Here is a 144179-nt window from a genome sequence, read left to right as displayed (position 1 = left end):
TACATGGCACCAGCCCTACGCATGGTGACCCCGGTTCCCCAGCATAGCCCAGTGCGGTCTATTCCACCTCGCCGCACTGGCCTGGCTACGGGGAGTATCCAGCCAGGTAGGGTTGTGCAGGCTCGGTGATCGAGACCTCCAGTGCGCCTCCACGGTCCGGTCTATCCGGTGCCTCCTCCACGCACCAGGCCTTCGTTGGCAACCCCCGCACCAGGCTGTCTCTCCGTCTCCTCCCTACAGGTGCTCCCGCCTGCTCAGTGCTGCCAGAGTCTCCCGTCTGTCCTGAGCTGCCAGAGTCTCCCGTCTGTCCTGAGCTGCTAGTCTCCCGTCTGTCCTGAGCTGCCAGAGTCTCCCGTCTGTCCTGAGCTGCTAGTCTCCCGTCTGTCCTGAGCTGCCAGAGTCTCCCGTCTGTCCTGAGCTGCTAGTCTCCCGTCTGTCCTGAGCTGCTAGTCTCCCGTCTGTCCTGAGCTGCTAGTCTCCCATCTGTCCTGAGCTGCTATCCTCCCATCTGTCCTGAGCTGCCAGAGTCTCCCGACTGTCCTGAGCTGCCAGAGTCTCCCATCTGTCCTGAGCTGCCAGAGTCTCCCGTCTGTCCTGAGCTGCTAGTCTCCCGTCTGTCCTGAGCTGCCAGAGTCTCCCGTCTGTCCTGAGCTGCCAGAGTCTCCCGTCTGTCCTGAGCTGCCAGAGTCTCCCGTCTGTCCTGAGCTGCCAGTCTCCCGTCTGTCCTGAGCTGCCAGGGTCTCCCGTCTGTCCTGAGCTACCAGGGTCTCCCGTCTGTCCTGAGCTGCCAGAGTCGCCCGTCTGTCCTGAGCTGCCAGAGCCGCCCGTTGCTCCGGTGATGCCGGAATCGCTCTTCACTCCGGAGCTGCCGGGGTCACCCGCCTGTCCCGCCTGTCCTGAGCTGCCAGAGTCGCCCGTCTGTCCTGAGCTGTCAGAGCCGCCCGTTGCTAGGGTCCCCAGTCCGAGGTTGGCGGCGAGGGTCGGCGCTCTAAAGAGGCAGGCAAAGACTATGGTGGAGTGGGGTCCACCTCCCGCGCCGCCAACGCCACCACGGACAGACACCCACCCAGACCCTCCCCTATAGGTTCAGGTTTTGGGTGGGTGGGGTACTGTCACGTTCTGACCTTAGTTATTTTGTTATGACTTTGTTTTAGTATGGTCAGGGCGTGATTTGGGTGGGTTGTCTATGTTCCTTTTGTGGTGTTTTTGTGTTTGGCCTGGTATGGTTCTCAATCAGAGGCAGGTGTCGTTAGTTGTCTCTGATTGAGAATCATACTTAGGTAGCCTTTTCCCACCTGTGTGGTGTGGGTGATTATGTTCTGTTGAGTGTTTGTATTCTGCACCAGACAGAACTGTTTTGTTCATTCACTTTGTTGTTTTTGTTCAGTGTTCAATTTCTTTATAAAAAATATGGACACTTACCACTCTGCGCATTGGTCCTCACCTTCTTCCACCGACGACCGTTACAGATAGGCTAATTGACATTATTTGAGTCAATTGAAGGTGTACCTGTGGGTGTACTGTATTTCAAGGCCAACCTTTAAACTCAGTGCCTCTTTGCTTGACATCATGGGAAAATCTAAAGAAATCAGCCAAGACCTCAGAAACAAAATTGTAGACCTCCACAAGTCTGGTTCATCCTTGGGAGCAATTTCAAAACGCCTGAAGGTACCACGTTCATCTGTACAAACAATAGTACGCAAGTATAAACACCATACCAGCCATCATACCGCTCAGGAAGGAGATGCGTTCTGTCTCCTAGAGATGAACGTACTTTGGTGCGAAAAGTGAAAATCAATCCCAGAACTACAGCAAAGGACCCCGTGAAGATGCTGGAGGAAACAGGTACAAAGTATCTATATCCACAGTAAAAATTAGTCCTATATCGACATAACCTGAAAGGCCGCTCAGCAAGGAAGAAGCAACTGCTCCAAAACCGCCATAAAAAAGCCAGACTATGGTTTGCAACTGCACATGGGGACAAAGATCGTACTTTTTGGAGAAATGTCCTCTGGTCTGTTGAAACAAAAATAGAAATGTTTGGCCATAATGAAAGGGGGAAAAAAAGGGGGTGGTTTGCAAACCGAAGAACACCATCCCAACTGTGAAACACGGGGATGGCAGCATCATGGTCTTGGGGTGCTTTGCTGCAGGAGGGACTGGTGCACTTTACAAAATAGATGGCATCATGGGGGTAGGAAAACTATGTGGATATAGCAACATCTCAATACATCAGTCAAGTTAAAGCTTGATCGCAAATGGGTCTTCCAAATGGACAATGACCGCAAGCATACTTCCAAAGTTGTTGCAAAATGGCTTAAGGACAACACAGTCAAGGTATTGGAGTAGCAATCACAAAGCCCCGACCTCAAGCCTATAGAAAATGTGTGGGCAGAACTGAAAAAGCATGTGCGATCAAGGAGGCCTCCAAACCTGACTCAGTTACACCAGCCTTGTCAGGAGGAATGGACCAAAATTCACCCAACTTATTGTAGGAAGCTTGTGGAAGGCTACCCGAAGCGTTTGACCCAAGTTAAAAAATTTAAAGGCAATTCTACCAAGTACTAATTGAGTGTATGTAAACTTCTGACCCACTGGAAATGTGATGAAATAAATTAAAGCTGAAATAAATCATCCTCTCTACTATTATTCTGACATTTCACATTCTTAAAATAAAGTGGTGATCCTAACTGACCTAAAACAGGGATTTTTTACTAGGATTAAATGTCAGGAATTGTGAAAAACTGAATTTAAATGTATTTGGCAAAGGTGTATGTAAACGTCTAGCTTCAACTGTGGATTGTGAGTGTGTGTATGTGTGTGTGAATGTGAGACACCAAAAAGGACAACAAAAACCCTTCCAGGGTTTGATGAGGTGAATAATTGAAAAGGAAGGCCCTGTCTCTATATTTGTATGCTGTCAAGGATTCTCCTCACGTAGCTTGACATTGTTCCTTGGGCATTGTGTGGCCAAGTTGAAAGTAAGAGTTATCTTCGTTAAACTAAATGACACTCTGCTGGGAATGATGTGGGAGACAGAGACAAGCATCGATCTGTCACTCTCCCTCTTATTCTCCTGCTATCCATCCATCCAGGCTGTACATGCCTAGTGTGATTTCTCCTCAGAGCATACAATGGCAGCTAATTGGATAATCCACTTAGTACATTGGTGAGGAGGCTGTGAGTGAATGACCCCTCAGCTCTGAATAGGGAATCGCACACGCTCATTCCTACTGCCATTGAGGGAAGAGAGAGAGTTTTTGTGTGGCTGTGTGCGAGTGAGTGATATCAATGAAAATGTCAACAGTATGTTTGAAGTGAGTATGGGTATTTTGTAGGCTACCCTGAGTGCCCTTCAATCAATCATTTTGAGTGGTGGAGGAAAGGGCCTTGTGTGGATGGGGGGAAAGTTAAATGACTGGTTGTGGTGAAGTGAGCATGTGCTAGTCATTAATGAAACATCATTGCTTTTCATTAAGGTAAGAAACAGCCAGGTCCGTTTTAATGGAGGCCTATCTCTGAAATTAGAATGCTTGCCTGAAGCGATTCAACCCTTTCGAATTAGACATTAGGCCGACAAACAATCAACCGTTACTCTACAAAGGTGATGCTCATTCTATGAATTTGCATTTCTGGGGTGCCCGGTGATAACATTCTGAAAGGCATTTACATAAGCCTAGCAGCTGGGCTCCGTACAAGGAGAAACGTGTTTTAAAATGCATCCAAATGGTACCCTTAATTAATGACCAGGCCAAAGAAAGTATGTTTGTAAGTGACAAGGCTTTATGCCTAATGTATTATTACATATCCTTACTGAGCCACACTATCCACATTCTACATCGATTATTGCTATCTGATGTCTGTACACTTAACGTTCCTGAGTACTGAAGTGGCTGGAATCTATCCAAAAACTGTTTTAGAGAGTTGTGTGCATCGTACATTAGATGCTACAGATCAGTAGCCTCTCCGTAATCATAAAATATTTACTTCTTAGGCTTTTATCTCTGAGTCAGACTAAAAATGAAAGGCCACAGTGAAAAGCAAGGCAGCAAATAGCAGTATTTGTCTACCTTTATCGAAAAGTGAAACTGTAGAGACCCATAATACTTGCATCCACTTACAGATAAGTAGTAACTTTCAAAGTAAGTTCAGTAGGTAAAAGTATATCTGGGCCTAACCTTCTTCAATAATGTAGGACCACAGATAGAAAGCTTGTGAACCCCACAAAAAATTAGAAGCCCCCAAAAAGTGACAAGAGTGTCTTCTGAGCTACATTAGATGGGAAGTGAATTTAGCTCCAAACTTTCCAGCCTGGCATCAAAGATACAGTATATGAAACATACTTACTATATGCATTTCTGTCTCAAAGTCTAGTTACTTGAAACAGAAACGAAAGTATGATGGTTGGTTGGGGCGGATGGGTGGATGTATACGGTGACCGTCTAGCAATCCAAAGGTTGCGTGTTTGAGTCGCGTCGGGGACAACTGTAGCATTTTAGTTCATCCTTCCCCTAACCCTTATTCTAACCTTAACCCAATTCACATAACCTGCTACAAAAGCTCTCCTAACCTTTGTTGTTTTGTTCTCCTAACCAGAGTCTCCCTCACTCTAACGTTAATTCTCCCTGTAATTCTTCTTTGTTGTTATGATGCAACATGCAAAAAAGTCTACCAAGACGTATGATAAGTTACATCATCCAATTTGTATGATATTATACAACCGCTATTTAATTCATAATGTAACGTAACGTAATATATCATACAAAATGGAGGGAACAGATTTTACATACCAAATCCTATGAATTTCCATGAGACCAGGTTGAACATGCAAATCACAATTGTCTAATTAACAGTTTGAATAAAAGTTTAGGTATTGGAGAAATAAAAGACATGAACCACAAGTAGGGCCTGGAGTTTTTCTTGGTCATATGTTGTGGTCAGAAAAACAAACACGTGACACTAGACATAAGGTATGAGGAATAAATTTGAGAGTGGTTACATTTCTTCAATTCTACCCCATAAGTTTATGTGGTGAGGCTGCTGTCGGGCTAAAATACAAATTCCAGATTGTGGCTTTAAGACTCATTCCGGAGCTTAGAACTAGTGTGCAAGGTTGACATTAGCCATTGATTGTGCAGCCGACATTTCAGGAATTCATGTACAGTTGAAGTCGGATGTTTACATACACCTTAGCCAAATACATTTAAACTCAGTTTTTCCCAATTCCTAACATTTAATCAGAGTAAAAAATCCCTGTCTTAGGTCAGTTAGGATCACCACTTTATTTTAAGAATGTGAATGTCAGAATAATAGTAGAGATAATTATTTATTTCAGCTTTTAGTTCTTTCATCACATTCTCAGTGGGTCAGAAGTTTACATATACTCAATTAGTATTTGGTAGCATTGCCTTTAAATTGATTAACTTGGGTCAAATGTTTTGGGTAGCCTTCCACAAGCTTCCCACAGTAAGTTGGGTGAATTTTGGTCCATTCCTCCTGACAGAGCTGGTGTAACTGAGTCAGGTTTTGTAGGCCTCCTTGCTCGCACATGCTTTTTCAGTTCTGCCCACAAATTCCTATAGATTTGAGGTCAGGACTTTGTGATGGCCACTCCAATACCTTGACTGTGTTGTCCTTAAGCCATTTTGCCACAACTTTGTCCATTTGCGACCAAGCTATTATCTTCCTGACTGATGTAGATTGAGATTTTGATTCAATACATCCAAATCATTTTCCTTCCCACATGATGCCATCTATTTTGTGAAGTGCACCAGCCCCTTCTGCAGCAAAGCAACCCCACAACATGATGCTGACACCCCCGTGCATCACTGTTGGGATGGTGCTCTTCGGCTTGCAAGCCTCCCCCTTTTTCCTCCAAACATAAAAATGTCATTATGGCCAAACAGTTCTATTTTTGTTCCATCAGACCAGAGGTCATTTCTCCAAAAAGTACAATCTTTGTCCCCATGTGCAGTTGCAATCCGTAGTCTGGCTTTTTTATGGCGGTTTTGGAGTAGTGGCTTCTTCCTTGCTGAGCGGCCTTTCAGGTTATGTCGATATAGGACTCATTTTACTGTGGATATAGATACTTTTGTACCTGTTTCCTCCAGCATCTTCACAAGGTCCTTTGCTGTTGTTCTGGGATTGATTTGCACTCTTCGCACCAAAGTACGTTCATCTCTAGGAGACAGAGATGAACATACTATTGTTTGTACAGATGAATGTGGTACCTTCAGGCATTTGGAAATTGCTCCCAAGGATGAACCAGACTTGTGGAGGTCTACAATTCTGTCTTGGCTGATTTCTTTTGATTTTCCCATGATGTCAAGCCAAGAGGCACTGAGTTTGAAGGTAGGCCTTGAAATACATACACAGATAAACCTCCAATTGACTCAAATTATGTCAATTAGTGTATCAGAAGCTTCTAAAGCCATGACATCATTTTCTGGAATTTTCCAAGCTGTTTAAAAGGCACAGTGAACTTAGTGTTTGTAAACTTCTGACCCACTGGAATTGTGATACAGTGAATTATATATATATATTTTTGAAATAATCTGTTTGTAAACAATTGTTTGAAAAATTACTTGTCATGCACAAAGTAGATGTCCTAACTGACTTACCAAAATTATAATTTGTTAACAAGACATTTGTGGAGTGGTTGAAAAACAAGTTTCAATGACTCCAACCTAAGTGTATGTAAACTTCTGACTTCAACTGTATTACCTCAATTACCCTGACTAACCCCCTGTACAACGCCTCACTATTGTTATTTTACTGCTGCTCTTTAATTATTATTATTTTATTTTTTTGCTTATCTATTTTTTACTTAAAACTAAGTTTTCTTAAAACTGCATTGCAGTAAAATAACATTTTATTTTATTTGTGGAGTTTCTCCCATTCTTCTCAGCAGATCCTCAAGCTCTTTCAGGTTGGATGGGGAGCATCACTGCACAGCAATTTTCAGTTCTCTACAGAGATTTTAGATCAGGTTCAAGTCCGGGTTCTGGCTGGGCCACACAAGGACATTCAGAGGCTTGTCCTGAAGCCATTCCTGCGTTGTCTTGGCTGTGTGCATAGGGTCATTGTCCTGTTGGAAGGTGAACCTACTCCCCAGTCTGAGGTCCTGATTACTCTGGAGCAGGTTGTCATCAAGGATCTCTCTTTGGATGCCTTTGGATGCCTTTTAAGCAGGCTGTCATTTTCCTTTTACTGAAGAGTGGCTTCCGTCTGACCACTCTACCATAAAGTCCTGATTGGTGGAGTGCTGCTGAAATGATTGTCCTTCTAGTTCTCCCATCTCCACAGAGGAACTCTGGAGCACTGTCAGAGGGACCATTGGGTTCTTGGTCACCTCCCTGACCAAGGCCCTTCTCCACCGATTACTCAGTTTGGCCGGGCCGCCAGCTTAAGGAAGAGTCTTGGTGGTACCAAACTTCTTCCATTTAAGAATGATGGAGGTCACTGTGTTCTTGGGGACCTTCAATCTGGTAACCTTTCCCCAGATCTGTGCCTCGACACAATCCTGTCTCGGAGCTCTACGGACAATTCATTCGACCTCATGGCTTGGTTTTTGCTTTGACATGCACTGTCAACTGTGGGACTTTTTATATAGTCAGGTGTGTGCCTTTCCAAATCATGTCTAATCAAGTTGTAGACACATCTCAAAGATGATCAATGGAAACAGGATGCATCTGAGCTCAGTTTTGAGTCTCATAGCAAAGGGTCTGAATTACTTACGTAACATTTACAAAAACCTGTTTTTGCTTTGTAGATTGATTTTTATTTTATTCGAACCATTTTAGAATAAGGCTGTAACGTGACAAAATGTGGGAAAAGTCAAGTGGTCTGAATACTTTCCCGAATGTACCGTACATTAGATTTGGGGGTGGGGAAGCAAATATGTGTACTCATTCGCTGCAATAGCATCCCTACATTAGCATCGCTGAACCAAGCCTCATATACAGAGGCTGTATTTGGGTATCTGGGCCAGTTATTTTGAGAGCCTCTTTAGTAGGCCATGACAATTTTAATGGTTAGTCTGAAGAGATTGCAGATTGGATATAAAAGAAATACACTTCCGTTCTGCTCTCCAAAGCCTGTCTTCTCCAGTTTTTATACACCCACACGTTTCTGTACTCCTTTAGATTTCTACAATGCATGTCTATGCAGGTACACAGTTTATCCAATCTCTCATCTTGTCACCAGATCTGTCTGCAGGTTTCAACACATAATGTACACAATGGTCACAATGTTTTTGTGGTTATAGCAGTGCACACCAATTTCCTTGTTTGATGTACACTGGGGAGGTCTGTTGTCTATTAGAGACTAATTACAAGCTGTTGAAAAGCTGTAGTCTGAAACAGTATATTGCTACATATTATATTGCACTTGATACTGTTTAGAGACAGCAGTGGAATGCTAACACCTCAGTTAGGACCGACGCGCATGTGCTCCAGAGAGTTGTTCTTTAGAAACAAGCTAAACACATCCACAAAAAGACAAACTTTTCTACTCTTTATTTGTTAAAATGAAGGTTCTTCTTCAATCATAGACGACAAAACATTTGCTCTAACTACAGTAAAACCTTGCCGAGTCAGAACACATTCACATGCTCAACTTCTTTCTGCTGCCTTTCCGTTACTTCCTAGCATGTTTACCCTGGGCTAGTCATCGATATGAACCACTTGTACCAAGTCACATCCAGTTTAGCAGCCATAACATTTGAGCCTTAGGTGACCTACCTCCATTACTGAGTGCTGAGCTACTTTCCCAGGTCTGCCTCTTCCATGTGGAGGATGGCTTGCACTGCTGAGTGGGACACAAAGGGGCAATGTCTTGTTTTATGTTTGTGTTTATTTGTCTTTGTCCTCTAAGCCCGTTTTTGTCTCTCCATACTGTGTGTTCACTTCATCCCATCTCCCAGGAATGGAGCGCTGTCACCCTCCCACAGAAATACATAGCTACTCTTTCGCTATCTTCCTCTTTCTACCTCTCCTTTCTCCTTGTTCCTTCCCTCTTTAACTCCCTCCCACTGTCCCTTTCTCTACCACTCACTCACCCTTTTTCTTGCTCGCTCCTATCTCCTCCTCTCACTCTCCCGTCATCCTATCTATTGAGCGGTGTTTCTCCACTCTGCTTTCTGCACCCCTCCCTCTTCCTCTTTCAGCTCTCCCTCTATCTGCTCTCTCTCTCTCTCTTTCTCTCTCTCTCTCTCGCTCACTCTCTCTCCCCCTCCTTGGCACTCAGCCACAATATTCTGTTATCCATCATAACTCCACTGCCTGTGTATACCCACATACCATCAGCCCACTGTTCTTATTGGATGGCTCCACACTCTTCTAAAGCTTTTCCGAGGCACGGTGTGCATGTGTGTCTGTTTCAGTGTGCACAATGCTGGTTTTGTAATTCAACCCACTGTGCCATAAACATTTCGAATCTATGTTGATTTACTCCACGTTATTAATACAGAGGAGCAGGCAAATCAATTGTAAAACAGTAACAACTTAGTATGTAACAGCTTACACAATGTCTCTACTGTATTTATTTGACAGTTTGTGAATACTCAAAATAATTGTGTGCTGAAAACAGGTTGGTTTTAGATGAAAGTTCAACTCTGACAGTGCTCTGGGGCTGATGATATGACTCATCCTCTGTTTCTCCCTGGTCTAAGCGCTCAGTGTTTAGCTCCTGAGGATTAAACCTGCTTCACTGGTTCGTCCAGCCCTGCTCAATAATTCACACAGGGATATATTTTGGTTCATAACAGTTATGTAACAGATGCATTAATGATCAGCTGGATGCAGGTTAGAACTCCGGCTGTGGTGTTGGAGGAAGACGCATTCCAAACCTGTCATAGTAGCTCTACTTAGATGCATTAAAAGTGACCTTTCTGTTAAAATGGATGTCCCTCCTTTACTATTTTCCCCTAACCCTACCACCCTTCCCCTAATTGGAGTAAACTAATGGACAATAATTCTTAGGATTACACTTCAAGCTTATACTGTACATTCTACATACATTTCACGGACAGTATATTTTACACAAGTTATATTTTGTCTGAAGACCATCCAGTTTTGATTTCTAGCTGCCATATATATTTTTCCACTGTGCTGTGATGTTTCACAAAAGTTCTGAACCTTTCTATGCCCGTAGTTTCTGCAGATTGTAAATGAAAGATAAACACCTTTGCTAAGAGTATTAATCTATTATTGATTGATTGACTATGATTATCAAATCCCCCATAAGTGTTATTTGCAGAGTTAGCTCTAAGTAAATGTTGCATTTTTTCAGCCATTCCTGAATCTGTGACCACAAACAAGCTACACATATGTGCGGTACCAAAACAAGTGATCTAATGATTGTCTCTTGGCAGCAAAATTTGCAGCACTGGGATGGTTGTACCCCCCAAATATATATAATATTCTATTGGTTGCAAGAATTTTGTATAATAATATCAATTGAAAAACTTTAAGTTTTGAATCTGGTGTCGTTTAGTGTGTCAGTTCATGGAATCGGTACATCGAAAATATCCTCCCAACTATTTTGTAACCTGTATGGTGCAGCTGTGATTTTTTTGGTCCTTAAATGAGACTGGTATACGTTTTTATTATCACAATTGTCTTTAGCCAGTTTTGGTCTTTAATGCTGGGCCAACAGATAGAAAAGGTCCATATATTTTTGTTAAACTGCATGTGTGATGTATTTATGATATAACTTACAAAGATTTTACCGTTTTACTTTTTTTTCAACAAAATAAATAATGTTTTTCTTTAATCAATTTAGTGCATTTGTGTTTAGCCATAATATTTGTTCTAAAATGTGTTCTGTCTTTTATGGTGGAATAAACTGAAATTGCAACCAGCTTTCTATTGCTTGTTTAAAAAATAGCAATATTTTGGAGATGATTTCAAAAAGTGAGAGGTTGTCATCTGAATTAATTGGAAAAGGCCATTCTGGGACATTGGATGAGACATTCATACTAATCTGCTAGAGAACCAGTTCGGATTTAAGTATAACTTTTGTATGACTGAAGCCTTTAGTGCGTGGTCTAATGCTTTAATATTTAATCATTTCTGCCCTCCAAATTCATTTTCGTTATATATTCATCCCTTCAATGGTAGCAAAACCTTATTTAATTTGGCTCATTTTCTGTTAAAATGTATTGTATTGGGATCATTTATTTATTCAGGTATGTGAATATTGAGAATGTCCACTTCGCCGTCGGACAATTTTATTGGTAAACTACACGGTAATGTAAAAGTTACATTTTTTAGAGGTCCAATATGTAATATGGTGCATTTATCATTCTTCAGTTTTAATCCAGATTGTTTTCTAAAGAGAACATGAATTGTCAGTGTATAACAACATGGCCTGGTTTTGTAGCCCCTTGACATTGTTGTTGGATCTGATTTTATTAGCTAACATTTTTCGATGGCCATAATATATAGACATGCCAATAACGGACAGCCTTGTTTTACTCCTCTTAACAATGTAATACTTTATGAGAACAAGCCATTATTTAATATTTTACACCTAGGGTTACTAGACATAACTTTAACCCATTGTATAATCGATTCTCCAAAATTAAAATAGTCCAGGCATTTATATATAAATTCCGGTCATACTTTATCAGAATACTTTTCAAAGGTAGCTATGAATACCAGGCCTGGTTTCACAGATTTGTATAGTGTTCTATCAGGAATCAAGGTAAGATCCAAATGCAAACACATCAAATTGAGAATGGTTTAATATTCCAACAGGGGCAATAGACAGGTCAAGACAGACCGGGGTCGGTATAAACCAGTGGTGGGGCAACAGTACCGGATGGCAGGCAGGTTTAGGGTCAGGGTATTCAGAGGTGAGGCAATCACAAGGACACGTGAAACAGATCGAGGTGTGACAGTGTTCTATTTTTTCCAGTATTTGTCTTATATTAACTTCAATGTATCATCCATGTAAAAAACTTTCTGATAAGGATGAATAATATTTGTATTTGTATTTATTAGGTATCCCAATTAGCTGCTGCTAAGGCAGCAGCTACTCTTCCTGGGATCCAAACACATTAAGGCACTTACATTACACATAAAACAAAAGATAAAACACTACATCATATAACATTATTACTACACCACAACATATCTACAATACAAAATGTATAATACCACCATACAAAAACATTACAATGTACAGTACCGGTCAAACGTTTGGACACACCTATTAATACAAGGATTTTCTTTATTTTTACTATTTTCTACATCAAATCAAATTGTACTTGTCACATACACATGGTTAGCAGATGTTAATGCGAGTGTAGCAAAATGCTTGTGCTTCTAGTTCTGACCATGCAGTAATGTCTAACAAGTAATCTAACCTAACAATTTCACAACAATTACCTTATACACACAAGTGTAAAGGAATTAATAAGAATATGTACGTAAAAATATATGAATGAGTGATGGCCGAAAGGCATAGGCAAGATGCAGTAGATGGTATGGAGTACTGTATATAGATATGAGATGAGTAATGTAGGGTATGAAAACATTATATAAAGTGGCATTGTTTAAAGTGGCTAGTGATACATTTAATTACATCAAGATGGCAAGATGCAGTAGATGGTATAGAGTACAGTATATAGATATGAGATGAGTAATGTAGGGTATGTAAGCATTATATAAAATGGCATTGTTTAAATTTTTCCATTATTAAAGTGGCTAGAGTTGAGTCAGTATGTTGGCAGCAGCCACTCAATGTTAGTGATAGCTGTTTAACAGTCTGATGGCCTTGAGATAGAAGCTGTTTTTCGGTCTCTCGGTCCCCACTGTGATGCACCTGTACTGGCCTCGCCTTCTGGATGATAGCGGGGTGAACAGGCAGTGGCTCGGGTGGTTGTTGTCCTTGATGATCTTTTTGGCCTTCCTGTGACATCGGGTGGTGTAGGTGTCCTGGAGGGCTGGTAGTTTGCCCCTGGTGATGCATTGTGCAGACCTCACTACCCTCTGGAGAGCCTTACGGTTATGGGCAGAGCAGTTGCCGTACCAGGCGGTGATACAGCCCGACAGGATGCTCTCGATTGTGCATCTGTAAAGGTTTGTGAGTGTTTTTGGTGACAAGCCAAATTTCTTCAGCCTCCTGAGGTTGAAGTGGCGCTGCTGCGCCTTCTTCACCACGCCGTCTGTGTGGGTAGACCATTTCAGTTTGTCCGTGATGTGTTTGCCAAGGAACTTAAAAAATGTTCCACCCTCTCCACTACTGTCCCGTCAATGTGGATAGGGGGCTGCTCCCTCTGCTGTTTCCTGAAGTCCACGATCATCTCCTTTGTTTTGTTGACATTGAGTGTGAGGTTATTTTCCTGACACCACACTCCGAGGGCCCTCACCTCCTCCCTGTAGGCCGTCTCGTCGTTGTTGGTAGTCAAGCCTACCACTTGATTATTGGATTGGAGGCGTGCATGGGCACGCAGTCGTGGGTGAACAGGGAGTACAGGAGAGGGCTGAGAAAGCACACTTGGCCTCCCGGGTGGCGCAGTGGTTAAGGGCTCTGTACTGCAGCACCAGCTGTGCCATCAGAGACTCTAGGTCCGCGCCCAGGCTCTGTCGTAACCGGCCGCGACCGGGAGGTCCATGGGGCGACGCACAATTGGCCTAGCGTCACCCGGGTTAGGGAGGTGTTGGCCGGTAGGGATGTCCTTGTCTCATCGCGCACCAGCCACTCCTGTGGCGGGCCGGGCGCAGTGCGCGCTAACCAAGGTTGCCAGGTGCACAGTGTTTCCTCCGACACATTGGTGTGGCTGGCTTTCGGGTTTGGATGCACGCTGTGTTAATTGGGTTGTGTATCGGAGGACGCATGACTTTCAACCTTCATCTCTCCCGAGCCCGTATGGGAGTTGTAGCGATGAGACAAGATAGTAGCTACTAAAAACAATTGGATACCACGAAAATTGGGGAGAAAAGGGGGTAAAAATTCAACAACAAAAAAAAAGAGAGAAAGCACCCTTGTGGGGCCTCAGTGTTAAGGATCAGCGGGGTGGAGATGTTGTTACCTAGCCTCATCACCTCATCACGGAAGTTAGAATAACAATGATCCAGGGTTTTGCCAGCCCAGGTTGTGCAATCGATATTCTGATAGAATTTGGGGAGCCTTGTTTTCAGATTAGCCTTGTTAAAATCCCCAGCTACAATAAATGCAGCCTCAGGATATGTGGATTCCAGTTTACATAGAGTCAAATTATTTTTTGGGGGGGCCGTCGATATGTCTGCTTGGGGGGAATATACACGACTGTGATTAGGATCGAAGATAATTCTCTTGGTGGATAATGTGGTCGGCATTTGATTGTGAGGAATTCTAAGTCAGGTGAACAAAAGGACTTGAGTTCCTGTATGTTGTTATGATCCCACCACAACTCGTTAATCATAAGGCATACAGTCCCGCCCTTCTTCTTACCAAAGAGATGCTTGTTTCTGTCGGCGCGATGAGCGAAGAAACCAGGCGGCTGTACCGACTCCGATAGCGTGTCTCGAGTGAGCCATGTTTCCGTGAAACAAAGAACGTTACAGTCTCTGATGTCTCTCTGGAAGGCAACCCTTGCTCGGATTTCGTCTACCTTGTTGTCAAGAGACTGGACATTGGCGAGTAGTATGCTCGGGAGCGGTGCACAATGTGCCCGTCTACGGATCCTGACCAGAAGACCGCTCCGTCTGCCCCTTCTACGGCGCCGTTGTTTTGTGTCCCCGGCTGGGATCCGATCCATTGTCCTGGGTGGTGGGACAAACAGAGGATCTGATCCATTGTCCTGGGTGGTGGAACAAACAGAGGATCTGATCCATTGTCCTGGGTGGTGGGACAAACAGAGGATCCGCTTCGGGAAAGTCATATTCCTGGTCGTTATATTGGTGAGTTGACGTTACTCTTTTATCCAATAGTTCCTCCCGACTGTATGTAATAAAACCTAAGATTTCCTGCGGTAATATTTTAAGAAATAACACATAAAAAAACAAAATACTGCATAGTTTCCTAGGAATGCGAAGCGAGGTGGCCATCTCTGTCGGCGCCGGAAGTACATAGTACACAGTAGAATAGTAGTGAAGACATCACATCTATTAAATAACACATGGAATCATGTCATAACCAAAAAAGTGTTAAACAAATCAAGTTATTTGAGATTCTCCAAAGTAGCCACCCTTTGCCTTGATGACAGCTTTGCACACTCTTGGCATTTTCTCAGCCAGCTTCACCTGGAATGCTTTTCCAACAGTCTTGAAGAAGTTCCCACATATGCGGAGCGCTAGTTGGCTGCTTTTCCTTCACCCTGCGGTCCGACTCATCCCTAGCCATCTTAATTGGGTTGAGGTTCGGTGATTGTAGAGGCCAGGTAATCTGATGCAGCACTCCATCACTCTCCTTCTTGGTCAAATAGCCCTTACACAGCCTGGAGGTGTGTTGAGTCTTTGTCCTGTTGAAAACAAATGATAGTCCCACTAAGCGCAAACCAGATGGGATGGCGTATCGCTGCAGAATGCTGTGGTAGCCATGCTGGTTAAAAGTGTGCCTTGAATTCTAAATTAATCACAGACAGTATCACCAAAGCACCCCCACACCATCACACCTCCTCCTCCATGCTTCACGGTGGGAACTACACATGCAGAGACCATCCGTTCACCTACAGTACTCTGCGTCTCACAAAGACACTGCGGTTGGAACCAAAATTGCACATTTAGATCCATCAGACCAAAATACAGATTTCCACTGGTCTAATGTCCACTGCTTGTGTTTCTTGGCCCAAGCAAGTCTCTTCTTATTATTGGTGTCCTTTAGTAGTGGTTTCTTTGCAGCAATTCGACCACAAAGGCTTGATTCACCCAGCCTCCTCTGAACAGTTGATGTTGAGATGTGTCTATTACTTGAACTCTGTGAAAAAATTATTTTGGCTGGTAACTCTAATGAACTTGTCCTCTGCAACAGAGGTAACTGGGTCTTCCTTTCCTGTGACGGTCCTCATGAGAGCCAGTTTCAACATAGCGCTTGATGGTTTTTGCAACCCCACTTGAAGAAACTTTCAAAGTTCTTGAAATGTTCCAGATTGACTGACCTTCATGTCTTAAAGTAATGATGGACTGTCTTTTCTCTTTGCTTATTTGAGCAGTTTTTTCCCATAATATGGACTTGGTCTTTTACCAAATGGGGTTGTCTTCTGTATGCCACCCCTACCTTGTCGAAGCACAATTGATTGGCTCAAACATATTAAGAAGGAAAGATATTCCGCTATTAAACTTTTAACAAGGCACACCTGTTCATTGAAATGCATTCCAGGTGACTACCTCATGAAGCTGGTTGAAAGAATGCCAAGAGTGTGCAAAGCTGTCATCAAGGCAAAGGGTGGCTACTTTGAAGAATCTCAAATATAAAACATTTTTTGGTTACTACATGATTCCATGTGTTATTTCATAGTTTTGATGTCTTCACTATTATTCTACAATGTAGAAAATTGTACAAATAAAGAAAAACCTTGAATGAGTAGGTGCTCTAAAACTTTTGACCGGTATTGTATATAAAAACAATATTTTTTGGGGGGGCGGGGTGAGGAAATATTACTATTTGTCCATACAAACGCGTTACTAACAGATCGTAAAACATTTATCAAAACAAAGTTTGTTTTAAAGTGTCTGTCCTATATCTGAGAGATAAGAAAGATCAGGAAAATCATTTATATACATTTTTACACAAATAAAAAAAAGAAAATTGGCACTAAACTACATCCATATACTTCCATAATTGATTTAAACTGGACCCGGGGTACCTTCAGATGAGGCTTATGTGTGTCCCCGAGCCAAACATGTATATTAGCATGTAGCCAAAACTGTTCGGACGCTACAGACATAAAGTGGCAGATCGGCGGTACCGACTTCAGAAGTGTTCCGTGACACGGGGGTCCCAGAGAGAAACGGAGAATACCATCTTGTTCGTGGGAGTCTCATCTTTCCACAGAGCGGTCATATTAGCTAGTACGCCTTTCGGACGCTACAGACGTTTTCGGGATAAGAGCGACTTTCGGGATGTCTCATGGTCTGACAAACACCTCTATCTCAGCCACCTTCCACTGCAGATGCGGAAGGCCGCCATTGGTGGAGGAGGTGGATTGAGACGCAGTGAATGCAATGGGAAAAAAAACTGATATCTACCGTTTAAACAGATGGTTTTGATGGGGAATTGTTGTATTATCCTACCTAGAATCCCACGGGGTGCAGACATCAACTGTAGAATCTTTTTAGCAAACAAAAAATAAAGAACATTTTGACTGTCTGAGCAAGTTCGGAAATGACTGTTCCAGAGTCCAACACACCTAGTGTGCTAATCTGTCTTCAAATTATATTCTGTTTTCTGCCCGAGATGGCATAGCAGTTCAGACGTCTTTTGTCCTCGTCTTGTCGTGTCGTGTATATATATATATTTACAACTTTTTTCACATACATTTTATTTTTATTTTCCATCAACTCATCTTCAATACACTCTCCTGCAACCTGCCTCACCAATTGATATGTATAAATACGTATTATTTACCTCAAATCTGCAATCCTCCAAGAAGCTAGCCAGAAGCTAGCCAGAAACTCCAAGAAGCTAGCCAGGAGCTAGCCAGAAGCTAATCAGAAGCTAGTTAGCTTCTTTACTGGCAACTCGTTAGTATTCAGCTAACCACGGTTTGTGGTCATCAGCTATCCTTTAACTCGAAAATCTATCGCCAGTTTTGTACGGGCAGCAGCGGCTCGGAACGGAACATACCGGACCGATTTTTCTCTCCATGTCCCTGGATTTCAACTGCTCTCTGGACATTCACTCCCGGATCTCACAGCTAGCTGGCTGCTATCCGTGTGTCTATCTGCTTTCGTCGATTCGGAGCAAACATCAATTACTCCGGAGCTAGCCAGCTCCGTCAATCACTCCTGAGCTCCGTCAATCACTCCTGGGCTGCAGTCACCTATCCGGACCCGTTTTACTGCCTACGCGGAGCCCCACCGGCCTTCACAACTGGACTGCCGACGTTATCTACCCGAAGGAGATCCGGCTGGCTCCTCCGTCGCGACGTTACCTGAACGCCCATCTGCGGCCTGCTAACCGTTAGCTGTCTTACCGGCTGCTCTCAGAATAGACAATCGGACAATTTATTTATTTTTATTATTATTATGTTTCTTCTTGGGCCTCTATAACTATATCTATTGTTTTTATTTTTTTGTTGTTGTGTGATTTGGACTAATCCCTCTACAACACGGAACTCCACTAATCTACTGACGGAACGCAAGAGGTGGCTAACAACAGACCTCCATCCTATGCTAGCTTGCTACCGATGTCCTGGCTAGCTGTCTAAATCGCCGTGACCCCCAAACCAACCTCTCCACTCCCTGGACCCTTTTGATCACTCGACTAAGGATGCATCTCCTTAATGTCAATATGTCTTGTCCATTGCTGTTCTGGTTAGTGTTTATTGGCTTATTTCACTGTAGAGCCTCTAGTCCTGCTCACTATACCTTATCCAACTTATTAGTTCCACCACCCACACATGCAACGACATCTCCTGGTTTCAATGATGTTTCTAGAGACAATATCTCCCTCTTCATCACTCAATACCTAGGTTTACCTCCACTGTATTCACATCCTACCATACCTTTGTCTGTACATTATACCTTGATGCTATTTTATCGCCCCCAGAAACCTCCTTTTACTCTCTGTTCCAGACGTTCTAGACGACCAATTCTTATTGCTTTTAGCCGTACCCTTATTCTTCTCCTCCTATGTTCCTCTGGCGATGTAGAGGTGAATCCAGGCCCTGCAGTGCCTAGCTCCACTCCTATTCCCCAGGCGCTCTCTTTTGATGACTTCTGTAACCGTAATAGCCTTGGTTTCATGCATGTTAACATTAGAAGCCTCCTCCCTAAGTTTGTTCTTTTCACTGCTTTAGCACACTCTGCCAACCCGGATGTTCTAGCTGTGTCTGAATCCTGGCTTAGGAAGACCACCAAAAATTCAGAAATTTTAATTCCAAACTACAACATTTTCAGACAAGATAGAACTGCCAAAGGGGGCGGTGTTGCAATCTACTGCAGAGATAGCCTGCAGAGTTCTGTCCTACTATCCAGGTCTGTACCCAAACAATTTGAACTTCTACTTTTAAAAATCCACCTCTCTAAAAACAAGTCTCTCACCGTTGCCGCCTGCTATAGACCACCCTCTGCCCCCAGCTGTGCTCTGGACACCATATGTGAACTGATTGCCCCCATCTATCTTCAGAGCTCGTGCTGCTAGGCGACCTAAACTGGAACATGCTTAACACCCCAGCCATCCTACAATCTAAACTTGATGCCCTCAATCTCACACAAATTATCAATGAACCTACCAGGTACCCCCAAAGTCTTAAACACGGGCACCCTCATAGATATCATCCTAACCAACTTCCCCTCTAAATACACCTCTGCTGTCTTCAACCAAGATCTCAGCGATCACTGCCTCATTGCCTGCATCCGTAATGGGTCAGCGGTCAAACGACCTCCACTCATCACTGTAAACGCTCCCTGAAACACTTCAGCGAGCAGGCCTTTCTAATCGACCTGGCCGGGGTGTCCTGGAAGGATATTGATCTCATCCCGTCAGTAGAGGATGCCTGGATATTTTTTTAAATGCCTTCCTAACAATCTTAAATAAACATGCCCCATTCAAGAAAATTAGAACCAGGAACAGATATAGCCCTTGGTTCTCCCCAGACCTGACTGCCCTTAACCAACACAAAAACATCCTATGGCGTTCTGCATTAGCATCGAACAGCCCCGTGATATGCAGCTGTTCAGGGAAGCTAGAAACCGTTATACACAGGCAGTTAGAAAAGCCAAGGCTAGCTTTTTCAAGCAGAAATTTGCTTCCTGCAACACTAACTCTAAAAAGTTCTGGGACACTGTAAAGTCCATGGAGAATAAGAACACCTCCTCCCAGCTGCCCACTGCACTGAAGATAGGAAACACTGTCACCACTGATAAATCCACCATAATTGAGAATTTCAATAAGCATTTTTCTACGGCTGGCCATGCTTTCCACCTGGCAACTCCTACCCGGTCAACAGCACTGCACCCCCAACAGCAACTCGCCCAAGCCTTCCCCATTTCTCCTTCTCCCAAATCCATTCAGCTGGAGTTCTGAAAGAGCTGAAAAATCTGGACCCCTACAAATCAGCCGGGCTAGACAATCTGGACCCTTTCTTTCTAAAATTATCTGCCGAAATTGTTGCCACCCCTATTACTAGCCTGTTCAACCTCTCTTTCGTGTCATCTGAGATTCCCAAAGATTGGAAAGCAGCTGCGGTCATCCCCCTCTTCAAAGGGGGACACTCTTGACCCAAACTGCTACAGACCTATATCTATCCTACCATGCCTTTCTAAGGTCTTCGAAAGCCAAGTCAACAAACAGATTACCGACCATTTCGAATCTCACCATACCTTCTCTGCTATGCAATCTGGTTTCAGAGCTGGTCATGGGTGCACCTCAGCCACGCTCAAGGTCCTAAACGATATCTTAACCGCCATCGATAAGAAACATTACTGTGCAGCCGTATTCATTGATCTGGCCAAGGCTTTCGACCCTGTCAACCACCACATCCTCATCGGCAGACTCGACAGCCTTGGTTTCTCAAATGATTGCCTCGCCTGGTTCACCAACTACTTCTCTGATAGAGTTCAGTGTGTCAAATCGGAGGGTCTGCTGTCCGGACCTCTAGCAGTCTCTATGGGGGTGCCACAGGGTTCAATTCTTGGACCGACTCTCTTCTCTGTATACATCAATGAGGTCGCTCTTGCTGCTGGTGAGTCTCTGATCCACCTCTACGCAGACGACACCATTCTGTATACTTCCGGCCCTTCTTTGGACACTGTGTTAACAACCCTCCAGGCAAGCTTCAATGCCATACAACTCTCCTTCCGTGGCCTCCAATTGCTCTTAAATACAAGTAAAACTAAATGCATGCTCTTCAACCGATCGCTACCTGCACCTACCCGCCTGTCCAACATCACTACTCTGGACGGCTCTGACTTAGAATACGTGGACAACTACAAATACTTGGTTGTCTGGTTAGACTGTAAACTCTCCTTCCAGACCCATATCAAACATCTCCAATCCAAAGTTAAATCTAGAATTGGCTTCCTATTTCGCAACAAAGCATCCTTCACTCATGCTGCCAAACATACCCTTGTAAAATTGACCATCCTACCAATCCTCGACTTTGGCGATGTCATTTACAAAATAGCCTCCAATACCCTACTCAACAAATTGGATGCAGTCTATCACAGTGCAATCCGTTTTGTCACCAAAGCCCCATATACTACCCACCATTGCGACCTGTACGCTCTCGTTGGCTGGCCCTCGCTTCATACTCGTCGCCAAACCCACTGGCTCCATGTCATCTACAAGACCCTGCTAGGTAAAGTCCCCCTTATCTCAGCTCGCTGGTCACCATAGCATCTCCCACCTGTAGCACACGCTCCAGCAGGTATATCTCTCTAGTCACCCCCAAAACCAATTCTTTCTTTGGCCGCCTCTCCTTCCAGTTCTCTGCTGCCAATGACTGGAACGAACTACAAAAATCTCTTAAATTGGAAACACTTATCTCCCTCACTAGCTTTAAGCACCAACTGTCAGAGCATCTTACAGATTACTGCACCTGTACATAGCCCACCTATAATTTATCCCAAACAACTACCTCTTTCCCAACTGTATTTAATTTATTTATTTATTTTGCTCCTTTGCACCCCATTATTTTTATTTCTACTTTGCACATTCTTCCATTGCAAAACTACCATTCCAGTGTTTTACTTGCTATATTGTATTTACTTTGCCACCATGGCCTTTTTTGCCTTTACCTCCCTTCTCACCTAATTTGCTCACATTGTATATAGACTTGTTTTTTTTACTGTATTATTGACTGTATGTTTGTTTTACTCCATGTGTAACTCTGTGTCGTTGTATGTGTCGAACTGCTTTGCTTTATCTTGGCCAGGTCGCAATTGTAAATGAGAACTTGTTCTCAACTTGCTTACCTGGTTAAATAAAGGTGAAATAAATACATTTCTTCTAGATGATTATCTGTAATCAAAATCCAGGAAAAAAGCCAATAACAGCATCCTGTGCTCAGTGGTGTAAAAGTAAATATTGTCTCATGTCTGTGCCAGATGTAGGGCAGCTCTCAATTCTCTCTGGTGAGACCAACATGAAGTGGTGATCTCATTATATGATACGCTGTGGAGGGATTGTGATAGGGATGGGGGAATCGCTTTTTGTTTCCTCAATGTCACTGTAGTTAGTAGTGGCATGTGTTCTGTGTTGTCTGTGATCACACCGTGCCACCTGGCTCTGAGGTCTCAGGAAGCATTAAATCAGAGCATATGCTCGGTGTAAGGTGACACGGGTGTGTGTGTCTGTGCGCGATTGTTCTCTCAGACAAAGTCAGGCTTTGATATTCCCCCACCAGTTGTATTATTCTGCTCTCTGTGGTTATAAAAGTGTGTTAAGAAGACGTCCTTTAAGGGTCCCTGGGTGTTAAAGAAATCGAAGACTTTGTTATTCCTGACATGTTCCAGTTTGCTCCTGTAGGGGGGGGTCTAAAGGTGGTATACTAGCATTGAATGGGTAAAAGTCACTGACATATTAGCAAAGCAGTTGTAGCCTGGTGTCTGTTGTAGCCCCATTGTTCAATATTACTTTTCCTGATGTTTATGACCACATTAAACACACACACCCCCCAGCACGTACACACACGCCCACCCGCACGTACACACACGCCCACCCGCACGTACACACACACACACACACACACACACACACACACAGAGAGATCAATACTCTTTGTGATATGCAGAGAAAGCCCCGGCATATTGTGCTTAACCCTGCTGGCAGACACCCTGACCCCAGGGAGGAGCCTTATGGTGGGGTTTTTGTGAGGGTTGTAGTCCAGGCCTGGCCAGTCACAGCTGACCAGTCAACCAGAGAGGCTGGAGCTCAAATCTTACATCTGGACGCCTGTAGAGTCCCGCAATCCAATTTCATATATAGGACTGCTATCTGTCTGCACATATGCCCTTTGGCAGACTGCAGGAAAGCAGCTTTAGATGCTTCTATCTGCAAATCCAAGACAAAGAAATTCCCTCCATCAGTATAGTATTAAGTGTTTGCTCATAATAATTCCCTTAAGTAGTGATTGAATAAGTGTTTACATAATATTAACACGTTATGGGATAACTTCATATTGATATAATCTTGACTTCAAATATTATTGAAATGAATGCAGTACTCTGTGCTCCACAAGAAATGGCTCTGTTGGACGGTAAACAGGTATGATGACATTGAAACCCCAGTTTAAAGTGAACTGCTCCCTGGTGTTCCCTCTTATCTTTACCATAGTCATTTACATGGAGACTAAAGGGGTTTGTGTGTAGTGCCCAAAGACTCCATATCATGTAAACAGTCTCTTTGGAAAACAGCCTCTCCTAGTGCTAGGCTAGAATATCCAGACATCTGATGTACGTAGATGCTGTGTCTCCTGACCCCTCCTGTCTCAGCCTCCAGTATTTATGCTGCAGTAGTTTTATGTGTCGGGGGTCTAGGGTCAGTTTGTTATATCTGGAGTACTTCTCCTGTCTTATCCGGTGTCCTGTGTGAATTTAAGTATGCTCTCTCTAATTCTCTCTTCTTCTTTTTCTTTCTCTCTCTCAGAGGACCTGAGCCCTAGGACCATGCCTCAGGACTACCTGGCATGATGACTCCTTGCTGTCCCCAGTCCAGCTGGCCGTGCTGCTGCTCCAGTTTCAACTGTTCTGCCTGTGATTATTATTATTTGACCATGCTGGTCATTTATGAACATTTGAACATCTTGGCCATGTTCTGTTATAATCTCCACCCGGCACAGCCAGAAGAGGACTGGCCACCCCACATAGCCTGGTTCCTCTCTATGTTTCTTCCTAGGTTTGGCCTTTCTAGGGAGTTTTTCCTAGCCACCGTGCTTCTACACCTGCATTGCTTGCTGTTTGGGGTTTTATGCTGGGTTTCTGTACAGCACTTTGAGATATCAGCTGATGTACGAAGTGCTATATAAATAACTTTGATTTGATTTGATGATGTGTGACAGCAAATGGGCCTTCAATAGCCAGCCGACCTGGGTATTAATGATCTATTCTCTTCTCTGCAACCAAGGCTGAATCCTCCTCTGTGTAACAGCTTGTACACCTGGGGCAGCAGGAAGGGTTAGAGGAGATAATATTGACAGAAGTTGTCTTTAGACAAAGACACAGCCTGAGGAAGAGAGCGATAGAAGAAAAAGTGGGGACAAGAAAATCTCAGAGGTTAGTAAATGTGTGTAGAAGTAGGACTTGGGCCCGGGCTTTATTGATTCACACGACTTTGTCTCTCTAAGCCCGGAGTACACAGCTGTAGGATGATGTATGGCCACTCCCTTTTCAACCGCTACAGGAAGGGACAATAGTCAGGTTTAGAGACTACAGGGACCTTGTGATTCACCCCACTACTACACCGTGACCCAAGAGAAGAGAAACAGGGACATGCCATGATTTGTTTTCAAGTTCTAAAATTAGCTCTGAAACACGGCAAAGAAAGACACCTACACTCTGGTTTTTCATTTGTCTTGGCTGTTGACCTACATGTGAACAGCTCTCAGTGGTGACAAATTGACAAATCCCCTAACACTTACTTACAGACAAGGACGACATAAAAAAAAATAGAGAGTGTGTCACCTGGATTGAGTCAAGTTGTGCTAGATGCCAAGACTGAGTGCATGCAGTATACTGACACACCAAAGCAGTGTGACTGACGCCCCTCTCTATGCAAAGGGAAATTGCTCTCCTTTCTCTGGCAGCAGAGAAATAAGGCTAGCATCAGCAATCCCAGGCAGAGAGAAACTGCCTGGGTTGGCTGAGGACAATTGAATCGTTTCCCTTCTTCTATACAACTGAGATGGAGTGATGGGGAGACAGTCACAGTCAACCCTATAAACTGCACCATGGGAGGTTAGCACCATTTACTCTGTTAATCTCAATGCCTGATCTCATGCAGAGGGCCAGGAGTTTTTCCTGGTCAGGTCACATGGCGGTCAGGAAAAAGCTCTATGCACTATAAATCACTCATGCCAATGTAAGTCTTACCTCCGTATCAAAAAAAATGTCTGAGAGAGGTTGATATTTGACAGGATATAATAACTGGCCTGGGCTCAGAGGCCTCATCTTCTCCGTCTATGTTGCACATCCCATCGACCAATATGCTTTATTCTGATGATGATTCACTCCTAGAGTGAACCATAGAATCCTAGTTGACCTACCCCAATCAACCCCAATAAGATATCTTTATTAGTTTTGGCACACCTCTACTGGAGGAACACCTCTCAAGTATGGATGTTCTCTTTGTATGTGTCTATGTCAGAGGAGGGCTCTATGACACTTGAACACAAACATCAGCATTTATGTAGTTACAGAGACTATGGGGTGGTTTCCTGGACACAGAATCAGCCTAGTCCTGGACTAAAAAGCATGCTCAAAGGAAATATCCAGGACTAGGGTTATCCTGTGTCCGGGAAACCGACCCATAGAGGCTCTATAACTGCAAAGGCTCATGCTTGTGCTGGATTGTAGTATAGCCCTCCTCAGATAATGCACGGCATGGCTCTGGGTATTTGTACGACACCGCCCCCCGCTGGTGATGACTGGTTCTGTATATTTGTTTTGAACCCTGCTGTGCCATACCGACATGGGTGCTCTGAGAAATACAGCTCTTGAAAGAGCCACTTTGGCTCCTCTGACTATCAAAACTAAAGCCATTTTTCATTTCTCGTTGTTAATACTTAAATAGTTAATGACAGTTAATTACGTGGAGGAGACTTAAGCAGCTGTTAATGGCTATGGATATAAATATAGAGTGAAATGGAGCTATGAATGCATGGTCTGCATGTTAATTTAGCGTGAAAGAAATACAACCATGGCATTCATTACAACTGGCTTCAGTATTTAGCTGTAAACTAGCTAACGATGGGTCGTTTGCGAATGAACAGCTTTTTTTGAATGTCTCTTTTGGGTGAACGTCGTGAACGGAATCAAATCTTTGAAAAAGACGTTCATTTGGCCTCCTGATTTGCTGACTGTTACTACTGCTTTTAAATTCCAGAAAATGATTATCTGCAGATAAATATTCTCTGAAGATTGTAATTCCTCACAACAGGAACAATAGAGAGTGAGGAGAGGGCCTTTTGTGGTCCACACACATTTTTGCTGTGGGTAAGAAACATTTGCAGGCCATCTAATAATTTGGTCCAACCTGTTCTCAGAGCATTTAATATTTTTCTGTTTGTAAATCTGTGACACTCCATTTAGTATATGTGATGTTTCGTATGGTACAGTATGCATTAATTTGTGTTCCGAATTACAATTTGTATTATATGTTGTGATTTTGCAAAATGTACAGTACGTTACACTTTTGCAAAAGTTCTATATGTTACAACTTTGCTAAATGTATGGTATGTTATGAATTCTAGCTAGGTGGCTAACATTAGCTAGCTGGTTAATACTAGCTAGACTAGGGGTTAGGGTTAAGGTTTGGGTTCAGTTTAGGAGTTAGGTTAAAGGGTTCAGGTTAGGGGAAGGGTTATAGCTAACATGCTAAGTACTTGTGAAGTAGCAAGTAGTTGAAAAGTTGCTAATTAGCTCAAATGCTAAAGTTGTCCGTGATGACATTCAAACTTGCAACCTTTGGGTTGCTAGATGTTCGTGTTATACGCCACCCATCCACCCCGGCCAACCACCCCCCGATTTGCAATTTTTATGGTTTTAGGTACATTTTTAAGCGCTACTTGAATGAAGAGCAGTTTGGGAGCCAAATGAACGTCTTTTTGAGCAGAACGGAGCCAAAAGAGCCAGCTCACTGAAAAGATGAATCACTCTGTTAACTGGTTGAGGAGACGCTTTAGTCCACACGGGGGCACTGTTGTCCTTTGCTCCTCAAGCTGACATCTTTTGCTACATTTTCATTATTCTCTTCTCCAGATAATAATGGACACCAAATGACAATATGTTATTTATGTAGGGAGAACATTTGCTAAAGCAATTCTTTGTCTTCCTTGGTTGAATTTAGCACCATGGTATGGGTGGTAGTTTCTCTGCTGTCTTTGTGTGTGTTTTAGCACATAAGGGTCTATGCTAATTTCATAGCTTGGTGGTAAGGCATTCATTATCTGAGAATGTGCATCGACAATGGATAATTATCCAGGGAAGGATTTCAAATAGAGGAGAAAATACCCCTGTTGGCAGGGGCAAAATGCACAAAAACACAAAACAGCAGTTGGTCGTTGCTATTACATGTTCTGTCCTCTTTCCAAAACAGAAGTGGTGATTTTGTTTTAACTCACAAACAGTTCAAAATCATCTTGATCGTTTTTTGGGGTTTGCCATCCTGGTTTAAAACATTGCTGAGAATAAAATAGAAAATCCTTTATGATGTAATGAGAATGTCTGACTGCAGTCAGAGTGAGATGGCTGGTACTCACAATGAATTATTGTCAGTAATTACTACTTTGGTTTCAAAGCAGCATATGGCAAAGTAGCCTGTATTGTCTCATTATAGTGTGAAGATAGTCATCTGCAACATCAAAGGAAGACAGTAAGGGAATTGATCAGTGCAGGAAATGTGACATTCTAGTGATGAGGAATATTAGGTTACTGAACCCCATGGTGATTAAGATCGTCATCCACTGCCAATCATTGACTCATAGAAGCACAGAGAAACTGTGACTGAAATACTGTATGTCGACGTCTCTCTGTGATGTTCAGAAGGCTCATATCCCATCTGCCCTTCACTCAAAACCATCCCTCTACTCCAGTATGACCCAGGTCTAAGGCAGCGACCTGACGGCATGGTGCTGTAGAGAGCTAGACCATTGGAGGATGAACTGGTGGCAATGTGGCGTTGCTGTAGCCATATAATTGGCTATACTGTCTGGAAATACAGATGATTTAAAGATAAGTAGATCTGCCTGGTGCCTGGTCCACGCTAATGCTTATGAAGTCACGTCAGCAATTGGCCTCCCCTTTGCATGAACTCATTAGACCTGAGTGGAGAAGGTGCAGCAGTACCACACATCAGTCTCTCAAAGCTGCTCCTCAGGAACTGCTGATTATGCTAAACCCCCCCCCTCTAGCTGTGCATTTATGTAGTAACTAATTCACCATATCAACCTCTTTAATATAATTTTGTCATTTAGATTAGTAAAAAATGGAGTTGTGGTTCAGAATGTAAATGGTACTTAGACATTCATCTGTCTATCAGAGTAGAAAATAAACACTGAGTGTACAAAACATTACAGGCATTTACAAAACAAAACAAGCTCTTTCCATGTCATAGACTGACCAGGTGAATCCAGGTGAAAGCTCTTATCCCTTATTGATGCCACGTGTTAAATCCACTTCAATCAGTGTAGATGAAGGGAAGGAGACAGGTTAAAGAAATATTTTAAGCCTTGAGACAATTGAGACATGGCTTGTGAATGTGTGCCATTCGAAGGGTGAATGGGCAAGACAAAATATTTAAGTGTCTTTGAACAAGGTATGGTAGTAGGTATCCAGGTGCATCGGTTTGAGTGTGTCAAGAACTGCAAAGCTGCTGGGTTTTTCATGCTCAACAATTTCTCGTTTGTGTCAAGAATGGTCCACCACACAAAGGACATCCAGTCATCCACCCACACAACTGTGGGAAGCATTGGAGTCAACCAGTGGCGTGTATTCATGAATGCCAAGAGAAGCCAAGCTTCCCCCCAAAATGAAAATAAATAAATAATAATAATTGATCTTTAGTCTCTCTGTGTTTCATTATTTTTCTTCAATTCGCTAGAGGCTGAACGTATCTCACAGGAGAAAGCATTAGAGCGAGCGAAACAGCGCCCCTCTGTGTCTCTACGTGTAGGCTATTTATTTGATGCTGTCTTGTCCAAACGAGTATGACATTGCTGCCGCCCGTAGCATTGAAGGCAAGAGAAGCCAGCGAACATTTGAAAAAATATGCCAGTAATCAAAACTGAGTGAGCTCAACAGTGAATTGTCCTGCGCACCTAAAAAAAAACTGTAAAGGGAAGCCAGCTTGAGTCTTGGCGTCACTCCTATCAAATCAAGAGTTGAGAGTATACATCATTACATCATTGACAGACAAACTTGAATTGTTGCATATCGTTGTGTTGTTGTCCTCCATTGGCTAGCTAGCTAGCCCAAATTGTCCCTTTCCTAAATTAGCGATGGATGGAGATAGGGATTTGGACGTGTGGCATTACTTAATTCTCCGTACTGGCCAGTGATTGTAACAACGATTCTGATCCAACCATTAATTAATACATTGTTGTGACCCTGGCCTGAGAGGATGGAAGTTCAATATGTAGCTAAATGTAGAAGGCTAATGTTAACTAGCTAACGTTGAATGGAAGTATTTGTATTTATTATGGATCCCCAAGACAGCAGCTACTCTACCTGGGGTGCAGCAAAATTAAGGCAGTTATACCTTTAAAGAAATTACATTACATTCCATTGTATGAAGGTAGATTTGTTCCATAAGGTGTATTTGTATCTGTTTTTTAAATCGAGTTACTTGATGTGGAATAGAGTTCCATGTCATTGAAGTTAGGCTAGCAAGCAAGTATTTAAGCCAGGTAGCCTAGGACGACAACAAATAAAAACGTGTACTGTATGAAAGAGCCATAGACTATTTCAACAACATGAAAGAGAGGAGGATGTCATTGGCGTTTCTCTACAAGTAGGGTCAGTCAACATGTTTTTCTACTTGCACGCACACACACACACACACACACACAGAAATAAGAACCATGGACAGCAACATACTATTTAGCTAATGTGTTGACTATTTTGTTTTTGGTATATTTTTTTGTCACTGTATTAGACTAAGCAGAGGTGATTTGATGATGTTGAAATGGTGTTGGAATAGTGGAGGCAGCACCTGTTTTCTTTGCGACTTACAGTAACTCTCTGTGGTTCTAAATCAATAGTTGTTTAGCGGGCCGAAAATGCTTTAGAAACCTAGTAGAGTCCATGCCCTGATGAACTGAGGGCAAAGGGGGGTGCAACTCAATATTAGGAAGGTGTTCCTAATGTTTTGTATAGTCAGTATATTTTCAAACAGGAAAAACTGCCAGGAAACAGTTGGAGGAGGCAATTCAATAAATACAAATGCCTTCTACAAGCTTTTTGTTTGACCATTATTGCCTCTGACATTTACTATCTTCCTCCATTAAGGGCAAACATCAAAAGGCATAATTTCTCTCAGTGATGCACACTTGACTGTGTCAATCCATTTTCTCTCCTTCGCTCTCCTGGTACAGTAGTACATTATCCACCTACATCTCTCTCCTCATTGTTTCTAGCATCATCTCGAAAGTATGGCGCTATCATAAGTATGTGGGAAAAAGCTTTTGACTGACATTAGTATTCATTATGATAACTCATGCAAATGGGTGGGGTACACGGTGAATCAATCCATCTTGTTATGAATAGCTTCCCTGCAGCCTCATCTTGGGTTACCAATGTGAAGTCATACAGTTAAATAATGTCATGACATTTGCAATTTGATTTACAGAATGTAGAGTACTGTACGTGAACAGCGCTTTTCATAAAATGGGACATTGATTGGTTTAACTTGATCTCAATCCAATCAGCAATGATCTACAGCAAAAGAGAGGCAGGAGAAAATGAATTATTGAGACATATCCCCTATTTTGCTAATAGTGTCCATTCACAGTCATAATGTAGGCTATAGGTATGGGTATCAGTATTCAATGAGATGCCACGGAACAGAAAGAGGAGAAAACGCAGTTGGTAAAAAACATCTTCAGGGTCTATTCCCAACTCATTTTAACAAACCCTTGGCTGAGTTAGAAAAGGGGGGAGTTGGTTTGACCTGACATTTCGTTTGTCGGGCACGTCCACATCTGTGCTGGAGACCTCCTCTGGGGTTGGAGTAGTTGTTAGTGGAGCTGTGCTCTCCTGACAATACTCTGCCTTTGAATACAAACCTGAAGTTCACCTTTAAAAGGGCCTGCCCCCAGTCTGCCGCTCCGCTCTCCCTCTGTATGCCCGAGTGCATATATGGGCTAAGGGGACAGCGAGTGCCCAGGGTAAGACCTAAAAATACAAGCTACTCGCTCACAGCAACATCACACAGAGACTCTCTGAGATGCCGCTTCCTAGTACTGTCCAACACTCATCACATGAGACTGGTCTTCTTCTGCACTTTAGATTAAAAAAAATGGTGTGTACTCCAATATTGGCATAAAGCAATTGTTTTAAAATCAAGGCAGTTCTATATATGGCTTGTCACTTTGAGTGATTAGCACAGTATATCACCTGCTGTATCAATAAAAATCATTTTCATAATGATAATAAAGTGTTATCGATATCATGTCTTAGAACAGCCTCCCTCACCTGCTCATATGAGTCAGTCAGTGGTCACGTCAGTTCTGGATGACATATACATTTTTTTTCCCCGGTTTTGGGTTTTGCTGACCACTTCAATTTTATATTTTCACATAATTAATAAATATTATTTGCAGCCATGGTTATGATCTGACTGTTTACAACGGGACATAAATAACAACTCCTGCCAGCGCAGGTTTGCTGGAGCAGCAAAATACTTCATTTTACAGTAATTGATGAAGCACACCAGTGAACAGTATTTCATATCCTGGGTAATTTTCTAATTGGTCGAGAGGTATTCAAGTTATGGCCCCGCAGCATGTTCAGAAGGAAAAACGTACTTGTCACTGCATTTGTCTTAATTTAATTTAAAAACAGAACAAATATTTAATATACTGTTTAAATCTCTTTTATTCAAAGGTTACTTTATCTTTGAATTTATTATGAAAAGGTTTTTGATCGCTTTAAAAAATACATTTGCCAGACTCCTTGCTTGCATGAATGAGTGATGCAGTTTATTGAGGTTGGCCTTCAAAGTCTTATCAGTCATTACTCCAATGCTGGAGTCCTCCTGGGATATGTACAGGCATGCAAATATGATTTGATATTTCTGAAGCGTCTCTGATGCAGGAGGTTATGTACATTATGTACACATCCACAGAGAGAATATCGGATTACTCTTTTACTGTATAAACCCCCCAGTAAAACCCATAGGCCTATTCATCCAAAACAAATGCTTGCAGCATTGCTGAAGGGTATAGATTTAAGAAACATCTAAAAATAGTTTTTTATCGGGACCTTTATTTTTTATTCCAAAGCATAACCATACGGCAGCATACTGCACTGCGATTGTTTAGAATTTGTTTTTTGTTGATCTGTTTCATTATATGTAGAAGGCCTAGGTTTATACATTCATACATTATTTTTTTTCACGTATACTTATAACCCAAATCCCACTGTCGATACCACACTGACAATTGACATAATGAATGTTTAACTATGGTTGCATCATGAGCAGCACTAGATCTGGGAAAGAGCTTCGAAATGAGTGTCCACACATTCTGTCACCGTCTAAACGATAAGAGTGGATCTTTGTCTGGTCTCTCAAAGTATATTGGGAGCATTATAGCATGTGGTCCTTAAATTATCAATAAAGAGCAAATGTGTCATTTTTGAAAACACATGGCAAGCATTTGCATTCAAGATAACTAGGCCTGTCATTTAGATTATCTCCACTGTCTCCTTGTGTTCGCCTAACTGCTCTCTCTTTCTCTCTCCAATAACCGAGATGAAAGCTATTTTCATGGCTATGGCACATTGAATTCCAATCGGTATTGTTCATACATATTGACTTCCAATTTCTTGAACTGAATTTTTCACCTAGAGTATTTACTATTTTACGCACGTTATTAAAAAACAGTTTAGGACCCATAACGGCCTCCGACGGCCTTTCTTTAAATTACTGTAGCGGCTTCAAACGGTCTTGTTTTTCTAACAATAATATCTGTGTCAATATCGCAAAATTGACCTGCTAACAACGTGTTGTCGTATTCGTGTGGCTGTTGTCATCAAACAGAAACAGGGTATGCTGTCATAAGATACAGTACCAGTCAAACGTTTGGACACACCTAATAATTCAAGGGTTTTTCTTTATTTTATGCTATTTTATACAATGTAGAATAATAGTGAAGACATGGAATCATGTAGTAACCCAAAAAATTGTTAAACAAATCTAAATATATTTTAGATTTTAGATTCTTCAAAGTAGCCACCCCTTGCCTTGATGACAGCTTTGCACACTCCTTCTCTCAACCAGCTGCATCTGGAATGCTTTTCCAACAGAAATCATCCGTTCACCTATCTCACAAAGACACGGCGGTTGGAAACAAAAATCTCAAATTTGGACTCATCAGACCAAAGGACAGATTTCCACCGGTCTGATGTCCATTGCTCATGTTTCTTGGCCCAAGCAAGTCTCTTCTTCTTATTGTCCTTTAGTAGTGGGTTCTTTGCAGCAATTCGACCATGAAGGCCTGACTCACGCAGTCTCCTCTGAACAGTTGATGTTGAGATGTGGCTGTTACTTGAACTCTGTGAAGCATTTATTTGGACTGCAATTTCTGAGGCTAGTAACTCTAATGAACTTATCCTCTGGGTCTTCCTTTCCTATGGCAGTCCAGTTTCATTCTTAGTGCTTGATGGTTTGCAACTGCACTTGAAGAAACTTTCAAAGTTCTTGAAATGTTCTGGATTGACTGACCTTCATCTCTTAAAGTAATGATGGACTGTCATTTCTCTTTGCTTATTTGAGTTGTTCTTGCCATAATATGGACTTGGTCTTTTACCAAATAGGGCTATATTCTGTATACCACCCCTATCTTCTCACAACACAACTGATTGGCTCAAACGTATTAAAAAGGAAAGAAATTCTAAAATTAACCTTTAACCAGGCATACCTGTTAATTGAAATGCATTCCAGGTGACTTCCTCATGAAGCTGGTTGAGAGCATTTGCCAAGCATGTGCAAAGCTGTCATCAAGGCAAAGGGTGGCTACTTTGAAGAATCTCAAATATAAAATATTTTTTGATTTAACCATTTCTTGGTTACTACATGATTCCGTATGTATTATTTCATAGTTCTATTTCATAGTTTTCCAAAAATAGTAAAAAAAATAAATAAATAAAAACCCTGGAATGAGTAGGTGTGTCCAAACTTTTGACTGGTACTGTATATACTGTACTTCATTACTCAAAATGATGGTGTCGAATCGGACACGACTTTTCACTGTGAAATGGGCTGTATCTACAGTATGTTGGTTAGTGATACGGATTCGGAGACGTCCTTGTACTTTGAAAAGCGATGATGTTGTGAGTGAAATAAGTAAACATCAGATGTTTGGTGTAGTCAATGTTTGATGCTCTGAAACTTGGGGAATTAGCTCTCAGATTAGCAAATCATGTTATGATAACTTGGTTAGTACAAGCGAGAACACCAGCGGTGGAACTTGATTGATTGCTATTTTTCTCATGGAAACAGTTGCACTGTTTGGCTGTATAGTCAGTTAACTAGTTTATCTTGTTTCTACGAAAGTAATTAGTATGGAAAGCTAGCTAACTAGTTAGTCTGTCAGGCAAGAATAGTTGTGTGCAGTGGTAAATTAGGGCTGCGCTCACGAAGCGACAACCTGAGTTGTCACTTTCACGAGCTATTCATACAGACAACCAGCTAACTAGCCACCAAAATGAGAGTAATTTAGAGTAATTTACTGTTGTCATCTTTTGGGTTTAGTTTATGGTTTGTCATGTTTGATAGGTGCAGAAATTCATAGGCTATACATTGCCTCATTTTCCTATTATTTGACAGCTTAGCTGTTATTTTAGGGTAGTAGATTCCCGCACATTGGAACTCATATGTGATTTGTCACTACTTCACAGGAGAGGCATTTGAGAGTAAAAAAAAATGTTGTTGCCATAAATGCCTTCTGGAACATGTGAACTTTCATGTGTGTTAATAACAAACTGGTATGCCGTCCGTAAATACGAATACAATTGTTAAATTACAAGCCTTGTTGGTTTAGCCACGGGAATAAGACAGGAACTTTCCCGTTAGCCATGATTGGCTGAGATAATGGATGGGTTGAACATAACATTCTGTCTATAACATGAGCTGCTCAGTATGTGTAGGTAATCCTTTCTAACACTGCTTTTTAAAAATAGATTTTAATGGCGTGTAAGTAAGTAAGTAAGTAAGTAAGTAAGTAAGCAAGCATTAAAAACAGAAATTCAAATGTTGCTACATAAGCCCGAATCCAGGTGGTGAGTCACATTTTGTGTCATGCCTGATCTGTACTAAATCTTATTGAGTGAGGTTACCTACATTTTGGAATAGTCTCTGAATAGTTGTTTGCATTTTTACATTGCTACAGACGTAAAACGCGTTGTCAGTCAAACAGGGAGTGAGTGTTTTAATAAATAAATGGAATATAATACAAAACAAGAAACACAAACAATGCACAGACATGAAACAGAAACAATGACGCCTGGGGAAGGAACCATAGGGAGTGACATACATAGAGCAGGTAATCAAGGAGGTGATAGAGTCTAGGTGAGTGTCATAATGCGCATAACGATGTTGACAGGTGTGCTCCATAATGAGCAGCCTGGTGACCTAGAAGCCGGAGAGGGAACACACATGACAGTACACCCTCCCCAACGCACGACTCCAGCCGCAGGACACCGACCAAGATGACGATCCCGGGGTTCAGGAGCGGACCGGTCCACTCTGCTAAGGCGCGGGAACCTGTCAATCCAGCTGAGGTGCGGGAGCATGGTGACCTAGAGTGCCGGAGAGAGAGCATAGGTGACAGTACCCCCTCCCCGGCGCGTTCGGCTCCAGCCGCAGGACACCAACCACAGGGACGATCCCGGGGATCAGGAGCGGACCGGTTGCCTCAGCTGATGTGCTTAAACCTAAAGAACCGGCTGAGGCATGAGAGCCTGATGAGCCAGCTGAGACCTCCCCAGTTGCCTTGGTCGAGAGGGAGCACTGGTGACCTAAAGGCCGGAGATGGAACACACATGGCAGTTATTACTATTGACATGTGGTGTCATATTAAAGAAGAGGTTGTGCTCTTTAAAAGGAAGTTAACTTGTAATTATCATTTGATTATTTGTTTTAAACTATATGTTTGTTTGAAATGTGTGAGAAAATGTGCTTTATCTTGAAAACTCTGTCATCTATAGCAGCATTCTAGAATTCTATTGGAGTCTAAAGGGTTAAGAGCAACTGTCTTAAATTCTCTTCCCTTTAGTCATTACTAAATACAAAATAAAAATCTGTGCTCTCAATGTGTTCTATCTCAATGCTATTGAGTAAAGGTCATACGCTGCCTGCCTTCTCAAAGCGTCCTGCCCTAACTAACATCTACCCTGCCCTGTGCCCGGTCCTTGCATCTGTCGTCCTGGTTTGGCTTTTGGGAAGTTGATACACAGATTGTGTATCAACTTCAAATTTATTTTGTAAAGAGCACCATTTGGTTTGATGTGATTAATTGGGAATGTTCTCTGGAAAAGAATAATCTAATAAGGCTGCAAGCAGCAATAATTGGGGTTCACAGGATGACAGAAAGTACACAAGATCAGTTGGATAACAAATCAAGCACTCATCATGTAGGAACTATCTTTCTTTATGTGCAATCAGTGAAAGCATTACCATGTTTATCTCTCAATACCACAATACCACAAGGATGACTTAAGTTGAGTTTAGTCTAGTGCTGTAGGTTGGTTACCTTTGAATTCAGCAGGTAATCATTCTCAAATTAATTAGAGGCTAATTCATGGATTCTACAGTGAATTAGGTATTCAGACCCCTTTACTTTGTCTACATTTTGTTACATTACAGCCTTATTCTAAAATGGATTCAATAGTTTTTTCCCTCAAGGAAAGGGTCTGAATACTTTCTAGATGCACCTTACATACCAACTCTGGATTCAATCTGACTTATGGATCACACAATCGCGCAAACAGAGAGGGCTGCCTCGCTTCTAGTCCTTAGGAAACTTTGCAGTATTTTGTATTTTTATGTATTATTTCTTACATTGTTAGCCAAGAAAAGGTTATTACATACAGCCAGGAAGAACTAGTCGCAATTCAACGGCTCAGACACGAGATGTATGTGTCACGTTCTGACCTTTATTTCCTTTGTTTTGTATTTATTTAGTATGGTCAGGGCGTGAGTTGGGTGGGCAGTCTATGTTTGTTTTTCTAGGTTTTGGGAATTTCTATGTTTCGGCCTAGTATGGTTCTCAATCAGAGGCAGGTGTCATTAGTTGTCTCTGATTGAGAATCATACTTAGGTAGCCTGGGTTTCACTGTGTGTTTGTGGGTGATTGTTCCTGTCTCTGTGTTTGCACCAGATAGGACTGTTTTAGGTTTTCTCACGTTTGTTGTTTTTGTTAGTTATCTCATGTGTAGTTTCTTTATAAATTAAAGAACATGAATAACCACCATGCTGCTTTTTGGTCCGCTTCTCTTTCACCAGAAAACCCTTACAGAATCACCCACCAACCAAGGACCAAGCGGTGTGGTAAACAGCAGCAACAGCAGCAGCAGGAGAAGCGACAGGTGCAGCAGCAAAGGCAGGAGAAGCAACAGGGGCAGCAGCAGCAGCAGGAGCAGCAGCAGCAGCAGTGGGAGAGGCTGCACTATTTGGAGAGATGGACTTGGGAGGAGATCCTTGACGGGAAAGGACCCTGGGCAGAGCCAGGGGAATATTGCCGCCCCAAAGCCGAGCTGGAGGCAGCGAAGGCAGAGAGGCGGCATTATGAGGAGCTAGCACGGCAGAGTGGCTGGAAGCCCGAGAGGCACCCCCAAAAATGTATTGGGGGGGGGCACAGGGAGAGTGTGGCAGAGTCAGGAGCCAGACCTGAGCCAACTCCCCCTGTTTACCGTAAGGAGCCATGGATGTTTTCGGAGCTGTCGGCGAAGCTGAGGGCTGAGTCTGAGAGGGTCGAGGAGTTATTGGACAGAATGGAGGAGAGTGAACGGATGGGAGATGAGGAGACACTCGAGGAGGTGTTAATAGAATTGGGGGAGTGTGAAGAGAGAGAGCAGTTGATTTGGCGTAGTATGCAAGGCATTCGCCCTGAGGTGTGTGTCCCCAGCCCGGTACCACCAGTGCCGGCACCCCGCACCAGGCTGTCTCTCCGTCCCATCAACACAGGTGTTCCTGCCTGTCAGGCGCTACCAGAGTTTCCCGCCTGTCCGGCGCTGCCAGAGCTCCCGCCCCTCATTCCAGAGGCGCCAGAGCCCCTCAGTCCAGCACTGCCAGAGCCTTCCTCTCCAGCGCCGTCTGAGCTACCTGTCTGCCAAGCGCCGCCAGTGCCGCCAGTCTGCCCAGTGCCGCCAGTCTGCCCAGCGCCGCCAGTGCCGCCAGTCTGCCCAGCGCCGCCAGTGCCGCCAGTCTGCCCAGCGCCGCCATTGCTGCCGGAGTCTCCCACCTGTTCGGCGCCGCTGCCGGAGTCTCCCGCCTGTCCGGCGCCGCTGCCGGAGTGTCCCGCCTGTCCGGCGCCGCTGCCGCCGGAGTGTCCCGCCTGTCTGGCGCCGCTGCCGGAGCCCCTCTGTCCCGAGCCCCTGCCCCTCTGTCCAGTGTGGTCATTGAGAGGGGTGGTCATGGTTAGAAAGCCACGGAGGCGGACAATAAAGCGGACTAAGACAATGGTGAAGTGGGGTCCGCGTCCCGCGCCAGAGCCGCCACCGCGGACAGACGCCCACCCAGACCCTCCCCTATAGGTCAAGGTTTTGCGGCCGGAGTCCGCACCTTTGGGGGGGGGGGTACTGTCACGTTCTGACCTTTATTTCCTTTGTTTTGTATTTATTTAGTATGGTCAGGGCGTGAGTTGGGTGGGCAGTCTATGTTTGTTTTTCTAGGTTTTGGGAATTTCTATGTTTCGGCCTAGTATGGTTCTCAATCAGAGGCAGGTGTCATTAGTTGTCTCTGATTGAGAATCATACTTAGGTAGCCTGGGTTTCACTGTGTGTTTGTGGGTGATTGTTCCTGTCTCTGTGTTTGCACCAGATAAGACTGTTTTAGGTTTTCTCACGTTTGTTGTTTTTGTTAGTTATCTCATTTCTTTATAAATTAAAGAACATGAATAACCACCATGCTGCTTTTTGGTCCGCTTCTCTTTCACCAGAAAACCCTTACAGTATGTGGCAACGAATACAGACAATCACGGACTACAAAAGGAAAACCAGCCACGTCACGGACACTAACGTCTTGCTTCTGGACAAGCTAAACATGTTATTTTCCCACTTTGAGGAAAACACAGTGCCACCGACGTGGCCAGCTACCAGTGGCCGACATGAGTTAAGATATTTAAACGTGTTAACCCTCACAAGGCTGCCGGCCCAGACGGCATCCCTAGTCGCGTCCTCAGAGCATGGGCAGACCAGCTGGCTGGTGTGTTTACGGACATATTCAATATCTCCCTATCTCAGTCTACTGTCCCCAAATGTTCCAAGATGGCCACCATTGTTCCTGTACCCAAGAATACAAATGTAACTGAAATAAATGACTATCGCCCCATAGGACTCACTTCTGTCATCATGAAGAGCTTTGAGAGACTAGTCAAGGATCAAATCACCTCCACCTTACCTGTCACCCTAGACCCACTTCAATTTGCTTACCGCCCCAATAGGTCCACAGACGATGCAATCGCCACCACAATGCACACTGCCCTATCCCATCTGGACAAGATGATTACCAATGTAAGAATGCTGTTCATTGACTATAGCTCAGCATTCAACACCATAGTCCCCTAAAGCTCAATATTAAGCTTGAGGCCCTGGGTCTGAATCCTGCCCTGTACAATTGGGTCCTGGACTTCCTGTCGGGCCGCCCTCATGTGGTGAAGGTAGGAAACAACACCTCTACTTCACTGATTCTCAACACTGGGGGCCCACATGGGTGCGTGCTCAGCACCGTCCTGTAGTCCCTGTTCACCCCTGACTACATGGCCGTGCACGCTTCCAACTCAATCATCAAGTTTGCAGATGACACAACAGTAGCAAGCTTGTTTGCCAACAACGATGAGACACCCTACAGGGAGGAGGTGAGCGTTCTAGGAAGGTGGTGTCAGGAAAATAACCTCTTACTCAACATCAACAAAACAATGGAGAAGATCGTGGACTTCAATAAACAGCAGAAGGAGCACCCCCCTATCCACATCGACGGGACAGCAGTGGAAAAAGTGGAAAGTTTTAAATTCCTCGTGTGCATATGTGACTCACCACCTGGATACGGTTTCATGTAACAACATTTGAACTTCTGTTTTTTACATTGGATAAAAAGAAGAGACCCAGAGCTACAAAATGGTATATCATAAAGTGCATTTGAGGAAACAATGGCAAAGTAATTCTGCTTTGAAATTTGATCAACTTGTAAACTCACTTTTGAGGAAATCGTCTTTCAATATTTTGGTGTTACTATTGGAGATCCCTTCTTTGTCTACACCCATTCAGCATTGTTCACACCCTCTTAAGCCTTAGCCCCATCCATCTCTTTAAGGGTTGATCCGTGCGTTGTGGACTAACTTGCAAGCTACTTCCAGACATCTAATAGAGAGAGAACAGCTCACTGAACATTACTTGCCCTATAGCTGTGGCTTTATGTTCAGAGCGCACACTGGATGCTCTGACCAGTAAGTAATGTTGTTCCATAAGCTCGGTCCTTACAACTACAGTCAAGCACCCAAGCTAACTGGCAAATATTGGCCAGCTACTTCCAGACACATAATGAGAGAACATCCCACTCTAACCATTTTACTTGCCCTAGCAGAGCTGGTTAAGCTTATTTCACGTTATCCAGAGCATTGGTGACTACCTGTGCTATTGGCAACAAATTAATTACGCTATGTTGCCAAAGTTTACTGACAACGAACATATTCAACAGGTATTGAGGGTTCAAAAATGCATCAGTTATTCTGCACTCTGGCTCACTAAGACAAGAGTCTTTTATTAAGAAAAGTAGCTAGATAGCTAGCTAGGTGAACAATGAATCCCAACGCATGACGTAACGTTAGTTTAGCGATCCAGCCAGCTAACGTTAGCTAGCTAGCTAACAGTACACTTTAACTTGAAATGAAAATACTTTGTCAAAATTAGAGTGGTCTTTTGTTAAGACATGTAGCTAGCTAGATAGCTAGTTAAACAATGGACCATCATCACAACTCATGATGTTACTTAACCTGCATGAATCTGCAGGTAGCTAACCACCAGGTTCTATGGCTAAAACGAGTCAAGCAAATGTGTCTGAGATACGAAGAATACGATCATACACATAACGTTATCTAGTGACACAGCCAGCTAACGTTAGCTAGCTAGCCGTACACTTGAAATGAAACCACTTTCTGTCCAAATTAGAAACGTGTAATATCTGAAAATCTTACCAGTATACATCATGGTTGGACACGTCTCCTGTCTGATGCCATACATGGTTGCCTTAGTTTGACAATGTTTCCAGACTGGTGTTTTCTACATCTCCTTAGCTATCATACTCCTTAGCTATCATACTCCTTAGCTATCATACTGAATTCCACTGATTTCAAAACTCTGTCCTTTTACTCAGCACTACATTTAAAGAAAAAAGCCGCGTTCGACACGATTGCCTAAACATACTGACCAGCTCCAATTGACAGACGCGTGCTATATGGTAGAAAAGTATAGCGCCGTCAGCCCACCATTATCTCAGCCAAACATGGATAAGTGGAAGGTTGCTCCCTTTTTCTGTGGCTAAACCAACTAGGCTTGTAATTTAACATTTTTATTCATATTTACAGATGTTATACAAGTTTGATATTAAGGCACATGAAAGTTCATATGTTCGAGAAGGAATTTATGCCAAAAAACACATTTTGATTAAAAAAAAAAAAAAAATTTGCGTTCAAACAGCTCATCTGTGAAGTTGTGACTTGCGACATACTCCTAGATTCCTAAAACGGTTCACATATCACTGACAAACTGAAATGGTCCACCCACACAGACAAGTGTGGTGAAGAAGGTGCCACAGAGCCTCTTCAAACTCAGGAGGGTGAAGAAATTTGGCTTGTTACCTAAAACCCTCAAAAACCTTTACAGATGCACAATTGGGAGCATCCTATCGGGCTGCATCACCGCCTGGTACGGCAACTGCACTGCCCACAACCGCATGACTCTCCAGAGGGTGGTGCAGTCTGCACAACGCATCACCGGGGGCAAACTTTCTGCCCTCCAGGACACCTACAGCACCCAACGTCACAGGAAGGCCAAAAAGATCATCAATGACAACCACCCGAGCCACTGCCTGTTCACCCCGTTATCATCCAGAAGGCGTGGTCAGGACAGGTGCATTAAAGCTGGGACTAAGAGACTGAAAAACAGCTTCTCTCTCAAGGCCATCAGACTGTTAAATAGCCATCACTAGCACAGAGAGGCTGCTGCCAACATACACATACTTGAAATCATTGGCCACTTGAATAAATGGAACACTATTCACTTTTTATAATGTCACTTTAATAATGTTTATACATCTTGCATTATTAATCTCATATGTATATACTGTATTCTATACTGCCTGCTGTATCTTAATCTATGCCACTGACATTGCTCATCCATATATTTATATATTCCTAATTCCATTCCTTTACTTAGAATTTTGTGTATTAGGGTATTTGTAGTGAACGTGTTAGATATTACTTGTTATATATTGCTGCACTGTCAGAACTAGAAGTACAAGCATTTCACTACACCCGCAATAAACACGTGTATGTGGCCAATAAAATTTGATTTGATGAGAAGATTTTTAAAAGTATTTCTATCATTAGCATATGTACTAACCTGCATCTATAGGTACAGTGCAGCCATATTTGAATGCAGCAACAATGTATTCTCAAAACAATTAAAAACGAATGTAATGAGTCTAAATAAAAAATCTGGAGTGAATCTGGGGAAAATGATAGCAGGTGATTTTGATCGTTAACATGACATATGTAATACCAAATTCAGTGTGTAGCGATGGCAAGTTTCAAGTTGATAAACCACTGTGGAGTGGATTTACCGTGGACTAAATGGACATGTAAAACCTGACTGACCGATCACTTTGGACCAAACTATGTAATGACGTGTACCATGGGCCTACGTTACACATTTGGTGTCATTTGTTCTTATGGTTCATGAGAAGAAGATTTTTTAAGGATTTTTTAACTAATTTCATAATTTAAGCATAAGTGCTAACATTCTAATATGGCCATTTTTGAATGCATCAACATTCTTTTCTCACTCTTTAGGGTCCAAAGACCAAATTTGGAGTGAACCTGACTAAAGATTTTTTATGATTATTTTAAGCCTTACGTAGACATATATTATATCAATAACAAACTTAACATGATTTATCATGGTAATTTCATTGATGACCCTAAAAGTTGATAGGCCATAGTGATTAATAACTTATCCATCTCTTAACCAATCCCTTTGCTTTTCTCAAACTAAGTTTAGAGATGTACCATGTGCCTACAAACCATAAAACTTGATGCTATTTGGACTTGTGGTTCATGAGAATATGTTTTTCCAAAATGTCCAAGAGGAAAACCTTCAATGAGTGAAATTTGTTCAGCGTGAAGAAACACATACAATACGAGTCAAAAGTTTGGACACACCTACTCATTCAATGGTTTTTCTTTATTTGTACTATTTTCTACATTGTAGAATAATAGTGAGGACATAAAATTATGAAATAACACATATGGAATCATGTAGTAACCAGAAAAGTGTTAAGCAAATCAAAATATATTTTATATTTGAGATTCTCAAAGTAACCACCCTTTGCCTTGATGACAGCTTTGCACACTCTTGGCATTCTCCCAACCAGCTTCATAAAGAAGTTCTTGGAGAGGCAGGGTAGCCTAGTGGTTAGAGCGTTGGACTAGTAATCGAAAGGTTGCAAGTTCGAATCCCTGAGCTGACAAGGTACAAATCTGTCGTTCTGCCTCTGAACAGGCAGTTAACCCACTGTTCTTAGGCCGTCATTGAAAATCAGAATTTGTTTTTAACTGACTTGCCTAGTAAAAGAAAAAGAAGTCACCTGGAATGCATTTCAATTAACAGGTGTGCCTTGTTAAAAGTTCATTTGTGAAATGTATTTCCTTCTTACTGCGTTTGAGACAGAATATAGCCCTATTTGATAAAAAAAAAAAAAACAAGGCCATATTATGTCAAGAACAGCTCAAATAAGCAAAGAGAAACAACAGGCCAACAATACTTTAAGAGATGAAGGTCAGTCAATACAGAACATCTCAAGAACTTTGAACGTTTCTTCAAGTGCAGTCGCAAAAACCATCAAGCACTATAATGAAATTGGCTCTCATGAGGACCGCCACAGGAAAGGAACACCCAGAGATACCTCTGCTGCAGAGGATAAGTTAATTAGAGTTACCAGCCTCAGAAATTACAGCACAAATATATGCTTCATAGAGTTCAAGTAACAGCCACATCTCAACATCAACTGTTCAGTGGAGACTGAGTGAATTAGGCCTTCATAGTCGAATTGCTGCAAATAAACAAATACTAAAGGACACCAATAAGAAGAAGAGACTTGCTTGGGCCAAGAAATATGAGCAATGGACATTAGACTGGTGGAAATCTGTCCTTTTGTCTGATGAGTCTAAATTTGAGATTTCTGTTTCCAACTAGTGTGTCTTTGTGAGATGCAGAGTAGGTGAACGGATGGTCTCTGCATGTGCGGTTCCCACCATGAAGCATGGAGGAGGAGATGTGATGGTTTGGGAGTGCTTTGTTGGTGTCACTGTCAGTGATTTATTTAGAATTCAAGGCAGACTTAACCAGCATGGCTACCACAGCATTCTGCAGCGATACGCCATCCCATACGCCATCCCATCTATTTGACCAAGAAGGAGAGTGATGGAGTGCTGCATCAAATGACCTGGCCTCCACAATCACCTGACCTCAACTCAATTGAGATGGTTTGGGATGAGTTGGACCGCAGAGTGAAGGAAAAGCAACCAACAAGTGCTCAGCATATGTGGAAACTCCATCAAGACTGTTTCGAAAAGCATTCCAGGTGAAGCTGGTTGAGAGAATACCAAGAGTGTGCAAAGCTGTCATCAAGGCAAAGGGTGGCTACTTTGAGGAATCTAAAATCAAAAATATATTTACAATTTGTTTATCATTTTTTTGATTACTACATGATTCCATGTCTTCACTATTATTCTACATTGTAGAAAATAGTAAAAATAAAGAAAAGCCCTTGAATTAGTAGGTGTGTCCAAACTTTTGACTGGTACTGTACATTTAACATTTCAAGTCTCTAGGTCAAACGGGGTAGCGGATATGAGAGTTTAAGTGAGATTGCTTATAACAGAGCCACCGATAGGCCAAGCGGTTTCAATCTTTTTGAGCAAGTTACTCATATGCTTTAGTTTCTTTGTGCCAAATTAGAAAAAAAATAAGTTTGCAATCTATTTTTGAGTTATTTGACCATGTCAAGATATTTATAGGCTTCACCGTGAACCCCTAAATATTAGGAAGCACTGTGTTTACAGATGAGATGTCATGAGGATCCCTAGCAGTCAGCACTATAGTGGAAGCCTCCCACTGGTGACAGAGACTGTGTAATATAGCCACAACAGCTGTTAGAGACCAAGATCCCATCACCAAACCCAATAAAAAGAGTAGAATTTCATTACAGATGTTCAGCTTTGGAAATGATGGCTCAATCAATAATCATCCCACATGTGAAAGACGGAGAGTGGGGATGACGCAGTCAAACTCACATTGGCATAGCAGAAACTATGTGATTGTTTTAGAGATTCTCCTCTTTCCAATAGAAATGTCCAGACTTTCTTCAACGGAGCAGGGAATTACATCTCGAGTGGCGTGGTTCAATAGCTCTGTCCACTCCCTTGACAACACAGTTGCTTGCTTAAGAAAAGGCTCAGAGGGTTTTTGATTTTCTATTACCTTTTTTTCTTACCCAACCATGCTCATTTTAGATCCAACCCTTTGAAAAGAAAAAGCCAGACAGTTCTTGACTTATGAGGCTGGCAGTTAAAAATGAAATTAAAGAAAGATCAAGGGGAAAATTATGAAAATGAAATGAAAACTTTTCATGAATGTGCATGCAGCCGAGGATCTCAATGTGTGCAATATACAGTACAGTGTCAACAGTGCCTTTGGGAAAACGTATTTCATTTCCTCCTTTCCAATAACTTGCCTTGCATTTCTACTACAGCTAGGCTCTCCTATTCTTGCAAGGAGACTGTGGACTCCTCATATGTATCCAAATTGTGAGCGCAGCAATCGAATGTGCCTATTATAAAAGCTGTTATTCTACACTGTAGCACAGACTGAGATTCCAGCTCGTGAACAAATGTGTAAACATAAACGCTCCAGTTACTCTAGCTTATCAAGTGTATCATGAACTGAAAACCCCTGCTCTATGCTAGGCTACACTTTAATTTGCTAACTGAACCCTGAAGTATGATGTTCAGTGTTTCACAAAATGACCCCCTCATGGTGTATAACATATTACACCAACCAAGCCAAAGAGAAAAGAGCCACACAGGCAGGTGTGACTGAAAAAGTGGAATGATGGGAAGGAAGTGGGCGCTGTCTCTGATTGGAGGATCCCAGTCTTGTAAACCTTAGCCCTCTCTCCAACATGTGCAGAGCGTTGATAAGAAACATCATCCCACTGGCTCATTAATCAAGGGAGCGCACAGTAACCCGACGCTTTCATATTACGGTGCCCCTAGACCCCACCTCAAAACTAACCCCCCCCCCAATATTTATATGGAAAGGAAACAAACTGGACTCCAGCAGCATCTTTAAAACTGCACCTCCAGAACACAGGCACACGAACACGTGTACACACACACATGCACACACACACACACACACTCTTCTCACTTTTTCAATCACTTATACACTTATGACATCCCATCTTTGAGTACTCTCTGCCCCTCACCTTATATAAGCTGCGACATGTCATTTATTTATTGTCAGGATTTATTTGTGTGCAATCTTTGTTTTCAGTGCTGTCTTGACTTCCATTGAATCATGTTTGCAGTAATATTTTTCAAAATGGCTCACTTTTGTATGAAACAATCAACATGAATGAACTTAACTGTATAAGAAATGCTGAAACCCCATTCTCCTCATATACCCGGACCCATTCTTTGTGAGGGGGAATATTTATCAGTTTATTTATTTACATTACTACATGTCAAAACTTAATTTACCTCATGCATTTGATTGGCTAATAGGAGGCCAGTGCCAGTATTGTAATCATTCATCGGCAGTACGTCATGATGTCATCTGCAAGACTCAGCTACAACCTGACCAATCAAAAATAATATTAATCGGGGGTGGGGGGGACGACTCAACACAACAGAATGTGCAGCAGCTATAAACTGTGAGTATTTCTTTGCTCTAGACACCTCTGTTGGAACAGTCCAATGGAAACAGAAGGGTTGAATCCCAGGCATTTATGTAGTCAAATGTTGATCTGATGGCTTGTGGTGTTTTGACATGAACCCATGTGAATGATTCATTTTGTAAAGCGTTACTACGAGTTGCGATGTCCCATGAGCAGGATAATGTGGTACGAGCAATAGGTAAGGCCACGTGTATTTGCACTGTACAAAGAACGACTATAATACACACAGGTAATTACTTTCCAAGCAAATGTAGCTAATTCAATTTCATCCCTATATACATTCTTATTTGACTTTTTCGTCATAGACATTGCCAACTTTGCCTTCTAAATTTGTTCTTCACACTTAACAATACAGTGCCATCAGATCACCTTGACCATTTAAGGTATGTTATATTGGTAAATTGAAAGAAAACAGTTGGTTTATATTGGCTCATTGAAAGAAAACAGTTTGTTATATACACTGACAAAGTATGCACATGTGTGGGTGGATATTTATTCTCACCCACAATCAATGACAACAACATCTCAAATGAGAACCAGTTAACATTATATTTGAGTCTTTTTTTTTGTCTGCTGAAAAAATATAGCACTGAAATAAAAGAGCTGTACTGAACATACTGTTCACTGTTACTATACCAACACGGATACACTGAGTTAAGATTTACACTTTTGAGAAGACACAAACGTGATAAGTCTTCTGTCTGCAAGAAATGGAAACACAAAGCTTGAGGTCTGTCCAGAAAATCAAGTCGAGCACTGTTTCTAGACGAAAACGTGTGACGTTCAGCAGTTCTCTCTCCTCTCTCTTTCTCCATTTCTCTCTCACACACGTTCTCTCTCTCTCTCTCTCTCTCTTTCTCTTCTCTTTGTCATGGCAGGAGTGCAGAAGTCTTTGACATGATACTTTGGGTTCTTTGTCAGTGTTACTGATGGAAAGACAGTCACAGCCAATGGCCACTGAGGCTTCACCACATGAGGGGTCCATGTAAAGCCATTTTCTTGATCATAGTGGTCCTCAAAAGCCAAAATGTTACATCAAATAAATAATATTTAGATTATCTCCGATTGTGTGCTCTCCGCCTCTCCTTTTTGAAATTGCATGATGCCTGGGCTTGAAAAATAAAACATCCTCAAACAAGCCCCTTGACAACACCTCTGCGTTTGGGATCAGCTTGATGGTCGGCGACAGCCCACAGGGAGTTTTATAGGGCATAGTTGGCCAAGGCGGAGGACAGGCTGAGCAGCAGAACCCAGACACTGGCACAGACACAGGGTGCCCCATCACCAGGAGGGCTCTTGGGTCTAGTCAGGCCATCGTAACCACTGCTGGGCTCCAGTATAGGCTGAGAGGAGGACAACAATGGAAAAGGTTAGGAATGACTCAGTGAGTCTGAGTGTTGCGTTTTACAGAGAAATGTTTAAACACGGATCCACAGCCACTCCACTGGAATAAAAACATGAATACATTTGAGGCACATATGAAGTATGTTGAAAGCGACTGCTAGTGCAGTCTTTTGGGTGTACTCTCTGCTTTGAAACGTTTTGGCACAGTGCAGAGCTAGCTAAGACATTTCTCCCAATACCCTTTCTGTAGTGTCCTCTTAAACATTTTAAGCATTAGTTCCAAGGAAAGCACAAATTATAGAACATACAGAGCACATATAGGGTTATCATAAAACTACAATTAAACGTTGAGTCTCAAATAGCTGCCCGGTGGGGGATATAAAGTGCAGGAAATATTTACTTTTTCTTGGACAAATATTTTTGTTGGTACAAAACTACCTCAATATTTCCATTCGTTTGTATGGGTTATCGTCAGACAAGTCCCGTGACACTTGTGGGGGTCATAGAGCAGAACAGAGTAAAAGCAGTGTGCATCAAGGAAATAGACCCCTGGCTCAAATAGAATCCTGTCTTTAATAAGTGCCTGGTGTTTAGTGATTTAAGCAAATAAACACCCAGGCTATTAATTGAAGTTTTACAGCACTAATCGGCTTCCTAGACATTTGGATCAATTTTATTTCTGTACAATATCAGTCAAAACATTGTACTTGTACACATATATATAGAACATATAGAACATTTTACCATAGACAAAAGCAGTCAATTTGAAAGGCAACTATGTTGTACAGTACATTAGGAGAAAGAGTAGAAGGGACATACAGATGAAGGATCCCACAGCAGGAAAATAATCTTGCAGCAACAGGAAATGGGAATTAGTGTGTGGATTATATAAAACATTTGTAGCTTTTGAAACATGGAAATTATGAACTTTAGATGCCTTTTTACACATATAATATAATACAAATAATAATAATATAATACCATGCTACAACATGGTGATCAAATTCAGACACTACATCTACATCTCTATTGTTCTAGATATGGTACATCCCAGAGTTGCTCTGTTATGCCCACTCTAGTATGGCCTTATTATGTGCTTTTCCATAACATTGTAAGCATTTTGAACATTTTCAATTTGCTCTGATTCCTGTAACACCTAGCAAACAATTTGCCTCCAAGTAACTGCAGCTTTCTCAATTTGTGGAGGCATCATTTCCCCCGCAAAGCAATACAGCATATCAACAGAAACATGAAGCATTCCCTCCTCCACTCCTTTTGAGAGATTGCACTTTGGTCCATTTCCCTGTACAGAGAGAAAACATAGAGTCAGATATGATCTTCTAATAGCAGTGTCTCCAGCACAACATATGGCCAATGTTTTTGTTGTAGAAAAATACACATTGAAAAAAATAGTAAATGGTAGTTATATAAGCACTGGGATATGTTTTTGTTTGGGCTTTAGGTGAAAGGAAAGGCTGCATTGATTATGGAAGAGCTTGGTTTCCAATGTGTGATTGTACAGAGAAATGGTTAAATGACAGTTGCCAAAAAAAGCAATCGGTTGCTTGACAATGCAGCAAACACATCCGCAACTAAAAGCCAATTAATTAGCAGGTGCAGTGATGTGTGACAGCAGCCTGTTGACATTGGTCCAGATCTCTGTCTGCAGCCAATATGTATACCGGTACACACACACGCACACACACACACACACGCACGCACGCACGCACGCACGCACGCACGCACGCACGCACGCACACACACACACACACACACACACACACACACACACACACACACATATGAACATGTAGCCTAGTGGTTAAGAGTGTTGGGCCAATAACCGAAAGGTGACAAATCTGTCGATGTGCCCTTGAGCACGGCACTTAACCCTAATTGCTCATGTAAGTCGCTTTGGATAAGAGCGTCTGCTAAATGACAACAACAAAGAAACACACAGAGAGACATGCACACACACATTCAGAAACGCGCCCACACACAAAATATTGTTTGGGATTACAGGATATCATTAGTTTAGTTTTGTGAAGGTAGCTTAACATGTAGATAGATGGTGAGTACTTTTTAGAAGTGATCAGAGCTTCGTTGAACAGTAATGTTCAGATGCTTTTCCCAGGGCTGGTTATTGAGTAACCCAGGGTTGGTCCACAATCAATTACATTTAATTGAGCTGAGAATCAACACAGTGTACTGTAAAGTCAGGGGCCCTCAAGCAAACATTGACTTCTGAAGAGGTGGGATAGGGCGATGTGTTATGTGCGATGCCTCTCTCTTATACAATGGTGCCATTAAATAATGCATGACTCTCCAAAAAGACTATGAAATGAAGGAATTATTTCCCTGATTAAAAGCTTGTTCTTCGGGATTTTGGTAATGAGGCCCTTTATCTATTTACCCAGAGTCAAATTAACTTGTGGATACCATTTTTATGTCTGTGTCCAGTACGAAGGAATTTACAGCTAGTTCCGCGAGCCAATGCTAACTAGCGTTAGTTAGAAACTTCCTTCAAACTGCACGCAGAGACATACATGTGGTAAGCAGCTGAACTTTACTGTTTGACGAAGCTCTGATCAATTCTGAAAAGTACTCACCATCTATCTAATGTACATGTCAAGCTACCTTCAAAAAACACAATGAAGAATATTGTCTTATCCCAAACAATATCCAGGAACATAAATACTGAAAACAATATGTTGAACTCCCATACTGGGACTGCTATAAAGACATCATAGTGAGTTTGTAATTTTCTTAGTCACTTGTAGATACCGGTAGGCATTTATTTTTTCAATGTACAGTGAGGGAAAAAAGTATTTGATCCACTGCTGATTTTGTACGTTTGCCCACTGACAAAGAAATTATCCATCTATAATTTTAATGGTAGGTTTATTTGAACAGTGAGAGACAGAATAACAACAAAAAAATCCAGAAAAACGCATGTCAAAAATGTTATAAATTGATTTGCATTTTAATGGGGGAAATAAGTATTTGACCCCCTCTCAATCAGAAAGATTTCTGGCTCCCAGGTGTCTTTTATACAGGAAACGAGCTGAGATTAGGAGCACACTTTTACAGGGAGTGCGCCTAATCTCAGTTTGTTACATGTATAAAAGACACCTGTCCACAGAAGCAATCAATCAATCAGATTCCAAACTCTCCACCATGGCCAAGACCAAAGAGCTCTCCAAGGATGTCAGGGACAAGATTGTAGACCTACACAAGGCTGGAATGGGCTACAAGACCATCGCCAAGCAGCTTGGTGAGAAGGTGACAACAGGTGACAACAAAACTATTATTTTCTGTTGTATTATGTATTATGATTTTACATAAAACAATCTGATATTGACAAGATCAGAGATGTACTGTATGTAAAACATCACACTACTTTACTAAAACTGCACTGGCCAGTACAGTACTGTAATACCGTAATATATGCAATTTACGTAACAGACACTTTTATCCAAAGTGACAACAGTCCACACATTTTGGTACGTGACCCCAGTGGGAATTAAGTTAAGATGGCACCGACAGACATGGCAGCTCTACTTCTAACTCCTATGCAACTTTGCAGTATTTTTGTGTGTTATTTCTTACATTATTAGCCTAGAACATTTTTTGTGTTATTACATACAGCCGGAAAGAACTTTTGGATATCAGAGCGGCTGTAACTCACCAGTATTACGACCAGGAATATGACATTCCCGAATTGGATCCTTTGTTCGTACCCCCAGGGCAATTGAACTTATCTCAGAGGCTGCTCCAAGACACCGCCGGCAGAGAAGAGGGATTCGGAGTGGACATCTAGTCCGACTCAGGAGGCGTGCACACCATCCACCGCTTCCGAGTATATTACTCGCAGTCTCTGGACAATAAAGTAGACGAGCTCAGAGCGAGGCTCTCCTTCCAGAGAGACATCAGGGACTGTAACATACTCTGTTTCATGGAATCATGGCTCTCTCGGGATATACTGTCCCCGTACATACAGCCAGCCGAGTTCTCAGTTCATCGCGCAGACAGGAATAAAGAACTCTCGGGAAGAAGAAAGGCGGTGGTGTATATTTCATGGTTAAACACTCATGGTGTGATTGTGATAACATACAGAAACTCAAGTCCTTTAGTTCACCCGACCTAGAATACCTCACAATTAAATGCCAACCATATTACCTCCCAAGAGAATTATCTTCGGTTGTAGTCAAAGCCGTGTATATTCCCCTCAAGCCATACCACGACGGCCCTCAATGAACTACTCTGGACTACTCACCTTTTTGAGATGCCTACAAGGCCCTCCCCCGCCCTCCCTTCAGAAAATCAGATCACGACACCATTGTTTTCCTCCCTTCCTATAGGCAGAAACTCAAACAGGAAGTACCCTTGATAAGGTCTATTCAATGCTGGTCTGACCATTCTGAATAAATGCTTCAAGATTGTTTTGATCACACTGACTGGGATATGTTCCGGGTAGCCTCTGAGAATAACATTTAAGTATACACGGACGCAGTGACTGAGTTCATCAGGAAGTGTATACGGGATGCTGTTATCACGGTGAGTACTAAAATTTACCCAAACCAGAAACCATGGATAGATGGCAGCATTTGAGCAAAACTGAAAGCAAAAATCACCCCATTTAACCATGGCAAGGTAACTGGGAATATTGTCAAATACAAACATTGTAGTTATTCCCTCCGTAAGGCAATCAAACATGCAAAACGCCATTACAGAGACAAAGTGGAGTTGCAATTCAGATATGAGACCTATGTGGCAGAGTCTACAGACAATCACGGATTAGAAAGGGAATACCGGCCACGTCGCGGACTCTGACGTATTGCTACCAGACAAGCTAAACAGCTTCTTTGCCCGCTTTGAGGATAACACAGTGCCACCGACGCAGCCCGCTCCCAAGGACTGTGAGCGCTCATTCTCCGTGGCCGACGTGACTAAGACATTTAAGCGTGTTAACCCTCGCAAGGCTGCCGGCCCAGACAGCGCAGACCAGCTGGCTGGAGATTATGGACATATTCAATCTCTCCCTATCCTAGCCTGCTGTCCACACTTGTTTCAAGATGTCCACCATTGTTCCTGTATCCAAGAAAGCAAAGAAAACTGAACTAAATTACTATCACCCCGTAGCACTCACTTCTGTCATCACGAAGTGGTTTGAGCGGCTAGTTCAGGATCATATAACCTCTACCATACCCACCTCAATTTGCTTACCGCCCCAATAGGTCCACAGACGATACAATCGTCATCGCACAGCACACTGCCCTATCCCATCTGGACAAGAGGAATAGCTACATCATAATGCTATTCATTGATTATAGCTCAGCCTTCAACACCATAGTACCCTCCAAGCTCATCATTAAGCTCGGCGCCCTGGATCTGAACCTCACCCTGTGCAATTGGGTCCTGGACTTCCTATCGGGCCACCTCCAGGTGGTGAAGGTAGGAAACAACACCTCCACTTAGCTAATCCTCAACACTGGGGCCCCACAAGGGTGCGTGCTCAGCCCCCTCCTGTACTCCCTGTTCACCCATGACTGCATGGCCATGCATGCCTCCAACTCAATCATCAAGAGTAGTAGGCCTGATTACCAAAAAAGACAAGACAGCCTACAGGGAGGAAGTGAGGGCCTTGGGGTTGTGGTGGTGGGAAAAAAATGAAGGAGCTGATCGAGGATTCAGGAAACAGCAGAGGTAGCACGCCCCTATCTACATCGATGGGACCGCAGTGGAGAAGGTGGAAAGCTTCAAGTTCCTCGGCGTACACATCACTGACAATCTGGAATGGCCCACCCACACAGACAGTGTGGTGAAGAAGGCGCAACACCTCAAGAAAAGTGGCTTGGCCCCTGTAAACTTTTACAGATGCACAAATGAGAGCATTCTGTCGGGCTGTATCACCGCCTGGTTTTGCAACTGCACTGCCCGCAACCACAGGGCTCTACAGTGGGTGGTGCGGTAAAGCCCCGCCCTATCTCAGCTCGCTGGTCACCATAGCAGCACCCACTCGTAGCACATGCTCCAGCGGGTATATCTCACTGGTCACCCCCAAAGCCAATTCCTCCTTTGGTCGCCTTTCCTTCCAGTTCTCTGCTGCCACTGACTGGAATGAACTGCAAAAGTCACTGAAGCTGGAGATTCCCATCTCCCTCACTAGCTTTAAGAAACAGCTGTCAGAGCAGCTCACAGATCACTGCACCTGTTCATAGCCCATCTGTATACAGCCCATCTATCTACCTCATTCCCATACTGTATTTATTTATTTTGCTCCTTTTACACCACAGTATCTCTACTTGCACATCCATCTTTTGCACATCTACCATTCCAGTGTTTAATTGCCATACTGTAATTACTTCCTTACCTTACATATTGTAATTACTAGCTTACCTGGTTAAATAAAGGTTAAATAAAAAAATAGATAAAAATGCCCAACACATCACCAGGGTCACACTGCCTGCCCCACAGGACACCTACAGCACTAAATGTCACAGGAAGGCCAAAAAGATAATCAAGGACATCAACCACTCAAGCCATGGCCTGTTCACCCCGCTATCATCCAGAAGGCGAGGTCAATACAGGTGCATCAAAGCTGGGACAGAGAGACTGAAAAAGGCCCTACAGGCAATGGCTTGAGTGGTTGAACAAGGGCACAAACAAGGGCACTGCGTTCATCCACCTCTGGCCTGCTCGCCTCCCTACCACTGAGGAAGTCCAGTTCCCGCTCAGCCCAGTCAAAACTGTTCGCTGCTCTGGCCCCCCAATGGTGGAACAAACTCCCTCACGACGCCAGGACAGCGGAGTCAATCACCACCTTCCGGAGACACCTGAAACCCCACCTCTTTAAGGAATACCTAGGATAGGATAAAGTAATCCTTCTCACCCCCCCCCCCCCTTAAAAGACTTAGATGCACTATTGTAAAGTGGCTGTTCCACTGGATGTCATAAGGTGAAAGCACCAATTTGTAAGTCGCTCTGGATAAGAGCGTCTGCTAAATGACTTAAATGTAATGTAAATGAAAAACAGCTTATATCTCAAGGCCATCAGGCTGTTAAATAGCCATCACTAGCCGGCTACCACCCGGTTACTCAACCCTGCACCTTAGAGGCTGCTGCCCTATATACATCATGGAATACATGGTATGTATTGTTGTTTTTATTTTATTTTTTATTTAACCTTTATTTAACCAGGTAGGCTTAATAATTGCGACCTGGCCAAGAGAAAGCAAAGCAGTTCGACACATACAACAACACAGAGTTACACATGGAGTAAAACAAACATACAGTCAATAATACAGTAGAAAAATAAGTCTATATACGATGTGAGCAAATGAGTTGAGATAAGGGAGGTAAAAATATATATATTTTTTTTAAAGGCCATGGCGGCGAAGTAAATACAATATAGCAAGTAAAACACTGGAATGGGAGATTTGCAGTGGAAGAATGTGCAAAGTAGAAATATAAATAATGGGGTGCAAAGGAGCAAAATAAATGAATAAATAAATACAGTAGGGGAAGAGGTAGTTGTTTGGGCTAAATTATAGATGGGCTATGTACATGTGCAGTAATCTGTGAGCTGCTCAGACAGCTGTTGCTTAAATCTAGCGAGGGAGATAAGTGTTTCCAGTTTCAGACATTTTTGTAGTTCGTTCCAGTCATTGGCAGCAAAGAACTGGAAGGAGAGTCGGCCAAAGGAAGAATTGGTTTTGGGGGTGACCAGAGAGATATACCTGCTGGAGCGCGTGCTACAGGTGGGTGCTGCTATGATGACCAGCGAGCTGAGATAAGGGGAGACTTTACCTAGCAGGGTCTTGTAGATGACCTGGAGCCAGTGGGTTTGGCTATGAGTTTGAAGCGAGGGGCTGCCAACGAGAGAGTACAGGTCGCAGTGGTGGGTAATAATATCGGGCTTTGGTGCCAAAACGGATGGCACTGTGATAGACTGCATCCAATTTATTGAGTAGGGTATTGGAGGCTAATTTGTAAATGGCATCGCCGATGTCGAGGATCGGTAGGATGGTCAGTTTTATAAGGGTATGTTTGGCAGCATGAGTGAAGGATGCTTTGTTGCGAAATAGAAAGCCAATTCTAGATTTAACTTTGGATTGGAGATGTTTGATGTCTGGAAGGAGAGCTTACAGTCTAATCAGACACCTAGGTGTTTGTAGTTGTCCACATATTCTAAGTCAGAACCGTCCAGAGTAGTGATGCTGGACGGGCGGGCAGGTGCAGGCAGCGATCGGTTGAAGAGCAGGCATTTAGTTTTACTTGTATTTAAGAACAGTTGGAGGCCACGGAAGGAGAGTTGTATGGCATTGAAGCTCATATGGAGGGTTGTTAACACAGTGTCCAAAGAAGGGCCAGAAGTGTACAGAATGGTGTCGTCTGCGTAGAGGTGGATCAGAGAATCACCATCAGCAGGAGCGACATCATTGATGTATACAGATAAGAGAGTCGGCCCAAGAATTGAACCCTGTGGCACCCCCATTGAGACTGTCAGAGGCCCGGACAACAGGCCCTCCGATTTGACACACTAAACTCTATCAGAGAAGTAGTTGGTGAAGCAGACGAGGCAATCATTTGAGAAACCAATGCTGTCGAGTCTGCCGATGAGGACTAACAGAGTCGAACGCCTTGGCCAGGTCAATGAATACGGCTGCACAGTATTGTTTCTTATCGATGGCGGTTAAGATATCGTTTAGGACCTTGAGCGTGGCTGAGGTGGACCCATGACCAGCTCTGAAACCATATTGCATAGCGGAGAAGGTGCGGTGGGATTTGAAATGGTCGGTAATCTGTTTGTTGACTTGGCTTTCGAAGACCTTAGAAAGGCAGGCTAGGATAGATATAGGTCTGTAGCAGTTTGGGTCAAGAGTGTCCCCCCCTTTGAAGAGGGGGATAACCGCACCCGCTTTCCAATCTTTGGGAATCTCAGGTGACACGAAAGAGAGGTTGAACAGGCTAGTAATAGGGGTTGCAACAATTTCGGGCGATCATTTTAGAAAGAAAGGGTCCAGATTGTCTAGCCTTGGCTGATTTGTAGGGGTCCAGATATTGCAGCTCTTTCAGAACATCAGCTGACTGGATTTGGGAGAAGGAGAAATAGGGAAGGCTTGGGCGAGTTGCTGTGGGGGGTACAGTGCTGTTGACCGGGGTAGGGGTAGCCTGGTGGAAAGCATGGCCAGCCGTGGAAAAATGCTTATTGAAATTCTCAATTATAGTGGATTTATCGGTGGTGACAGAGTTTCCTATCCTCAGTGCAGTGGGTAGCTGGGAGGAGGTTTTCTTATTTTCCATGGACTTTACAGTGTCCCAGAACGTTTTTGAGTTTGTGTTGCAGGAAGCACATTTATGCTTGAAAAAGTTTTCTAACTGCCTGTGTATATTGGTTTCTAACTTCCCTGAAAAGTTGCATATCATGGGGGCTGTCCGATGCTAATGCAGAACGCCATAGGATGTTTTTGTGTTGGTTAAGGGCAGTCAGGCCTGGAGAGAACCAAGGGCTATATCTGTTCCTGGTTTAACATTTCTTGCATGGGGCATGCTTATTTAAGATGGTGAGGAATGCATTTAAAAAAAAAAAACAGGCATCCTCTACTGACGGGATGAGGTCAATATCCTTGCAAGATACCCGGGCCAGGTCGATTAGAAAGGCCTGCTCGCTGAAGTGTTTCAAGGAGTGTTTGACAGTGATGAGTGGAGGTCGCTTGACCGCTGACCCATTACGGATGCAGGCAATGAGGCAGTGATCGCTGAGATCTTGGTTGAAAACAGCAGAGGTGTATTTAGAGGGCAAGTTGGTTAGGATGATATCTATGAGGGTGTCCGTGTTTACAGATTTGGGGTGGTACCTGGTAGGTTCATTGATAATTTGTGTGAGATTGAGGGCATCAAGCTTAGATTGTAGGATGGCTGGGGTGTTAAGCATGTTCCAGTTTAGGTCACCTAGCAGCACGAGCTCTGAAGATAGATGGGGGCAGTCAGTTCACATATGGTGTCCAGAGCACAGCTGGGGGCAGAGGGTGGTCTATGTCAGGCGGCAACAGTGAGAGACTTGTTTTTAGAGATTTGGATTTTTAAAAGTAGAAGTTCAAATTGTTTGGGGACAGACCTGGATAGTAGGTCAGAACTCTGCAGGCTATCTCTGCAGAAGATTGCAACACCGCCCCCTTTGGCCATTCTATATTGTCTAAAAATGTTATAGTTAGGGATGGAGATTTCAGAGTTTTTGGTGGTCTTCCTATGCCAGGATTCAGAGACGGCTAGGACATCCGGGTTGGCAGAGTGTGCTAAAGCAGTGAATAAAACAAACTTAGGGAGGCTTCTAATGTTAACATGCATGAAACCAAGGCTATTACGGTTACAGAAGTCATCAAAAGAGAGCGCCTGGGGAATAGGAGTGGAGCTAGGCACTGCAGGGCCTGGATTCACCTCTACATCACCAGAGGAACAGATGAGGAGTAGGATAAGGGTACGGCTAAAAGCTATGAGAATTGGTCGTCTAGGACGTCCGGAACAGAGAGTAAAAGGAGGTTTCTGGGGGCGATAAAATAGCTTCAAGGTATAATGTACAGACAACGGTATGGTAGGATGTGAATACAGTGGAGGTAAACCTAGGCATTGAGTGATGATGAACGAGATATTGTCTCTAGAAACATCATTGAAACCAGGTGATGTCATTGCATGTGTGGGTGGTAGAACTGAAGGGTTATATAAGGTATAATGAGCATGGCTAGAGGTTCTACAGTGAAATAAGACAATAAACACTAACCAGAACAGCAGTGGACAAGACATATTGACATTAAGGAGAGGCATGCTTAGCAAAGTGATCATAAGGGTCCAGTGAGTAGTGAGGTTGGTTGGGATCACGGCGATTCAGACAGCTAGCCGAGCCATGGGTAGCAAGCTAGCAGAAGATGGAGGTCTGTTTTTAGCCACCTTGTTTTTAGTCTGTAGATTAGTGGGGTTCCGTGTGGTAGAGGGGACCAATCCAATTGGCAAAATAGATATAGTTATAGTGACCCAAGAGAATTGTCCGATAAACCTATTCAGCAGCCGATAAGACAGCTAACGATAAATGGGCAACAGATGGGAGTTCAGGTAACGTCGCGACGGAGGGGCCAGTTGGATAATTCCCTCGGGCAAATAAAGTCAGTAGTCCAGTTGTGAAGGCCATCTCCAATCGAAAATCCAAGAGTGGCTTTCTATTCCGCAACAAAGCCTCCTTCACTCGCCAAGCTTACCCTAGTAAAACTAAAACGTCATCTACAAAATGGTACCGCAAAATAGGTGATTGTAGCCCAGGAGTGGCTGATGGAACCCTTCAGCTGGCTAGTTCACTCCGGAATAATTGATGTTTGCATTTGGCCGGGACTCTGCTGCCTGTGACGAATGAAGCCAATGGAGTCACTCCGAGCAGCTAGCAGCTAGCTAGCTGCAAGATCCATGTGTAAATGTCCAGAGCTTGCTGTAGAAATCCATGGATATGGAGAGAAAATAGATCCGGTATGCTCTGATCTGAGTATAGCTGATGACCACCAACCGTGGTTAGCTGCATACTAACGTTAGCCAGTAAACTGGCTAGCTTCTGGCTAGCTTCTGGCTAGCTTCTATTGTGGATTTCAGATTTGAGGTGAATAATACGTATTTTTTTAAATTGGTGAGTTGGGTTGCAGGAGAGTGTTTTGAAGTTGAGATTTTTAGAATATATATATATATATAAAAAGATATGTGAAGAAAAGATGACTGCTATGCCATCTTGGGGAAGAAAAAAAAAGAAAAAAATTGTGAATTGTTAGATACTACTGCACTGTTGGAACTAGGAACACAAGCATTTTGCTACACCCGCAATAACATCTGCTAAATATGTGTACATAACCAATACAATTTGACTTGATTTGATTCAAATTGAACCCACAACTCTGATGTTGCTCGTGCCATGCTCTTATGAACTGAGCCATGTACAGGATCACTACAGTACATAAGTACAATACAATACACAATTACAATACAGTGTGGAAGATGTTTGATTGTCATTAACTTGAGCATACCTCCCTCCTTCAGGCCATGGATATTTTTTAAATACATTTTTTATTTAACCTTTATTTAACAAGGCAAGTCAGTTAAGAACAAATTCTTATTTACAATGACAGCCTACTCGGATGAGGCATGCTATGAGGCATGCAATGATTTCAATCCAGATTTCAATCAGGCTTGGATTCGCCATGCAAAAACGTTTTCACCCAGGTGCATGAACAATGGGGATATTTACTGCGATGCTGATAAGAACCTATGGCTAAATGCTCAAGACAGGCTTGATGCAAATTAGTGCCGGCTAAACATTGTTTCTTTCGTTTCTTTTGATTACATTTTGAAAGATCTCTTCAATGATCACACCTTTGATCACACATGGGATAGAAATGATGGAAATGTGATGTTCAGTCAATTTTAATGAGTAGTGCATTGTGCTATGTGAAAACAGTGTAATGTACTGACATTTACAGTACTGTAGCATACTACATTCAAAGGGCACTCTTTTTTCGAGGAGAAAACGATACTGTTTCAGTTGACATGTCTCATAGAAAAGGTGATCTTGTAACTTGCTGCATGGGACAGAAATGGCATACAACACCGTGCTATGTTTTTACAGTAGCCAACTGCTTTGCAATACCCCTATTTCTCATGATTTATCCAACATATGTACTGTATAAGGACAATGAAACTGTAAGACTGACATATTTCTCAGCATACTCACAACCTGCCATTGTGTACAACTTATTCAAAGATTTTGTCAAATAGTGCAAATAGTCAAATAGTGCATGGAAAATTATATTGACCAGGTACTATTCTTTCTAAACAGCACTTACAATATTGGATTAAAAGTCAGTTAAAATGTTAATTAACATGACTAAATGGTGAGCCTATCATTACCTGATGTTTTGGTGATTAAACAAAATGTTCTCATGGTATTTCACAGAAAATGTCGATTTTGAATCACTCAGGCATAAAAGATGTGTGAAACCTCAAATGATTGCACAATCAAAGTTTCTGAACATAGGATAGGGGGGCATTACAAGTTTGATCAGTTTAGAGTTTTGTACCTAGAGTTTTGAAAATATACCACATACATCTGAAAAATTTGCAGAAGTGATTGAAAAAAATGGTAAAACACTTTTTAATCTCTATTTCCAAACAGCAGAAATGGTTGTAAGATTAGGGTCTCTGTTCTACAGACACAGCACAGAAAGGCAGTGAGCCATGACAGAGTTGGGATTTTTTGGTCACATTAAATCCGTGGAGGCTGGTGGGAGGAGCTATAGGAGGATGGGCTCATTGTAATAGCTGGAATGGAATTGAAACATCAAACATATGGCTCTGTTCCTTTAATTCCATTCCATTACAATGAGCCCATCTTCCTTTAGCTCTTCCCACCAGCCTCCACTGGTTAAAGTGTTTGCACATACTGTATCTATGCAAAGACTGCGCCAATGTAGCTTCTACAAGCATTGTCCCGCACATTTGACCCAATAGTTGTGGCACAATAGATTCTTATGTGAATCGGAACGCACCGAAACACTAACAAAACTGTTGTGGCAAAAATAGAGAAGTAGATAGGCCTAACGTTAGTAGAATCATTATAATAATATAACAATTTATATAATATAATAACATGTACAATTCAAAATACGAAAGCTCTCCATTATTAAATGTTGGCAGCATTCTGAAAGCCTTTCACTAAATTAATTGAAATCCTGATTGGTAAGGAAAATTGCATTTTTCATATCTTTATCCATTCAACAGTCTTCCACAGTTTCACTTCCTGAAACTTTCCATAGGGTTGAAAATACAGAAGTTGCAAACAGCAATGAGACAAAATAAAATATCACCTAGATATCTCTTCTCTTTCAGTCTCTTCAGAACACAACTTGAGCACAGTTACTGAATGAATAAGGCATAATACCCTGGACATGAGGAAATAGCTGACATATATTAAAGCTGCAACATGTAACGTTTTGGGTGACCTGACCAAATTCACATAGAAATGTTAGTTATAGAGCTGTCATTCTCATTGAAAGCAAGTCTAATAAGCGATATATCTGTTCTATGTTCTTAAGTTTAGTTTTTTTACCAGCTTCAAACAGCTGAAAATACAATAATCTTTGCTTATGGAAAATATATTTCACAGGGGTTTAGATGGTGCAACGATTCTCTACACTCACCTCGCTTGTTTTGTCACATAAACTGAAATTAGGGGAACTATTAGAATTTTAGCAACCAGGAAATGGTGGAGGGATTTCTGCATAATACATATTTACATGTAAACTAAATCACATAGCTCAATTGTCCTGTTTATGGTGATACTGAATACAGGGAAATTGACTTGAGAGGGAATTAAGTTTGAGCAGCACAGCCAATCCTGGCCTAATGCTCCACAAGGCTCATTTATCAAACAACACTTCAGATTACTTATCGAGTGTCAGGGGGAGCCTGTCCAGCCATCAAACACACAGCGGACTATGCCACTTCATTTAGCATAACATTTCCACTAACTGGACAACAGCATGCATGTGGTCCTGAGCAGTCATGAGATTTACGAGGCTTGAAAGCTTGTCTTTTGCCAAGAGGAGTCATATAAGCATTCTACCAATTAATCTACGATGGAAGTTTGACACATTTTAATTGCCAAGCATATATGCTGTAGAATGAGGGGCCGCCCAAAATGTCCCCACCGGCTCCCTCTCTAATTATAAACTTCCTGCTTGAGTAATCACATGTCTTATTGTTTCCTAATTACCATTTTTACTATAAATTAAGCATTGCACTGCAGCGAGAGTGGCACAGAGTGGTGCATCAATACTGACATACACACAGAACCTTTCGAGAAAGCAATTCAACAGCTCCCCTCCTCTACCTCCCACTGTTATTGTTATCAGTGTGGCTTATTCATTCATTCTCACCCTCACACAATTTTTAAGGTATTAATTTGCTGTCTTCATCACAATGAGGGTCGTGTAAAGCACACTATTGGAGCAGTGTGAGAGATGACTATTTAATGGATGTGAAAGCCTGAAATTGCTCAGCATTCAACATCATTATAGGAGTCTTTTCACACATAATAATGATGCCAGAACAGTATTGTTTTCAGCCATGCATGAAACATGGAATTATAAATATCCCTATAATAGTCATGAAATGAAAACAATGACTTCTCTTGTTTAATGCTGCAAGATGCAGCTCAGATGCATCCTGTTTCCATTGATCATCCTTGATATTTTTCTTCAACTTGATTTGAGTCCACCTGTGGTAAATTCAATTGATGGGACATGATTTGGAAAGGCACACACCTGTCTATATAAGGTCCCACAGTTGACAGTGCATGTCAGAGCAAAAACCAAGCCATGAGGTTGAAGAAATTGTCCGTAGAGCTCCGAGACATGATTGTGTCAAGGCACAGATCTGGAGAAAGGCACCAAAACATTTCTGCAGCATTGAAGGTCACCAAGAACACATTTGTCTCCATCATTCTTAAATGGCAGAAGTTTGGAACCACCAAGACTTTTCCTAGAGCTGGCCGCCTGGCCAAACTGAACAATCGAGGGAGAAGGGCATTGGTCAGGGAGGTGACGAAGAATCACGATGATCACTCTGATAGAGCTCCAGAGTGACTCTGTGGAGATGGGAGAACCTTCCAGAAGGATAACCATCTCTGCACCACTCAACCAATCAGACCTTTATGGTATTGTGGCCAGACTGAAGCCACTCCTCAGTAAAAGGCACATGATAGCCGGCTTGGAGTTTGCCAAAAGGCACCTAAAGAAACAAGATTCTCTGGTCTGATCAAACCAAGATTGAACTCCTTGGCCTGAATGCCAAGTGTCACGTCTGGAGGAAACCTTGTACCATCCCTACGGCGAAGCACGGTGGTGGCAGCATCATGCTGTGGGGATTCAGCGGCAGGGACTGGGAGACTAGTTAGTATCGATGGAAAGACGAACGGAGCAAAGTACAGAGAGATCCTTGATTAAAACCTGAGCCCTGACTTGAACCCGATCGAACATCTCTGGAGAGACCTGGAAATAGCTGTGCAGCTACGCTCTCCATCCAACCTGACAGAGCTTGAGAGGATCTGCAGAGAAGAATGGCAGGTGTGCCAAGCTTGTAGTGCCATACTCAAGAAGAGTCAAGGCTGTAATCGCTGCAAAAGGTGCTTCAACAAAGAAATTAACAAATGGTCTGAATACTTATGGAAATGTGTTATTTCAGTTTCTTTTCATAAATTTGTTTTGCTTTGTCATTATGGGGTATTGTGTGTAGATTGATGAGGAAAAAAACACAATTCAATACATTTTAGAATAAGGCTGTAATGTAACAAAATGTGGGAAAAATCAAGGGTCTGAAGGTCTGAATACTTTCTGAAGGCACTGTATGTTTCAAATTTGGTCAGAAAGTAATTTACATTGCAAGTTAAAGTGTACTGTTAGCTAGCTAGCTCACACCGACAGTGTCACAAGCAAAGCATCCCAACACCATCCCACCTCCTCTGTGCTTCATGGTGGGAACCACACATGAGGAGATCATCCGTTCACCTACTCCGTGTCTCACAAAGAAATTCCATTATTTGTTATTTTTATCTTATTAATTTTGGCGGGTTGTTTCTTAAAACTACATTGTTGGTTAAGGGCTTGTTAGTAAATATTTCACTGTGAGGTCTACACCTGTTGTGTTCGGCGCATGTGACAAATACAATTTGATTAGATTTGACAAAGACGCGCTGGTTGGAACCAAACATCTCAAAATGTCCATCAGCCTAATGTCCATTAGTAGTGTCTCTTCTTCTTATTGGTGTCCTTTAGTCATGGTTTCTTTGCAGCAATTCGACCATGAAGGCCTGATTTATGCAGTCTCCTCTGAACAGCTGATGTTGAGATGTGTCTGTTACTTGCACTCTGAAGAAATTATTTGGGCTGCATTTCCGGGGCTGGTAACTCTAATGCACATCCTCTGCAGCAGAGGTAACTCTGTGTCTTCTTTTCCTGTGACGGTCCTCATGAGAGCCAGTTAACTCTAATGAACGTATCCTCTGCAGCAGAGGTAACTCTGTGTCTTCCTTTCCTGTGGCGGTCCTCATGAGAGCCAGTTAACTCTAATGAACGTATCCTCTGCAGCAGAGGTAACTCTGTGTCTTCCTTTCCTGTGGCGGTCCTCATGAGAGCCAGTTAACTCTAATGCACATCCTCTGCAGCAGAGGTAACTCTGTGTCTTCCTTTCCTGTGGCGGTCCTCATGAGAGCCAGTTAACTCTAATGAACGTATCCTCTGCAGCAGAGGTAACTCTGGGTCTTCCTTTCCTGTGGCGGTCCTCATGAGAGCCAGTTAACTCTAATGAACGTATCCTCTGCAGCAGAGGTAACTCTGGGTCTTCCTTTCCTGTGGCGGTCCTCATGAGAGCCAGTTAACTCTAATGAACGTATCCTCTGCAGCAGAGGTAACTCTGGGTCTTCCTTTCCTGTGGCGGTCCTCATGAGAGCCAGTTAACTCTAATGAACGTATCCTCTGCAGCAGAGGTAACTCTGGGTCTTCCTTTCCTGTGGCGGTCCTCATGAGAGCCAGTTAACTCTAATGAACGTATCCTCTGCAGCAGAGGTAACTCTGGGTCTTCCTTTCCTGTGGCGGTCCTCATGAGAGCCAGTTAACTCTAATGAACGTATCCTCTGCAGCAGAGGTAACTCTGGGTCTTCCTTTCCTGTGGCGGTCCTCATGAGAGCCAGTTAACTCTAATGAACGTATCCTCTGCAGCAGAGGTAACTCTGGGTCTTCCTTTCCTGTGGCGGTCCTCATGAGAGCCAGTTCCATTCTTAGTGCTTGATGGTTTTTGCGACTGCACTTGAAGAAATGTTTACAATTCTTGACATTTTCCTGATTGACTGACCTTCATGTCTTAAAGTAATGACGGACTGTCGTTTCTCTTTGCTTATTTGAGCTGTTCTTGCCATTATATGGCCTTGGTATTTTACCAAATAGGGCTATCTTGTCACAACACAACTGATTGGCTCAAATGCATTAAGAAGGAAAGAAATTCCACAAATGAACTTTTAACAATACAGACTTATTAATTGAAATGCATTCCAGGTGACTACCTCATGAAGCTGGTTGAGAGAACGCCAAGTCAAAGGGTGGCTACTTTGAATAATCTAAAATCAAAAATATATATTGATTTGTTGAACACTCTTTTGGATACTACATGGATTCTACATGGATTCCATATTTGTTATTTCATAGTTTTGATGTACAATGTACAATGTAGGAAATAGTAAAAAATAGTAAAAAATAAAGGAAAATGCTTGAATGAGTAGGTGTACCTTAGGTCAAAAGCCTCTTCATACTTTTTGTGTTGAAAAGATGCATATTTGGATTTAGATACTCAACATAAATTATTTTTACGGTGTGAAAACAAAACAGATAAACAAACATGTTTTCCCACTGCACAGCAACAGTTTTTTTCTACCTATCCCAGAAAATAAACCTAGGGTTATTAGCATTGCAGACAGGGTTGGGGAGTAACGGATTACATGTAACTCGACACATGTAAGGGATTACAAAAAAAACAGTAACTGTAATCCGTTACATTACCAGCAAAAATATTGTAATAAGATTACAGGTACTTTTGAAAACTAGATGATTACTTCAGAAAGGATGTTTGTGAAAAAAATCTTTGAGACTTCTCTGTTTTTTCTCAATGACTATACGGATAGCACTTATTATTGACATCTATATAGCGTATTGATGTGAATCACACTGCTGCTCTCTCAATTAGCTATTTGCGCCTTATGGATTGTGGTTGTTGTGGACGGCTGTACACAAATCTAAATGTGTATTTGAACCCAATGGTTGAATTCAAGAAGTTTAAGCTGCCTATCAATCATTGTTTTTGAAACCAGTGGACAGCCAGTGAAAAATGCGCTCTTGCAACAGCTGCATAGTGCGGATCCAAGCATGCGGAATAAAATAAAAATCAAATTCATGCTGATAAAAAAAGAAATCCTTAGGCCCAATGCTCAAACTCGCACACTTTTGATGGGGCAATCTGTAGTTGCTACATCCATTTTTTTTTTTAAATAAATTATATGTATTAATGTAAAGATATAATTTAATTGTATTATTATATGTAGTAGAAAGTGATTGGTTAGAAGAAGCCTACATAACCAACCCATAAAGTAAATTCATATATGGCCAGCCATGTAAACTTTAACATTGATTTATCATGCAATAGATGTCGTTCAATCATTTTTGTCTTCTTCAAAGGCCTCTTAAGGGGAAACTAATCTAAAAGTAACTGAACGTAATCATATTACGTTACTGAGTTTGAGTAATCCAAAAGTTATGTTACTGATTACAATTTTGGACAGGTAACTAGTAACTGTAACGGATTACATTTAGAAAGTAACCTACCCAAACCTTATTACAGAACATTCACACAGAAATTTTGTAGAACTGACATAATTCTGTTTCATGTAGAATAGTGATTCTTGTCAGCTATGCATCATCTGCTACATTCAAAATGTTTCAAAAATGTTAACCAATTTTAAATAAATATAGCTATCGGTGATTAATGGGTCATGTTCATTTGGCACCTAAAGGACTAACATGTACTGAAACAGGGAGGGACCTTCTGGTCTTGTCCAATAAAAAAAACATTAATTTCTTTACAGTTACAAAGTGCTTTAAAACGTTTTCCGTTCTGTGCCCTAATGAACACGACCCTGGTTATTTGAACTTGGCACCCGGTGCTAGCTGGTGATATGCCTGCATACCTTCCCGTGGGCTTCATCTTCAGGCTGGACGTCATTGGGGTTGTATGGCTCTGAGGTGCTGACTGAGGCCTCTAATCCAGGCTTCATGGAAGGGGTTGGTGGGACAGACTCAGCTTTGTGGTAGAGACTGTCTGTTCCATAACCGAATGCTTGAATGGAATTTCCTGTGGGGGCAAATGATAAAGTCATTTGTCTAGACTGTCTTCCCAGTGTTGGGGCAGCTGACAGTCAGTCCTAAGTCAACTTTTTGGTCCTCTGCCCAATTTTAGGGTGTGGGTGTTGATCTTCCCTTTGCCTCACTACCATTTGCACTGTTCCGTTTGAGACTGCTAAACTTAGTCAGCTGCCTGCATGTTTTATTGAACTTTACCTACTACACACTACAATGATATACTGTACATCCTATGATTATCACCTTATCATTTTGGACAACAAAAATGTGCTATAATATTCCTCTTTATCTTAGAGAGTAGAGAAAATATCAGCCACACACAGGATTTTCATCCACAGACACCATGGCCAAAGCCTTTGACTCATAAGAACACTCACTCAAACCTTTTATGTTGCAAAAAGGTTTTTGGTCAATTTACGACAACAACATGGCCAAATAGCCCTGTAATGTCTGCACTCGAGTTGATGAGCCCTATTTGTTTGCCAGTAAGTATCCAGCAACATCTCACTGTGAGATGGAATCTTTTAAAAGCAAATAAATGAGCCTGTAAAGTGAACACAAAATACTCTGCAGGGGGAGGGTGACAAATACATCTCCAGTCAGCTTTTGCTGATGGGTGGGGGTAAACCAGGACAAAGTACCTTTTCACTCTGCTTGTCCATTTTAACAGAACACATGTTTCTTTCTGTTCAGGCAGAAGGAAGGCAAACCGTGTAATTGCTTGGCAACCACCTCCATTATAAGGTCACCATGCAGAGATGACTTTGAGTAGATTTATGTGACTGATCAGATTCAGAACATTCTCAAACAAAGGAAACATTTCCCCCTTTCGGAGAGAACAGAGAGCAGTGACACATGCAAAGAGAGCACACCCACCCGCCCCCACACACACACACGCACGCGTACTGTGCACACACATAGCATAGTAAAGACATAATGGACTTCAGATTTCTTATGTAAAGACATTCCATGTGGTGCTTGGATATCTCAGCCTTGGGTTGGTAACAAATCTAGGACGTATGATGAAACTATGAAGAACATAGTTCTTGTGATTTCAAAAAGTATTGTAAATGATCTTAATTATGCTGGCCAAGTTAAGACGAGTCTTGTTTTTATTATGCTACGAGTCTTGTTTTTGTTGAGACAAGAGTCTTGTTTTTATGCATATCTTTGCTGGGGTGGAAAGATCATCCAGAGAAGTGCTAGGGGAATAAACGAATAAATCACCAAAGTTGGCTAGAGGGCTCCTTCGGCGGATGCTGTTATGCATCCAAATGTTCTACCGAGTGATTAAGCTCATTGCCGACAGCAATTCCATTTTTTATGACTTCAGATAAGTTTTTTTGAACCCTATTGCTGTTACCTGCAGGGACGAGGCTGAATACGATTAGCCTGTTATCTAATTTGACATAACATGTACCATCTCTGTGGATTTATGTCCCCCCACTTAGTGTATAAGAGCAAAGCTCCATCTATTTCAGTTGATCTTATCCAGTTCCCCTTGACTGCAAAGAGGAGATGCTGCATTTTTGTATACTTTTCCAAGAAGCCTCCTCAGCTACAAGCCTCATCCCTCATCTTGCAGACTCAGCTAAAAGTGCACCACGGCAATCTATTGAAATGGTCTGAAAGCATTATCCACACAATGGAACATGTTAAAAGCACTGGTATTGTGTACTTCTGATGATATTGCATGGTACAGCACAATGGTGTGGTGGTAGCCTTGATATTTGACTGCTAAATGGTGCCATTAGGATGCTTTCTCTATCATTTCACATTCCTATGTCAAGTTATTTCCATTAGATGATCTCTTTTCTCATACACTAATATTTAAGGTTAAATTTGCACACACTGTATATAGACTTTCTTAAAAAAAAAAAATCTCTATTGTGTTATTGACTGTATGTTTGTTTATTCCATGTGCAACTCTGTGTTGTTGTATGTGTCGCACTGCTTTGCTTTATCTTTGCCAGGTCACAGTTGTAAATGAGAACTTGTTCTCAACTAGCCTACCTGGTTAAATAAAGGTGAAATAAAATAAAATAATTAATCTGGAAATGACATGCAAATAATTGCTCTATCCCATAATCTGAACAATGATGGAATATTGAGATGTAATTACTTGACAGGAAATGGCTCACAATGTATCTTGTCTAGGTATGTCAAATTCCGGGAATTTTGTTACGTTACAACCTTATTCTAAAATTGATTAAATAAATTTTATCCCCTCATCAATCTACACAATACCCCATAATGACAAAGCAAAAACAGTTTCTCTCAAGCTCTGTCAGGTTGGATGGGGAGAGTCTTTGCACAGCTATTTTCACGTCTCTCCAGAGATGTTAGATAGGGTTCAAGTCCAGGCTCTGGCTGGGCAACTCAAGGACATTTAGAGACTTGTTCCAAAACCACTCCTGCGTTGTCTTGGCTGTGTGCGTAGGGTCGTTGTCCTGTTGGAAGATTAACCTTCACCCCAGTCTGAAGTCCTGAGTGCCCTGGAGCAGGTTTTCATCAAGGATCTCTCTGTACTTTGCTCTGTTCATCTTTCACTCGATCCTGACTAGTCTCCCAGTCCTTGCCGCTGAAAAACATCCTCACTGTCACGTTCATTTAGAGATGGATTGGACCAAGGTGCAGTGTGGTAGGCGAACATCTTACTTTATTTAAAATGAACACCGAAAAACAACAAAATACAAAAACGAACGTAAAGTTCTGCAGGCTACACAGCACCTATACAAAATCAAGATCCCACAAACTAAAAGTGGAAAAAAGGCTGCCTAAGTATGATCCCCAATCAGAGACAACGATAGACAGCTGCCTCTGATTGGGAACCATACCAGACCAAACAAAGAAATAGGAAAACTAGAATGCCCACCCAAAACAAACCCCTACCTAACCAAATAGAGAAATAAAAAGGCTCTCTAAGGTCAGGGCGTGACACCCACAGCATGATGCTGCCACCTCAATGATTCACCGTAGGGATAGTGCCAGGTTTCCTCCAGACGTGACACTTGGCATTAAAGCCTGATTGGTGGAGTGCTGTAGAGATGGTTGTCCTTCTGGAAGGTTCTCCCATCTCCACAGAGGAACTCTGGAGCTCTTTCAGAGTGACCATCGTGTTCTTGGTCACCTTCCTGACCAAGGCCCTTCTGCCCCGATTGCTAATTTTAGCCGTGCGGCCTGCTCTTGGAAGAGTCTTGGGGGTTCCAAACTTCTTCCATTTAAGAAATTTACCACAGAAGGACTCCAAGTATGGACTCCAGTCAAGTTGTAGAAGCATCTCAATGATGATCAATGGAAACAGGATGCACCTGTGCTCAATTTCGAGACTAAGGTATTTCTGTTTTAGTTTTCACTTTGTCATTATGGGGTATTGTGTGTCAATTGATGAGGAACACTTTTTATTTAATCCATTTTAGAATAAGGCTGTAATGTAACAAAAAGTGGAAAAAGGGAAGGGGTCTGAATACTTTCCAAATGCATTGTTTATAAACAGACCCCAAATCTACCTAAAAACAGCTCAAATATGTTAGATGTGCCAGTTCTCTTTCAGTTTAGAGGGGAAAACACTACAGATTGGAATGGTGGTGCCTTTAAAATCATATCAGAAGTTGTCTTGTATGTGTTACAAAATGCATTTTGAAGGCAAGCTGGACTCACTCAAGCACGTGTTCTCTGTGAAGTCCCTCAGAAAGCTCTCACACTCCTCTTCCTGGTTCCCACTTCCTTTACAGGTGCACCATGGGGAGACAGTCCAGTTGTTGTAGCTGCCATCCACATAATTTGGAGTCATATCTGTCCCTATGGAGGTGAAAATAAAGCTGCAGTTACAGATAATTCACAGGTCACTAATGGATAATAATGGACTACATTTACTATAAACAGCATACCTACCTACACAGGCTTACAGTATGTTAATAATGGCGATGGTGCCTACATTGTACCATGGAGCTAGAGGGGAGGGGGTGAATTAACAGTAGTATGCTGATTGATGCTTGTATCAGATGTTGAGTGTCAATACGGAAAGAGCTAGCTGGTCATATTAGTTTACACAGATATTACCAAAAACAGATGTTCTGTTGGATAATGCTTTCAGGAGAGGAATGCTTTATAAGTGGAAAACACACTGTACTGTGTAATCCAGAACAACTAACAAGAGTAAGTTTACACTAGAGATGTCTGACACATTTATAGTAACTGTCAACAATTAAATTACAGATAGGTGGCAGTGGGAAAGCTATTACTATCCCACCCCTAAATAGTATTTTAAGGTCACTTAAAGTAGTAAAAAATAACTCCCATCATTTACCGCCTTCATTGTACTGAATAGTTCCAACACATTACTAAGGTGCTTTAAAATGTCTACTGGTATGGAAGGATGTCTTTGCTGCGCACATTTTTCATTTTTCTATTTGAAGAACATTTCCTATACAAGAAAACAGATGGTACTAAAATGTTTTAATCTAAGTAATACTCTCACTCTCCCATCCTCACCTCCACAGCCACGGATGTCAAATGTGTTTAGGGGAAGAAACAGAGGAGGGGTACGGATATCACTTAACCTAAAGTCTGCAGGTATTGTGCATTGTAATGAATTATAACACTTGTCATAGGCATTTATTAACACCCTAAAATGTTTAATTATCATCTCCAATGATCATGACAAAATAACAGACATATTGAGCCAGTAATAAAAACAATTCTGTCATAGGGAGATATGACATTTTATAAGCCTTAAAATAAGCTATTATAAAAGCTCATATATACAGTATAACAACTAATAAAGCACTATACTTGCAGGCTTTAAGTCAAGTTTTACCAGGGTAGGTAGCCCAAAATCCCCTGCACTCACCAATGAGGCCAGCGTAGGAGGCCAGACAGGCCTGGTAGTTGTCCTCATTCGGGCAGCTGCTGACCGTGTGCTGAGTCACCATGCAGTTCATGTGGAAATCAGCCAGTCTAGACCTGCACACAAACAAACACAGTGAACTACATCATCAACACACACCCTGGAAGTGCGCTTTTTTGCTATGATCGGATTGCTCATAGTTAAACAGAAGCTCACGACGTGTACATTTGAGCATGTTAGCTAAATGAATACCTAATTATCTAAATAAAAATGTCTAATAAATGTGGTCATGTTTTCACTCACTGCCGCATGAGGATGGATCATCTACATTGTTTGCACACATAATCAGACCTGGGTTCAAATACTATTTAAGGTATTTAAAGTCAGTGTTTTGATGTTCTCTAGTTGAAAACACATGTAGTTGGATATTGGAATGTATTTGGAAATACATTTGGAAAGTGTTGGCATGTATTTTAAAATACAAATACAAACCCCTATGCATTTGAACTGATGTCTGTTTGGTATTTTAATTTTCTTTTGGGTAAATAAGTCGTAGGCTTTTTATAGGAAATTATTTGAAAATACTTCCAAAAAAATGACAATGGAAGTAGTTGATTCAAATACAAATACTCAAATACACTTATTCATTGACTTATACAGCCTGAATTCAAAATGGATGAACTGATGAATTGTTGTTGTTTTTCACCCATCTACACACAATACCCCATAATGACGAAGTCAAAACATGATTTTTGAAATGTTAGCAAATGTATTGAAAATTCAATACAGAAATATCTCACTTAGATAAGTATTCACACCCCTGAGTCAATACATGTTAGAATGACCTTAAGCCAGTGCTTTGCACACCTGAATTGTACGATATTTGCTCATTACTCTTTCAAAATTCTTCAAGCTCTGTCAAATTGGTTGTTGATCATTGCTAGGCAACCATTTTCAAGTCTTGTCACAGATTTTCAAACAGATTTAAGTCAAAACTGTAACTGGGCCACTCAGGAACATTCACTGTCTCCTTGATAAGCAAGTCATGTGTAGATTTGGCCTTGTGTTTTAGGTTATGTCCTGCTGAAAGGTGAATTCATTTTCCAGTGTCTGGTGGAAAGCAGACTGAACCAGGCTCTCCTCTAGGATTTTGCCTGTGCTTAGCGCCATTCCACTCATTTTTTTATCCTGAAAAACTCCCCCGTCCTTAACGATTAAAAGCATAGCTATAACATGATGAGACACCACTATGCTTGAAAATAAGGAGAGTGGTACTCAGTAGCACTTTATATTCAGGACAAAAAGGGAATTGTTTTGACACATTTTTTCAATATTTATTTAGTTCCTTGATGCAAACAGGATGCATGTTTTAGAATGTTTGTTTCTGTAAAGGCTTCCTTCTTTTCACTCTGTCAAATTGATTAGAATCACAGCCATTAAACTCTGTAACTGTTTTAAAGCCACCATTGACCTCATGGTGAAATCCCTGAGCGGTTTGCTTCCTCTCCGGCAACTGAGTTAGGGAGGACTTTGTATCTTTGTAGTGACTGGTTGAGTTGATACATCATCCAAAGTGTAATTAATAACTTCACCATGCTCAAAGGGATTTTAAATGTCTGCTTTTATTTGTTTTTACCGATCTACCAATAGTTACCCTTCTTTGTGAGGCATTGGAAACTTCCCTGGTCTTTGTGGTTGAATCTGTGTTTGAAATTCACTGTTCGACTGAAGGATCTTACAGAAAAACTATTATTGCACACAGAGTGAATACATGAAAGTTATTATGTGACTTGTTAAGCAAATTCTTATTTAGGCTTGCCCTAACAAAGCGGTTGAATACTTATTGACTCAAGACATTTCTGATGTTCATGTTTTATTCATTTGTAAAAATTTGAAATACATTATTCTACTTTGACATTATTGGGTATTGTGTATAAGCCAGTGACCCCAAAAAACATAAATGTAATCCATTTTAAATTTTGTCAGTAACACAACAAAATGTGGAAAAAGTCAAGGTGTGTGAATACTTTCTGAAGGCACTGTATATAACAAATAATCAAATACAGTATTTGAACCCAGGTCTGCACATAATACAACAAGGCCGTGATTCAATCTGATTGTGCATTGTCGACAATGCAGCTCTTAAAGGTAATTTCCAATTCAGCTCACATATCCTGTGTTTACCGTGAATGCGCTTTCAACGAACATGGGAACATTGCCTTTAAAACCTATATTGTCGACAACGCTCGATCGGATTGAATCCCGGCCTTAGTTCAGAATCAGATAGCATTGAACTAAGCTTCCAATAGAATCGGTCAACTGTCAATAATTGACAGTTGACCGATTCTATGGGAAGCTTAGATTAATTATTAATCAGGTGAGGGACGGCTCGGGTTTTGGCAACACTTTTCTCAAAACAGCTCTAGAGGTAGACTGCTTTCATAAAAATGGAGGATGGTGTACAAATTCAGTTCTGGTTTACGCCAACAGGTATCATGCATAGCAACCAATGTGATAACGTTCGAATATTGGTGAGATTTTCTTTGGGGGGGTGTCATGCATCATAATAACAGTTGAGAAAGATATTCGCAGTGTCAAATCATGTGTAACCATGTTACACCGGCCCCACATATGCATCCATCATGCATGTGCGCCATCATGCACATTATCATTTTGTCTATCCCTACCAATCATGGTCATGACACACAGGTTAAAATACCAAAACAACTGTGAATCAATTATATTTTAGTGTTCGGCAATGCAGACGCTCATTGACATGCGCAACAGTGTGGATGAAAGGTTGAATAACATGGATGTGTACATTTATTTTGCAACTATACTTTTCTGCCAGCTACGTGCTTATCATGGCCATCTCAACTGTAACCCAACTTGGTTCTATACCGAAAAAGTTGATAAAAATAATGGTTTTGTTTTTATGTTTATGGTAAAAGTTTAAATGTGTTTATGCCTGGAGGGTGGGATCTCTAATCCAGTTAAGTAGGTTTATTGGAGTAGTGTGTGCACAGTTGTTCTCTCTTTCCACATCACTGATGCTCACTAAGATGGAGTGATTCACTCGCACTCGTGCCCTCCCTTTTCAACCATGACTTATTAATTCTGCCCAACGCCTTTCTGCCTGAAGATTAAAGGTAATGCTTCTGGTTATGTAGCCCTAAGTGAACATGCCTTGCTGCATACAGTCTTGCAGATTACTAAAGCTGTTTCAGCATACTGTCGACTGGTAGATGTGAAATCTTAGGCAGAAGTTGAGGTGCTTTGAGGAATTGAGATACCGTAAAACTTAATTTAAACGCCAAGTCTCAAATAGTCAGGCAACTTTAATATTTCAGGAAATAAACACCTGTTTCAAATAAACGCTGGTTATAAATGAATTGTTTACGAGGTTACCATGAATTGTTTATGAGGTTTAATGTTTCATTTGTTACATTAAATAATTCAGTAATGATTCAGAATAATCATGGCAATCATCCGCCAATAAGAAACTGCTAGCAAATTGGCTGCTAACAGCTGAGAACTGATTGCCAACTGGCAAGCACAAAAACAGTCAACAACTTCGGGAGTACAGACCTCCAGAAATCGGATGATTGCCCTCTAGTGGCGAAAACTGCACAGAACTGCCGGAAATATAGTCAATGAGGAGAATCTTTTTTGTTTTGTTCATACTGACACAAAATAAATGTGTCACCTTATGTATAGGATAGCACATTAGTGCAAGATATGAAGGAATTGATAAAAAAGCTGGAAGTGAATGCTGGAATTAAACAATGAACTATGCAAATGAGCAAAAGCTGTGTTTATTAAGGATGAAGCCTGGCTCAAATAGAAGCCTGTCTCAAATAAGTTTGTGTTGTGTTCGGTGATTTCAGCAAAGAAACTCGTGGGCTATTAATTTTGTGTTATTGTAGTTGAGGTGTATTGGAATGCATCACATATCCCTGTTAAAGTATTATGAAAGAATATAGTATAACAACAGTCCTATGCTAATTATCCTCTATCCCCCGTATCACTGAGAATTGAGATGCTGAGGATTTGCCTGGAGAAAATGATGACGTAACTCTCGCTGTAGCCTGGATGCACAGAATAGGCCGCGAGTAAACCCACTCTCCCTTACTTCATTACTCTGGCTCCATCTCGTTCCGCCCCCCATCAAATCACCCTGAGAGGCTCTCAATGTGACATGTTGGGAACATCACATCTAAGCCTTGTTTCAGGGAGAAGGGCTTCTTGCACCTCTTTCCACCTCGCCTCTACAGAAACCCTCTCTTCTTCTTCCTCTCCGAGTGGAACAAATGACTTGATCCCTAAAACATCCCATCACAGGATTTGATAGAGAGAAACAGACGTGTGCAGAGACAGAGAAATCCCAGCCAGGTCACAACGCGTCCTCTCTGTTATACATCTGTAGAAACTAAAAGGAATCACTAACACTTTCCATGTTGGTGTTTCCGTGGAGAACCTGTTCATTTTTTCACAAGTACTTTGGACAACAATATGTGTCTGCACTAGGTGTTGAAGCTATGGAAAGGGACTGCACATTTTTTAGAGAAAGGCCTCTCAGACAATGACAGTTTAAACACAGTCATTTCAAGTTTAGAAAGGTGTCCTGAGTTTTCTGGACAATAGTGTTCCAACATCAAAGACGCAGCACATTTCATGGCTTCCACATCTTTTCCATTATACCTTTGGCGGAGTACTCGCTGCTGAAATTACAGGCTGTCTGCCTCTCAGAGTTGTATGCTCATTTCAGACACTCAGCCCTGGGAAGTGGCAAAGGGAGCCCCCGTAGAGGTAGACTGCTTTCAAATATTTGACGCTTCAAACACAGTAATTTGGTCAGTGTTGAGTGCCTATCCATCTTGCTCCAACGTCATAGAAAACTAATGGCTTTTAACATGGAATCATATCCCTTATCGCCAACAATGACAAACATTGAGTCAAATCAGATGAATGTCGAAGAAACCTTTCCTCATGATGGAAGCGAAAATGTATCACAGATATCAACTGCTAAGATATGGTGGCTGTAATAGCCTCTCAAAAGCGAATGTCTTGGGGAAATGATATCTTTGTGAAACATCCTCTCTGCAGTTACTGACAGTTTTTTACCATTTCAGTAATATTGGACATCATTTTAGATTTCCTGGATAAGCGCTGCGATTATAATTTTACATCCATTAATGTAACTCTCATTTTAAGTGTATTGGTCATAGATGACTCTCACACTAGCCTTCATGTATCTCTAGTGACGATAAAACAAACAATTATACATTGAATGGGGACATGATTGCAAATGGGTCTCTGCTTAGTCATAGATACATGGGGATAAGCTTGCGCTGTGTCTCTGTGCAAACTCACAGTTAAGAAATTTGACCTCGACATTGTCAATGGCAACGGTCATTGGTCTTTTGTCAATTCATCAGTGTTAAATGCTGATTCGAAAAATAGGAGCGGACAATAGAGGGGTTGTTCTCCATCCCGTTTGTTCTTCAATTGATATACTGCATATGGACTATTCAGCCTACAAAAGGATGAACTCTGCATATCCACAATGATGGAAAAGGCAAAAATAAAGGACAAACCATATGATAATTGTCCATTTTCTTCTCAGTAAAATAAACTTCTCCACTATCTTGACAACAAATATATATAATTCTCCCAGAGTTACAGGTCATTCTAGCATTGCCTTTTAGCTGGTTGCTGTTGTCTCTGACCTTCTCTATTTAATCAGGGTCAGTAGACAGTCTCACAGCAGCTTCAGGCAATTGTCCTTCGAAGGAATATCAAGAAGGCCCATTCATTTGGAAACACAAGGCTATTTGATTACACACTCATTGGGACACATCCTCAAGACTAAGAGGGCATATGGGCATATGGCTTTCAGTCAAACACACTGCTGTGCTGCAGTTCACTAAAGCTGCCTGCCTAGAAAACCGGGAACATTCTCAGAACAGTAGCTAAGATTCCCATGAAATGCTACGTTGAGTTTTATCTAACAATTAGGATGATAACATCCCCAAAACATTCAAAGAATGCTTTTGATTAAAAAAATATATATATGAAACATCCTTGGAATGTAATCCTAACATTCACTAAAATGTTGTGCACAACATCTGAAGCAACCACCACAGAACATTGTCAAGTTGTGCAGATGATTTTACAATGTTTCTTTTAGGGTGCAAAAAAAACATTCACCAGATTTTACAAGAACATTCCCACAATGCATTTTTTTAAATGTTCTTTAAAAGTTCCTAAAACATTTCTTTAGGTTGTGGGAACATAGTGGGGATGTGACAGGAGATAGGTTCCCAAAACACTAAAACGTTCCAGTTGTGCTGACATTCAGATAATGTTTGTATCAGGGTGCACAAAAGATTTCTTTGTGTTGCAAGAATGTTGACAGAACATCCCTTCTGATTTCTTTAAAGGTTCCCGGAACATTTAATTAGGTTGTTGGAACAGTGTGGGTACAATACAAGAGATAGGTTCCCAAAACACAGAATATGCTCAGTTGCGATGACATTCATACAATGTGTAAATTAGGTTGCACAGGACATTTCCTTAACCTAAATCCGGGTCACAGAGTGTTTCGTGGTCGTCTTAAACAAATCTACTTTGAAACAAAAGTATACAACTCACCCACATGGTTATGGACTTTTAAAAAAACAATACACCTGTACCATGTCAGATATAGAGCTGAAATGTCAATTTTGAGTTTGCCTCCCAATATTACACTTTATATACATCACAGAAGACTGAAATATAACAAAACTGTTTGACATAGAAACACCAGATTTTCTGTTTTTTGTTATTGAAATAAAAGGTATTATTTATGAAATTATGACAAATATGAATAACATTCCACCCATGGATGCACTAGGTCATTTGACTGCGGGAAAGGACTACTGTTGTAAGAAAGTTGACAGAACACCTGGTCTTAGTTCTTAAATGAAAGGTTCCCAGAACATTTAATTACATTATGGGAGTTGTCTGGGATGCTGCAATAATTCTTCTGATACAATTTCCAAATAAGTCTGTTTTTATTACGTTCAAAACACATTTCTTTTTTAGGTTTAACATAATATTCCATTGCTGTTCACGCCATATACATTTCACCTTGTCTTAGAGATGCTCAGAACATTTCAAGAACATTTCGAAAATGTTATATTTAAGTTTTACCTGATATTACCACAACATTCTCAGCAAGCACATGTGCCGCTCCTTAAAGCATAAGAAAGAAGATTGGAATACATCCCCATTATGTTTTTTCCCCAGATTTTATTTATCTTCTGGGCCACCAGGGAAGCTCTCAAACAGCTTATTCTAACAGAATATAGCCATGGCAGTATGGCCAATCAGGAATCCCATGCTTTCTTTTCAGCCTTCTTAGACGTAACTAACCCAGGCAAATACTGTTAACTGGGTTATTCAGCATCACTTCACCCATCCTCTTTTATATGATGGGTACTTCTGGGCTCATATTTACAACATATCCAAGAGAAGGAGTGCTGATCTAGGATCAGGTTTGCTTTTCAGATCGTGAAAAATAAGCGTCTTATAGTAGGAATTATATTTGGTGCGTTTCTTAAAAGTTGAACAGACATTTTTTTTGTCTGAATTCTGCATTTCAGATTGAATTTATACATCTGGGAAACAATCCTTAGTTTCACAGTTGTTTTCAAAAGAAACGTGGTTCACAAGTACGTGGGATTCGACCTGCAAACGTCTGCTTTGCAGTCAGATCATTAACCCTCTGCACCAACAGGGAATATCTGTGGTACTGTGTGGGTTTTTCAGTCGACTTGTGGTTGATCAGGACACAGAACACAATTTCTGAGTTAGTAAAATATTCCCTTCTTCATCATATGCTTTGTACTTGTAACACTATTTGTTTATGTTCTTTCAAACTAAATAAGACAAAATTCACCTTTCTGAATTGCTATCAAAAAGCAATACAAACGCACACGATACTCATTCTGAAAAAGTATGATACATAATAAATACAGTCGGAAGTTTACATACACTTAGGTTGGAGTCTTTAAAACTTGTTTTTCAACCACTCCACAAATGTCTTGTTAACAAACGATAGTTTTGGCAAGTCGGTTAGGACATCAACTTTGTGCATGACACAATTAATTTTCCTAACAATTGCTTACATACAGATTATTTCACTTATAATTCACTGTATCACAATTCCAGTGGGTCAGAAGTTTACAAACACTAAGTTGACTGTGCCTTTAAACAGCTTGGAAAATTCCAGAAAATGAAGTCCTGGCTTTAGATGCTTCTGATAGGCTAAGTTACATTATTTGAGTCAATTGGAGGTGTACCTTAGGATGTATTCCAAGGCCTACCTTCAAACCCAGTGCCTCTTTGCTTGACATCATGGGAAAATCAAAAGAAATCAGCCAAGACCTCACAAAAAAAATGTAGACCTCCACAAGTCTGCTTCATCCTTGGGAGCAATTTACAAATGCCTGAAGGTACCAAGTTCATCTGTACAAACAATAGTACGCAAGTATAATGGGACCACGCAGCCACCATCCGCTCAGGAAGGAGACGTGTTCTGTCTCCTGGAGATGAATGGACTTTGGTGCGAAAAGTGCAAATCAATCCCAAAACAAAGGCAAAGGACCTTATGAAGATGCTGGATGAAACAGGTACACAAGTATTTATATCCACAGGAAAACGTGTCCTATATCGACATAACCTGAAAGGCCGCTCAGCAAGGAAGAAGCCACTGCTCCAAAACCTCCATAAAAAATGCCAGACTACGATTTGCAACTGCACATGGGGACAAAGGTTGTACTTTCTGGAGAAATGTCCTCTGGTCTGATGAAACAAAAATAGAACTGTTTGGCTGTAATGACCATCGTTAAGTTTGGAGGAAAAAGGGAGAGGCTTACAAGCCGAAGAACACCATCCCAACCGTGATGCATGGGGGTGGCAGCATCATGCTGTGTGGGTGCTTTGCTGCAGGAGGGACTGGTGCACTTCACAAAATAGATGGCATCATGAGGATGGAAAATTATTTGGATATATTGAAGCAACATCTGAAGACATCAGTCAGGAAGTTAAAACTTGGTCGCAAATGGGTCTTCCAAATGGACAATGACCCCAAGCATACTTCCAAAGTTGTGGCAAAATGGCTTAAGGACAACAAAGTCAAGGTATTGGAGTGGCCATCACAAAGCCCTGACCTCAATCCTAATAGAACATTTGTGGGCAGAACTGAAAAAGCGTGTGCGAGCAAGGAGGCCTACAAACCTGACTCAGTTACACCAGCTCTGTCAGGAGGAATGGGCCAAAATTCACCCAACTTGTTGTGGGAAGCTTGTGGAAGTATACCCAAAATGTTTGACCCAAGTAAAAAATGTAAAGGCAATGTTAATTGAGTGTATGTTACCTTCTGACCCACTGGGAATGTGATGAAGGAAATAAAAGCTGAAATAAATCATTCTCTCTACTATTATTCTGACATTTCACATTCTTAAAATAAAGTGGTGATCCCAACTGACCGAAGACAGGGAGTTTTTACTAGGATTAAATGTCAGGAATTGTGAAAAACGGAGTTTAACTGTATTTGGCTAAGGTGTATGTAAACTTCCAACTTCAACAGTATACCAAAATAAATTCAGGCTCAAGGCAATCATTTTTTATTGATTTAAAGGTCCAATGCAGCTGTTTATCTCAATATCAAATCATTTCTGGGTAACAATAAAGCACCTTACTGAGATTGTTTAAATTAAAATGCACAAAAGCAAAAGTACAGTGTTGCAAGTACACAGCATAAGAATAGGATGGGAACATTTGAATAAGTCATATTTTTTTTTCTGTGTCTTGATTAACTATATAAGACCATATAAAAAAAAAATAATTACAAAAAGTAAATACAGTTTTACTAAATATTAAGTGGCCCCAGTTATCCCCTGGTGGCACAGAGTGATATGATCTGGTTGTTAATCTAGAAATTGCAGGTTCAACCCCACTAATTCTTTAACCATGTTTCTTTTGAAAACAACTGTGAAACTGAGGTTTGTTTGTCCAGATTTATAAATTCAGAGAAGAGGTCTTTATTTCATCCAGATTTATAAATTCAGAGAAGAGGTCTTTATTTCATCCAGATTTATAAATTCAGAGAAGAGGTCTTTATTTCATCCAGATTTATAAATTCAGAGAAGAGGTCTTTATTTCATCCAGATTTATAAATTCAGAGAAGAGGTCTTTATTTCATCCAGATTTATAAATTCAGAGAAGAGGTCTTTATTTCATCCAGATTTATAAATTCAGAGAAGAGGTCTTTATTTCATCCAGATTTATAAATTCAGAGAAGAGGTCTTTATTTCATCCAGATTTATAAATCCAGTCAGAAATGCAGAAATTAGACTGTAAATATTATTTTAAATCTACAAATTTCCTGCTTTTTTGTTGTTGTTGCCCCACCTGATATAATTCCTACTTTGAGACGCTTGATATGTTCCACCCTGTCTTCTTCTTCATGATCGCAAAAGTGATCCTAGATCAGCACTCAGTCTTGGAGAACTTGTAAATATGGGCCCAGAAGTCCACAGCATATAAAGAGGATGGATAAAGTGGTGGTGAATAACCCAGTTAACAGTTTTACCCCTGGGCTAGTTTTGTCTAAGAAGGTCAAGAAAAATACGCTTGGAATTAACTGCCATGGCCATATACTGAAAAAATAAGCTGTAAGCAAGCTTCCCTGTTGGTGCAGAGAATAAAGACGCTGTTTGGTTTGGAAACCAAACATTGCAGGATCAAATCCCACATGTGCAGATTGACAATGTATAGTGTACAAAATATGGTTGTGTTTGTGTGACTCAATCCTGTTCAAGTGTCTGGTGATGTAATGTGGATATCTTAAACATATTGGGTTGTGTTTGTATGAGTAAATGCTGTTCTATGAATTAAATTAAATCTCTAAATTAAGTGAGTCTCTAATATCGCCTACAATACAGTCCTCAAATGTGAAGTATCATTAAATCTGAAGAGAAACATAATTGGGATGAATTTGCATTAGAGAGCTGAGAATGTTGTGGTGAAACTTAAATATAACTATTTTCTAACTATTCTTGAAATGTTCTGAGAACCTCCAAGACAAGGTCAAATGTATATGGCGTGAACATCAATTATTTTGAACAGAAAACAAATATGCTATCAATGTCATAAAAACAAGAAACATTTTGAAACATTGTGCAACATTGTAGGAATGTTCTGTGCAACCTATGTGAATATCACAAGCATATTCTTGCAACATCCCAGACAACTCCCATAACTTAATTAAATGTTATTGGAACATTTAAAGAACTTAGACCAGGTGTTCTGTCAACATTCTTACAACATTATAGGAATGTCCTATGCAACCTAACTTAAACATTGCATGAATGTCATCACAGCTGAGCATATTTTCTGTTTTGGGAAACTATCTCTTGTAATGTACCCACACTTGTCACACAACCAAACTAAATGTTCTCTGAACCTTTAAAATATTAAAAAGGCTGTTCTGACAACATTCTTGCAACATAAAAGGAATATTTTGTGCACCCTGATACAAACATTATCTGAATGTCAGCCCAACTGGACGGTTTTATTATTTTGGGAAGACATATTTTGTGATGTCCCCACAATTTTCTCTCCTTGTTCGGGCGGTGTTCGGCGTTACCGGTCTTCTAGCCATCCATTTTTCATTTTCCATTTGTTTTGTCTTGTTATCCCACACACCTGGTTTTCATTCCCTCATTACATGTTGTGTATTTAACCCTCTGTTCCCCCCCATGTCTTTGTGTGGTATTGTTTGTTTGTAAGTGCTTGTACACATGTTGACTGGTGCGCGTCGGGTTTTGTACCCATGTTGTTATTTTCTTGATGCCGTTTGTTTTGGAATTAAACTGCTTCGCCAATTACCTTGTTCTGCTCTCCTGCGTCTGACTTCCCTGCCACCAGTGACGCAGCCCTTACATCTGGGAATGTTCTTGTAACATCAAGATAATGTTTTTTGCACTACAAAAGCAACATTGCTGAATTTTCCGCACAACTGGACAGTGTTTGCTTTTTTGGGAACATATATTTTGTGGAACTTGAGTAAACAAATCTATGTATATATTAAAGACGTGCTTTGGCGACTAGTAAGTATTTTTTAAACCTCCCGCTTTGGGCTGGATATGTCAATTTGTAGTTCATACATGCATAATCTATGGGCAGAATTACTGTTTTACCTTAATTAGCCACAAAATCCCTAGGTTGAAAGCAACTGTTTACTGGAAGCTGTGCAGCACCATTTTCCTTAAATTTCCCCCCACGTGTGCCAGCCCCCTATCAATTCAAGTTCCAGCCAATGACCTTTAGCCCCTCGCCATTTGAGTGACAGCTAGCAAGAGGCACACACAGCAGACCAAGAGAGCGAGAGAGAGAGAGCAATGACAAGGTGCACATATCTTCACATATGTGACGTAGTACACACTTTTGGGAGACCACTTTTGGCTCGTGAATGCTACTTTCAAAGCTACTGGCTAAAAAGTATTAAAAAGTACCGGAGAATATCTTTAACTGCCCCTGAAATACAAAAGGGAGCTACATAGAATAATATATGTGACTAATTAAATAACTCAGTCACCTAAACGACATTCCTTAATAATAGAATAATGGAAGGTACTATGTTATGCCTTCCATTTGAGATTCCTGACATATTTTAAGTCTGGCTTAATCACCTTAAAAACCATGTGTACTTTTCACATGCCTTATCTAAGCCTTATCTGTTTTGGAAGCATGACTATTACATAACATTTCTACCATGAGGATGAGACTATGGGGTGGATGGGCTTGGCCTGTATTAATTGCATCTTCCTCTATCCGTTCTCTCAGAGATTACAGTACGCTAGCTGGGAATACGGTAATCCATGTATTGAAATGATCTGCACAGCTCTTTCATGCCCTCTCTCCAACTTTTGCTCTTATGTACAGCCAACAAGCAGAACACGTCCTACTCTTTGCAGAAATCTGATTAAAGCGGGGTACTGCTGTATATGAGTATAGTCTAAGGTCATTTGCTCGGTGTGCTTGTGTAAGCCAGCATTTACAGTATTTAATGTACTGTAGGTATACTTTGATGCTTTCCTCGTTTAAGGTAAGGCAGCGATAGAGTCGTCCAAGTAATACCCTAACAAACAGGCTTTTAAGGCTAATGGAGAGATGACTGCTTGAGGCGTGAGTGATGAAAGATGCTGCCTGTGTCTTGAACAGAGTCTTTTGATTCTCCCTCAGTGGAAACTTATGTTGTCTTATAAAGCAGAGCTGGCTTTTGTAGTTGGTGGTGGTGGGCTGCTTTATTGTAAGAATAGTCCCATGTGGCTCAGTTGGTAGAGCATGGCACTAGGGTTGTGTGTTTGATTCCCAAAGGGGACCCGTATGAAAATGTATGACTCACCACCAAAGTTGCTCTGGATAAGTGTCTGCTAAGTAATTAAAATGAGATATGAAGTATTTGGGTCAGCATACCTGTGCAGTGACCCTGTTCTGAAACCTAGTGGCCAGAGAACAGAGGAAATAAATCACAGATAGAAGTGTTGCATTGATTCTTCGGGCCAATCAATAGTGTACATATGAGACTTGCTGTTCTGGACCTCATGTACACAGTGCACGTCCACATATAACTCTGTCGTCGCTCAGCAATCTCTACAAAGTAAACACTGGATCCATCAGCAAGGCATATGCAACACGGGAGGAATGCTTTATTTGTGCTGGCTGATGAAAAAACATTTGCAATGGAAGTTAAGCCAGGTGTAAGAACAGGAAGCAGCCAATGTCTAGTGCTCGTTCTCAGCTCTACTTAACTATCTCTCTGATCCGACTCTGCTGGTACTGGATATCCGTTGGCCACTGAAACCATGCCTGGAGATTCATACCACTGTGACCAAACCACTGGCCTCTCCTGCAGTAGCTACAGCAGGATCAATTCTCCATCCCAACCCGTCAACACTCAGATGAAATGGTGCTGCCGGCGTATCGGCCTGTTTGGAGTCAGGCGGCAATGATAGTTCAATGATTACACTCCTTCCTTTCTGAATCCACCCGTCCTTGGTAGGAGGATGTTCGGGAGGGTCTGAGATATTCAATGATTAAGAGTGTAGGACGAGTGTGAAGGCTGCTTTAAAATGGTCTCGCACTTGCGGATAATAATGCATATTATCACGTGAAAATTTGATGGATCCAAACGCTGGCATAGTATAGATGTCGGTAGAGGAATTGAGATGGGAGGTGACAGGTCTGCCACTACAAGAACACCTTACTGTGTGGTCAACTAGTCTGGACACCTCAGGCTGAAATAAACAAGGACAATATTCAGTAGGACTGACCAATTGAATGAACATTTTAGTGACATGCACTTGCATACCACACATGTTTTTCTTAGTAGGTGCATTGCACCCTCCTCCAGTCGCTTATTATCGCCACATTGACCTCCCTCCCAGCTTAGATCCACACATTGCACTTTTGACCTCCACAGGGCGTTCAACAGGGGAAGATAATACACTCTAACCAACAATTTCATACGTCTCAATAAGGAAGTGCACAGCAGACACATGGGGGGGCGAAAAGGTCACCCAAAGCAACTTCACCTGACCGTAGATTACACAAAGCAGACCGCAAAGCAATTATGAAGACAATCATAAATCGGAGAAGAGACAATGGACTTTTCACACACTAATAACAAACCGCAGAGATTTACTGTAAGATAAGTTATTGGGAGTTTTTATTCTATTACGACTGAGCCTGGGAGGCCGGGAACCTCTATTCAAGTAAAATGAATGTGAACTGCTATTCTAAAATTGGACACTGCAGGAATTGTTCCTAACAGTAGTTTCGATCTAAACAAAGAGGCATCATGCAAACTAACACTAAAGAGTAAAAAAGTATGCCAATCTATGCATCTAAGTCTCAATCTACGCTGAACAAAAATACAAACGCAAGATGTAAAGTGTTGGTCCCATGTTTCATTAGCTGAAATAAAAGATCCCAGAAATGTTCCATACGCACAGAAAGCTTATTTCTCTAAAATATGGTGCACAAATTTGTTTAGTGAGCATTTCCCCTTTGCCAAGATAATCCATCCAACTGACAGGTGTGGCATATCAAGAAGCTGATTAAACAGCAGGATCATTACAAAGATGCACCTTGTGCTGGGGGTCCATAAAAAGCCACTCTAAAATGTGAGGTTTTGTCACACAACACAACGCCACAGATGTCTCAAGTTTTGAGGGAATGTGCAATTTGAATGCTGACTGCAGGATTGTCCACCAGAGCTGTTGCCAGAGAATTTAATGTTAATTTCTCTACCATAAGCCACATCCAACGTTGTTTTCGAGAAATTGGCAGTATGTCCAACCAGCCTGTGTGGTTTAATGTGTTAAGATTTGAGGAAAAGAGTCAAGCCAAAATGTGAAGAAAACAATTTGCCACGAAGAGTCTATAGTGAATCTAATTTCACTGCAGTGTGGTGTCCAGGTGGATTACAGTTGTTGAATAGAATTCATTCTGCCTACTCAGTTATCCTGAGAGTGATCCTAGGCTACAGTATGAGCAGAGAGAGTAGATTGTTGTTTAGTGCAGCACATAACTGCGGCCTACTCAGGGAATTAAATCCACACACTGTACACACACAGCCTACCTGCCCCTCATTTGTACAGGATTATATACTGTGTGTATACTATATTTTTAACAGTATTTTTATACTGTTGCGGGGCAGGTAATCACAGGGTTGCCGGTTCAAATACCAAGGCTGATGACTGCACCCTTGAGCAAGTCACCTAACCCCTAACCAGCTCCAGGTGCGCTGCTCTTTGGCTGCCCCAGTGCTTCTTTCAGCCAGTGTGTGTGTCTGTGTGTGTGTGTGGTGTGTAAGTGTGTGATGTGAGTCTGTCATGTCTGGTTGGGAATGAAAGAACAGACAAAAATAAAAATGTCTGTTTTGATGGACAATAAAGTTGTACCAGTATGTTAACATATGCTGATGTTAACATTAAGATACATCTAGCCTTTGATCGAACTCCATTGAGCTTATTGTTCTGGATTCAAATTCTATCCATATGTTTCAATCCATAGTTATTGATGTTATTGGTGTACAGAATGTATATTTCCATTTATTGTGGACAACCTATTGATTCACATAGCTTTGGAGGGTAAAATGGTCTCGAGGTCTCTGTGTTCCTTATTCCTTGGCTCTATGGCAGGGAAACAAGTCACGGCTGGGCAGGTGTGAATTAAATAGGCCCCATTGAATCCAATAGAAACACAGTCAAATTGATTCACTAATGTTTCATTCAGCCAAATTGAACGCTGCCCCTTCAGTTTAGCCTCATGTCTTCATCCTGCCTCTAATAGCAAGGCTTCCCTGAGTGGCCATAATTACTTTCATGGCTAAGTTACACCACTGAAATCTAGGATGTCACAGGAGGAGGAGATTGCAGTCGATCAGTCTCTAGCTGATCTTTTCTCATTTACCATATATAAGTCAATATCAGAGCATGTTAATAGTTTTCACTAATACCTGCATTTGTTCAACAGCTCTCTCCCTGACGCACTCATGCACGTAAGCACATATGGACGTATGGACGCATTCACGCACCCAACATACACATACAGACAATCCCCAACTCCTAAATCTCTTACCTGCAGAGGGGGTCTTGGCGGCAGTTCTTTCTGAGCTCCAGGCAGTAGGGTTTGACTTCGTCCTCAAAGGAGCAGAAGGGCACGATGGTCTGCCTCCTCCGTTCAGCACAGCCCAGGTCCTGGCAGGGGCAGAAGAGCAGCTGGTGGCTGTACTCGCTGGGCACCCGATCCAGGAACTGCCTCAGGGCCTTGTGACAGCGCTTACGGTTACAGGGTTCCCCTTTGTTGCAAGTGGCAATGTAGGTGGAGCGCTGTTTCTTACAGGTGTTGTTGAGGTTGCAGGCTTTGGCTGCATCCAGACATGGGTTACAAGTCTTGCCTGGGTCAGAGCAAGTGTTTGCTTTAGGGGTGACAGTGTGCATCCCTGCAGAGAAGGGAGAAGAGGAGCACTGAACAAAAATATGCACGTATCTGCCTATTGCAAAGCCATCTTTTTTTATCATAGATATGACCTATAGCATTTGTCAACTGGCTTTCACACAATAATGATGATGATGACACATAAGTTGATGTGCTCTGACTACTTGACCATGTTGGATGTCATGTTTGTGTGTGCTGAAAGTGGGCTTCATGTGTTAGATCTCTCCCATTGCTGGGAGATATTCAATATCATATTTTTCTCCAAGCCAACCCCAAGCCATCTGAGACTTGTATAGCTCGCCCATATCCATTCTTACTGAATTATTTATTTTTAGAGGCCTTGAGTGAAATGTGAATGAATAAAGTATGGATTGAGATAGTAAGTATATTCATCTTCTTTTACATCCAGTTTTGACTGTGTCAAGTTGATTCTGCTCATCTGATTGCTTCCACCACTAGCACATGATGTGCTACAGCAGCTACTGTAAACACCGTGACACGGACCTTGATGCCGTTTACAACACGTGAATTAGATTTCTTGTTGCTTTTTGACATGTGTAAATGGTTTGTCAGTGTGGACACAGAACAATTTCTTATTGTCATCGCACACTGCCACCTAGCAATTGTACTGTAGCAAACAGACAGAGTCATTAAGTGTGCATATTCTGAGAGCACTCTGAACTGGTGGTACATGCCCACCTGCTATTGAGATGTCATAAAACAAAAAGAAAAAAACGGTATCACATTCACTCATATTCCACCTCCCTTGTATTCAGGGTGTATTAGAAAAGTTAACCTCCTTCCCCATGTAGATAATGATATTTCAGAGGCAGCGCTGGCTCAGTGACATCCAAGGAGATTCATCTCTTATTCAACAGAACCAATCTCATTCTGTGTATATCACGCAGTATCGAGGAAAAGCCTTTCCTATGGACTGCATGAGCAGCTTGTATTGTCTGTAAGTGGTGCATCACAAAAGATCAATCCTAGAAATGTCATACACAGAATGGACACAACACACTCAGAGCCAAATAAAACAGTATTTACCTTATTCAACCACATGGCAACATAGAGGCAACTTCCTGTCGATGGGAAGAAAAGTGAAAAGGTGGATTCTATTTTGTGAAGACAGGAAAAGATTGTTTCATTTCCAGATCTTTGTGAGCTTTGTCTTTATCCCTCCAGCAACAAGGCTATCCCGAGGAGGAGATCATGCTAGGTCAGAGAGCTGTGGGATGATCTGTGATTGGACTTCAAAGACAGCTGACATTAGCAGCAGGGATTGAGGCCAAACTGGGCAAAACCTGGCCAAATCGGTACAGAACCAGGCCAGCCCAGCTGGAGGGGTGGTTTGGGGTTCTATCCAAAGGCCCTACACATAACAATGATGGATTGCAGCTCCTAAATCTCCTCTGGCCATCTGCAGCCTTTAATGCGGTGCACAGGGGGTCCAGGATAAAAACAAAATAGTAGAGGGACGAGGTACAAAGATTTATCTGACCAAGCAGTGCAGTGGTTTGAGGTTTTACTACTTCTAATTGGAGAGAAAAGATTGAATTCGGTACTGAAAGCAGAAAGATGTCCTGAGGCTCACAAAGACACAAAGGCCCTCAAAGGCTCGGTGTACATATACAAACGGGAATGGAGTAGATGAATGGAAAATATAGTGTTACAGGAAAATAATAGATTTTTCAAAGTGCATTATGAAAGGTTTTTCCTATACACCTTTCGGTAATACAAGAAGGGTGACAGGCAACTCGCAAAAACGGAAAGCTTTTGAAATCAGAGGCAGAATAGAGTCTTACTGATTACAGCAGGCCATCACTGATAGAAGAAACCATGTGTCGTGTACTGCCAAGAGATTGGACCACCACTTATGTATACGTGCTCAAGTGTATTCAATTAACCTGGCCAATCATCATCACAATCAGCCTTGCACATGGGCTGTAATGATCAAACATTCCTCAAATCTCTCTAGGTGTCATTCCATTGCTGCATACACCAGCTACAGCCAGTCTTGGGAAAGCCTCACCATCCCAATACCCTGATTCCGAGCCTTCTGCTGTATAAGGAAATCATGGAAATAGAGGGCTGTGTCCTGATTATTCCAGTGTACTGGTGTCTAAGGTGTTCACTGTGGGACAATAACTGATTAAGTGCATGTCGCTGCATATATATATATTTTTTAGACTCTGTTACTATGTTGCCATGAGGCTCTGTTGACACATCTTTGCATGATAATCAGAGTCGTGCTTCTCATGCAATGAACGCTAGGTAGCAACGCGCGTGATTTTAATTGGTTTTTGGCACGCACACAAAAATACCAAATTCCCTTCACAAGAAAAAAAGGTTTACCAATGTTACTTCACGCTTCCATATAGGAAAGAAAAAGCTCTCGGGGGAACTGTTAACAAGCGCTTTTTATCGTAAAGTAAAGAGTAAAGTTATCTTTTAACCTAACCAGTTAAATGTAATGTTATAAAATGTAGATTTCCACCTAAATAGACATACCCAAAAGTAATTATTTATCATGAGATGGCCATAAATAATACCTAGTAATACTTATACCTCCAGAAAAAGTAACTGCCAGTATAAAAAGTTATCCACTAACGTTCAAAAGTTTGGGGTCACTTAGAAATGTCCTTATTTTTGAAAGAAAAGCACATTCTTTGTCCATTAAAACAACATAAAATTTATCAGAAATACAGTGTAGACATTGTTAATGTTGTAAATTACTTTTGTAGCTGGATTAGGCTCATTATTATTTATTCCTCCGCTCTCTCCACTGGCTTCCAGTTGAAGCTCGCATCCGCTACAAGACCATGGTGCTTGCCTACGGAGCTGTGAGGGGAACGGCACCTCAGTACCTCCAGGCTCTGATCAGGCCCTACACCCAAACAAGGGCACTGCGTTCATCCACCTCTGGCCTGCTCGCCTCCCTACCACTGAGGAAGTACAGTTCCCGCGCAGCCCAGTCAAAACTGTTCGCTGCTCTGGCCCCCCAATGGTGGAACAAACTCCCTCACGACGCCAGGACAGCGGAGTCAATCACCACCTTCCGGAGACACCTGAAACCCCATCTCTTTCAGGAATACCTAGGATAGGATAAAGTAATCCTTCTCACCCCCCCCCCTTAAAAGATTTAGATGCACTATTGTAAAGTGGCTGTTCCACTGGAAGTCTTAAGGTGAACGCACCAATTTGTAAGTCGCTCTGGATAAGAGCGTCTGCTAAATGACTTAAATGTAAATGTAATTATCAGCAACCATCACTCCTGTATTCCAATGGCACGTTGTGTTAGCTAATCCAAGTTTATCATTTTAAAAGGCTAATTGATCATTAGAAAACCCTTTTGCAATTGTGTTAGCACAGCTGAAAACTGTTGTCCCTGATTAAAGAAGCAATAAAACTGGCCTTCTTTAGACTGGTTGAGTATCTGGAGAATCAGCATTTGTGGGTTCGATTACAGGCTCAAAATGGCCAGAAACAAAGACCTTTCTTCTGAAACTCGTCAATCTATTCCTGTTCTGAGAAATAAAGGCTATTCCATGCGAGAAATTGCCTAGAAACTGAAGATCTCGTACAATGCTGTGTACTACTCCCTCCGCAGAACAGCGTAAACTGTCTCTAACCAGAATAGAAAGAGGAGTGGGAGGCCCCGGTGCACAACTGAGCAAGAGGACAAGTACATTAGAGTGTGTAGTTTGAGAAACAGACACCTCAATTCCTCAACTGGCAGCTTCATTAAATAGTACCTGCAAAACTCCGGTCTCAATGTCAACAGTGAAGAAGCGATCCCGTGATGCTGGCCTTCTAGGCAGAGTTCCTCTGTCTAGTGTCTGTGATCTTTTGCCTATCTTTTCTTTTTATTGGCCAGTCTGAGATATGGCTTTTTCTTTGCAACTCTGCCAGATAATACTGCTTTTGCTGCAAGGGCTAGGCTCTCCCGTTTCATAATTTGTACTGTAAGCGGAGGTTGCGAGGTTCACAGCCAGAGGAAATCAATCCTTTGTCTTGATAGGCCAGAAGATGTGACATGTCTCTCCCTATGCAAATGAGATGTCAGGTTTCACATACTGCATCTCAGATGAGAGCGGAGAGTGACATGTGAAGCGGGACAACCAGAGTTTCACAGAGGGCACACCACTTGATGTTGCACCATTCACAGAGTACTCTGTGCACAGAATTGATGGTCGGATCCGGTCCAGAACAGCTCAAAGTCCCATAAATAGGGGACTTAACGTTTAAGAGTTAAATGTTAATAGGGGGCTCGTCCACAGCGTTCATTAGTGTAAAGTACGTGATGGCCATCTACTGAAAAGCACAATGTAGTCATTACAGGCCAGGCAAGAGATCAGGATTTAGCCATTTTCAAGAGAAGGGATCTTCCTTCCACAGTAATTGCTCTCTCCCTTATTTGAATCATGTATTTCAGACATCATCCTAGACTCTGGGGACCAGGAGTTCAGTCGAGGTTAGAGAGGGGCTCTTGGCTCCGGGTATGCTCACTGTAATTAGGATGGGTGCCAAAGTGTGGATTTAATATGGCCCTTAGTGAGTGTGAAGGAGCTTGTTATAAAGTATTTAGTCTATACCCCTGGGAGCCTTGTCAAGCATTTCTCTGTCAAAGAGTTCATCAGTTATTAGCTCAGGCTTGTGTCAGAGCAGGGTTTTCAGGGGTTAGGTAATGCCACGGGTCCACGCTACGACATTTCCCAACAGTAAAACTGACTGTGCATGTTTGGGATCTATGATGATATCGGTAGGACCGCTATTTTATAAGCTGTTTATATGTGCTCTAATAAGATAACGGCTGCTTTAACAGTTCAGAAGTGTTTTCCAAATACGAGCCCGATAAAACTAGCACTTCAGTTCTATGATCTAACACACAGAGTGAAAGTGAGGGCAGCCACTGATTTTAAAACCATGTCAGCTCTACGGTACGTAAACATGTTTCCAAATTCTTGAGTGGCTTGTGAACAGCAGCTGACACTGGGCTTCAAAACACTTCCTGCTATGTTGCAGTATTGCTTTATGTTCAGTATTCAGATTGCAATTGATGGTTTCTTTCGTTGTGCAGTATAATTCCTTCAATAGTCCATCATGTTTGGCAATCATGCATATCAAACCTGGGACAACATATCATTGTAGCAGAAATGTGCAAGCGAGTCGATTCACATCTCTATCAAGACGCTGGCGTTGCTTCACATATTCCCCAAACATCAGTGTAAACGTCTAGTTCTGCTAACAAAACAAACTAATGAGCATTGCCATGTCCATGTTTGGAGGATTATTCAATATTCTGTTTCATTCCAACTTGTTAGAATAACGCTGACTGCACTAACAACTCATACGTTACCCTTACACCCAACACTCATTAAGTGTCCATGGAGAATAACGAAGAGGCAACTCCTAGTTGTAAATGTAAACCTATTGTAAGTACACATAGTACAGCAGCTATTCAACAGCAGTACACTGGCATAAAGCACGGCAACATTGTCTTTGAGAACGGGATGGTAATTGTTATGAGGGCAAGGTGAGAATGTCCAGTGTTGGGCTGCATGCTGAGCACGACTGTTGCGCCGGTCCTTTCTCCCCCCCAGCTGTATAGAAATAGGTTTCTCCATTTAATTGGATGGTGGGCATGTGGAGCAGAGAGGTGAGAGGCTTATAGTAGGAAGTGTTAGAAGGTCTAACTAAGAGGTGTCAAAGTCAATTCCTGGAGGACACGTGCTGCTTTTTTTTTTATCCTGGCCTCTGCTCTTAATAAGTGAATTAGCTCAACATTGGGTCACAAGGATGGAACAATTTGTGTAAAATAAAATAGAAATGGCAGTCAAGTATATATTTGTATGCTATGGGATAATTTGTTATATAAAATTCAGAATCATCTGGTGTTGGATGAGGGGGCAACCTATTGAGGTAGAAAAATGATATGAGTGCAAACCAATATCTCTCACAATGCTCAAGAGTAAGACTATTGACTTGTACACATTGAAGTAACGAAATGGTGGACTTGGGCAATGCGTACTCTCACTTTCCTCTCAGTCATTTGCTTAATTACCGCTGTGTGAATTTAGAGATACTGTGGAGTATGTTTTTTTCCCCATCAATGGTGTCCTTATCTCTCTCACTATAAACTCTTAAGTTGTGGAGATAATTTTTCAATTTTCAGCCTTCCTCCTAGAGAGTGTATTTCCCCATCCACATCAACACAGCAAGATATCACATTCCCTGAGCTTTGGTTCAGATTACCATTTTAAAAGTGATTAAGCACACTTTTGTGCAGTTGAAATCGGCGGGGAAAAGTATTTCAGAGAACAACTGTAATTACTTATCTGTTTGCCTGTGGGCTTTTCTCACCACCACAATCAATTATTCTGTCCTCTGAAATAATAAATGACTAAGGCTAAATGGATTTAGGAGAGCAAATCAGATATTTCACCTTTGAAAGAAACATTGTTGGAAACAGTTCTAGCAAAAATGAACACATTAATGAGCCCCAGCTGCTGTTTCAAAATGTGCTGAAAATGACCAGGATGTAGGATAGACAACCATTTGAGCCTCCTTCATATGGATCATAGGTTAAAACGCCAAGGTATTCAAAGCCACTTCCAATTTTGTATTTTGTCTGGTGTTCTCCTTTTTGATAGATCAAACCAGTATATTTTCAAACAACTTATGTCGTTTACTGACTTCAAGCTAAAGGGATTAGTGCAGAAAGCGTGTCTTTCTTGTACCTCCAAGATATAAAACAAAGCATGAGGCATCGGCCAGGAAAAGCAAATGTGGCATCTCTGCTGTATAATGCTTTTAGCAAATGAGGCTCGATCATCCTCCGGCAATTTCCGCAGGATCTGGAGAACGGAAGTGATTGAACGTTCAAATGACTGTAGCCTATATTTCCTACAGTTGTGGCAATGGCCCTGCGGTCCTCATATTTCACCTTTTTTTAATATATATATATTTTTTTGCGATAGTCTCTCTCAGGGCTCTATTTCCGACTGGCGTTAAGGCGGCGCTAGATTTAACTTGTAAAAGCTAGGGTTCTGCTAGTTAAGACTGGCCAAAAGCTTGTCATAGATGTAACGCGATTTGTTACGGCATTGATTTTGTCAGAGGAGGCGCACAGTAGCCTAATCAGTAGCCTATAACCAATGTTTTATTAAAATATCATAAGCAGCAAAACAGTCAACAGACTTTCTTTACATTTCTGTTGGATCTAACCGTCAAATCGCATGAATTCTGATCGCTGCCCTTGGTGCTGAATCCCCTTGGAGCCTAAGCCATTTGCCTGTTTTATTGTTTGCCTTTCATGTGACAAAGTCATTAACAGGCCATATCAACAGATACGGTAGGCTAATCTTCTTAACCTTTGTCCAATTGTCCATGGCTCAAAAATGTATAGCATGCGAGTGTAATTTGTGTAGACTAGTATTTCCATGTTGAAGCCAGATTAGCTAAATGTTTGTTATAACTAGGCCTATTGTAAGATTAGTGTATACTATTTAATAATCTATATTCAATGGATAGGACAAACATCCATGCCTCCTTCCGAAGGATTCCTAGAAGGCTAGCATCCCAGAGTCGCCTCTTCACTGTAGACGTTGAGACTGGTGTTTTGAAGGAACTATTTAATTAAGCTGCCAGTTGAGGACTTGTGAGGCGTCTGTTTCTCAAACTAGACACTCTAATGTACTTGTCCTATTGCTCATCTGAGATGCAGTATGTGAAACCTAACATCTCATTTGCATAGGGAGAGACATCACATTTTCTGCCCTATCAAGACAAAGGATTAATTTCCTCTGGCTGTGAACCTCGCATCTCCGCTTACAATACAGATTATGAAACGGGAGAGCTTAGCCATTGCAGCAAAGGCAGTATTATCTGGCAGCTTCATCAAATAGTACCTGCAAAACACCAGTCTCACCGTCAACAGTGAAGAGGCGACTCCGGGATGCTGGCTTTCTAGGCAGGGTTGCAAAGAAAAAGCCATATCTCAGACTGGCCAATACAAAGAAAAGATGGGTAAAAGAACACAGACACTGGACAGAGGAACTCTGCCTAGAAGGCCAGCATCCCGGGAACGCCTCTTCACTGTTGTGCACCGGGGCATCCCACTCCTTTTTCTATTCTGGTTAGAGCCACTTTGCGCTGTTCTGTGAAGGGAGTATTACACAGCGTTGTACGAGATCTTCAGTTTCTAGTTAATTTCTCGCATGGAATAGCCTTAATTTCTCAGAACAGGAATAGATTGACGAGTTTCAAAAGAAAGGTCTTTGTTTCTGGCCATTTTGAGCTAGTAATCAAACCCACAAATGCTGATTCTCCAGATTCTCAACTAGTCTAAAGAAGGCCGGTTTTAATTGCTTCTTTAATCAGGGACAACAGTTTTCAGCTGTGCTAACATAATTGCAAAAATATTTTCTAATGATCAATTAGCCTTTTAAAATGATAAACTTGGATTAGCTAACACAACATGCCATTGGAACACAGGAGTGATGGTTGCTGATAATGGGCCTCTGTTCGCCCATGTAGATATTCCTTAAATAATCTGACGTTTCCAGCTACAATAGTCATTTACAACATTAACAATGTCTACACTGTATTTCTGATCAATTTGATGTTATTTTAATGGGCCAAAAATGTGCTTTTCTTTCAAAAACAATGACATTTCTAAGTGGCCCCAAACTTTTGAACGGTAGTGTATGTTTAACAATGTATTTCCATATTGAAGGAATGCACTCGGAGCTCCCGAGTGGCGCAGTGGTCTAAGGCACTGCATCTCAGTGCTTGAGGCATCACTACAGACATCCTGGGTTGAATCCAGGTTGTATCACAACCGGCTGTGATTGCAAGTCCCATAAGGTGGCACACAATTGGCCCAGCATCAACTGCGTTTGCCTGGTGTAGGCCGTCATTGTAAATAAGAATTTGTTCTTAACTGACATGCCTAGTTAATAAAAGTTCAATTAAAAAAAGAACAATGTGGACTGCAAACATGTTCAACATATTTAGCAAATATGGGGCAGGCCATTTAACAAACTAGGAAATAATGGACTACAATCGAATTGGAGATGATGACGAGGCAATACATAAAACACTGTAAAGACAACTTGAAGCAACCACATATTCAGCCATGGAGCAAGTTCTGATTGGCCAATGAGGTGTCAAGCCTCGACGTACCCACAACTTGTTAATTCATCAAAACCCAGAAATGTTGTGCCACCTCCAGCTACTCTGCACATATTCTGGAAGTAAAATAATAGCACAACAACAAAAATCTGTCACCAGCACTAAGATTTACCATTGTATTAGGTTTGTTAAAATAGAGCCCTTAGTGTAATAGCCATTGTAGCTGTGTCTTATAATAAGATCTGCATTGATTTGTATTGCCCTTTCAGTAATAACCAGTAAACTAAATGTGAGCAATAGTTCCCTTGGTGAATACTTGCTGTTTAATTAGTAAACAGAAATCAAACTGAATGGAAAATCAATAGATGGGAAATATATGGGTTTACGTAATCAAGACCCCTTGGTGAACTAAGGAATATAAAGAGGAATCCATCATATTTACTGAAAGTGGCAATCTCCTTTCCACCTAATTTAACACCTGATTTACTTAACAGGCACTTCTCAATAGGCGGTCCCTTTGATTTTCCCCACATTTTGTTACATTACAGCCAGTAGAGGCTCCTCAGTGAATTTCTCCTCAGTGAATTTCATAAAAATAAAACAATTAAAAAGTTATATTTTTTTGTTAAAATTATACTAAATATAATCATCAAATAATTGATTAAAACACTATTTTGCAAAGAAGGTCTAGAGTAGCCTCAACAGCACTCAGTAGGGTAGCACCATGGTGTAGCCGGAGGACAGCTACCTTCCGTCCTCCTCTGGATGCATTGACTTCAATACAAAACCTAGGAGGCTCATTGTTCTTTACCCCCTTCCATAGACTTACACAGTAATTATGACAACTTCCGGAGGATGTCCTCAAAACTATTAGAGCCCTTGCAGCATGAACTGACATGTTGTCCACCCAATCAAAGGATCAGAGAATGAATCTAGTACTGAAAGTATTAGTTAAAGCTAGCTAGCACTGCAGTGCATAAAATGTGGTGAGTAGTTGACTCAAAGAGAGAGAGAAAGACATTATTCGAACAGTATAACAAATTCATTTCTTAACACCCTGCTCAAACAAAGGGATGTTATTTTAGCTATCTGGCTATGACTTTCCAACAAAACATTGGAACTCTTCCAAGTCAAGGTAAGCTTTTGGTTTTACAAATGTATTGCCACCGGGGTCCACCGGTGTAACTGCTTACTGACTGTACACTAACGTTACTGCATGATTGTAGTGGGTTTACTAACACATTAGTTCTATTAGCTATGCTGACTATGACGTTACTTCTTTAGCTAATATTGTGACACCGATGTAGGCTGTGTGTAGTGGTTTGGCTTGGAAACGTTTTTTCGCCTGGTCACATACAGCTGATGTGTTGGGCATTGAAGTCCACAAGCGAAGGGACAAGGTGAGAGGACGAGAGTGTATTCATTCCGCTAATTCTGTTGAAAAACATTTCTTAAATGGAAGCAAATGGAACAAATCGGGGATAACATACCTGAATTTGTCACATTTTTGGACGAATGATTACACCCTATATCAGCTAGATGCAGGCAAGAGTGTGCAAGGCGGTGTTGAATGTCAAATGTGTCTCTCGACACACCTCAAAAGTGTCTCTCAACCTGTGTGCACCTACAATATAAACCGTCATTCATAGGCTAGCCCAGTGGTACCCAATCCTGGGGACCCAAAGTGTTTCACATTTTTTATTTTGCCCTAGCACTACACAGCTGATTAAATCATCAAATGATCAACTAATCAAAAGGCTTTGATGCTTTCAATCAGGTGTGTAGTGCTAGGGCAAAACCAAAAATGTGCACCCCTTTGGGTCCCCAGGACCAGGATTGAGAACCACTGGGCTAGGTTGTAGCAACCTTATAATGGGGGAAGGGAAATCTGAGTGTCGAATATTAGCCTAAACCTATCGCTGTTACCTTTAACTGGGTGAATGGAATATGAATGACAGTCGTCCAGTATGCTGTAATAGAAAAAAAATTGTCCTCCCTCATCTTAAACAGCACTGACCGCCACTGATTACAGACTTATTCTAAAATGGATTCATTGTTTTTTTTTATCAATCTACACACAATACCCCATAATAACAAAGGAAAGTGGTTTTTAGAAATGTTTGCAAATTAATACAAAACACACAAAAAAAATATCACATTTACATAAGTTTTCAGACTCTTCACTCAGTACTTTGTTGAAGCACCTTTGGCAGCGATTCCAGCTTCGAGTCTTCTTCGGTATGACGCTACAAGCTTGGCACATCTGTATTTGGGGAGTTTCTCCTATTCTTCTTTGCAGATCCTCTCAAGATCTGCCAGGTTGGATGGGGAGCATCGCTGCAGAGCTATTTTCAGGTCTCTCCAGAGATGTTAGATAGGGTTCAAGTGCAGACTCTGGCTGGGCAACTCAAGGACATTTAGAGACTTGTCCCGAAGCAACTCCTGCTTTGTCTTGGCTGTGTGCTTAGGGTCGGGGTCCTGTTGTAAGGTGAACCTTAGCCCCCAGACTGAGGTCCTGAGCACTCTGGGGCAGGTTTTCATCAAGGATCTCTCTGCACTTTGCTCCGTTCGTCTTTCCTTCGATCCTGACTAGTCTCCCAGTCCCAGACGCTTGGCTTTTCAGGCCAAAGAGTTCAATCTTGGATTCATCAGACCAGAAAATCTTGTTTCTCTTGGCCCGAGAGTCTTTAGGTGCCTTTTGGCAAACTCTAAGCGGGCTATCATGTGCCTTTTACTGAGGAGTGGCTTCCGTTTGGCCACTACCAATAAAGGCCTGATTGGTTGAGTGCTGCAGAGATGGTTTTCCTTCTAGAAGGTTCTCCCATTACCAAAGAGACACTCTAGAGCACACTCTAGACACTCTGTCAGAGTGACCATCGGGTTCTTGGTCACGTCACTGACCAAGGCCTTTCTCCCCCGATTTCTCAGTTTGGCCATCTCTCGGAAGAGTCTTGGTGGTTCAAACCTTCTTCCATTTAAGAATGATGGAGGACACAGTGTTCTTGGGGACCTTCAATGCTGCAGAAGTATTTTGGTACTCTTCCCCAGATCTGTGCCTCGACACAATGCTGACTCGGAGCTCTACGGACAATTCATTCAACCTCATGGCTTGGTTTTTGCTCTGACATGCACTGTCAACTGTGGGACCTTATATATACAGGTATGTGCCTTCCCAAATCATGTCCAATCAGTTGTATGTACCATTGTATGTACCACAGGTCAAGTATTGGAAACATCTCAAGGATGATCAATGGGAACAGGATTCACCTGAGCTCAATTTTCAATCTCATAGCAAAGGGTCTGAAGGTATTTTAGTTTTAAAATTGTAATACATTTGGAAATATATATATTTTTTAAACTGTTTTTGCTTTGTCATTATGGAATATTGTATATAGATTGCTGAGGATCTTTTTATTATTTAATCAATTTTAGAATAAGGCTGTAATGTAACAAAATGTGGATAAAGTCAAGGGGTCTGAATACTTTTCGATGGCACTGTATACAGTGTATCTTCACAGTCTATTAACATGGAATAGTCATTGTGGAAGCAAAAAAATGATAACATTAAACATTTGTTCTTACCTGAGATAATGGAAGCGAGACGGAATGCATCAGGGTAGCGAACAGGCATCACAGGTTCATAAGGGGATGTTTCATAAAGCTCTCCACCTGGGAAAACAGTACATGATGAAATTGTTTTGATAAAAAGGAAAATGATAGTGTGCTCACACCCACATACTGTAGTTCATGGTACATTAATTACTGGGTATGTGTTACGGTACATTTAATAAAGGAATATGATCTCAAAATGTATACAAAGTTGTTGACCTTCATGTGTCTAAGGCAAGGAGTCATGGTTTTAGAAACATTGCACAGGATAAAACATTTTTTTTTTGTGCTAAAACAATAAGCAAATATCTATATTGTTTCTGTTGATAACAGAAACCAGTGAAGTTTGAATTCTACAAAATTTGTCAACTTGAGATTTTGGCTCTTAATCGGTCTGTCTGACCAATAACACATTTTACACCCTGAAGATTTCAATGGTGTGAACATTTGGCTAATTTTGTGATATGCAAAGCAGATCGTTCACCACGGTCAGATAATTTGATTTTGGAAAGAACATTTGGTCCTGGTGCTCTCTGATTTAGGTGAGGCAGCCTCCAAACGCTGAATTGCTATGGCTGTTTGTAAAAAAAAAAATGAATCAAATTAGCACTCAACTGACTGTGCTGCTCCCCTGTGCCTCTCTCTCAGAAGACTCTAATCCTGTGTTTAAAATTCACAGCCATTCGGTGTGATCCAGACAAAACCCTCCAGTGTGTAGCATTGCATTTTGATGCTAACAGAAACACAGCAAGGCTGGTGTGGGACAGGCAGGGAGCCCACCGCAGCAAATGAGAAAATCCAAAACCTGTGGGGAGAGGTGAAGCCCAGTGGATAACCATCCAATCAAGAAATATCACCATTTGTTTATCACAATGCTCCGTGCATTTGAAAAGAGGATGTTACCTCATCAAGTGTTCTTCCAGCTGTTCAGAGAATGGAGACTTCAACGGAAGGTAGTGTGTGATTCACATATGTGTTGATCATGTTGTACAGTATAGTGCATATTTCATTACCAGGCTGCCGATCAGGTGGAATAAAAAGAATACCCTTGAAGATGTCACTTTAGTAACACAGTGTAACGTGGGTTCCCAGTACACTTGTTGAAAAGAAAACATTGTATTATGATATGTTATCTTAGTTCCATCGTGAACAGGGGGATACAAAAAGCGTCAGTAAAACAACTATTGAAATACACCAAACTAAAGATGATCAACTATAACGCCAAATGGCTAAAATACATGTCACTCAACAGGAGTGAAAGTTGCGCCTCCCAGCATTATAAACTGCAGAGGGACGACATTGAACTCTTCCCTTGCCAACTCCTGAGCAAAAGTCCAAGGAGGGCCACACTAAGGCTGATATGATGTCTTGTTCCCTTCCGTGAGAGGGAGAAAAAAATCATAACCAGTTTCCCCATCTGATAATGAGGAAACATCTCCAGGACTCCAGACACACTCCATAGATTCCTAGACATAATACATTACTATACGAAAGTAAGCAACCCATTGTAAGACATTGCAGAGAGACTGTCAGCAGCCACACCACCCTACATCCTACTGACTGCTTGCCTCTGAAACTAAGCAGGGCAGGGCCTGGTCAATTCTTGGATGGGAGAATAGAATATGCTGAATGTGGTGTTGGAGGGCCATAAGACAGCACTATTCCATCTGGTAAGGGAGTGATGGGGGGAGGGGGTAACTAAACTGCATAAGGTGCCATCATTCAAATGAGACATTAAACAGATGTCCATAATCTCTGTGGTCATTAAAGTAGCCACGGCACTTGTTGCACGAGTTAAAGGTTAACCCCACTGTCAAAGCTAAAATCCTAATCCGGCTTCTCATACTCCCTTGGCCACCTACAGTCATTTTATCCAGCTTCCAACTGACTCATTCAACCCCTGCAACTCTTCTCCAGGTAGAAGATGATGTGGTCAAATGAGGGTCAAATAAAAGTTGGTGTGTTTGGTCTTATCATTGTGCTTGTTCATACTGCTGCTTCATAATCAAAACGATTGATTGAACTACAAATCAAATTGTACTTGTCACATGCGCCGAATACAACGGGTGCAGTGAAATGCTGATTTACAAGCCCTTAACCAACAATGCAGTTTTAAGAAAATACCTAATAAAAGTAACAGATAAGAATAACAAATAATTCAAGAGCAGCAGTAAATAACAATAGCAGGGGGTACCGGTACAGAGTCAGTGTGCGGGGGCACCGGTGTCGAGGTAATTTAGGTAATATGTACATGTAGGTAGAGTTATGTTAGTGACTATGCATAGATAATAACAGAGAGTAGCAGCAGCGTAAATTAGCTGTTTGATTAGCTTTTCAGGAGTCTTATGGCTTGGGGGTAGAAGCTTTTTAGACTTGGCACTCCGGTACCACTTGCCGTGCAGTAGCAGAGAGAACAGTCTATGACTAGGCTGGCTGGAGTCTTTGACAATTTTTCGGGCCTTCCTCTGAAACCGCCTGGTATAGAGGTCCTGGATGGCAGGAAGCTTGGCCGTGGTGATGTACTGGGCCATACACACTACGCTCTGTAGTGCCTTGCGGTCGGAGGCTGAGCAGTTGCCATACCAGGCAGTGATGCAACCAGTGCTCTTGATGGTGCACCTGTAAAGCCTTTTGAGGATCTGAAGACCCATGCCAAATATTTTCAGTCTCCTGAGGGGGAATAGGTTTTGTTGTGCCCTTTTCACGACTGTCTTGGTGTGCTTGGACCATGTTAGTTTGTTGGTGTTGTGGACGCCAAGGAACATGAAGCTCTCAATCTGCTCCACTACAGCCCCGTCAATGAGAGTGGGGGCATGCTCGATCCTCCTTTTCCTGTAGTCCACAATCCTCTCCTTTGTCTTCATCACTTTGAGGGAGAGGTTGTTGTCCTTGCACTACATGGTCAGGTCCCTGACTTCCTCCCTATAGGCTGTCTCATCGTTGTCGGTGATCAGGCCTACCACTGTTGTTTCATTGGCAAACTTAATGATGGTGTTGGAGTCGTGCCTCGCTGTGCAGTCATGGGTGAACAGGGAGTACAGGACGGGACTGAGCACGCACCCCTGATGAGCCCCCGTGTTGAGGATCAGCGCGCGGATGTGTTGTAATGTACACCTACCACCTGGGGGTGGCCCGTCAGGAAGTCCAGGATCCATTTGCAGAGGGAGGTGTTAAGTCCCAGGGTCCTTAGCTTAGTGATCAGCTTTGAGGGCACTATGGTGTTGACTGCTGAGCTGTAGTAGCATTCTCACATAGGTGTTCCTTTTGTCCAGGTGTGAAAGGGCAGTGTGGAGTACAATACAGATTGCATCATCTGTGGATCTTTGGTATGCAAATTGGAGTGGGTCTAGGGTTTCTGGGATAATGGTGTTGATGTGAGCCATGACCAGCCTTTCAAAGCATTTCATGGCTACAGACGTGAGTGCTATGGGTTGGTAATCATTTAGGCAGGTTACCTTAGTGATCTTGGGCACAGAGACTATGGTGGTTTGCTTGAAATATGTTGGTATTACAGACTCAGACAGGGAGAGGTTGAAAATATCAGTGAAGACACTTGCCAGTTGTTTAGTGCATGCTTGGAATACACATCTTGGTATTCCGTCTGGCCCTGTGGCATTGTGAATGTTGACCTATTTAAAGGTCTTACTCACATCGGCTGCAGAGAGCGTGATCACACAGTCGGCAGGAACAGCTGATGCTCTCATGCATGTTTCAGTGTTACTTGCCTCGAAGCGAGCATAGACGTTATTTAGCCCGTCTGGTAGGCTCATGTCACTAGGAAGTTCTTCGCTGTGCTTCCGTTTGTAGTCTGTAATAGTTTGCAAGCCCTGCCACATCCGACATGCGTCAGAGCCGGTGTAGGACGATTCGATCTTAGTCCTGTATTGACGCTTTGCCTGTTTGATGGTTTGTTGGAGGGCATAGCGGGATTTCTTATAAGCTTCCAGGTTAGAGTCCCACTCCTTGAAAGAGGCAGCTCTACCCTTTAGCTCAGTGCGAATGTTGCCTGTAATCCATGGCTTCTGGTTGGGGTATGTACATACAGTCACTGTGGGGATGACGTCATCGATGCACTTATTGATGAAGCCAATGACTGATGTGGTGTACTTCTCAATGCCATCAGAGGAATTCCGGAACATATTCCAGTCTGTGCCAGCAAAACAGTCCTGTAGCTTAGCATCTGCTTCATCTGACCACTTTTTTATTGATTTAGTCACTGGTGCTTTCTGCATACATTTTTGCTTGTAAGCAGGAATCAGGAGGATAGAATTCTGGTCAGATTTGCCAAATGGAGGGCGAGGGAGAGCTTTGTATGTGTGTGGAGTAAAGGTGGTCCAGAGTTTTTACCCTCTGGTTGCACATTTAACACGCTGATATAAATTTGGTAAAAAGGATTTAAGTTTCCCTACATTAAAGTCCCTGGCTACGAGGAGCTTGTTTGCTTATGGCGGAATAGAGCTCATTCAATGCTGTCTTAGTGCCAGGCTCTGACTGTGGTGGTATGTAAACAGCTACAGAAAATACAGATGAAAACTCTCTAGGTAGATAGTGTGGTCTACAGCTTATCGTGAGATGCTCTACCTCAGGCGAGCAAAACCTAGAGACTTCCGTAGATATCGTGTACCAGCTGTTGTTTACAAATATGCATAGTCCCCCGCCCCGTGTCTTACCAGAGGCTGTTGTTCTATCCTGCCAATAGAGTGTATAACCCACCAGCTGTATGTTATTAATGTCGTCGTTCAGCCACGACTCGGTTAAACATAAGATATTACAGTTTTTAATGTCCCGTTGGTAGGATATACGTGCTTTCAGTTCGTCCCATTTATTTTCCAGTGATTGAACGTTAGCTAACAGTACGGATGGCAAAGGCAGATAAGCCACTCGTCGCTGAAACCTTTGTGTTGTGCACCCTAAGGACAAAGAAATCCCATTTCTACCACTTCCCTAGCTTCCCTTCACTACTTCAGTCAGCATTGACGATCATCACAACGTGTAACATCACCACAGGCAGTTCTCTAAGAGTAGCTATTGCAGAAACCATGGGGGAGGGTTGTGAGATAAGGGGCTATTATCCGTATTTCTCCCTGTCCACATTTTTCCATATCATCCTACACATCTCTGTAGTGAGATAGCAAAGGCAGCCAGACAAACATTCTTACTTCTCTCTCTTAGCATGCCTAAGTACAACAATTGCCAATTTTTACGAGTGCTTGGAACTCTTAGGGAACCCACAGTTACCACTGAGATAGGTCCTTTTTCCCAGAGACTTCCCATAAAGTCTGTTTACCCATCCTAAATGGCCATTGTACAATAGCAAAATCTTCAAACAAAGCCAAATGCTCTAGCTTTGAAAGTGCTGTGGCCAGCCTCGGGGCCAGCTTATAGAGGATCATGGATGATGAAGCTCTATTCTTCTCCGGGGGGACTGAGGGGAAGTTTAGGGAAACAAACTATTTCAGTTTCACCCAAGTGGCCAAGAAGAAACTTCCCTGCATATCATACAAGTATATTATAATTTAGCCTCATCCACATACACTGAGTATACAAACCATTAAGAACTCTTTCCACGACATAGACTGAGCAGGTGAATCCAGGTGAAAGCTATTATCCCTTGTTGATGTCACTTGTTAAATCCACATCAATCAGTGAGGATCAGTGGTCTCCAACCATTTCTAGCATGAGAGCTACTTAAAAAAAAGGAAACATGTCACGAGTTACTCATTTTTTTCTTTCTTTCAAATAGGCAAATTCTGCTCTTCTCCTCCCCACTGCAACTCTTCCCCGGGTCCTTAGTGTAAGAGAAAGTAATGTTTTCTGTCAACATATCTGGTAAAATAAAGGTTAATAAAATCTGTTGTATATTTCCAAAATTATTTTCCTTCAAAATTACAATTGTTCATAGAGAAACAAAGAAATTGGATGTTCTGAGTCCATGTCAATGGTTAAATCATATCAGAAGAAAAACATTTTTAGGCTTGGAATTTAAAGAAAATGTAATTCCCCTTTAATTGCGCATCTAGAAATTGAGGAATGTGCCATCTAACATGCTGACCCCAATGTTTGCGTTCGCGTTACGTGCGCTTACGTTGCAAAATAAATGTATGCCTACATGTTATTCAATCATTTCATCCAAACTGCTCGCGCGCATCAATGAGCATCTGTGTAGCAAGGCTTTAAAATAGAACATGGTTTTTAGGAGCATACAGTGAATTTGGAAAGAATTCAGATCCCTTGACTTTTTCCACATTTTGGTATTTTACAGCCTTAATCTAAAATCTATAAAACAGGTTTTTAGACATTTTTGAAAATGTATTTTAAAAAAACAACTGAAAAATCACATTTACATACGTATTCAGACTCTTACTCAGTACTTTATACAAGAAACTTTGGCAAAAATTACAGCCTTGAGTTTCCTTGGGTATGACCCTACAAGCTTGGCACACCTGTATTTGGAAAGTTTCTTCCATTCTTCTCTGCAGATCCTCTCAAGCTCTGTCGGGTTGGATGGGGAGAGTCACTGCACAGCTATTTTTAGGTCTCTCCAGAGATGTTCGATCGGGTTGAAGTCTGATTCTGTCTGGGCCACATTCAGAGACTTGTCCCGAAGCCACTCCTGCGTTGTCTTGGCTGTGTGCTTAGGGTCATTGTCCAGTTGGAAGGTGAACCGTCGACCCAGTCTGAGGTCCTGAGCGCTCTGGAGCATGTACTTTCTCTGTACTTTGCTTTGTCCGTATTTCCCTCGATCATGACTAGTCTCCCAGTCCCTGCCGCTGAAAAACATCCCCACAGCATGATGCTGCCACCAACATGCTTTATCGCATGGATGGTGCCAGGTTTCCTCCAGACGTGATGCTTGGCATTCAGGCCAAAGAGAATCTTGTTTCTCATACTCCAAGCGGGTGGTCATGTGCCTTTTACTGAGGAGTGGCTTCTATCTGGCCACTCTACCATAAACGTCCACACTCCAGTCCAATTTGTGGTGGTAATGCACCTTAAAGTTGGTTGCCAACCGCCATATAAAGTCAGAATAAGATGAATGAAGGAGGAGAGATTACTAGAAACGAACTAGGTTTACCCTTTTAGCTGTGGATTAATTGTCGTAGTAGAGGACCTTGTACATTTCAGGTAAGATAACAACCCGGGCCTCCTGGGTGGCGCAGTGGTTAAGGGCGCTGTACTGCAGTGCCAGCAGAGTCCCTGGGTTCGCGCCCAGGCCCTGTCGTAACCGGCCGCGACCGGGAGGTCTGTGGGGCGACGCACAATTGGCCTAGCGTGGTTAGGGAGGGCTTGGTCGGTAGGATTGTCTCATCCCTTGTCTCATCGCGCACCAGCGACTCCTGTGGCGGGAGTCGCTAACCAGGGTTGCCAGGTGCACAGTGTACCCTCTGACACATTGGTACGGAGCTGTGAGGGGAACGGCACATCAGTACCTCCAGGCTCTGATCAGGCCCTACACCCAAACAAGGGCACTGCGTTCATCCACCTCTGGCCTGCTCGCCTCCCTACCACTGAGGAAGTACAGTTCCCGCGCAGCCCAGTCAAAACTGTTCGCTGCTCTGGCCCCCCAATGGTGGAACAAACTCCCTCACGACGCCAGGACAGCGGAGTCAATCACCACCTTCCGGAGACACCTGAAACCCCACCTCTTTCAGGAATACCTAGGATAGGATAAAGTAATCCTTCTCACCCCCCCCTTAAAAGATTTAGATGCACTATTGTAAAGTGGCTGTTCCACTGGATGTCTTAAGGTGAACGCACCAATTTGTAAGTCGCTCTGGATAAGAGCGTCTGCTAAATGACTTAAATGTAAATGGTGCGGCTGGCTTCCGGGTTGGATGCGCACTGTGTTAAGAAGCAGTACGGCTGGTTGGGTTGTGTATCGGAGGACGCATGACTTTCAACCTTCGTCTCTCCCGAGCCTGTACGGGAGTTGTAGCGATGAGACAAGATAGTAGCTACTACAACAATTGGATACCATGAAATTGGGGAGAAAAAAGGGCAATTTCTTTTTTTTTAAAGAACAAAAAAAAAGATAACAACCCAATGTTTATAGCCCAGGACAAATTAGCTAGCAACATGGCCACGAGTTTTTCATGCGTTTCGACATGTCATCAAATTAATATAGTTGGTTCAGAGTTCATTGTGATATTTCAACATGCAGATCACATCTGGTGTGGATGGACAAAATCAACAGACGCACGTGCGTGCCCGGTCTAGTCAGCATGTGGGCCAGTCTAGCGATGGTTCTGTAGGCCTACTGCTGCTCATTTCATGGCAAATTTAGCAAATAACAAATAATAGATACAAATTATATACTTACTCATGATATACTTCTGCCAGGTAAGCCTACTTTGCAGTTAACACTTCATTTGGTATTTCTGTCAACCCACAAGATGGTAACCACATCACTGGCTACACACAGAGTGATAAACAAACAATCGCACGCACCACAGACAGACAGGGGCAATATTACTAGAAATGAATTGGCAGATACTGTATTAGGTTATTAGCTTATTAAGCCAATAATGGCTCAACAAATGTGAGATAACGTCAATGTCGTGATGTCTGATACTTGTGAGATTGGTTTAGGACAGTTTGCGCTGGAACACGTGAAAATTGCATGTACTTTCAGAATTGTTTGGCGAGCTACTCATAAGTGGGCTCCGAGTTACCGGTAGCTCGCAATCTACCTGTTGGAGACCCCTGGTGTAGATGAAGGGGAGGAGACAGGCTAAAGAAGGATTTTAAACCTTGAGACAATTGAGACATGGATTGTGTATGTGTGCTATACAGAGGGTGAATGGTAGTAGGTGCCAGGTGCACTGGTTTGTGTCAAGGACTGCAACACTGCTGGGGTTTTCATGCTCAACAGTTTCCTGTTTGTCTCAAGAATGGTCTACCAGAGACTCCCGGGTGGCGCAGTGGTCTAAGGCCACCAGAGATTCTGGGTTTGAGCCCAGGCTCTGTCACAGCCGGCCGCGACCGGGAGGCCCATGGGGCGGCGCACAATTGGCCCAGCGTCATCCGGGTTAGGAAGGGTTTGGCCGGCAGGGATATCCTTGTCTCATCGCACACTAGCGACTCCTGTGGCGGGCCGGACGCAGTGCACGCTGACCAGGTCGCCAGGTGTACGGTGTTTCCTCCGACACATTGGTGCGGCTGGCTTCCGGGTTGGATGTGCACTGTATCAAGGTCGCATTTCTCTCGACCTTTGCCTCTCCCAAGTCTGTACGGGAGTTGCAGCGATGAGACAAGACTGTAACTACAACCAATTGGATACCACGAAATTGGGGAGTAAAAGGAGTTAAAAAAATACATTTTACATTTTAAAATCATTTAAAAAAATAAAAAATGAAGAATGGTCTACCACCTAAAGGACATCCAGCCAACTTGACAGAACTGTGTGAAGCATTAGAGTCAACATGGGCCAGCATCCCTGTGTCCATGCCCTGACAAATTGAGTCTGTTCTGAGGGGGGATGCAACTCAATATTAGGACGGTGTTCCTAATGCCTAATGTTCGGTATTCTCTGTGTATAATAACAATTCATTTGATTGTAAGTCAAAGAAGTAATAATTCATTAATAACATTGTCAAACTTAAAATAATAGCATGAAAGAAGGTAGTGAATGGATTTTGAAAGTGTTTTCTAATGTTATCACGTGCCATGCAAAATTAGAACTGCACAAGTACAGCATGGCTCTCTCGCTTGGGGTTTGACAGATTCACATTCACAGCAGGGGGCCATGGCACTCTGTTCTTGAACAACTGTGCTATTTGACAGTCACCCAACCAATAATGTATTCCTCAGGTAATACAAAACATTATTCCCAGCTGTTTAGTGTATGATGGTTTGCCGCAGGGCAACAACTTATCGTGGTAATTAAGACTCCGTTTGACTTCATTTGCTCTGACAGTGTTGCGCATGGCCAGAGTGAAACAGACAATCATGAGTCCCTTGTAGGAGGATATTGCTCTTAACCCTATCAGTCCCAAGATCCCAGCAAAGATCGGCTTTTCATTTATCTGCATGTCCAGCCCTTATATTTAGCCTCACAATGAAGTGTTTGACCATTTTATTTTCAGGACAACCAGGGCCACAAGTAGAAAACAAAACAATTTGACATAAACAGTTGCATTCATGAGTTTTATTGACAATAATGAGTTCTGCCAAAGCAAATATCTGATCAAAATGAATTTATATGAATGCTGTATGTTCATATATATACTTTGCTCGGTGAGAAATGAATATCCAACTAGTCAGCGACAACTGCGTGGAGTTTGTGACAGGGAACATGTAAGCTTATTACAGTATTATAGACAGTATGTCCGATGATCTTCTATGTAGAAGAACCTTTTACCTTCCAACAGTTCTTGTGTAGCTTGTGGGCGTCATAGAGCAACATTTGTACGTGTTCGTGAGAGTTTCAGTTTTTTATAGATAGCTTTTAATAGTTTGCAGCGCAAACCATTCGGACTCCACAGACGTTGTGGTAAAAATACCCAACCCCAGGCCCCATCAGGATATCATAACCACCGATGGTACAACCCAGAAATCTGTAGCTTAAACACCCCATTTTTAAAAAGGGGTTAGAAGGCCGAAACATGCTGCCGTTACGGTGGGACTCATTGGGTTAAGTTGATTCAGTGGATGACTGCCTAAGAGTTTAAGCTGTAGAGAATCTAAAATCCATCACATATTCATTATCAATAGGAGTACATTCCTGAGGTGATGGAAGTGTCCTATGGATTTTTCCGGTCTTGGCAAACAGCTTATAGCTTGAAGCAAAGTACATTTTAATAGCTGTCATTCACCTTATTTGTTTAAAGTTGACCTGGTCTATTTGCATAAATGAAGAATATTGATTACATATTTCTCAATGGTTGAAGACCATCTGTGTAGAAGAAAATGGCAACGGCTCTGATAGCTAATCCATTCGCACGATTCCAATGATCCGCATTCAATCATCCACAAACCGTTATGGCGGAACAAATCCAAATCCCCACTTGCCCGTATTCAGAAGGCAAAATAGTCTGTCTCTTCCTGCCAGGGTAAGAGGGGCGAATTTCCCAAATATAGCAGCCACTCTGGGTGTCATTTTAGTCAAATTGAAATCTGCTCGATGGATCTTCAGTTACAGTAAAGGAATCATTAGAGGGATTTGCAAGAACATAGAATGCCATCCCTGTCATCATATTTCATTGATCCTGTTCACAGGTTTTGGGGGGCCTGAAAATCTCTTATTGATTTGTTCCAGAAAAATATTGACAGGTCTCTTCCTCTGATGATGAAGCACCCACCTAGCGAGCGTGGCAAGATGAGTAAAAACAGAGGACACATTCAGCATGCAGAAGCAAACTCCCACTGCCTCACTGGAGAAATGTGCTCCTTATGACAGAGGATGGCTAAGGTAATGGCTGGTGACTGCTACCATTGCTCATGGTAATGATGGTTTCACTGAGGAATACTGTGTACCTCTGTAACCTTATGCGTTTCTCCCTCGACTCTGCCTGGGTCCTAGGAATAACGTACTCAAGCTGGCATAGGGTTCCTATTTCCCCGCTCTAAATTAGCTGTGTAGTGATATTAGCATGGAATACTGACAGATTCTTCTCCTGACCTTTAGAATACCAGCGGGAAAATCATTATTTTTAAGTGCTTACTTTGTTATTTCATGTAAGATCTCACAATGGCCTGAGACAGACTCACGTATGCTCCCTGCTGTAGAAATATATTCGACTAATTAAACTGCAAGGAAACCGCCCACATAAAGGCCTTCAATTCTCTTAGCTATCTGCTCAATTCACTTTCATTTGAAAGAACAAAACGGTGATATGTGAAGAATGGGACTTCTTAACTGACTGGCCGGAACTGCCTCAAACCCTTGTGCTCTCTCCATGAGGCTTAATCGAAAGAGAAATGCAGCTACCTTTATGTTATTAAAGAGGATACTTCCCACATAGTAATTATGCCTTTTATAGATTCAGACTCCAAACCCCTGTTGTCCGGCAGTGAGAAGGACCTATTCAAAAGGCCAACCATTATCTGTCACTGACACATTGCATTCAGCTGGCATTTCTTTTAAAACCTCAATTAACAGTTCACGTGTACAATATTAACGAGGGCCAAAGACGGAGCGCAAGTAGCCCAATGAATGCTGGTCCTTTTCACAGCAGCAACGCCCTCCAGTTTGCTGCCTACATGCACAGTGTAACAAAGTCTAAGCAGTCACTAATCTTGGAATACAGCAAAGTTGCCTTCTTTATCACACAAATAAGGGCAAATTTAGTAAACAGAAATGTAAAGGCTGCTAATGTGTGAGATTTGTGGTTATCATTGCACTAGGAGTGTAAGTCCTTATCCCTGCATTATGCTAAGAGCATTTCATGAATATAAATATTGGAAATCCACGAATCAAAAGAATAGAAGATGAATATTATAAAAGGACAATCAATTTATATGAAACTTGCCGATGGTGTGCCTTTGCTCATTTTATCTTTGTTAATGTTTTAACATTCGCCCCTCTTAATGTCTAGGCAGGTAGCCTAGAGGTTAATATTGTTGAGCTAATAACCGAAAGGTAGCTGGTTTGAATCCCTGAGCCGACTAGGTGAAAAATCTGCCGATGTGCCCTTGAGCAAGGCACTTAACCCTAATTGCTCCTGGAAGTCGCTCTGGATAACAGCTTTTGCTAAATGACTAAAATGCTACCTACAATTCATTAACACTATCTACAATTCTTTATGCAAAATGCAGAGAACGCAACATTTTTGCTGCAATTTCGCACACACAAACCTTTAATAAATATGCCCCAAAATTCCCTAAATGACTTAATATTTTAGTCAACAGCAACACAGGCTGGCTCTTAGGAATTATCTACATAGCCTGTAGACATTTCCGTATCTGCTGAGAAAACCTTTCAAGCTGGTGCTCTTCCTACAATATCCTAACTTTTTCTGGGTTTTGTCCACAACCATTTTTTAAGTGGCTTGCAGCGTTTTTGAGGGTCTGTGGGGAATTGGCCCTCGTGTTTGTTTCGATGGAGAACAATATTATATACTGATTGTTTCCAGTTAACAAAAGCCTGGTTGACTGCACAATGGATCATGATTAGATTAAAGCTGCACTGTAAGAGCCCTGTCCTCCATTAAAGCCTGTTTTATCTCCCTGGACAGTGCCAAAATGGGACACTTACATTGTTCGGTCAAGTATCCTCAGTGAAAGACACAGGGGAGGTCTGTATTTGTCAAAACAGCTTACTGTATGTAGCCTACTGTAAGGCCAATTGTAACTCCATTCAGATAAGCCTGCTTTAGTGTCCTAACATTTCACTTGAACCCTCTATTCTAGATCACAGGCATAGAGACTGACATACCTTGACTGGTGCCATAGGAAGTTAGCTCCTGGTAAAAGTGACTTCGCCACAGTTGAATAGCATATGGTGTGTCAAAGCTTTTGACTACATTAGAGCTTGTGATTTGATTTGACATCAGCTGCAGTAATGTCTTGAAACATTCATCATGCCACGCTTATGACAATGTGAAGTAGGCTTTTGAAGGACTAAGGTCTAAGTGAAATATTACCTCCTGGATTGTGCAAGTGGCTGGCTCCAGGCCATTGAACGGTGGGTTTTTTAACCTAATAATAGGATAATATGGAACACTTTAGGTGAAAACCAATCGCGCACCCCTAACAGGTCTTGCTGCTGTAATTGCATCATTGCTCCATTATTTCACAGAGAATAGAAAGCATATATTTTTCATCAGGGGTATCAATATACAGTGCATTTGGAAAGTATTCAGTCCCCTTGACTTTTTACACCTTTTGTTATGTTACAGCATTATTCTAAAATTGATTAAATATTTTTTTCCCGCTCATCAATCTACACACAATACGCCATAATGACAAAGCAAAAACAGTTTTTTAGAAATGTTTGAAAATGTATTAAATACTAAAAACGGAAATATGACATTTACATAAGTATTCAGACCCTTCACTCAGTACTTTGTTGTAGCACCTTTGACAGTGATTAAAGCTTTGAGTCTTCTTGGGTATGACGCTACAAGCGTGGCACACCTGTATTTGGGGAGTTTCTCCCATTCTTCTCTGCAGATCCTCTCAAGCTCTGTCAAGCTGGATGAGGAGCATCGCTGCAGAGCTATTTTCAGGTATCTCCAGAGATGTTAGATCGGGTTCAAGTCCGGACTCTGGCTGGGCAACTCAAGGACATTCAGAGACTTGTCCCAAAGCCACTCCAGCTTTGTCTTGGGTGTGTGCTTAGGGTCATTGTCCTGTTGGAAGGTGAACCTTCGCCCCAGTCTGAGGTCCTGAGCGTTCTGGAGCACTTTTTCATCGTGGATCTCTCTGTACTTTGCTCCGTTCATCTTTCCCTCAATCCTGACTAGTTTCCCAGTCCCTGCCACTGAAAAGCATCCCCACAGCATGATGCTGCCACCACAATGCTTCAACGTAGGGATGGTGCCAAATTCTTACAGATGTGATGCTTGGCATTCAAGCCAATCTTGGCTTCATCAGACCAGAGAATCTTGTTTAGTTGCCTTTAAGGCTAACTCAAAGCGGGCTGTCATGTTCCTTTTACTGAGGAGTGGCTTCCATCTGGCCACTCTACCATAAAGGCCTGATTGGTGGAGTGCTGCAGAGATGGTTGACCTTCTGGAAGGTTCTCCCATCTCCACAGAGGAACTCTGGAGCTCTGTCAGAGTGACCATCGGGATCTTGGTCACATCCCTGACCAAGGCTCTTCTCCCCCAATTGCTCAGTTTGACCGGGCGGCCAGCTCTAGGAAGAGTCTTGGTGGGGCCAAACTTCTTCCATTTAAGAATGATGGAGGCCACTGTGTTCTTGGGGACCTTCAATGCTGCAGAAATGTTTTGGTACCCTTCCCCAGATCTGTGACTCGACATAATCCTGTCTCGGAGCTCTACGCACAATTCCTTCGACCACATGGCTTGGTTTTTGCTCTGACATGCACTGTCAATTGTAAGACCTTATATAGACAGGTGTGGGCATTTCCAAAGCATGTCCAATCAATTGAATTTCCCAAAGGTGGACTCCAATCACCTCAAGGATGATCAATGGAAACAGAATGCACCTGAGCTCAATTTCGAGTCACATGGCAAAGGGTCTGAATACTCATAGCAAAGGGCTGAAATGCAAACACTGCTAAAAACCTGTTTTCGCTTTGTCATAATGGGGTATTGTGTGTAGATTGCTGAGGGAAACAATTCATTTAATCAATTTTAGAATAAGGCTGTAACCTAACAAAATATGGAAAAAGTGAAAGGGTCTGAATACTTTCCGAATGCACTCTATCCTGTAGCAGGTGCAGCATACAATCCATGAGACTTTCCTTATTCTCTGCATTTTTTAAAAAGAGACCTAGATGATCATGTAGCCACTGTATCTAATTAGATCTCATTTGCTGATTACGTGTTTGTTCACGAACAAAACCTATATTTTTTTAAATCAATGACATATACAATTCATAGTAGCAGAGTTATTCTGTCTGTATATGTTTATCGTCTATATATTCTGTGTTTTGATTCAGTTTACTGCTGCAACACCATTTCACCAAATCAAATTCCGTTTCTAATTCTTATCTATGCACATACATGCAGATCTCATTATGCAAGTATCTATCTATATGGTACAAGACCATTTTTTTAAACACTTTATTCATTGATTTCAGTCTCACCTTCGGTCAGGCCCATGTGGATGCTCCAATAGCTCTGCAGACACTGAAGCTCTTTCTTCATGCCCCTTTTACATCGACAGTCATACAGCGGGCTGACCAGCAGCACCTCCAGGGCAGCCTGGCACTCCCTGTTGGCCAGCATGGTGTCCCTCTCTCTGCCCACCAGGCACTGACGCATCACCCGGTAGCGGGAGCTGCACTGGGGGTTCTGGTTGCATATGTCACTGGCCCTCACGCAATCCAACCAGCCATGGGCACCCGTCCCAACCAGGGCCGATGAGGAACCACCCCAGGAGGACACAACCCCGTCTGAGGGAGGGAACAGGAGGCTGTTTCCATTGGTCTGACATATGGAGTTACACATGCATGGGAATATTTGATGGATTTACTGTGTCACTGGTGCAGTATGAGCATTTCATAAGGTAAGGCAGTGTTTGCTAAACCTCTTCTTGAGTACCTCCAGGCGTTCCATGTGTTTGATATATTCCACAACTAGCACATCTGACAAAATTGACTCAAGAGTGCTAGTACTGGAACACATGAAAGAAGTGGAATAGCTGTGGGGTACTAATTGAGGTTTAGGAAACACTGGTGTAAGGGATTTCTGATCACTGGATATTTTGTTTACGAATATGAAACACGCAAAGAATACATACACATATGGTATAAGGAAATGCAATTAAATAACCGTGTAATCACCCAGCGGACAAAAGTGGTTGCAATGACGCCATTCTGATGGTTCTTCTGATGCCTTGTTTGGGTTGAAATATTTGTGTATGGTTTTCTGACCAGATATGGCATATTATATTTCATGTCTCAATGTTGTCATGAAAAATACATCTTTGGTCGTAATGTATTAGCTACAAAAACAAACAAAAAATCTACCAGAAAATGACATCATTATGACATCCCATGCCAAATGTTGTCCACTAGGAACTATATATTGGTCCGTCTTGAGTATGTAATAAGACCTATTATAAATGCAGGCTACTGTGCAATTGGAAACTCAAACTCCTTACAATGCTGCAATCTCAGCAGGCAGAATTTGGGACATAATAATCACATATTAACTACATTTCTGGCTGTAGAAACGTCAGATTACCAGATTACAACGGCATCAAGTAGTCTGAGGACAGACTTCATATTTTGGTTAACCAGATTAGAATCAGTTACATGTGTTTTGTCTGGTCACTTAAAGAGATGTGTTAAAAACGTCATTTTGAAATCAGTATAAAACACAAACATGACGTCATTGCAACCGGTTTTGCCAACTGGGATGAAACAGGTGCAAGATTTTCTTTGACAAATAGACCCAGGAACAGATCGAAATATATGATAGTTGTTTGACAAGTCATTAGTTGTTTGACATGTTCATTTGTATGTAGGCTATGATTAGCACACAGGCATTTGATGCATCAATTAGTTATATGATATATTTCAGTCTATTATCTGTTATGCTTCATGATATTTTGCCCATTTATTGGCAAGATATCAGATCTGATTGGTCAAGACCAATAATTTGGCAAAATATCAGAATTGGGCTGCCTGTGCATGGTCATTGATCCCAATGCACTTACCTTCAGAATATTAAAGTGTTCCATATTGTTGTTGTGTATGGCAGTCAAATCAATAACAAACATAGGGAGAGCAAAACAGAGGCTTATCTATTGAATGGCATAGACAAGGAAAGATACAAACACTGACTCCTATTTAGATTGAAAGACTGACATGAGCGATACCTTCAGGTAAAACCGCCAAACCGCTAAGGGAGATATTGCTATAGACTTTGCAATTGGTTTAAAGTACAGGGAGTATGCAGTACAACTAAATTATGCATATAATCACTATCAGTAACTGATTAATTGAGCAGCTTCTACCAATAAGACAGATCATCATCATCATCATCATCATGTTTAGGCTATGCATTAACTTTATATGAGTTATTTCACTTTCTCAACCTTAATCAAATAGGCAGACGAGATGCGAAAAGACAATACAACAAGCACTAACAACAAGTTGGGAGTATAGGTCAAATATTGCACCTAATAAGTTCAAACGTGCATTCTATGGGTAATTACGGAAACAATTTAAATGTAATGATCCGACAGTAAAATGTAAGATTCATTTCACAATAAGTAGGTTAAAGGCGAAACAACCTCAAATGAAAGAGTCCTACTGAATGTATAATATTCATAATATTCACAACAATTACAAAACTATCCCCATGCATGTCGTGCAATTGAATGAATTGTTTTATCTGCATTTAAAACTTAAGAACCATCGGAATATAAATGTCTCACCTAATAGAAAAAGAACGAGGTAGAAATAAATCCACATCATGAAGAATTGGTAGCCTAATTAGATTCAAGGTCAAGAACCTGTGAAAATGAGGATCCGATTTAATTTCTTCCTTTTGTAAACGTGTTGTAATTCCCTTTCCAAATAGTTGGTTCCGTCGTAACTACAACTGGGAGAATTTAAATATTCGCGCAAAAAAAAAATACAATTTAGGCTACGGAACGCGCCTTCACAATTTCCACTCTCATTAATCCAGATTCCAGATTCGAAAATACACAAAAATGACTATCTCAAAATCGTCTTGGTAAAGGAATTAAATCCCAGTTTGTGAGCAGCTATTTCATAGGTCGTAGCCTATATATACACTGTACATATCGAATGAACTGTGGCATCTCTGCATCAAGAGCTCTGATGATCCAATTCGCAGCTCCCACACTTGAAACGATATGCAAAAAAAAAAGATTTGGCAACGATAATGATGTCAGATAACTTTTCACAATGACATTTCTCTGGAGGAATACGGAAACTACAACTACTGTAGCCTACGCAGGAGGGATATCGCCGAGTGAAGTCTTGACTCTCCAAAAGCCGCGCGCCTCTGACTTTCTGAGTATCTGCGCTTCTTTTGGAGTGTTCTGGCATCACAGGAGTTAATTTCACGAGCTTCGAGAAACCAGCAGAGGGCGATGCTGACTCACTCGTTTACTGGAAAAACTATGAATAACGCTATTTATGCAAGAATATGGCTTCTGTCAAATTATTATGAGAGGAGTCCATCTTCTGGTTGACTGCTCGATTACTGGCCTACGGCAATTATTTTCAGTAGATTGTGACATTTCGGGAATTGGCTGTATCATGTATGTCATCAAATTAATTGTTGTTTTAATGCTTCCACAATTCCCTCATGCACCACAAAACGAGCATCCCCTTTAAAAAGTCAAGACGGGGCATTTGCCTGTTCCTGCACATCACAGAATGTGTTATACATGTTATGTATTTGTCAGGTATATTCATGGGATCACATAAACTCTACTTTTACCATGTCAATGCCAGTTCATAACATGTAGGCCTACATGTCTAACAGAGTTATCAAATGCAGACCTCTCAGATGGCAAAGATAACAACAACAGCCAAATCCATTTCCACTATATCCCATCATTACACTCCATGGGACGTTATATTCATGGTCTCAAACCAGGAAGTAAATGTTGAGGCACAAAACCTACATTTTTCAAAATGTCTTTCACTAATGACTGTTGTGCTTCATTGCTTAAATAGGTTCTGGCCATCATACATCTTTACAAATCTTGAAAACAAAGTCTATTTAGAGACAGGCACATTGAAAAACTGCATGGCCAGTGCCTAATAAGGATGATAAACTGTCAGATGTGTTACAGGGGCAGCACTGAGCTAGCCTGCCACGTCACTTCCTGGACTAGCTCAACCTGCGCATTTTATGTCTTGAAAATCTCCCCCATGAGATGCCATTTTGGTCGTTAAAATCGACTTCCTTGACTTCAAGTGTGCCATTGAGTATTCACATAGAATTGAATGGTGTGATGTCATTGATGAGTTTATCAATATATATATATATATATATATATATATATATATATACCATCCACACTCTTAGAAAAAAACACACTATCTGGATTCTAGAATGTAATTGGGTTCTTCGGTTGTCCCTAGGGTTGAACATTTTGGGGAATATTCAGAGGTGGAAACTTTCCGTGGAATTAACGGGAATATATGCAAATTAATATGAACCATTTAAATGTAGATGTTTTTCACATTGAATATATTTACCATATCATAAGTAGATGTAATTGCACATGATTAAATCCCTCCAATAGAAAAAAAGTATAATTTAGTTAGGAATTTTACTTTAATTAAAATGAGTTGACTCTTCACATGGGATGATTTCACTGAACAAAAAAAGAGAATATTGAATGATCCCCAATGATCCATTGCATCTGTAAAGCTTTGGTTGTCTTCCTCTCAGGCTTCCATGTCTTCTCCCTGGACCTCCTCAATGTCTACCTCTTGAACATCAGACTCTGAGGCCTCATCTTCACTGTCACTTTCCAAACTTCTTAAGGATGGCTCGTTGTCAGGCTCAAAAAGCCTCAAATTTGCCTGGATGGACACCAATTTTCAACCCTTGTATTGGTCAGCCTGTTGCGTGCTTTGATGTGTGTGTTCCCAAAGAAGGACCAAATGCGCTCTGAGGCAGCTGATGTTGGTGGAATTTGGAGGATGATGGAGGCAACAGGGGAAAGAGCCTCAGATCCACAAAGTCCCTTCCACCAGGTGGCTGATAAGATATGTTGGCACGACTGCCATATTGCATCTCCATCCCAAAGCCCTTGCTTGAAAGTGTACCTCGCCAGACTGCCAGCATACTTGGGGTCCAACATGTACGCTGCGGTGTGTGTATGGGCTTCAGGCAGAAGTCTTCACGCTATTTGATATATTTCAGAACTGCAGTTCCCTCTGCTTGGAGCAACAGCGAAGTGGGCAGGGCAGTGCGAATTTCTTCTCTTACATCTGCAAGCAGAGTCTGAACATCAGACAGGATGGCATTGTCTCCCTTAATCCGTGCAATGGCTACTGCTATAGGTTTCAAGAGTTTCAGGCTGCTTACCACTCTCTCCCAAATACATCATCCAGGAGGATCCTCTTGAGGGGGCTGTCTATATCAGCAGACTGTGATATGGCCATTTCTTGGAGAGACTCCTTCCCCTCCAGGAGACTGTCAAACATGATGACAACACCACCCCAACGGGTGATGCTGGGCAGCTTCAATGTGGTGCTCTTATTCTTCTCACTTTGCTTGGTGAAGTAGATTGCTGCTATAACTTGATGACCTTTCACATACCTAACCATTTCCTTGGCTCTCTTGTAGAGTGTATCCGTTGTTTTCAGTGCCATGATGTCCCTGAGGAGCAGATTCAATACATGAGCAGTACAGCCAATGGGTGTGATGTGAGGGTAAGACTCCTCCACTTTAGACCAAGTTGCCTTCATGTTCGCAGCATTATCTGTCATTGTCTGTCATTGTCTGTCATCCAAGGTCATTGACTGCCTTCAGCTCATCTGCAATGTAGAGACTGGTGTGTCTGTTGTCCCTTGTGTCTGTGCTCTTGTAGAATACTGGTTGAGGGGTGGAGATGATGAATTAATAATGAATTATTCCTTGCCCACGATCAGTCGACCGCCCATCAGAGATGATTGCAACACAGTCTGCTTTCTCTATGATTTGCTTGACCTTCTCTTGAACTCTGTTGAACTCTGCATCCAGCAAATGCGTAGATAAAGCATGTCTGGTTGGAGGGGTGTATGCTGGGCGTAGAACATTCCGAAATCTCTCCCAATACACATTGCCTGTGAGCATCAGAGGTGAACCAGTTGCATACACAGCTCGAGCAAGACATTCATCAGCATTTCTCTGACTACGTTCTTCCATTGAGTCAAAAAAACCTTCTGATTACAGGAGGACCATGAGCTGTTGCTATTGATAAGGTGTCATCATTTTCACCTTGAATAGAAGTAGAGGGACTTTTGTCAGATGTTGCTTGTTGTGAGCACTGAGGGAAATGTATGCACTTGGCCAGACTATTCTGCATCCTTGTGGCCTTCTTCACATATAATTTGGCACAGTATTTGCAAATGTACACAGCTTTTCCATCTACATTAGCTGCAGTGAAATGTCTCCACAGATCAGATAGCGCCCGTTGCATTTTCCTGTAAAGATGAGAAAAAATGGGTAAAAAACAAACAAATACAATTCCATGTACAGATAAATAGTTAAGCAGTTAGATTAAACAACTCCTTTGCATGATACATGTTTAAAAATGAAACATGTATGGAAACAGGTGAATTAACACTCAGTTAGCAGCCTCAAGCAAGCTAAACCCCACATGTCAGCAAAAACTAACTAGCAGAGATTGTTAACAAGGTATACATGATTTAAACACACTTTGCTGTAGGCTACTATTTACAAGTTAACAAAAAATGATGTATGTCATATAAAATATATTCACCCCACCCAGTATTGTAATCAAAACTTAGCAGAAAGCATGTAGTCCTTTGCTCAGACAATGTGGTTGGTTGGGCTCAATAGCATCTCATTAGTGTGCAAGATCTTGAGAATCAGCTGTACATGTGATGGAAGAGAGCACTGCACATGTGATGGAAGAATGCACTGTGCATGCAGAGGGTTGCAATTCCATTGAATTGGGGAATGTTTAACCAAAATATGCCACAAGACCTAGAATTGCCTTGTGTATCCCACAAAAAGGTTCACTGTTATCAGCTAACCTTTTTGATGAATTATAAGAAAAATTCCCAAAATTCACGGGCTTAACTTCCCATGGAAAATTTCCAGGAAAGTTTCCGACCCTTTGCAACCCTAGTTGTCCCCATAAGAGAACCCTTTGCATAACCGTTTTGTTTTTGTTTTTTGCCTAACCTATTCCCCAGAGGGTTCTACATGGAATCCAAAAGGGTTTTACCTGAAACCAAAAAGGGTTCTACCTGGAACCAAAAAAGCTATCCTATGGGGACAGATGAGGATCACTTTTGGAACCCTTTTTTACTGAGAGTGTATGGTATTAGCCCTAAATTGAAAATCAGTGATTTAGCCAACAATTGTGAGTTCTCCTTTCCACCATAAATGATCAATTTATATGATAATCCTGCACACATACATCCTTTTCATGCAGTGCTCTGTCAGGTTATCTGCCTCCTTAGTGGGAGTTTGTTGAGGTTGACATGGTCTACCAAGGCTCTCTCCATGGGTACCGTATATAATGGCTCCAATGTAGCATTGCAAAGTATCTGCAGTGTTAGGCATGTCAAATTTGAGAGAAAGCAGGACTGGGATGTTGCCTCATGCACCAGACTCATAGGCTAGCTTTCCCACAATAAGACTAGGATCGGCACTACACAGACCATAAATCAGGGGAGTCAATCTCAATTCCTGGAGGGCAGAGTGTCTGTTGGTTTTCACTCCTCCCTTTCTTCTTGATTTATTAATTAAGCCTGTGAGACCCAAGCATAGATCCAAATGGAGAAAATATGTTATTATCCTTCGGAAATACTTGTAGTAGGCTTGTTATGAAAATAATCTGTTTTGTACATTTCTAGTTTGCAGAACAATTCACTGGGAATGTTGCAATGTGATTTATTAAAGAAAGCAGTGAAATTTATTAAAGAAAGCGGTGAAATTGTACATGTGATGGAAAATATTGTCTTATGGTACAAACATTAAACAGAAATAACGAAAACCAGCAGACACTTGGCCCTCCAGGAATTGAGTTTGACACGCCTGCCATAAATGAATCCGAGTATGAGAATGAGTTGTTTTTCTCAAACGTTTCTCCACCACGAAGTGTGAGTGATATAAAGTGAACATGGAGATGATGTATCATCTTTGAAACTTGGCCCCTTAAACATTCCTTTAAAAATGTGATCTGAAAAAGGCAATCAAATGTATTATTGTTACAAAATTCAACCATTTTGCTATACACAAATTAGTGCCAAATGTATTCAAGGTCGATATAGGAGGTCCCTGACGGCCCCTCACACCAATGTTCCTGCCCTTTGGATAGACTACTAATTAATTCGAATTTTGGAGTACACAGAGAAGTTATGCATGACTGATTAGATCAGGTATTATAGGGTAATTAATAAGCAACCTAGGGAGGCCTGGCTTGAATGGAAAATATGTTTGAATAGATCACCATTTGATACTTGGACGGTTCTTTAAGGCTTCCAACTCTCACTAATACATGTGCAACCTGGTGGACTACATTCCCTCCAGTGACCAGCTAAATTATGACATTGACAATGAGAATGACAAAGTATTGAGAATAGAATATAGTTATGTTATATATAGTCCGAGTCGGTATTAACAACACAGGGCATTTCTCATAGACCGTGTTTATGAGTGCCTTTCACACTACTTTTGGATTATAATTGGATTGTAAGGCTCGTATGAATGTCCTGCTTAATATAATGTTTGAGTCATCATCGCCATTCAAGTGCATTATACTTAAAAAAAACACAAACTTCAACCAATAAAAATGCCTTTTAGCGAACTTTGCTAGAGTCTATGTCAATGAGCGTTGGCATTCTAGTTAACAACTACTGCATCCAAAAAGGGTATTTTGCAAAGATCTTAACCAAATGTAATCTTAACGACTGTTCAAGCAATAATCAAAACAACATTGTAAAGGTATGAGAACCCCAAATTGGTTATTGTTTAGAATCAATAACTATGTAAATCTAGGCTGTGTGAAATGGGCGCAGATGGCGAACGGCAATTGTTTTCCCCATGGTGGCCATTGTTCAGGGGACTACTTGTTTATGACGTGAATAATGACTCAGAGTATAAATCAATTTGACCTTTCCCCTAGCCCTGCCCCAGAACTTTGGGCAACCAATCGCAGCGCTCCAATGAATAGCAACTATCTTCGTGTCCAACACCTCGGACAAGCTCACGTTTCAAACGCATGAGAGCCAGTGAGATCATGGCAAAACTAAGTTTTCTTTAAAAAATACATTGTTTAAATGGCTAAATAATTAAACAGTGCACCAGTGTCACACCTTGGTCAATATGTTTTGTGTTTTCGTTATATATTTTGGTCAGGCCAGGGTGTGACATGGGTTTATGTGTTGGGTTCGTATTGGGGTTTGTTTAGCATTGGGATTGTGTATGATTAGGGGTGTGTCTAGTTAGGCTTGGCTGCCTGAGGCGGTTCTCAATTAGAGTCAGGTGCTTCTCGTTGTCTCGGATTGGGAACCGTATTTAGGCAGCCTTAGTTTCGCTTTGTAGTTCGTGGGTGATTATTCCTGTCTTTGTGTAGTGTGCACCAGATAGGCTGTAATAAGTTTCACGTTCCGTTTGTTGTTTTGTCATTATAGTTATTTCATGTATCGTTTCGTTTTCTTCATTAAAGTACATGAGTAACCACCACGCTGCATTTCGGTCCGACTCTCTTTTAACAACAGACGAACGCCGTTACAACCAGGGGTAAATGCTACCTACTGTGACTCCAGAAATGCAGAGCCTGTTGGAGTATTTAGTTATGTTGTTTGCAACCTCAGTTGGTTATCTAGCTATCAGTTTCATTGATGTTGCTCAGTCTCACCCAATGTTGTTATTGCTATCTAGCTAGCTAGCCACTTAATATGACTTGTTTTATCAAAATGTATGTTAGCTAGCTAAGTTACCCATGTTATGAATTCAACTCTCTCCTGCTGTCAACATCAGGATAAGATTTGAGAGCACTAGTTAGCTCTAAAAGTGGTTAGTAGTTTCGACTGCATGCTGACAGCCACACTAGAAACATAATTTTACCAGTTTGAGATCTTTGTGAGGGGATTTTGCCAGTGGTTGAATGAGGAATTGTGGTTCCCAGGAAAATGTTGTCCAAGGTTGAACAGTAACCAAGGAGTGTGGGGTTTAAGCGAAGGTTCAATTGCAATGTATTCTCCAATTGTATTGTAACAATTTAATCTGTTTCAGTCTATGAGAAAACAGATTACCTCAGTCGAACAGGGCCAGACTTAGTCACTAAGTGACATAAGCAACCGTTTAGAGCACCACGTTCGCTAGGTGGCCCCCAACCTCAGTCAGGGTCTTAACTTACTATTGAGAGTTCGAGCTCTATTCAATAGCATTTGCTAACAATAGCGCTTACTGCTAACCTACAAAGCATTACATGGACTTGCTCCTACCTATCTCTCCGATTTGGTTCTGCCGTATATACCTACAAGTACGCTACGGTCACAAGACGCAGGCCTCCTTATTGTCCCTAGAATATCTAAGCAAACAGCTAGAGGCAGGGCTTCCTCCTATAGAGCTACATTTTTATGGAATGGTCTGACTATCCATGTGAGAGATGCAGACTCGGTCTCAACCTTTAAGTCTTTACTGAAGACTCATCTCATTAGTAGGTCCTATGATTGAGTGTAGTCTGGCCCAGGGGTTGCGAAGGCGAATGGCAAGGCACTGGAGGGACGAACCACCCTTGCTGTCTCTGCCTGGCCAGCTCCCATATCTCCACTGGGATTCTCTGCCTCTGACCCTGTTACGGGGGCTGAGTCACTGGCTTGCTCGCGCTCTTCCATCCTTCCTGTCCTCGGTCTCATGCCGTGGGGAGATCTTTATGGGCTATACTCGGCCTTGTCTCAGCGTAGTAAGTTAGTAGCCTGATTATCCCTTTAGTGGTATGGGGACTGTGCTTTGCCAAGGCGGGTGGGGTTATATCCTGCCGAAGCTAACTTTGGACAGGGCCACAGTGTCCCCTGACCCCCCCCTGTCTCAGTCTCCTGTATCTATGCTGAAATAGTCCTTTGCCCGGGGTGCTAGTGTCAGTCTGTTATATCTGGTGTAATTCTCTTGTCTTATCTGGTGTCCTGTGTGATCTTAGATATGCTCCCCTAATTCTTCCATCCTTCTCTCTGTCCCCTCCCGGAGGACCTGAGTCCTTGGATCACGCCTCAGGACTACCTGGCCTGACAACGCCTGGCTGTCCCCGTATCTTGTCCACCTGGTCATGCTGCTGACCCAGTTTCTGCTGTTCGGCCTGCGGCCATGGAGCCCCCGACCTCAAAATGCTTGGCTTTTCACTGACATTAACGCCCAAGGTGCTGACCTCTTGCACCAACTACAACCACTGTGATTATTATTTGACACTGCTGGTATTCTATTAACACTTGAAGAATGTAATGAATAATGTGGAAATTGAGGAGACTAAACTGCTTGGTGTAACCCTGGATTGTAGACTGTCATGGTCAAAACATATTGATGCAACAGTATTTAAGATGGGGAGTCTGTCCGTAATAAAGCGCTTGTCTGCTGTCTTGACTTTGCTATCAACAAAACAAGTCCTACAGGCCCTAGTTTTGTTGCACTTGGACTAATGTCTAGTCATATTGTCAAGTGCCACAAATATGGACATAGGCAAATTACAGTTGGCTCAGGACAGGGCAGCACGTCTGGCCCTTAAATGTACACAGCGAGCCAACATCAATGACATGCATGTCAATCTCTCCTGGCTCAAAGTGGAGGAGAGATTGACTGCATCACTACTTGTCATTGTGAGAGGTATTGACTCTGGAAATTGCACAGTACCACACATAGCCATGACTACATAGAACTCTATTCCACATCAAGTAACTCATGCAAGCAGTAAAATCAGATTTAAAAAAAACAGAATACAACTACACCTTATTGAACAATGTGGACTGTGAGGAGACACACACTCACAGGCTTACACTAGCATACGCACACACTCTACACACACATACTGTCACGACTTCCACTGAAGGTGGCTCCTCTCCCTGTTTGGGCGGAGCTCGACGGTCGTCGTTGCCGGTCTACTGGCTGCCACCGATCCCTTTTCTTTTTCGTTTGGTTTTGTCTGTCTTGTTCATCTGTGTCTAGTTTAGGTTAATCAGTGGGGTATTTAATCTCGCCTTACCCACTAGGTTTTGTGCGGTACTGTTTGTGTATCTGTTTGGTTTGGGTTGCGTTGTTGTTTGTTCAGTTTAATAACAGATGTTTTCACGGGACTGTTTTCCCTCACGTTAGTTGAGTCAGAGGAGTGTTGTCCTCCGTGTTCGACTGGACTGCGTTCCTGGGTTTTAGTGGCTGCTGTTTTGGTCCTGTGCTTGTTTTTGTTGAAGGACTTAAAACGCCCTTCTTGCAACTCTTACTCTTCTGACAGAATCCCGCACCAACAATCATGTAGCCAGCAGGAGTGGGCGCGCCCTTCCCATCCATGGAGGAGCGTGTCCTCCAGCATACAGCCGTTCTACACCGTCTGGGGACGGCCGTGGATCAAGTGATGGCGAGAATGGAGAGATGGGAGAGGAGCGGCCGCCCTACCCCGTCTTCAGCAACTCTCCAGCCTGCACCACCACCTTCTCCGGTGGCGTCCGGCCCCAGCGGGATTCGGCTCGCGCTCCCGAAGGAGTATGATGGGACGGCTGCCCGGTGCAAGGGGTTCCTGCTCCAGCTGGAGCTTTACCTGGTGGCCGTTCACCCGACTCCCTCGGGACAAGAGAGTGTCAACGTCCTCGTCTCCTGCCTTTTGGGCAATGCCCTGGAGTGGTCCAACGCGGTCTGGGAGGGTCCAGACTCGGCGAGGGACCATTACCCAGAGTTCACCCGCCACTTCCGGGCTGTGTTCGACCACCCACCAGAGGGCAGAGTGGCGGGTGAACGTCTGTTTCATCTGAGGCAGGCGACGAGGAGCGCACAGGATTTCGCGCTGGAGTTCCGGACCCTGGCCACCTGCACGGGGTGGAATGACTGGGCCCTGATGGACCACTATAGGTGTAGCCTGCGAGAGGACGTCCACAGGGAGCTAGCTTGTCGAGACACCACCCTCACTCTGGACCAACTGATAAACATGTCCATCAGGCTGGACAACTTGCTGGCTGCTCGAGGGCGTCCAGATCGGGTTCTGTTCATTCCACCCCCCAGCACTCCCACTCCGACACCCATGGAGTTAGGGGGTGCTGCAGCTAGGGCGACCGGAGAGGGCACACAGCTGACTGGTGCTGGAGGAGCTCGTCTGGGTGTCGAAAGGGCACCAGGCTCACCCAGAGCTCCCTGTTGGTCATATGTATGCGTTGATTTCCTTTCCTGAGCTTTCCCTTCATTCCCAGCATAAGGCACTAGTAGATTCAAATGCAGCATGGAGTTTTATGGGCCGTGGGTTCGCGCTTAAGTTAGGGATTCCCTTGGTTCAGATGGACCAACCCTTCCCCGAGCACGCCCTAGATAGTCGACCATTAGGGTCAGGTTTGCAGTAATTAACATTGTTACTTCGACATAGTCTGCATCTGGGTCTTACCTTGTCCTGATACCTACTGCTGTAATGTTATGCGGTTTGTAAGGATAGCGTAGCTAACAAATTGTCAGCCAACATAATGTGTCACTTATATGAAAATTCCTTACTTTATTACATTGTTCAACATTTTCTTAAAATGTTTCATAATTAGTTAAAGCAATGCATTTGTATCCTTTTTCGTCGCACTTCGGCTGCATATTTTCCACCATTTTCCTCAAATCTGAAAAGGTTGTGAAGCCACGCCCATTTTGGAAAGAATTGCATTATGGGCCGTAAAAGCATGGAAATAGTCTACTGCATGAACACTTCATATTTTGGCGAATTTAGTACGACACCCGGGAACTTTAGGCATACTAACTGTATCCATACTATGACCAAGCATACTATAACCAAGCATACTATAAACTATAACCAAGCATACTATAAACTCAATTCACATCACAAATATTATGGTTAGTGCGGTTAGTCTGAGTATTCGAAGACAGCTCTTGACTTTTTCTCCATTATGTTAGGTTAAAGCCTTAGTCTAAAATGGCTTTTTTTTAATCTACACAATCTTACCCCATAATGACAATGCAAAAACAGGTTTTTAGAAACATCACATTTACATAAGTATTCAGACCCTTTACTCAATTATTTGTTGAAGCACCTTTGGCAACGATTACAACCTTGAGTCTTCTTGGGTATGAGGCTACGAGCTTGGCACACCAGTATATGGGAAGTCTTCCATTATTCTCTGCAGATCCTCTCAAGCTCTGTCAGGTTGGATGGGGAGCATCGCTGCAGAGCTATTTTCAGGTCTCTCCAGAGATGTTCGATCGGGTTCAACTCTGGCCCCTGGCTGGGCCACTCAAGGACATTCAGAGACTTGTCCTGAAGCCACTCTTGGCTGTGTGCTTAGGGTCGTTGTTCTGTTGGAAGGTGAACGTTTGCCCCAGTCTGAGGTCCTGAGCGCTCTGGAGCAGGTTTTCATCAAGAATCTCTCTGTACTTTCCCCCGTTCATCTTTCCCTTGATCCTGACTACTCCCCCAGTCCCTGCCACTGAAAAACATCCCCACAGCATGATGCTGCCACCACCATGCTTCACTTTAGGGATGGTGCCAGGTTTCCTCCAGATGTGACGCTTGGCATTCAGGTGAAAGAGTTCAATGTTGGTTTCATCAGATCAGAGAATCTTGTTTCTCATGGTCTGAGAGTCCTTTAGCTGCCTTTTGGCAAACTCCAAGCAGGCTGTCATGTGCCTTTTACTGAGGAGTGGCTTCTGTCTGGCCCCTCTACCATAAAGGCCTGATTGGTAGAGTGCTGCAGAGATGGTTGTCCTTCTGGAAGTTTCTCCCATTGCCACAGAGGAACTCTGGAGCTCTGTCAGAGTGACCATCTGGTTCTTGGTCACCTCCCTGACCAAGGCCCTTCTCCCCCGATTGTCACTGTATTCTTGGGGACCTGTGTTCTTGGGGACCTTCAATGCCACTGTGTTCTTGGGGACCTTCAATGCTGCAGACATATTTTGGTACCCTTTCCCAGATTTGTGCCTTGAGACAATCCTGTCTTGGTGCTCTACGGACAATTCCTTCGACCTCATGACTTGGCTTTTGCTCTAACATGCACTGTCAACTGTTGGACTTTATATAGACAGGTGTGTGCCTTTCCAAATCATGTCCAATCAATTTAATTTACCACAGGTGGACTTCTCAAGCCCTTTTTACATCAGCAGTTTGCACAAAATGCTTCATGGTGTTTTAGAAATCCTATCTATTACTATTATCATTACAGTAACCCAGCCTAGACCCCAAATAGCAAGCATCAGAACGACGGTGGTAAGGGCTGTGCCGTGAAGGGTCCAAGAGTACTTCAGTAGTTAGAGATGTTATCTTAACAGCACCAGAAGAGACATCCATGGCTGGAGTAATTTCACTAGCAGAATGCTGAAAGGGTTGTGAGGTTTGCATTTTCAGCTCATTTCATTAAAAACTCCATGAGTTCCATATGGAATGTTGACTTGAACCTCTGCCCAGCTCAGAAGGTCTTGGCATCCAGATCCAGCAGGAAAATGATTTTCTCCTGGAAACAGAAATATAGAGAGGTTTGTACAATGTTATGTCTTAGGTCATATATTGATGGTGAATATTCATTTCTGTTTCGTTTTTGTTGTTGTTTACTGTTCTGGGTGTTATGATGACGGACATGACCACACCATCGTGCTCCTCTGTTGCTTTGGGTGCAGGAACAAACACAAGCTCAGATGGGAACCGAACAGGGTGGCACCACGCCTATACAAAGAAAATGTAAATGCATTATGCCCTTAAATATTTGACACAACAGTACGTTTCTTGGTCTCTAGATGAATCTTCAGCAGGGCGTCACTGTGTCTGAAGCCACATGCGTAGTTGTAGCAGTATGGACGCGGTATGGATGCACATTGTAGTGGGCATAGTTGATCTGTGGGAACTCCAGGTCACAGTACTGGAGCAACTCTTCATCATAGAGATCCGAGTGATTACAGAGCAACTGTAGCACACCCAGAAGGGATACATTTTGGTACACCCTGGGGCAGCAGGGTAGCCTAGTGGTTAGAGCGTTGGACTAGTAACCGTAAGGTTGCAAATTCAAGTCTCCAAGCTAACAAGGTACAAATCTGTCATCCTGCCCCTGAACAGGCAGTTAACCCACTGTTCCTAGGCCGTCATTGAAAATAAGAATTTGTTCTTTAAAAAAAAAAAATATATATATATTAGACATGACAACAAACACATCAACTTTTCTTTTCATCAGCCAGAACATGCGTCACAATGCCCTAGTGTTAACAGACAGAGTTAGCCATTTATGGTATGATGACTAAAGGGGTTGCTGGTTCAAGTGCTTGAGTGCTTTGCTTCCCCTCTTAGAGCAATAATCCTTAGTTTGGTATAAAAAGACAGACAATGGTATAAAAATGTCAGTAAAACATAAACACAAACACACACATACACACCTCTCTACACCCAGTGTTTTCTGCAGTTGCTTGACAGAAAGGTTGAGAGACAAGGTTTTGGTCACTAGGTGTGTCACTAGTTACCTTCAGGGGTAGGATGCGTCTCAGTGGAAGGTTTCTGCACAGGGAGTTATAAAACTGGCATAGCAGAAAACGGAAACATTAACCATTGTATCACCATTATGAAATAGATACAATATCAGAAACAGACATTCCAAAACAAAACCAATTGCCTATGATTAATAACCCTATCAGTCCCGAGATCCCAGCAGAAATGCGTTCTCTAACATCTGAACTTTCATGTGCCTTAATAACAAACATGTATGCCATCTGTAAATACGAATACAATTGTTAAATTACGAGCCTAGTTGGTTTAGCCAGACAAAAAGTCAGCAACCTTCCCGCTAGCCACGATTGAATGAGATAATGAGTAGGCTGGACATGCCGAGAGATGAGTTTGGATTGGTCTGCCATATAGCACGCTTCTGTCTATTTGAGCTGGTCAGTATGTCTAGGTAATCCTGTCTAATGCAGCTTTTTAAACAATGTATTGTGTATTGAAATTGAAATTGCATAAGTGTTGCTCTTCACTTTCTGGAGGAAAATATGACAGCTAAGGAGATGGAGAAAACACCTCTCTCCGTGTTACATCTTCAAACTAAGTGCAAGCATGGCATCTGACAGGAACCGCATCCAACCATGAATGATGTATACGGGTAAGATAGTCTAGCTAGCTACATTTTCAGATATTACAAGTTTCTAATTTTGACAGAAAGAGCCAATTGCTTGGATAGCTATAGCCTAATGTTAGCTAGCTAACACTGAACATGGTTGGTTAGCTACCTGCAGATTCATGAGTTGGGATTATGGTTCATTGTTTACCTATTTAGCTAGCTACATGTTTTAACAAAAGACTCCACTGTGCAAGTAACCATTTTGGGTGCGTTCGTAAATTCAGTCTGGCCATCTACTCCGATTTCAGAGCACTCTCATCTGAGTGAGCCAGAGAGCGCAGAATTACTGATGAATTTACAAACGTTCAACACCCGTTGAATACGGCCAGTAAACGTCGGCAAAACAGGCGTAATTCAATTGTTGCCATTAGCACAGTGACAGTCACCAACGCTCTGGATAACATGAAAATAGCCAGCACTGCTAGGGCGAATAAAATGGTCAGAGTGGGATGTTCTCTCATTATGTGTCTGGAAGTAGCTTGCAAGCTCGTTAATGTTAGCCAGTTAGCTTGGGTGCTGGACTGTCGTTGGGATCAACTCTACTCATCGGCCATAGGACAATTTCAGTCACCAACGCTCTGGATAACATAACAGCCTAACCAGCCCTGCTATGGCGAGTAATGTTCAGTGAGCTTTTCTCTCACTTAGATGTCTGGAAGAAGCTAGCAAGTTAGCTTGGGTGCTTGACTGCTGTTGTTAGTACATTCTGATGGTTGAGGCTAAAGCTTAAGAGGGTGGGAGCGATGCTGAATGGGTGTAGACAAGGAAGGGCTCTCCAATAGTAGTACCAAAGCATTAAAAGGCCATTTTCAGAAAAATGAGTTTACAAGTTTATCAACTTTCAAAGCAAAATTACTTTCCCATTGTTCCTCAACTGTAGTGTATGAAATACCATTTTGTAGCTCTGAGTCTCTACTTTTATTCAGTGTAAAAAAAACACAATTTCAAATTTTTCTACAAGAGCCGGTTGGTCACATACTGTAAATGCATAGAGCACACAAACACTTAAACCAGTGCTGAATTAGAGAAACAGTCAGAGACAGTGACATAGAGAATACAGGCATCCTGGAGATGTTGTAGCTGCAGTAGTAAAGAAAGAAGTCAGGAGAGTGAGAACCAGTCATTAGTATTCACCACCGCTGTTGTCGAGAGAGAAAGAAGCATACGAGAAAAGATAAAGGGAAGGGGAAGGGAGGAGATGGATAAATACCGAAGCTGTGGAATTAGGGTGGTGTACTGGAGTCAGACGCTGACGACCTGAGCTCCACTGAAATCAGCCTTGTCCTCCCCTTCTCCCTTCTCATCAGCCCCAGTTTGAGACACACAGAAATATCCTGGGGTGAGACACATGGGCCAATAGAGTGTGAATTTACATAACCAATCAACATGTCAAAAGGTACTATCATACATTATAATAGTGATTATTATGATTATTATGATGATTATTAACAACATTATTATTATTGTCATGAAATCAAGTGACTAAATTAAACAGACAGACAGAGAGATAGATATGCACACATACACACACATACACATATTCTTGCTACACACATTACAACTGCTGCAACTAGACTCTTATTATTATTTATAAATACTGCACGATTTAAACACTCGCGAAAAAAAAGTTTTTTTGAACTTTTAGCAAATGTATTAAAAATAAAAAACAGATACCTTATTTACATAAATATTCAGACCCTTCGCTATGAGACTTCGCTATGAGAATTTAACTCAGGTGCATCCTGTTTCCATTGATCATTCTTGATGTTTCTACAACTTGATTGGAGTCCACCTGTGGTAAGTTAAATTGATTGGACATGATTTGGAAAGGCACACACTTGTCTATATAAGGTCCCACAGTTGACAGTGCATGTCAGAGCAAAAACCAAGTCATGGGATCGAAGGAATTGTCTGTAGCGCTCCAAGACAGGATTGTTTCAAGGCACAGATCTGGGGAAGGGTACCAAAAAGAAATCGTCAGCATTGAAGATCCCCAAGAACACAGTGGCCATCATTCTTAAATGGAAGTAGTTTAGAACCATCAAGACTCTTCCTAGAGCTAGCCGCACGGCCAAACTGAGCAATCGGGGGAGAAGGGCTTTGGTCAGGGAGGTAACCAAGAACCCGACAGAGCTCCAGAGTTCCTCTGTGGAGATGAGAGAAACTTCCAGATGGACAACCATCTCTGCAGCTCTCCACCAATCAGGCCTTTATGGTAGAGTGGCCAGACGGAAGCCACTCCTCAGTAAAAGCACATGACAGCCCACTTTGAGTTTGCCAAAAGGCACCAAAAGGACTCTCAGACCATGAGAAACAAAATGCTTTGGCCTGAATGTAAAGCGTCACGTCTAGGAAACCTGGCACCATCCCTACGGTGAATCGTGGTCTTGGCAGCATCATGCTGTGGGGATGTTTTTCAGCTCCAGTTGGGAGACTAGTCAGGATTGAGGGAAAGATGAACAGAGCAAAGTTTAGAGAGATCCTTGATGAAAACCTGCTCCAGAGCGCTGAGGACTGAGGCAAAGGTTCACCTTCCAACACAACAACGAACCTAAGCACACAGCCAAGACAATGCAGGAGTGGCTTCGGGACAAGTCTCTGAATGCCCTTTGCAGAAATCAAATCAAATCAAAGTTTATTTGTCACGTACGCTGAATACAACAGGTATTTCACCTTACAGTGAAATGCTTACTTACAGGCTCTAACCAATAGTGCAAAAAAAGGTATTAGGTGAACAATAGGTAGGTAAAGAAATAAAACAACAGTAAAAAGACAGGCTATATACAGTAGCGAGGCTATAAAAGTAGCGAGGCTACATACAGACACCGGTTTAGTCAGGCTGATTGAGGTAGTATGTACATGTAGATATGGTTAAAGTGACTATGCATATATGATAAACAGAGAGTAGCAGCAGCATAAAAGAGGGGTTGGGGGGGGCACACAATGTAAATAGTCCGGGTACCAATTTGATTACCTGTTCAGGAGTCTTATGGCTTGGGGATAAAAACTGTTGAGAAGCGTTTTTGTCCTAGACTTGGCACTCCGGTACAGCTTGCCATGCGGTAGTAGAGAGAACAGTCTATGCTGGGTGGCTGGGGTCTTTGACAATTTTTAGGGCCTTCCACTGACACCGCCTGGTGTAGAGGTCCTGGATAGCAGGCAGCTTAGTCCCAGTGATGTTCTGGGCCGTACGCACTACCCTCGGTGTCTAAAAACCTGTTTTTGCTTTGCAATTATAGGGTATTGTGTGTAGATTGAGTGGATTTAAAAAAAAAAATCCATTTTAGAATAAGGCTGTAATGTAACAAAATGTGGAAAAAGTTTAGGGGTCTGATTACATTCCGAATGCACTGTATATCACACCAACCCACAATAAACTTAAAGTTCAAATGCCAAGACTCCAAGACCATTGAGCGCTTTTGAAGTTACAGCTGGGCACAAGATTTGTACCCATCTCTACTGCGCTGCATCAGCACAATGGACTGTGCCCGACACAGTAAAGTAAGGCTTATTTGGCAATGAATATAGGCTACAAGACAGATAGGCTTATTGCAATAGGAGAATGACCCTATGTCAATTCAGCCGTACACACAGCTGTTTCACTAAAATAATGCAAACTAAATGCTGAAAGTAGTAGCCTAGTTATTCATGCAAAACTAAAATATTGAATAGCAGTTTGGCTTAGATTACTGACACAATTATGAATGCAAACGAATGAATGTGAACAAAACAAAACAGCGGTAGGTCTATAAACACAATATGAGATCGATAAAGGCATTACACACTCTATATTTAGCCTAGTTACATTAAGGACAAACAAACACCGTAAACAAAAGGCGAATGCAAATAACCAAAACATAGCCTACTAATGTGAGATGCAGCCATCCATGTATTGGCAAATAAATGGGCCTATAGGCTTCAAACATGCTAAATCAAGCTCATGAGTTCTGCAACACATTGCGATATGGCACAAATTCAACCCACCCATGTAATCAATATTTTTTTTATTTCACCTTTATTTAACCAACAAGTTCTCATTTACAACTGCGACCTGGCAAAAAAGCAAAGCAGTGTGACTGTAACGTTTGTCGTCTGGGGAAGGAGAGGAGGACCAAGGTGCAGCGTGGTAGGTGTTCACATTTTAAATATTTGAATGAACACTGAAAACAAAACCCACCACAAGATCATACTAAAACAAAAGACAAAACAAAGGAACTAAGGTCAGAACGTGACAGTGACACAAACAACAACACAGAGTTACACATGGAATAAACAAACGTGCAGTCAATAACACAATAGAAAAAATGTCTATATACAGAGTGTGCAAATGGGGTGAGGAAGTAAGGCAATAAATAGGCCATAGTAGTGAAGTAATTACAATTTAGCAAATTAACACCGGAGTGATAGATGATGCAGATGATGTGCAAGTAAAAATACTGGTGTGCAAAAAAGCAAAATAGTAAATAAAAACAATATGGGGGATCAGGTAGGTAGATTGGATGGGCTATTTACAGGTGGGCTGTGTACATGTGCAGTGATCGGTTAGCTGCTCAGATAGCTGATGTTTAAATTTAGTGAGGGAGATATAAGTATTCAACTTCAGCAATTTTTGCAATTTGTTCCAGTCATTGGCAGCAGATAACTGGAAGTAAAGGCGGCCAAAGGAGGTGTTGGCTTTGGGGATGACCAGTGAGATATGCCTGCTGGAGTGCGTGCTACGGGTGGGTGTTTTTATTGTGACCAGTGAGCTGAGATAAGGCGGAGCTTTAAATAGCAAAGACTTATAGATGACCTGGAGCCAGTGGGTCTGGCAACAAATTTGTAGCGAGGGCCTGCCGACGAGAGCAAACAGGTCGCAGTGGTGGGTGGTATGTGGGGCTTTGGTGACAAAACGGATGGCACTGTGATAGACTGCATCCAGTTTGCTGAGTAGAGTGTTGGAGGCTATTTTGTAGATGACATCGCCGAAGTCGAGGATCGGTAGGATCGTCAGTTTTACGAGGGTATATTTGGCGGCGTGAGTGAAAGATGCATTGTTGCGAAATAGGAAGCCGATTCTAGATTTAATTTAGGATTGGAGATGTTTAATATGAGTCTGGAAGGAGAGTTTACAGTCTAGCCAGACACGTAGGTATTTGTAGTTGTCCACATATTCTAAGTCAGAACCTTCCAGAGTAGTCTGGTGGGCGGGGTGTGGGCAGCGATTGGTTGAAAAGTATGCATTTAGTATGTATATGGGCATAAGCGTCCTTTGTGCGTGCACCATGTTCCTTGTGTGTGTGTGTGTGTGTGTGTGTGTGCGTGTGTGTGTGTGTGCGTGTGTGTGTGTGTGTGTGTGTGTGTGTGTGTGTGTGTGTGTGTGTGTGTGTGTGTGTGTGTGTGTGTGTGTGTGTGTGTGTGTGTGTGTACTGTGCACTGTATATCTTGAGTGTAAGTTTATTTTATACTTGTCTTTGCCAAACTCATACTTTCCAGGCCCATTCCGCAGGATCCAGGATATTACCCTTGATCACCGTGGCGGTGATGCCCTCCAGCCCCGTGACCAAGGAGCATTTCTTCTTAGATGCTGCCATGATGAGAGAAGACAAATGTTCAACTTTCAGATATCACACATCATAGATGACATTTTTTACTTGTTTGGCGGAAGAAATAGGTAATCCAGCCAGTCAATCCACACACAGGGTTTGATCTTGTGTTCACATCAACATTTTGTCCTGAAGTCTACACTGCTTCAGGTCTCAGAGACTGTGACGTCATTGCACGATGGGTTACATCTGCATGCTACACACAAACACACATTCATACTGTATGCGATGACTGCACCATTGTCTTCGAGGAGTTTCTTTTGTGCTTCTCATGGCTGGGGTGCAATTTTTCAGCTGGCTTTGCTATAGGAAGTCACAGACCAACTAGAAATGAGACATAGGCTACTACGGTGAAGAGTCGGACACCACCATGCCAGTTGTCCTGTGTATGCTTCTACGCACACTGACTGACTGGGATTTAAACAGTATGAGAAAGAGGAGAGTCACCGACAACCTTTGAACTGTGGAACTGTGCTCAGGCCACCCTCTAACACTGTGGCTGACACTGTCTCTGACATGTCCCGGCTCTGATAAAAAAACACACACAGACAATTTGTTTGCCTTGTTTTTAACTTAGCTTTTAACGACTACATAGAGATGCCAATTCAATACAGGCGTTTTAACTGCAACTCTCTGATAAAAGTGCCTTGGTCTTTTTGATTTAAAGAGATAATTCGATGAACTCATAGATACCATTTTTGTCTTCGAGTGCAGTTTGACGGAAGTTTAAGGTAGTTTCTGGAGCGATTGCTAACTAGACGGAGCGCAATGACTGGAAGTCTATGCGATCAGCTAGCATACAGGAACTACCTTCAAACAGCACGCAGAGACGTCCAAATGCTATCCATGAGTTCATCTGACTCTGGGTAACTAGAAAAAAAGGGCTTAAATGCCAAAATCTCAAACACTGGAACCACCCCAGTAGAGCTGCTGGTGAACTGTGATTGAACCTTTCACTGACTTTTATGACAGGTTTATGTCATAGCAATTAACAGGACTTAAGAGTTAACAGTCAGTGTAATGAATTTCCTCCTCCTCCTCCGAAGAGGAGAGGCGAAACGGATCTGAGGACCAATATGCGTCGTGGAAAGTGTCCATGGTTCTTTTTAATGCGTTAAGGTACACATGAACAACTGACTACAAAAAACAAGAAATGTGAAAACTCAAAACAGTCCTATCTGGTGCAAACACAGAGACAGGAACAATCACCCACAAACACACAGTGAAACCCAGGCTACCTAAGTATGATTCTCAATCAGAGACAACTAATGACACCTGCCTCTGATTGAGAACCATACTTGGCCGAAACATAGAAATACTCAAATCATAGAAAAACAAACATAGACTGCCCACCAAACTCACGCCCTGACCATACTAACTAATTACAAAACACAGGAAATAAAGGTCAGAACGTGACAGTCAGTTACTCTACCACAGGCTACACACCTTATCTGGAGGATTAAGGCTAGTCATGATTGAGTAACAAAGTATAATGTCACTGCAGGAATTATGACCCATACACCAGCCACTGGCTGACACTGCAGTTATAGTTCATTTCAGAACAAACACAACCCGTTTTCCATTACAAACGATGCATGATCGTTTAAAGCGTCATTCTTAAAACATGTCAAATATACTGTGCAACAGCAGGACATAGAGCACTGCACATTTTGACATGGCGTAAACCTTCTGAACAAAAGATTGTCAAACAATTGTTTTTAGAACACCTGAACGAGTGTTGTCTCTTATCCCAGAGCTTACGCTAAAGCTTCAGCTTAACAAGCAAATATGACTTGTTTCAATAACACCAAGTTGGTTATGGATTTCCAGACACTGCCTGGAATGCGGTTTTAACCAATCAGCATTCAGGATTAGACCCACCCGTTGTATAATGTGTTATAGGTATATGAACAATCACAGATTTGTTGGTGTAGAGATCAGATTTCGCCAGTAGGCCTATATCACTCCTGTGTATGGATATCATGCCTCATCTAGTGGTTGACAAGTATATTGCATTTCTTCTTCTATCAGAGAAGTGAAACTGATTAAGTTCATTTTACCACCAGAGACTAAAGCATCACCCAGATCTCCCCTTGTGGTTGGGTCCTCTGAACAGCATGTAAAACAGCATGCTATGCAAGTCAGTTGAACCTACCGTAGCACTGAATGTTTACACAATGTCTTCTTTGGTTACACACTTCTGCTTGGGCACGCACACACACGCACACGGACACACACGCACACGCACACACACAAACAGCCTTTGCCATAGGTATAAGTCATGAATCAGATGTTTGTGACCCTCTCTCTGGACTCTTTACCAGGATACATGATAATATGTGCTGTAAGAATAAATGGATGTGTCAACAATCCTCTTTGAAGTGAACCCCCCCTTCCCCAACATATTAAAACATTGACTGAATAGTATAATACATTCATGCGCATAAAACAAGTTAATGAGGGTTTATTTTTCTTCTGTTGTACCGCCCTCTGCTCTTTGCCATAGCCATGTCTTTGAAATCACCAAGGGACTTTCCATCCATGTCTGA

At 42.0% G+C, this 144179-nt stretch overlaps 2 protein-coding genes across 2 annotated transcripts in view; both read right to left on the bottom strand.

Annotated features, from left to right (window-relative positions):
• Window positions 1-9003, bottom strand: part of LOC115139822 (leucine zipper putative tumor suppressor 1-like) — an 18327-nt gene extending 9324 nt beyond the window's left edge. Inside the window, exon 1 of the mRNA XM_029677635.2 lies at window positions 8742-9003. The gene's annotated coding sequence lies outside the window, so the exon portion shown is untranslated. The remainder of the gene's footprint in view (window positions 1-8741) is intronic.
• Window positions 9004-47077: 38074 nt separating this feature from the next.
• On the bottom strand, window positions 47078-122047 carry LOC115139821 (GDNF family receptor alpha-2-like). The gene is made up of 8 exons (XM_029677633.2): window positions 121474-122047; window positions 119174-119482; window positions 103432-103518; window positions 90355-90718; window positions 73663-73775; window positions 72471-72611; window positions 68639-68802; window positions 47078-48818 (listed from the first exon to the last, which is right to left on the bottom strand). Exons 1-8 carry the CDS (start codon window positions 121511-121513, stop codon window positions 48678-48680), a joined length of 1359 nt encoding a protein of 452 aa, XP_029533493.1. The 5' UTR covers window positions 121514-122047; the 3' UTR covers window positions 47078-48677.
• Window positions 122048-144179: the final 22132 nt, after the last annotated feature.

Source organism: Oncorhynchus nerka, linkage group LG13 (genome assembly GCF_034236695.1).
Source record: "Oncorhynchus nerka isolate Pitt River linkage group LG13, Oner_Uvic_2.0, whole genome shotgun sequence".
Taxonomy (NCBI): domain Eukaryota; kingdom Metazoa; phylum Chordata; class Actinopteri; order Salmoniformes; family Salmonidae; genus Oncorhynchus; species Oncorhynchus nerka.
The sequence above is the reverse complement of the archived record's forward strand: the minus strand, read 5'-3'. Positions and strand labels throughout refer to the sequence as shown.

Coding starts and splice junctions, on each gene's coding strand:
- LOC115139821 (XM_029677633.2), bottom strand. CDS start 121,513: ATGATGTGGATTTATTTCTACCTCGTTCTTTTTCTATTAG. Junction 68,803..72,470: donor CACAGAGAACACGTGCTTGA/GTGAGTCCAGCT, acceptor TTGCCCCCACAG/GAAATTCCATTCAAGCATTC. Junction 48,819..68,638: donor AAGATGAAGCCCACGGGAAG/GTATGCAGGCAT, acceptor TCCTCCTCTCAG/CCTATACTGGAGCCCAGCAG.